Source organism: Mustelus asterias, chromosome 18 (assembly GCF_964213995.1).
Source record: "Mustelus asterias chromosome 18, sMusAst1.hap1.1, whole genome shotgun sequence".
In the NCBI taxonomy this organism is placed as follows: Eukaryota; Metazoa; Chordata; class Chondrichthyes; order Carcharhiniformes; family Triakidae; genus Mustelus; species Mustelus asterias.
In genome coordinates, this window is record NC_135818.1 from 87,407,277 (window position 1) to 87,533,276 (window position 126,000).

At 46.8% G+C, this 126,000-nt stretch overlaps 1 protein-coding gene across 1 annotated transcript; it reads right to left on the reverse strand.

The window, feature by feature from the left end:
* Window positions 1–12,433: 12,433 nt before the first annotated feature.
* On the reverse strand, window positions 12,434–81,295 carry nudt14 (nudix (nucleoside diphosphate linked moiety X)-type motif 14). The gene is made up of 5 exons (XM_078233226.1): window positions 80,783–81,295; window positions 43,402–43,445; window positions 29,968–30,032; window positions 24,190–24,436; window positions 12,434–13,061 (listed from the first exon to the last, which is right to left on the reverse strand). The coding sequence occupies exons 1-5, from the start codon at window positions 80,864–80,866 to the stop codon at window positions 12,800–12,802; spliced, it is 702 nt and encodes a 233-aa protein (XP_078089352.1). The 5' UTR covers window positions 80,867–81,295; the 3' UTR covers window positions 12,434–12,799.
* Between the last annotated feature and the right edge of the window lie 44,705 nt (window positions 81,296–126,000).

Here is a 126,000-nt window from a genome sequence, read left to right on the forward strand (position 1 = left end):
ACTGAGCAGGTTATTGCTGAGCAGGTGCTGCTTGATAGCGCTGTCGATGACCCCTTCCATCACTTTACTGATGATTGAGAGTAGACTTGGTAGTAGGGTTTGAGATGTGGCCGGAACCAAGAGCAAGAAATAAAGGGCAATAAATGGTGCACACAATTATTGTCATAGTGACTCACTGCAACTGATCATTCCATGTAATTCTATGCACTGTCTATTGGTGACAAAACAGGCTGTGTTTTGCAAGACGTGTCACAATGGACAGCTGAAGAGAGCAGTTATCAAACAAGGTTGAGGAATGGTAACTGGATTGCGCCTTTAAACTCTCTAATCTTGTCGGTGTAATTAATGGTAGCATCTGGTAACAGAACAGGGCTGGACATGTCTGAAACATGAAAGGTCACACCTACAACTCATTCTCTTTTCTTTCACTTAACTCTTTCATCATCCCCACTGATGTGAAACTTCACCCTCACACGCTGCCAGTTAACATCCCTCGATGCATTGCAGGGTTCAGAGTGTTTCTCTCTACTCCCCTCAAGTAGTACTCCCCTCCTCAACTCCAAAGTGTTGGCAACAAGTGACTATCCACCATGTGTGAACACCAACAAACCATTCACCCATAGAAGGCATCATGTCCGAGTTTGACCTGATCCACTCCTGGTTACACAGACAGATCCCATAGCTGCTACCAGCTAGAAATACACAAACAAATAACTCAATTCAGATGTAAAACAATAAGGTGTGCTATAAAAACTCTTCTGGTTCACTAATGACCTTTAGGGAAGGAAATCTGCCGTCCTTACCCGGTCTGGCCTACATGTGACTCCAGAGCCACAGCAATGTGGGTGACTCTTAACTGTCCTCTGAAATGGCCGAGCGAGACATTCAGTTCAAGGGCAACTAGGGATGGGCAACAAATACTGACCCACCTCCCATGGTAGAATAAAGAAAACAAACAAACCCATCCACACGATGAAAACACCCTGGTTACGTACAAAGACTCTGATCTGACGGTCAATGTGTTATTTCTCTTTGCTCCATCGCATCTTTGTATTTTTACAATTTGCTCAGCAGAATGATCAGTAAAATTCAGCCCTTGGTCACAATGGAAGTTTAAATAAAGGAATGAAAATGACAAGCTCTCCCTGCACTGTTGTTCAGCTGCGATCACTGGCCATCAGTCAGGGGATATTCCACAGTAAGAAGTCCCACAACACCAGGTTAAAGGTTTATTTCGTAGCACGAGCTTTCAGAGCGCTGCTCCTTCATCAGGTGAGTGGAGGATTGGGTTCACAAATAGGGCAGATATAGACACAAACTCAATTATAAGATAATGGTTGGAATGCAAGTCTTATCAGGTAATCAAGTCTCTACAGGTACAGACAATGTGAGTGGAGAGAGGGTTAAGCACAGATTAAAGAGATGTGTATTGTCTCCAGCCAGGACAGTTAGTGAGATTTTGCAAGCCCAGGCAAGTCATGGGGGTTACAGATAATGTGACATGAACCCAAGATCCCGGTTGAGGCCGTCCTCGTGTGTGCGGAACTTGGCTATCAGTTTCTGCTCAGTGATTCTGCATTGTCGTGTGTCGTGAAGGCCGCCTTGGAGAACGCTTACCCGAAAATCAGAGGCTGAATGCTCGTGACCACTGAAGTGTTCCCCAACAGGAAGGGAACACTCCTGCCTGGTGATTGTCAAGCGGTGTCCATTCATCCGATGTCGTAGCGTCTGCATGGTTTCCCCAATGTACCATGCCTCGCGACATCCTTTCCTGCAGCGTAACAGGTAGACAACGTTGGCCGAGTTGCAAGAGTATGTACCGTGCACCTGGTGGATGGTGTTCTCACGTGAGATGATGGCATCCGTGTCGATGATCTGGCACGTCTTGCTGTGGCAGGGTTGTGTGATGTCGTGGTCACTGTTCTCCTAAAGACTGGGTAGCTTGCTGCAGACAATGGTCTGTTTGAAGTTGCGAGGTTGTTTGAAGGCAAGTAGTGGGGGTGTGGGGATGGCCTTGGCGAGATGTTCGTCTTCATCGATGACATGTTGAGGATATTTCTGGACTGGGAGTCAATTTAGCAATTCAGGAAGCACGTGGATACGGAGTGAACAGGCAACAATGTTTCAGGTAATCTCAAACTTATGTTGGCTTGAAGATGGGAGGCCAGGAGCAGGAGATCCTGGGAATAGTCAAGTCTAGAGTTAACAAATCTCGGATGAGATTCTCAGCAGCAGGTGAGCTGAGGTAAGGACAGAAGCAAAGGGACTGTGAAGTAGACATGTTGCTGAAGAAAGAGACGTGCTGCTGAAACTTTTCCTCTTGCACTCATCAGGACAAACACAAGAATACCAAATTTCAAACACTCACAATTTATACCACAGGAGAAAAGAGTGCTGATTGGGTGGCAAGTCAATTCTGATTGGCTGAGGTGCTGCCTTGCAATGCAAATAGGAAATGCAAACAGGGTCACACGTTGTTTTGGTCCCAATTGTTTTGCTATTTGAAACCACAAACCAATATCCACTGCTTAGACTCCAGACATCTCAAGTATATCTGCACTTGTAGAAATGATCCCATTTTTAATCCCAATTCATGGTGAAGGATAGGAATGATCCAGAGAGTTTTGCAGAGGCTGTGAACAGGCTGGTGCCACATCCTGGAACTCAGTAATGAAGAGATGCTGAAAGAGTGAGGGAGAACGATAGGGATGGTGGGGTTTAAAGGTGATAGGGGAGGAATTGTGTTACTGGACCAGCAATCCAGGGTTCATATCCCATCCATGGACAGTTTCAGAATGTGAATTCAGCTCTCAACAAATCTGAAATTAAGTTTCCGTAAAAGTGACTGTGAAGATGGATTGTGGGAAAAAACCCAACTAGTTCACCAACAGCCTTTTGTGAAGAAAATCCTCACCCAGTCTGGATCTATATGTGACTCCAATCCCCACACGCTAACGGGATAGGCTGAGACAAGTCACTCAGTTGTATCAAAACCTCTACTAAAAACATGCAGCTGCTGAAGAAGATAGTTCACCACCACCTCAGAGCAACTAGGGATGGCCAATAAATAGTCATCTTCCAAATGGGTATCGACCCAATCTTTCCTCATCATGCAAACCCTTCACCCCAGGGATTTTGGTTGAGGGACTGGGCAAGGCAAGAGGGGTCAGGTGTACGTGAAGATCATCTTCCTGACACTTTGTAAAATCACCTTTTCCCGATCTCGGAATAATGATTTATTTCAAGGATAAAGTTAGGCATCTGCATGTCAACCAGGGATACAGCTTCATTCACGAATCAGTCTGATGGAAACTGGAAATACAACAGTCGGCTAATACCGATTGACTGGGCAGCTGGAACTGATCAAAGGGAAGGGTGTTCATCACTGTAGACCCAGTAATGATTGTTTTGGAGCGCAGCGATGGCTGCTACGACACTGGACTTGTATTACAATGTGAATCATCCCATGTCTGACAGCAGTTTTGATAAGTATCTCAGACGTCAGCACAGCGAGATAATAACACACAATTCACTTTTCAATATTAGTTGTGGCACGCTGGCACGGTCTGTTTCCCATACTGATGATAGCGTCTGTATTCACAGCTGAATGTTCCTAGGCAGCAGGCAGATCGAGGTGTCACTTAGCCAGTGCTGGAACTGCGACTGTCCTGGGTTCACTGGCTCAGCGCGATAGATTCACAATATCGAGAATCAGTTACAGTGACAGGGCCGCACTATCGAGGGGTCAGTCACACAGTGACAGGGCCGCATTATCGAGGGATCAGTGACACAGTGACAGGGCCGCACTATCGAGGGGTCAGTCACAGTGACAGGCCGCACTATCGAGGGGTCAGTCACAGTGACAGGCCGCACTATCGAGGGGTCAGTCACAGTGACAGGCCGCACTATCGAGGGATCAGTCACACAGTGACAGGGCCGCACTATCGAGGGGTCAGTCACAGTGACAGGCCGCATTATCGAGAGTCAGTCACACAGTGACAGGGCCGCACTATCGAGGGGTCAGTCAGTGACACAGTGACAGGGCCGCACTATCAAGGGGTCAGTCACACAGTGACAGGGCGCACTATCGAGGGGTCAGTCACACAGTGACAGGGCCGCACTATCGAGGGATCAGTGACACAGTGACAGGGCGCACTATCAAGGGGTCAGTCACACAGTGACAGGGCCGCACTATCGAGGGATCAGTGACACAGTGACAGGGCGCACTATCAAGGGGTCAGTCACACAGTGACAGGGCCGCACTATCGAGGGGTCAGTCAGTGACACAGTGACAGGGCCGCACTATCAAGGGGTCAGTCACACAGTGACAGGGCCGCACTATCGAGGGGCCAGTCACACAATGACAGGGCCGCACTATCGAGGGATCAGTGACACAGTGACAGGCCGCACTATCGAGGGATCAGTGACACAGTGACAGGGCCGCACTATCGAGGGATCAGTGACACAGTGACAGGGCCGCACTATCGAGGGATCAGTCACACAGTGACAGGGCCGCACTATCAAGGGGTCAGTCACACAGTGACAGGGCCGCATTATCGAGGGATCAGTGACACAGTGACAGGGCGCACTATCGAGGGGTCAGTCACAGTGACAGGCCGCACTATCGAGGGGTCAGTCACAGTGACAGGCCGCACTATCGAGGGATCAGTCACACAGTGACAGGGCCGCACTATCGAGGGGTCAGTCACAGTGACAGGCCGCATTATCGAGAGTCAGTCACACAGTGACAGGGCCGCACTATCGAGGGGTCAGTCAGTGACACAGTGACAGGGCCGCACTATCAAGGGGTCAGTCACACAGTGACAGGGCGCACTATCGAGGGGTCAGTCACACAGTGACAGGGCCGCACTATCGAGGGATCAGTGACACAGTGACAGGGCGCACTATCAAGGGGTCAGTCACACAGTGACAGGGCCGCACTATCGAGGGATCAGTGACACAGTGACAGGGCGCACTATCGAGGGGTCAGTCACACAGTGACAGGGCCGCACTATCGAGGGATCAGTGACACAGTGACAGGGCGCACTATCAAGGGGTCAGTCACACAGTGACAGGGCCGCACTATCGAGGGGTCAGTCAGTGACACAGTGACAGGGCCGCACTATCAAGGGGTCAGTCACACAGTGACAGGGCCGCACTATCGAGGGGCCAGTCACACAATGACAGGGCCGCACTATCGAGGGATCAGTGACACAGTGACAGGCCGCACTATCGAGGGATCAGTGACACAGTGACAGGGCCGCACTATCAAGGGGTCAGTCACACAGTGACAGGGCCGCACTATCGAGGGATCAGTGACACAGTGACAGGGCCGCACTATCGAGGGATCAGTCACACAGTGACAGGGCCGCACTATCAAGGGGTCAGTCACACAGTGACAGGGCCGCACTATCGAGGGGTCAGTGACACAGTGACAGGGCCGCACTATCGAGGGATCAGTCACACAGTGACAGGGCCGCACTATCGAGGGATCAGTCACACAGTGACAGGGCCGCACTATCGAGGGATCAGTGACACAGTGACAGGGCCGCACTATCGAGGGATCAGTCACACAGTGACAGGGCCGCACTATCGAGGGATCAGTCACACAGTGACAGGGCCGCACTATCGAGGGATCAGTCACACAGTGACAGGGCGCACTATCGAGGGATCAGTCACACAGTGACAGGGCCGCACTATCGAGGGATCAGTCACACAGTGACAGGGCCGCACTATCGAGGGGTCAGTCACACAGTGACAGGGCGCACTATCAAGAACCAGTCACAGTGACAGGGCTGCAGTATCGAGGGGTCAGTCACAGTGACAGGCCGCACTATCGAGGGGTCAGTCAGTGACACAGTGACAGGGCCGCACTATCGAGGGGGTCAGTCACACAGTGACAGGGCCGCACTATCGAGGGGGTCAGTCACACAATGACAGGGCCGCACTATCGAGGGATCAGTGACACAGTGACAGGCCGCACTATCGAGGGATCAGTGACACAGTGACAGGGCGCACTATCAAGGGGTCAGTCACACAGTGACAGGGCCGCACTATCGAGGGGTCAGTCACACAGTGACAGGGCCGCACTATCGAGGGATCAGTGACACAGTGACAGGGCCGCACTATCAAGGGGTCAGTCACACAGTGACAGGGCCGCACTATCAAGGGGTCAGTCACACAGTGACAGGGCCGCACTATCGAGGGATCAGTCAGTGACACAGTGACAGGCCGCACTATCGAGGGATCAGTCACACAGTGACAGGGCCGCACTATCAAGAACCAGTCACAGTGACAGGGCCGCACTATCGAGGGATCAGTCAGTGACACAGTGACAGGGCCGCACTATCGAGGGGTCAGTCACACAGTGACAGGGCCGCACTATCAAGAACCAGTCACAGTGACAGGGCCGCACTATCGAGGGATCAGTCAGTGACACAGTGACAGGCCGCACTATCGAGGGATCAGTCACACAGTGACAGGGCCGCACTATCGAGGGGTCAGTCACACAGTGACAGGGCCGCACTATCAAGAACCAGTCACAGTGACAGGGCTGCAGTATCGAGGGGTCAGTCACAGTGACAGGCCGCACTATCGAGGGGTCAGTCACAGTGACAGGGCCGCACTATCGAGGGGTCAGTCACACAGTGACAGGCCGCACTATCGAGGGGTCAGTCAGTGACACAGTGACCGGGCCGCACTATCGAGAGTCAGTCTGTCACACAATGACAGGGCCGCACTATCGAGGGGTCAGTCAGTGACACAGTGACCGGGCCGCACTATCGAGGGGTCAGTCACACAGTGACAGGGCCGCACTATCGAGGGGTCAGTCAGTGACACAGTGACCGGGCCGCACTATCGAGGGGTCAGTCACACAGTGACAGGGCCGCACTATCGAGGGGTCAGTACAGTTTAGGTCTCCTTATTTAAGAAAGGACAGAATTACATTCGAATCAGTTCAGAGAAGAATTACTGGTCAGATTTCCGTGTTGGGCGTGCACGGTTATCCTATAAGGAAAGGTTGGACAGGTTGGGTCTGTCTCCATCAGAGTTTAGATTGAGAGGTGATCTTATTGAAACATATGAGGTCCTGAGGGGAGTTGGCAGGGTGGATGCTGAGAGAAACTAGAACGAGGGGACACAACTTAAAAATAAAGGTTTAATTTAAAACCACTTAAGACGGCGATGGGGAGAATTTATTTTCTCTTACAGAATCTGGGGTCTGTGGAACTCACTTCCCCAGGGTGCAGTGAATATTTTGCAGACAGAGGTAGATAGATTTTTGACTGACAATGGTCATTGAATGGCAGAGCAGGTGTAAGGGGCCGAATGGCCTGCTCCTGGTTCAGCCTGCACTGACCTGAGCGGCTCTACCCCCTGCACCTCTGATCGGCGAATCATTCAAAGTAATGTAAATGTTTAAAGAAGGGTAAGTGACTGGTGATGATACCAATGTCTTCATCGTGAGTGAGTGAGCGAGCAAGTGCGTAGTGAGTGATGGAGTGAGTGAGTGAGTGTTTGTGAGTGAGTGAGTGAGCGATGAAGTGATTGTGTGTGAGTGAGCAATGGAGTGATTGAGTGGTGGGGTGTAAGTCAGTGAGTGAGTGAGTGAGCAAGGGAGTGATTGAGTGAGTGAGTGATGGGGTGTGAGTCAGTGAGTGAGTGAGTGAGCGAGGGAGTGATTGAGTGAATGTTGGTGAGTGAGTGAGTGATGGGTTGAGTGAGTGAGTGAGCGATGGAGTGATTGGGTGAGTGTGTGTGAGTGAGTGAGTGAGTGAGTGAGTGAGCGAGCGAGCGATGGACTGATTGAGTGAGTGCGTGAGTGAGTGAGCAATGGAGTGATTGAGTGAGTGAGTGATGGGGTGTGAGTCAGTGAGTGAGTGAGCGAGGGAGTGATTGAGTGAGTGTTTGTGAGTGAGTGAGTGAGTGAGTGATGGTTGAGTAAGTGAGTGAGCGATGGAGTGATTGAGTGAGTGTGTGAGTGCGAAGACGTGATAGGGTGTGAGTGTGAGTGAGTGATGGTGAGTGAGCGAGTGACTGAATGTGTGAGTGAGAGTGCGAGTGAGTGCGTGAGTGAGTGAGCAAAGGAGTGATTGAGTGAGTAAGTGAGTGAATGAGCGGGTGAGTGAGCAATAGAGTGATTGAGTGGGTGAGCGATGGAGTGATTGAGTGTGTGTGAGTGAGTGAGTGAATGAGTGATGGAGTGAGTGAGTGCATGAGTGAGTGAGTGCGTGTGAGTGAACGATGGAGTGATTGAGTGAATGAGTGAGTGAGTGATGGGGTTAGTGAGTGAGTGAGTGCGTGAGTGAGCGAGTGATGATGGAGTGATTGAGTGCATTGATTGAGTGCATGAGTGAGTGACTGAGTGAATGAGTGAGTGAGTGAGTGTGCATGAGTGAGCGAGGGAGTGATGGAGTGAGTGAGTGATGGAGTGAGTGAGTGCATGAGTGATGGAGTGAGTGAGTTAGTGAGTGATGGAATGAGTGAGTGATGGTGAGTGAGTGCGTGAGTGAGTGACGGAGTGAGTGAGTGAATGAGTGAGTGAGTGTGCATGAGTGAGCAAGGGAGTGATGGAGTGAGTGAGTGATGGAGTGAGTGAGTGCATGAGTGAGTGATGGAGTGAGTGAGTTAGTGAGTGATGGAATGAGTGAGTGATGGTGAGTGAGTGCGTGAGTGAGTGACGGAGTGAGTGAGTGCATGAGTGAGTGAGTGAGTGATGATGGAGTGAGTGAGTGAGTGAGTGTGCATGAGTGAGCGAGGGAGTGATGGAGTGATGAAGGAGTGAGTGAGTGAGTGAGTGAGTGATGATGGAGTGATGAAGGAGTGAGTGAGTGAGTGAGTGATGATGGAGTGATGAGTGAGTGAGTGAGTGATGATGGAGTGATGAAGGAGTGAGTGAGTGTGCATGAGTGAGCGAGGGAGTGATGGAGTGATGAAGGAGTGAGTGAGTGAGTGATGATGGAGTGATGAAGGAGTGAGTGAGTGAGTGAGTGAGTGATGATGGAGTGATGAAGGAGTGATGAGTGAGTGAGTGATGATGGAGTGATGAAGGAGTGAGTGAGTGAGTGATGGAGTGAGTGAGTGAGTGAGTGATGATGGAGTGATGAAGGAGTGATGAGTGAGTGAGTGAGTGATGATGGAGTGATGAAGGAGTGAGTGAGTGAGTGAGTGAGTGATGAAGGAGTGAGTGAGTGAGTGAGTGATGATGGAGTGATGAAGGAGTGATGAGTGAGTGAGTGAGTGAGTGATGATGGAGTGATGAAGGAGTGAGTGAGTGAGTGAGTGAGTGAGTGAGTGAGTGATGGAGTGAGTGAGTGAGTGATGAATGGGCTTCATACACACTCACTGTGTGAAACCAGCAGATTATCAGAAGCAGTCCTGCTCCTTGGCTGAGATGTGGAAGGCATTCTCTCTCCAGGGTGACCTTGTGCTGTTTATTTTGTGAAGCCAGCTCTCTGCATTGGGCCATCACTGGGCCAGACTGCATGCTTCAGCATCACCACAAATATCATACTGTCCACTCGCTGGCTCACTTGCTGTGATGGGATCTTGCTGTGTGAGAAATGAGCTGCAGAAGTTGCCTCCCGAATAGCATTTCAGAAGGAATCAGTTGCCAGCAAAGCACATTGAGACATCCTGAAGATGTGGAGAGCTCCAAGCTTTTCCTCACCATTCCACAGGGTAATTCACATTCCCCCAATGTGATGGGGTTTTGGATTAATGTACACACGAGCAGCTTGGACACTCTGGCACTCCCTCCGTGCTGCACTGGGTTGCAACAAAGGTGCTGAAAAAACTCACTGACTGAGACAAGAGCTAACAGATATTATCTTACAGTTTCCTTTCAGAAACTCCAGTCTCGATGCGGAGCGTGGACTCGATGCCACTCACACACCAGGAGCGGAAGCTGCCAGGATGCAGAGGTATCTCTGAGATATCTCCAATGAGAGGGGTCCTTTGCACATTTCCAATTCTCATCGTTCCCTCAATGTCAGCCATTGCTTCAGAAGCTTTAAGCTCTGAAATTCCCTGCTTAAACCCCTCAAGAACCTTTCATTAGTCACATTTCTAAAGTAGCAAAACGTACCGTCTCTCTCTCTCTTTCTCCTCTCCCAAGACACTTCTTTAGACCAACCTCTGCCTACATTGTCCTAATTTCTCCTGAAGTAGTTCAGTGTGTATATTTTTGTTATATAATCACTCCTGTTGTATTTTATCACAGGCTCTATTTAAATATATTATGGATAAACCAGATGATAAAACAAAGGAGTTGGAATTAAATAACAAAACACCTTAAATTAATAGTTTATTTTTTAAATGGTGTCTTTTGATGTTGAATTACACCTGAGACAGTTTGTATGACCATGATCAGGGCCCTAGAAACAGCCCAAAGAATGTGTCCTCTTTTTAATTCATGTGCGGGACATGGGCATCGCTGGCTGGCCAGCATTTATAGTAAGAGTTTTAACAACACCAGGTTAAAGTCCAACAGGTTTATTTGGTAGCAAATGCCATTAGCTTTCAGAGCGCTGCTCCTTCGTCAGATGGAGTGGAAATTTGCTCTCAAACAGGGCACAGAGACACAAAATCAAGTTACAGAATACTGATTAGAATGCGAATCCCTACAGCCAAACAGGTCTTAAAGATACAGACAATGTGGGTGGAGGGAGCATTAAGCACAGGTTAAAGAGATGTGTATTGTCTCCAGACAGGACATTCAGTGAGATTCTGCAAGTCCAGGAGGCAAGCTGTGGGGGTTACCGATAGTGTGACATTCACGACACACGACAGCGCAGAGTCGCTGAGCAGAAACTGATAGCCAAGTTCCGCACACATGAGGACGGCCTAAACCGGGATGTTGGGTTTATGTCACACTATCGGTAACCCCCACAGCTTGCCTCCTGGACTTGCAGAATCTCACTGACTGTCCTGTCTGGAGACAATACACATCTCTTCAACCTGTGCTTAATGCTCCCTCCACCCACATTGTCTGTATCTTTAAGACCTGGTTGGCTGTAGGGATTCGCATTCTAATCAGTATTCTGTAACTTGATTTTGTGTCTCTGTGCGTTGGTGGAGAGCAGATTTCCACTCCATCTGACGAAGGAGCAGCGCTCCGAAAGCTAATGGCATTTGCTACCAAATAAACCTGTTGGACTTTAACCTGGTGTTGTTAAAACTCTTACTGTGTTTACCCCAGTCCATCGCCGGCATCTCCACATCAGCATTTATTGCCCATCTCTAGTCACCCTTGGAAGGCAGATGAGAGTCAACCACATTGCAGTGGGTCTGGAGTCACATGTAGGCCAGACCAGGTAAGGACGGCAGCTTTCCTTCCCTAAGGGGCATTAGTGAACCAGATGGGTTTTTCCAACAATTGACAATGGTTTCATGGTCATCAGTAAATTCGTAATTCCAGATATTTATTGAAGTCAAATTCCACCATCTTCCGGGTGGGATTCAAATCCAGATCGTTAGAACATTAACCTGGATCTCTGGATTACTAGTCTAGCGATAATACCACTAACATTCCTAACAACTCATTCATGATCTCCCAGTGCCTAGACCCAAGCTGGTCCTCTCAGAAACCGAGAGCGGTGCAGAGGTATCTCGCTATCAGAAAGGAATGAGAAGCGAGGGTTCTCCAGCCTCTTTCCAGTCAAGCTAAGCGGTTCGGGGGCCAGAGTTTCCATTCAGCAGAATTCACCTCTCTGACACCAGCTGAGAATAAGACCCGTTCTTTACCTGAAAGGAGACACAGTGCCGGACTGCCGTTTGCCCTGGTCTTAATCTTTAGGAATGAAGTGGCTCCCAAATGAAACATGTCACTAAAATAAAAGCAAAATACTGCAGATGCTGGAAATCTGAAATAATGGCTCTACTTCAGAGCCCTGAAGAAAAATGCTCTGTAGAAGCGTCATACGGACTCGAAACATTAACTGTTTCTCTCTCAACAGATGCTGCCAGACCCGTTGAGTTTATCCGGCATTTTCTGTTTTTATTCTATATGAAACATGCCACCATGCCCTGAATCCAAGATCATGTTATGAATCGCAGTGAGAAATCTCACAATACTAGGTGAAAGTACAACAGGTGTATTTGGAATCACGAGCTTTTGGAGCACTGCTCCTTCATCAGCAGCGCTCCGAAAGCACGTGACACCAAATAAACCCGTTGGACTTTAACCTGGTGTTGTGAGGCTTCTCACCGCGCCCACCCCAGGCCAACACCGGCATCTCCACATCCTGTTATGAAGAAGGTGCTGCTTATTTCACTTGTGGCCTGCGGCTCAAACCAACACTTCAGAGAAAGGGGTCTAACAAACATTATAACATTGTCCCCTACCTCAGGACGTCCTACAGCCAATGAAATGCTTTTGGACAGTTGCAATGTAGGAAACACGACAGCCGATTAATGCCACAAACAACGATGTGATAATGAACAGATGTTTTACTGATGAGGATAAATATTGACAATGTCCTTGCTCTTTTTGAATGAGGAGCGGTATGGCCAGCGATGCCCATATCCCATGAATGATTCAAATAAATATCCCAGGATCACTCCTCAGAGTGGAGACATCCTGTACGAAGAATAAACTCATCAGAACTGTAGATCATTAGCTTTAAAAATATCTGAAAGTGAATCATAAGCCTTCAGAGGTGTTTATATTTTATAAGGGCCCCTGAAAGGCGGAGGGGTTGACAGGGATCCTGACACTGACTGCCCCGTTTTGAATCCAAACTGGTTTTCGCTGGTCCAGCCATATTGTTGAAGTTCATCGGGAATGTCTGGTGTCCCATCAGGAAGACGATGGCAGGAGTTTGGCTGCCTGGAACTGAGGGCCGATGTTACTGTGAAACCAGATGAAAGCAAAGTTCAGGCCTGCCGTTTTCGGGATGCACTCATCAAACAAAAATGTTTGCCAATCTTTCAGGGGGACCTGAACCACTTCAATCATCTCTCCTTCCTCTGCTTGTCCTCCGCCCGATCCCACACACAGATCGTCTGAAACCTCCGCATAAAACATGGTGTGTTTAGATCCTGTCACACCAACACCAGACCTGTGAGAGAAATGGGACACGTCAGCCAGATTCACTCAGAAACAAATCTGACTCAACAGCGGAGGGAGAAACTGGGAAGGTTGCTGCTCAGAGAGACATTAGGGAGAAAGACAGGCAGCAGGAATCAGACAGAGATGTGCAGTGGAAGAGGTGGAGAGAGGGGCTGCAGGAAAGACAGAGAGTGGGACAAATGGAGAGACAAGACAAACGGGGGAGAGAGACGAAAGAAACAGGGAAGGACAGGACAGACTGGGAACAGACAGAGGATAGAGACACAGAAAGATATCGACAAAGACTGAGGTAGAGGCAACAGACAAGCAGAAGGAGAGATGGAGATACTCAGAGAGACAGAAAGAGACAGAGAAAAAGAAAGACAGAGAGAAAGACAAAGAGGGAGAGGCAGAGAGGAAGAGGCAGAAAGAGACAGAGAGAGGGAAAAAGCGAGTAGAAAGAATGAGATAAAGACTGAGAAAGAGGAACAGAAAGAGAAAGAGTCAGGGGGAGAGAGAGGGAGAGAAAGACATGGCAAGAGACGGAGAGGGAGATAAGGAGAAATGGGCAGGGAGAGAGAGAGAAATGTACAGGAAGAAACAGAGAGAGAGAGGGACATGGAGAGATGGGCAGGGAGAAAAAGAGAAAGGGAGAGAGAGAGACAGAGAAAGAGGGTGAAATTTTTCCGTCCCACCCGCCACGGAATTGTAGTGGGCGGGACACGGATCAGGCAAACGTCCGTTGACTTCGAGCAGGATTTTCCGGCTTTGGGATGAGCACAGCTGGAAAATCCCACCCAGAAAGAGAGAGACAGGGAAAGAGAGAGACAGGGAGATATGAAGAAACGGACACAGGGAGAGATAGAGAGTGAGGACAGGAAGAAAGGGAATGGGCAACAGAGAGTGAGACAGAGAGAGATCATGGAATCTACAGCACGGAGACAGGCCCTTCGGCCCAAACTAGTCCATGCCGACCAAAATGCCCATTGCATTTGCAGATGGAGAGAGATGGAGAGAGACAGGGAGAGGTTGATGTGAGAAAGCGCAAAAGGGTAAGAGAGAGATGGAGAGAAAGTGACAGGAGAGAGAAAGACAGGGAAAGAGAGGGAGAGACAAGGAGAGGGAGAGACACAGAAAGAGAGAGGGAGAGCCAGAGAGAGGGAGGGAGACAGGGAGGGAGAGCAAGAGAGACAGAGAGAGTGTGAGAGTGAGTGAGGGACAGGAAGTCTGAGTTGAACAGCCTAACAATCGTATAACAATTTCTTCCCTTATGAGTTAAGATGTGTGAACCTAGTGTGGAGAGCTGCTCTGGTGCCATGTGACCTGGTGACATTTAATTAATATTAAGCTAAACAATGAATTGTGAAAAACCACAAAGAGCAAAGTCTGTGAGTGAACAAGAAGGTGCCGAGGGAGACGGGGAGTCAATCCCTCTGCCCCTCTCAGTGGAACAAACAGCCTGATCCTGAATGGTGACTTCCCTCCTGGACCCCCAGCCCAGCCGCATCTCTCTGATCCCCCAGCCTCTCTATACCTGCTTGCATGCTGCTTCAGCAATGGTTCCTGCTCCAACATTCCTGTGTATTTGTGCAGACCTCAATTCCCCCCAAAAAGCCCACATCTCCTGGGACTATCTGGGTGAAGTTGATGTTGTTGACTCGGTGTAACTGGCGTTGGGAAATAACTGGAAGAGAATTGCTTTACTGTGAGAAACTTGGCAGCCTTTCTCCCTCAATTATTCAAAATGCTTCCACTGAAGCTTGACAGGTTGTGATGGTTAACTGCACCAGCGTGTTCCTGCTTGTAGACAGAGAGCAGTGACTGTGAAAAGTGCACTCTGCGCCAGACCAGCTGTGCTGGGCTCAGGGAGTCAGCAACACCTGAAAAAATCTAACAAAAAGAAACAGCAGAGTCCCGGTTAGCACAGAGACTGCCAAATCTGCATTCAGGGTGTAGAGAGGAGAGGATTAGAACTGGCTGCAGCCCATTTAAAACACCAGTGACTAACAACTGCCTCGTGTCCCCATTCTACCATTTGTTTAATTTCTCCTCCCCACCCCCCTCGCCCACCCCCTCCGCCCGTTCACAGCTCCTGATTCAGACCGGGACAGGCACGGCTCAAGCTCCCGTGTAAAACAATCAGCAGCCTAATCGGCCACACTAACAACTTGCATTTATATAGCATCTTAATATCATAGCATCATAGAAACCCTACAGTGCAGAAAGAGACCATTTGGCCCATCGAGTCTGCACCGACCACAATCCCACCCAGGCCCTACCCCCATATCCCTACATATTTTACCCACTAATCCCTCTAACCTACACATCTCAGGACACTAAGGGGCAATTTGTTTTTTTCAGCATAGCCAATCAACCTAACCCGCACATCTTTGGGCTGTGGGAGGAAACTGGAGCACCCGGAGGAAACCCATGCAGACACGAGGAGAATGTGCAAACTCCTACACAGACAGTGACCCAAGCCGGGAATCGAACCCAGGTCCCTGGAGCTGTGAAGCAGCAGTGCTGACCACTGTGCTACCGTGCCGCCCCAAACATTAACCTGGGTCTCTGGATTACTAGTCTAGCGATAACACCACTAGGCCATCACCTCCCCCCTATAAGTAAAACATCTTGGGGGGGCTTCGCAGGAACAAAATCGGAGGCAGAGTCACATAAATAGGTTTTAGGAGAGGTGACCAAAAAACAGGTTTTAAGAATCGTTATAGGCGGAAAGTGAAGAGACAGGGGTTTAAGGAAGGAATTCCATGGTTTAAGCCCCAAGCAGTTGAAGAGATCGGTGCCAATGGTAGAGTAATTCCAGGTAGAACACATCAAAGGGCAGAATTGGAGGAATGCAGACATCCCAGTGAGTGTCAGCTGAGAGAGACAAGACTCTGCAGGGATTTGAAAATGAGGAGAATGGTAACAGCGTTGGACTAGACCCAATGTAATGAACTGAGCTCACGGACAGTAGATTCACTGGAGTTGGTGCAAGCTTATGTAAGGTGGAAGATGAGAGGCCAGCCATGGCAGCATTGGGATAGTCAGGTCTGGACCTATCAAAAGGCATGGATGAGGGTTTCAGCACCAACTGAGCTTTGATTTGATTTATTATTGTCACATGTATTAGTATACAGTGAAAAGTATTGTTTCTTGCACGCTATGCAAAGCATACCGTTCATAGAGAAGGAAAGGAGAAGGTGCAGAATGTAGTGTTACAGTCATAGCTAGGGTGTAGAGAAAGATCAACTTAATGCGAGGTAAGTCCATTCAAAAGTCTGACAGCAGCAGGGAAGAAGCTGTCCTTGAGTCGGTTGGTACGTGACCTCAGACTTTTGTATCTAAGGCAGGGGCGGGTTGAGTGATGTGCAGTGGATGAAAGTAGGCAGACTTGGCAATGGATATAAATGGCAGGAGCTCAGCTCAGACTCAAATAGGGCACCAAGGCTGTGCACAGTCTGGTTCAGCCTCAGGCAGTTATCAAAGGGGTTTTTTAAAAATACAATCTCAGGATGTGAGCATCGCTGGTAACTCCAACAGTTACTGCCCATCCCTATGTATTGGGTGTGAAACCAACCCCTAATATTGTCCACGTCCAACACCTGTGATGGCAACAAATGGAATGAAAGGACAGTGATCACGAGCAGGAACCCTGGCTTGTATTTCTCCACACTGAGTGAGATGATTTGTTTTGAAGCTAAGATACAAAATCAAGAACTAAGCGATTTGCCGGATGGTTAAAAATGTGGGAATGTCACACATTGAAAGTGTTCTGGAAGGAGCAGGTGGACATGAATGTCTCACCAATTCATACAAAAGGCCTCATCCTCCCTCTTTCAGAGGCATTCCCACGTTCTGTCCCTCCACAATGAACCATCACCCTTTTAACATCATCCCTTAGCCCATCTTCTCTCTCTGGTGCTGTCCGATATTATGGAGCCTGTAAATTAGGGCCCAGTTCTTCAGGATTGTTGTCAGGGAGGAATTCCTCATGTCACGGGGAGTGGAAATCTGAAACTCTTGTCATAAACCATAATTGAGGCTGAGGGGTGATTAAACATTTCAAAATTCAGGTCGATAGGTTTTGCTAAGCAATGGTACTAAAGATTCTGGAAGCAAGGCCGGTAAATGGGGTTAAGATGCAGATCAGTCATGGTGTCAGTGATCAGGAACAAGGAGCTATCTTCCCACAATAGACCTTGGCTCTTCACCCAGGATTTTCATTGCGAGATTAAAGAGTGCTGTATTTTGTGTTTTCACAGTACGTTTGGATACTCCCTGGCTATCCAAGAGCAGGGTGAGAAGTCCTTGGTGAATTCTCTCAGTGCTAGACGTGGTGCTCTGAGTTCCATTCAACTTCCCATATTCCAAATAGATTAGATTTCCCCCCGTTTCGATCCGAGTGGCTGTACACTGGGAGAGTAACTCTGGGTGGATTACTCTGACCCTGGCAGAGTTATTTAAAGGTCAGGTGTAGACACCTTATACCAAGGAGAGGCTGTTTCTACTGAACCCCTTCATTTGTTCTCCGGGTAAGGTTGAATGCTCTGAATGTTTAGGCAGTAACAGCTGTCTGCCCTTCACCTACACACAAACAAAGAAGCCATGCTAAACAATAAACAGTCCCTTAGCAACCAGGCCTCCACCAATGGGCACTGAACCCTCACTAACCAATTAAAACAGTCCCACAGTCACGGCCATGGCAACAAGGGCAAAGGCACTGAACTGCTTTCAGTCAGTGCCATGGCTGCCAGATGTCACCATACCATAACTCAGCTTCCGAATCATTACCATATCCATTGAAATTTCTGATCGTAAACACTTCAGGGAGAACAACAGGGTGCACACTTACCACAAATATCCAATACTCTGTACACCAGCACGTACCCTCCACATACATCCCACTTCTCAATAGACAGACTCTCCTTATCAATCCGGAATGCAACCTAGCTTACCGGCACTCTCTATAAGCATCAGTACTCCCTGTAGCCAGTGGACACTCTCTGTGTCCGTCCGGTGCTCACTTAACCAGTGGACACTCTCTGTATCTGTCCAGTACTCACTGTAACCAGTGGACACTCTCTGTATCTGTCCGGTACTCACTGTAGCCAGTGGACACTCTCTGCATCCGTCCGGTACTCACTGTAGCCACTGGACACTCTCTGTATCGATCCAGTACTCACTGTAACCAGTGGACACTCTCTGTATCCGTCCGGTACTCACTGTAGCCACTGGACACTCTCTGTATCGATCCAGTACTCACTGTAACCAGTGGACACTCTCTGTATCTGTCCGGTACTCACTGTAACCAGTGGACACTCTCTATATCCGTCTGGTACTCACTGTAGCCCCAGTGAACACTCCCTGTATCCCTCTGGTACTCACTTAACCAGTGGACACTCTCTATATCTGTCCGGTATTCACTGTAGCCAGTGGACACTCTCTGTATCCGTCCGGTGCTCACTTAACAAGTGGGCACTCTCTGTATCTGTCCAGTACTCACTGTAACCAGTGGACACTCCCTGTATCCGTCCGGTAGTCACTGTAGCCAGTGGACACTCTCTCTATCTGTCCAGTACTCACTGTAACCAGTGGACACTCTCTGTATCCGTCCGGTGCTCACGTAACCAGTGGACACTCTCTGTATCTGTCTGGTAGTCACTGTAGCCAGTAGACACTCTCTGTATCTGTCCACTACTCACTGTAGCCAGTGGACACTCTCTGTATCCGTCTGGTACTCACTGTAACCAGTGGACACTCTGTATCCGTCGGTACTCACTGTAGCCAGTGGACACTCTCTGTATCTGTCCGGTACTCACTGTAGCCAGTGGACACTCTCTGTATCCGTCTGGTACTCACTGTAGCCAGTGGACACTCTCTGTATCTGTCCAGTACTCACTGCAGCCAGTGGACACTCTCTGTATCTGTCCGGTACTCACTGTACCCAGTGGACACTCTCTGTATCTGTCTAGTACTCACTGTACCCAGTGGACACTCTCTGTATCTGTCCAGTACTCACTGTAGCCAGTGGACACTCTCTGCATCCGTCCGGTACTCACTGTAACCAGTGGACACTCTCTGTATCCATCCGGTACTCACTGTAACCAGTGGACACTCTCTGTATTCGTCCAGTACTCACTGTAGCCAGTGGACACTCTCTGCATCCGTCCGGTACTCACTGTAACCAGTGGACACTCTCTGTATCTGTCCAGTACTCACTGTAGCCAGTGGACACTCTCTGTATCCATCCAGTACTCACTGTAACCAGTGGACACTCTCTGTATCCCTCCAGTACTCACTGTAGCCCCAGCGGACACTCTCTGTATCTGTCCACTACTCACTGTAGCCAGTGGACACTCTCTGTATCCGTCTGGTACTCACTGTAACCAGTGGACACTCTGTATCCGTCGGTACTCACTGTAGCCAGTGGACACTCTCTGTATCTGTCCGGTACTCACTGTAGCCAGTGGACACTCTCTGTATCCGTCTGGTACTCACTGTAGCCAGTGGACACTCTCTGTATCTGTCCAGTACTCACTGCAGCCAGTGGACACTCTCTGTATCTGTCCGGTACTCACTGTACCCAGTGGACACTCTCTGTATCTGTCTAGTACTCACTGTACCCAGTGGACACTCTCTGTATCTGTCCAGTACTCACTGTAGCCAGTGGACACTCTCTGCATCCGTCCGGTACTCACTGTAACCAGTGGACACTCTCTGTATCCATCCGGTACTCACTGTAACCAGTGGACACTCTCTGTATCCGTCCAGTACTCACTGTAGCCAGTGGACACTCTCTGCATCCGTCCGGTACTCACTGTAACCAGTGGACACTCTCTGTATCTGTCCAGTACTCACTGTAGCCAGTGGACACTCTCTGTATCCATCCAGTACTCACTGTAACCAGTGGACACTCTCTGTATCCCTCCAGTACTCACTGTAGCCCCAGTGGACACTCTCTGTATCCCTCTGGTACTCACTTAACCAGTGGACACTCTCTGTATCTGTCCGGTATTCACTGTAGCCAGTGGACACTCTCTGTGTCTGTCCGGTGCTCACTTAACCAGTGGACACTCTCTGTATCTGGTTACAAGTGGTGTACCTCAGGGATCTGTTTTGGGGCCACTGCTGTTTGTAATATTTATTAATGATCTGGATGAGGGTATAGTTGGGTGGATTAGCAAATTTGCTGATGACACCAAAGTCGGTGGTGTGGTAGACAGTGAGGAAGGGTGTCGTAGTTTGCAGGAAGACTTAGACAGGTTGCAAAGTTGGGCCGAGAGGTGGCGGATGGAGTTTAATGCGGAGAAGTGTGAGGTAATTCACTTTGGTAGGAATAACAGATGTGTTGAGTATAGGGCTAACGGGAGGACTTTGAGTAGTGTGGAGGAGCAGAGGGATCTAGGTGTATGTGTGCATAGATCCCTGAAGGTTGGGAATCAAGTAGATAGGGTTGTTAAGAAGGCATATGGTGTCTTGGCGTTTATTGGTAGGGGGATTGAATTTAGGAGTCGTGGCGTTATGTTGCAACTGTACACAACTCTGGTGCGGCCGCACTTGGAGTACTGTGTGCAGTTCTGGTCCCCACATTACAGGAAGGATGTGGAGGCTTTGGAGAGGGTGCAGAGGAGGTTTACCAGGATGTTGCCTGGTATGGAGGGGAGATCCTATGAGGAGAGGCTGAGGGATTTGGGATTGTTTTCGCTGGAAAGGCGGCGGCTAAGAGGGGATCTTATTGAAACATATAAGATGATTAGAGGTTTAGATAGGGTGGATAGTGATAGCCTTTTTCCTCTGATGGAGAAATCCAGCACGAGGGGGCATGGCTTTAAATTGAGGGGGGGTAGTTATAGAACCGATGTCAGGGGTAGGTTCTTTACCCAGAGGGTGGTGAGGGATTGGAATGCCCTGCCAGCATCAGTAGTAAATGCGCCTAGTTTGGGGGCGTTTAAGAGATCCGTAGATAGGTTCATGGACGAAAAGAAATTGGTTTAGGTTGGAGGGTCACAGTTTTTTTTTAACTGGTCGGTGCAACATCGTGGGCCGAAGGGCCTGTTCTGCGCTGTAATGTTCTATGTTCTATGTTCTATGTTCTATGTATCTGTCCAGTACTCACTGTAACCAGTGGACACTCTCTGTATCCGTCCGGTACTCACTGTAGCCAATGGACACTCTCTGCATCCGTCCGGTACTCACTGTAGCCACTGGACACTCTCTGTATCGATCCAGTACTCACTGTAACCAGTGGACACTCTCTGTATCCGTCCGGTACTCACTGTAGCCACTGGACACTCTCTGTATCGATCCAGTACTCACTGTAACCAGTGGACACTCTCTGTATCTGTCCGGTACTCACTGTAACCAGTGGACACTCTCTATATCCGTCTGGTACTCACTGTAGCCCCAGTGAACACTCCCTGTATCCCTCTGGTACTCACTTAACCAGTGGACACTCTCTATATCTGTCCGGTATTCACTGTAGCCAGTGGACACTCTCTGTATCCGTCCGGTGCTCACTTAACAAGTGGGCACTCTCTGTATTTGTCCAGTACTCACTGTAACCAGTGGACACTCCCTGTATCCGTCCGGTAGTCACTGTAGCCAGTGGACACTCTCTCTATCTGTCCAGTACTCACTGTAACCAGTGGACACTCTCTGTATCCGTCCGGTGCTCACTTAACCAGTGGACACTCTCTGTATCTGTCTGGTAGTCACTGTAGCCAGTAGACACTCTCTGTATCTGTCCACTACTCACTGTAGCCAGTGGACACTCTCTGTATCCGTCTGGTACTCACTGTAACCAGTGGACACTCTGTATCCGTCGGTACTCACTGTAGCCAGTGGACACTCTCTGTATCTGTCCGGTACTCACTGTAGCCAGTGGACACTCTCTGTATCCGTCTGGTACTCACTGTAGCCAGTGGACACTCTCTGTATCTGTCCAGTACTCACTGCAGCCAGTGGACACTCTCTGTATCTGTCCGGTACTCACTGTACCCAGTGGACACTCTCTGTATCTGTCTAGTACTCACTGTACCCAGTGGACACTCTCTGTATCTGTCCAGTACTCACTGTAGCCAGTGGACACTCTCTGCATCCGTCCGGTACTCACTGTAACCAGTGGACACTCTCTGTATCCATCCGGTACTCACTGTAACCAGTGGACACTCTCTGTATCTGTCCAGTACTCACTGTAGCCAGTGGACACTCTCTGCATCCGTCCGGTACTCACTGTAACCAGTGGACACTCTCTGTATCTGTCCAGTACTCACTGTAGCCAGTGGACACTCTCTGCATCCGTCCGGTACTCACTGTAACCAGTGGACACTCTCTGCATCCGTCCAGTACTCACTGTAGCCAGTGGGCAATCATGGTTAACCAAATATATTAAGGGCTTGTCCCATAAATTTGTTCTCTTGGTTTCCCTTCACTGTGTTTCTCGTTTGGCAATGACCCACTCTATGCAAGGTTAACTCCATCCATATTTCATTCATGTTGTGTGTTGAGGTTGCTGGCATAAGCTTATGTAGCAGATCTGTTTTTATTCATTCGTGGGACATGGGTATCGCTGGCTGGCCGGCATTTATTACCCATCCCTAGTTGCCCTTGGAGGGTAGTTGAGAGTCAACCACATTGCTGTGGCTCTGGAGTCACATGTAGGCCAGACCAGGTAAGGACGGCAGATTTCCTTCCCTAAAAGACATTAGTGAACCAGATGGGTTTTTCCGAGAATCGACAATGGTTTCATGGTCATCAGTAGATTCTTAATTCCAGATATTTTTTATTTAATTAAAATTCCACCATCTATTGAACCCGGGTCTCCAGAACATTAGCTGAGTTTCTGGATTAATAGTCTAGCAATAATATCACCAGGCCATCGCCTCCCCTAAATTGGCGGGGTTTGGACAGAGGTACAATTTGATTAGTCCTTCTGGAACTAGAAAGAGGAAATATTCAGCTCAGTTTTAGCTCCGCACCACTATCCAATAATCCCTGCTAGACAGTGGATGTCTGTGTGTATCCAGTGAGGGCAATGTCTGAGACCCTCCAGGTAGAATGGTTTGATGGTAGGAAGGGTAATGGTGGAAGGATGCTTGTCGGACTAGAGGCCTGTGGCTAGTGGTGTGCCTCAGGGGTCGGTGCTGGGCCCATTGCTGTTTGTTATCTATATCAACAATTTGGATGAGAATGTACAAGGCATGATCAGTGAGTTTGCAGATGACACTAAAATAGTTGGTATTGTAGACAGTGAGGAAGGTTATCAAAAATTGCAGCAGGATCTTGATCAGCTGGGGAAGTGGGCTGAGAAATAGCAAATGGAGTTCAATACAGATAAGTGAGACGTTGCATTTTGGAAAGTCAAATCAAGGTAGGACTTTCATTGTGAATGGTAGGACCTTAGGGAGTACCGCGGAACAGAGGGACCTTGGAGTTCAGGTGCACGGTTCTCTGAAGGTGGAGTCACAGGTAGATAGGGCAGTAAAGAAGGCTTTGGCATGCTGGTCTTCATCAGTCAGGGCATTGAGTATAGAAGTTGGGAAGTTATGTTGCAGTTGTACAGGACATTGGTGAGGCCCCACCTGGAGTATTGTGTTCAGTTTGGTCACCTTGCTGTAGGAAAGATGTTATTAAACTGGAGAGAGTGCAGAAGAGATTTACAAGGATGTTGCCAGGACTCAAGGGACTGAATTACAGGAAGAGATTGGACAGGCTAGAACTTTTCTTTTGGAGCATAGGGGACTGAGGGGTGATCTTATAGAGGTGTATAAGGTGATCAGAGGCATGGATAGGGTGAATGCACTCAGTGTTTTTCCCAGGGTTGGGGAATCAAGAAGGGCATCATAGAGGGCATCGGTTTAAGTTAAGAGGGGAAAGAATTAATGGGAACCTGAGGATCAACTTATTTACACAGAGGGTGGTACGGGTGTGGAATGAGCTGCCGGAGGAAGTGATTGAGGCAGGGACTCTGACAGCATTTAAAAGGCATTGGGACAGATACATGGATAGGAAAGGTTTAAAGTGATATGGGCCAAATGCAGGTAACTGGGGTTCGCTTAGATGGTCAGCGTGGACCAGTTTGGGCCAAAGGGCCTGTCTCCGTGCCGTAGATTCTATGATTACATTTCGAATGCACTCACCTGTATGAGGTAATCTTCCGTAAGTTTTCCACCGGCACATTGTAGCCACATTCCTCCAGAACTTCTTCCTTGGCTATTTCCTGCAGTGAAAGCTCCGGCTTGTCAACAATTCCCGCACAAAGCTCATAGGTCACACCAGCGGAAGCAGGCAAGAGCTCGGTTGGTACCCGTGCCTCAGGAGTGTCATCTCCAGTTGTCACGGGGGCTGGTAAAATCCCTTGCCTTGCACACTCACACATGTAGACAGCTGCAAATAAAGGACTCAGACACTCAGCAATATTTTACCACAGATTCCGTGAGCACTGAAGGAGGCCAATCTGTCCATCAGTAAGAGCTATCCAATTACTTTCACCCACCATAGCTCCACAAATTTTCCCTTTTCCAGTCCTGATCCGATTTCCATGTGTTTAAGTTTAAAGTTTATTTATTCGTGTCACAAGTAGGCTTACATTAACACTGCAATGAAGTTACTGTGAAAATCCCCCAGTCGCCACACTCCGGCACCTGTTTGGGTACATTGAGGGAGAACTTAGCATGGCCAATGCACCTAAACAGCACGTCTTTCAGTCTGTGGGAGGAAACTGGAGCACCCGGAGGAAACCCACGCAGACACAGGGAAAGCATGCAAACAATGCTAACCGCTACTGCCTCACAGCACCAGGGACCCAGGTTCGATTTCGGCCTTGGGTCACTGTCTGTGCGGAGTTTGCACATTCTCCCCGTGTATGCGTGGGTTTCCTCAGGTGTGGGAAGCAATTATTGAACCTGCTTCCACTGTCCTCTCAAGCAACAATTCACTGTGTAAAAAGATTCACCTGATCTCCCCTGCTGCTTTCACTGAATGTCTTAAATCTGGATTCTCTCGTTACTTACCTTCCTGCCAGTGAAATTTCTCCCTAAGTAATCTATCAAAGCCTCTCGTAATTTTGAACATTTCTCATAACACTCCCTTTAAGCTTGCTGTAAGGACAATGCCAGCTTCAGTCCACATCATTGAAATCTCCTGTCCCAGGTACCATTCTCGTATACTCGCTGGACTTTATACAGTGTCCTTCCTAATATCTACACTTACGCTGCAGAGGGCAGCTCACGGATTCACAATAGCACTGACCTGGATTCTTCAGAACATGAGAGACAGAATGTAGTTCACACCCTTTCCCTTTAACCCATTCCCCTTTAACTCTCTGCTTTCTATCCCAATCAGCCATTTTCTCAGTGCAGCCGAGAGCACAGTGAGTGGGACCTGCACCACTTTTGAACAGGCAGATTCAATTGGAACTGTCAAAAAAGAGAATATTTGCAGGGCTTCCAAGAAACGGGAGGGGTATGGGGCTGGCCGAATTGCTCCAACAGAGAGCCAGCATCAACTCAATGGGCCAAATGGCGGCTTTTGTGTTACCAACCATTTTATGACTCTAGGCCCTTATTAAAAGACCCAGAATGTCATTCTATCCAACTTTCTTCCCTCTGACTTGGAGATCAGCCATCTCACCAGAGCAGCAAGACTGAGACCAGGAGAGCCAATCTGAGCTGTTCTTGTCAACCCATAGCCTGCTTCCTCTGAGTGCCTGATTGGCTTATCCGTGTTCCTAGATGACAGAGCAGATGGAAGAACAGGAGATCGTGTTGGCCTTGCCTCTCTCGCCTCTGAGTCCGAAGATTGCGGGTTCAAATTCTACTCCAGAGCACAGAATGTTGCCTGACACACCCAGTGCCATGCAGAGCGAGTGCTGCACTGTTGGAGATGCCATCTTTTGGATGCCACATCGAAGAAGACCTGACCTGCTCTCTCAGTGGGGGTGCAAGAGATTCCATGGCATTATTCAAAACAGACTGGGGAATTCTCAAAAGTCTAAAATTCATGCTGACCGGTGTAACTACAAGCAGTCTCTCTGGTCATTGCCTCACTCTTGTGCTATGTACAAATTGATTGCTGTGTTATCAAACTTTAAAACAACATTTTCAAAGTATTTCATTGCCTGTTGTGATAGAGTGCTATTAAAATATATATTTCTGTTTAAGGGGGATGTTTAAAATTCAGCTTTTTGCTACAGTAATTGTAAAACATTTCGCTCAGATGCTGAAAAAGCAGGATAATTACTCATTTTAGCTATGTAGTGTTTATTAGGATAGAGCTAATGGGCGTTTGTTTATAAAAAGAAAAGGTCCCCTGGGGTTTTTTGATGAAAGGAATGGAAGCTGGGTTGAGGTATGCAGGATCATGTGATGATGTGGTTAATGGGAGCTGGTTAGGTCTGTATCAGAGACAAAACAACTTTTCAGTTCTGGCTGGGAATTGCTTGAGGGCAGAGGTTTCTGCAAGCTGCTGAAACTCATTCTCTCTCTCTGAAAGCTTCTAGACTGTTCACACTCATTAAAGCAAGTATACTTATGGGTGCTAACTGTATTTAAAGTGGCGTTTGAGGCTGTAAGAGAAATGTTGCTTATTCAGAACTGAAACAGATATAAGTTAGAAATTAAGATTGTTTCCTTTCATTTTTAAATATTGTTTAACAGGTATTAGTTAGGCTGCATCATCTGTTAGAGTTATATTTAAACTGTGTTATTGAATAAAGCTTGTTTTATTATAAAAGATCCCTGATTTGTCAGTGGGGTTATTCCTGGAGTAAATCATCCTTTCCTCACATTTGTGTCAAAATAGAAAACTTGTGGGGGTTTAGTGTGACTTCCTAAAGTAATTGGGATTCTGGTCCAGCTCCCTAACAGTGTAAAGGGCTCTGGAACATCCTGAAATTGTAAAAGGCACAGGAGAATTGAAGTCTATTTTTCTGAGGGTTGAAATGTTTGGGATGTACAGGGTAAAGTGGGGCCAGGCTGCAGAGACATTTGCAAAGTAGTAAACATATCAAAATTGATATTTTAACCAGATATCAAATTGGTCTCGGGCACAGAACTATACCAGCTGGTGCTTTTTCCCATTCAGCAAGAGAATTATGGAATCAGAGAAATTTACAGCAATGGAGACCCCGACTCGATGGGCCGAATGGCCTAATTCTGCTCCTACGTCTTATGGTCTCTCGGACCAGTGTGTCTACACCAGTCGACAAGGAGCCTCCAGTGTAATCCCACATTCCGGCTCTTGGTCTGTCGTCTTGTAGACTACGGCATTTTAAGTGCATACCTAAGGACTTTTAAATATCATAAGGTTTCTGCCTCTCTCTCAGACAGTGAGTTCTAGACGCCCTTTGGGTGGCGGGTTTTCCCCTTAAATCCCCTCTAGACCTCGGACATCTTACCATTAATCTATGCCCCCTGCTTATGAACCCCTTCACTAACACCTTCCTATCCACTCTATCTGAACCCCTCATAATTTTATTCGCTTCAGTTAGATCTCCCCTCAGCCTCCTCTGTTCCAAACCCCTGCCTATCCAATCCACACCCTTTTCAATGAAGGGGAGATTCAGAAACCCGGGAATATTCCTGCAGGCTCCCGCGTGCGGGCTGTCAGTGGAATATCAATAAGTTCTGGTTGGAAATAGAAAATAACAGCCTGACTCCAGCCTCCACATGCTATTAGATCAATCCAGAGATTAGCCACAGGCCAGTGCAGGCTAGAGCAATGCTTCAGTGATCAAAGGCAATTTAGCCAGTGTATGTTTAACTAAACGAGTTTACACATAATAGTGAGGGAAAGGCTAACCCAAAATAAAAAAGGGCTTGGTTGGAACTGAAATCAGGCACTTGAATGCATTTCAATGAAATGCTTTGCCAAGAAAAGCTTTTCAGATAGCAGGATAAAGAATGAGACACGAGGCAACAGAAGCAAGAGCTACACAGCACCGACGAATGCACAAATATGAAATAGTGCACGCTGCGTTCCTGTCCCCCCGGAGCAGCCAGTGTCAGACCCGTCCTGGCATGTTCTTAAAAAGCAAAAGCTATTCTTTCATAAAGTAATCAAGAGGAATAAACCATTCACTCTGTCACGACCGTTCTACCCAATCCCATCATAGTCACATCTCCATTATCTACTGATCCTGTGTGAGACATATAAGATAATGAAGGGGCTGGATAGGGTAGAGGTGGAGAGATTCTTTCCACTTAGAAGGGAAACCAGAACTAGAGGGCACAGCCTCAAAATAAGGGGGGGGGGCCGGTTCAGAACAGAGTTGAGGGGGAACTTCTTCTCTCAGAGGGTAGTGAATCTCTGGAATTCTCTGCCCATTGAAGTGGTGGAGGCTTCCTCGTTGAATATGTTTAAATCACGGGTAGATAGTTTTCTGATCGATAAGGGAATTAGGGGATGTGGGGAGCAGGCGGGTAAGTGGAACTGATTTGCTTCAGATCAGCCATGATCTTGTTGAATGGCGGGGCAGGCTCGAGGGGCCAGATGGCCTACTCCTGTTCCTATTTCTTATGTTCTTATGTTCTTATGAGAGCAATCCACAAAACCAGGCAGTGGTGAGTGTTGAACAAGGTCCACTGTCCTGTGGGGAAAAGCCCTTTATGTGAGTGAGCTCTGGTCTTCATCTCATTGTCCAGGTTCACCTTGTTGACTGTAACCTCATCAAAACATTTCATGATTTTAAAGACATACATTGCCTCAGGGTTGGTCTCATACATCACAGGAGGCCAATCTGTCCATCGTGTCTATGCCAGCCCTTTGAAAGAGCTGTCCAATTCCCATCGCTGTTTCCCTATAACTCAATGAGTTTCTTTTTCCCAATTATTCCATTCCCTTTGGAAGTCAGTGCTGAATCTGCTTTCAGGCAGCGCCTTCCAAATCATCCTAACTCAGTGAGTACAACAATGTGTACTCAGTGGCACAGCGGTTAGCACTGCTGCCTCACGGTTCCAGGAACCATGTTCGATTCCGGCCTTGGGTCACTGTCTGTGTGGAGTCTGCACCTTGCCCCATGTCTGAGTTTCCTCCGGGTGCTCCGGTTTCCTCCCACACTCCAAAGATGTGCGGGTTAGGTTGATTGGCCATGCTAAAATTGCCCCTTAGTGTCCTGAGATGCGTAGGTTGGAGGGATTAGTGGGTAAATGTGTAGGGATATGGGGGTAGGGTCTGGGTGGGATTGTGGTCAGTGCAGACTCGATGGGCCCAATGGCCTCTTTCTGTACTGTAGGGTTTCTATGATTCTTCTATGATAACAGCTAATTTGTACACGTCACGATCACACAGATATTTGAGATCATACACTAGCAGATCACCCTACTCTTCTCGATGTACCACAAGATCTGTTATGTCTACTTGAACCAGCACAACAGGTAGATGCACCAGAGAGTTAGGCTAGGTTACATAGAGTCCTGGAGTTGGGCTTGAACCCATAACCTTCGGAGACAGGTGGGTTACCAACTGAGCAAAGCTGCCATCCACAGGGTCCTTCAGCCTGGTTTCTGGTTCCCCTGACACCCACTGAGGGACCAATCTATCAGTGCGGGTAATTCTCCCAAATAGTGGGTAGTGAGCATGTTGGTGGCATGCTCACCTATCATAGCCAAACCTGATCCTGTCTGCAAACAAAGATCACAGATTAACAGCCCCAGCAAAGGTCCTGGCTTATCTGGGTGCTGTCCTGACACACAGCTGGTGGCTTCCTTTACAGAGCCACTGGGACACATCCCACTCGCATTTACTTTGAGCTTATACTCATGTACCTGGGTTTGATGGCCCTGCCTCAGAACATGGGGCAGCTCCACAGTCACATAGGCTACGGCCCCCCCCCCCCCACCCGCCGCCGCCCCCCCCCCCCCCCCCCCCCCCCCGCCCCCCCATGCCAGGCAGCAATAAACACAATCAGCAGAGGTTACCTGGACGGAACTGCTTCACCAGGATAAAGGATTCCCGTGTAGAATTGTAGATCAGTACTGACACACTGAGATAGAAAAGGAGAAAAAATAATTTTAATGACATTGTTCCTCCAGTAAAGGGCACAATTTTGTAACATATTGATGAGTAGTAAGATCTTGGTGTCCATATCCGCAAATTGCGAAAGGTGCCAGAGCAAGTTAATCATTGGTTAGGTCGCACCTGGAATATTGTGGACAGTTCTGGGCTCCACACTTCAGGGAAGGCCATAGGAAGGGAACAGGGGAGATTTGTCAGGATGTTACCAGACTGAGGGATTTCAGTTCTGAAGGGAGATTGGAAAAGTTAGTGCTGTTCTCCTCGGAACGGCGGAGGTGAGGAGTTGAAATAAAAACAGAAAGTGCTAAAAAAAATCCCCAGCAGGTCTGGCAGCCTCTGTGGAGAAACAGTGTTAATGTTGTGTCCAATACGACTCTTCCTCCATCCAGTAACCTTCCCGTCAGACACTTCTCCTGAAGGAGAGTCCTACAGACTGGAAACGTTAACTCTTTTTCTCTCTTCACAGATGCTGCCAGACCTGCTGAGTTTATCCAGAATGTTCTGTTTTATTCCAGATTTCCAGCATCTGCAGCATATTTGCTTCTATTTGGGGTTAAGAGGTAACCTAGTAAGGGTTTTGGAAATAATGAACAGTTTTGATAAACCAAATGGATAAAACCATTTCCTCTGTGGATCAATAACATCAAGACAGAGATTCAAAATTATTGGAAAATTATCAAGGAGAAATATTTTTATTCAGAGTTGTCAGGACCTGGAACACGCTGCTGGAAGATCATTCCATCAATATTTTTAATCAGCCTCCTTCTGCGATGTAAGCTTCCTTGATTCTATGATTATTAATTGCTTCTCAGCTTGGTATCACTTGTAACAGGAAAGGGGAGGCGATGGCCTAGTGGTATTATCGCAAGGCTATTAATCGAGAAACTCAGCTAATATTCTGGGGACCTGGGTTCGAATCCCGCCACGGCAGATGGTGGAATTTGAATTCAATAAAAAAAAAATTTGGAATTAAGACTCTACTGATGACCATGAAACCATTGCCGATTGTCGAAAAAATCCATCTGATTCACTAATGTCCTTTAGGGAAGGGAATCTGCCATCCTTACCCGGTCTGGCCTATATGTGACTCCAGAGCCACAGCAATGTGGTTGACTCTCAACTGCCCTCCAAGGGCAACTAGAGATGGCAATAAATGCTGGCCAGCCAGCGACACCCATGTCCCATGAATGAATAAAAAAAGTCACAAAATTCTCATCTACATTTTCCGCGGCCTTTTCCTTCATTGCCTCTACAACCCAGGAGTCTCTGCACTCCTCCAATTCTTGATCAGTCTCCATCCTCCATTCCCTCCATCCCGCTGCCTGAGCCCGAAGCTCTGGAATTCCCTCCCTAAACCTCTCCACCTCTCATTCCCTCTCTCTCCTCCTTTCACCTTCCTTGATATCTATCTCTTTGACCAAGCCTTTGTTCAAATACTTTTTTTAACTTTGGCAACATTATTTTTCTGAATGTAGTCTTCCTGAACATCTCCTTGGATATTGTACGATGGGAATTGTTTTATGCAAATTCGCAGCCATCTTTCCTATATCAAAGCAGTGGGTGAAATTCAAAAGTTACAAAGCACTTTGGGACATCCTGAGGTTTTGGGAAGACGCGGTAATGTGAGCAGATTAGGCCCATCACGTTGTGCCAATCAGGCACTTAATCACGGCAATGGCAAACCCTGCCTTGGAACCAAGGACCCCCTGTGGAGGGAAAGGTGGGGTGGAGGAGGGGGTGTCCTGCCCACTAAGCGCTGTCAGCCAATCAGGAGCTGGCAGCCCTTCACTACCTGGCAGCACCAGTGACAATGGCATCTCTGCCAGTGTAACATTCCCTCAGTACAACACTGAGAGTGTCAGCCTGTCAACTCTCTGCCAGTGTGACACTCCCTCAGTACAGCACTGGGAGAGTCAGCCTGCCAACTCTCTGCCAGTGTAACATTCCCTCAGTACAACACTGAGAGTGTCAGCCTGCCAATTGGCTGCTCCAGTCCTGCGGAGGAACTTGAATCCACAGTTTGCTGACTCCGAGGTGGGAATGATGGAGGGTTGGAGGAGGAGTAGGTGTAGCAAGGGAAGGTGTTTGGAGGGAGAAGGAGTAGAAAAAGGGGAGAAGGATTGGAGGGGAGAGGGAGTGGAGGGGGTGGAAGAGAGGGGAGTTGGAGGGGAGGGAGTGGTGGGGTAGAGGTGTTGGAGGGGGTGAAAGGAAGGGGAAACATAGAAACATAGAAAACTACAGCACAAAAACAGGCCCTTCGGCCCCACAAGTTGTGCCGAACATATCCCTACCTTTTAGGCCTACCTATAACCCTCCATCCTATTTAGTCCCATGTACTCATCCAGGAGTCTCTTAAAAGACCCTATTGAGTTTGCTTCCACCACCACTGCCAGCAGCCGATTCCACTCGCCCACCACCCTCTGTGTGAAAAACTTCCCCCTAACATTTCCCCTGTACCTACCCACCAGCACCTTAAACCAGTGTCCTCTCGTAGCAGCCATTTCCATCCTGGGAAAAAGCCTCTGAGAATCCACCCGATCTATGCCTCTCAACATCTTATATACCTCTATTAGGTCTCCTCTCATCCTATGTCTCTCCAAGGAGAAAAGACCGAGCTCCCTCGGAAGATGGAAAAGGAAAAAAACGGATGAGGATGGAAGAGGAGGGTGGAGGGTTGAGGGTCTGGAGTAGGGTGGAGAGATGGAGAAAGGTGGAGGGTGGAGGGGATGGAGGAGGGTGGAGGGGATGGAGGAGGAGGTGGAGGGGTGAGAGGATGGAGGAGGGTGGAGGGAATGGAAGAGGGTGGAGGGGTGCGGGGATGGAGGAGAGTTGAGGGGATGGAGGAGGGTGGAGGGGATGGGAGAGGGTGGAGGGGATGGAGGAGGGTGGAGGGGATGGAGGAGGGTGGACGGGTTGGAGGAGAGCGGAGGGAATGGAGGAGGGTGGAGGGGATGGAGGGGTGAGGGGATGGAGGAGAGTTGAGGGGATGGAGGAGGGTGGAGGGGATGGAAGAGGGTGGAGAGGATGGAAGAGGGCGGAGGGGATGGAGGAGGGTGGACGGGATGGAGGAGAGTGGAGGGAATGGAGGAGGGTGGAGGGGATGGAAGAGGGTGGAGGGGATGGAGGAGGGTTGAGGGGATGGAGGAGGGTGGAAGGGTGAGGGGATGGAGGAGAGTTGAGGGGATTGAGGAGGGTTGAGGGGATGAAGGAAGGTGGCGAGTTGAGGGGATGGAGGAGGGTGGAGGGATAGAGGGAGGGTGGAGGGGATGGAGGAGGGTGGAGGGGATGGAGGAGGGTGGAGGGGATGGAGGAGGGTGGAGGGGATGGTGGGAGTGGAGGGGGAGGGGATGGATCTAGAGAGAGGGAAGAGGAGGGTAGAGGGAGATGGATGTGGAAATGACAAGGTTTATTTTGCTGTTTTAATTGGGAGAAATGAGTGGTGATGAATTGTTTTAAAGAATTCCACTGAGGCTACCAGGCTGCCTGTTTGCAATCTGCTCTCCTTCCAACAGCATCACCGGCCCCAAAGTAAGAATCACCAGTTTGCCAAACTGCTGATGGGCTGATACTAAAAAAGGTGCAGTTTGCTGCATAGCCGTGTGTGTCTTTATTTGGACAGTGGGAGCAGAGTCTATATTTAGCTGCAGTTAGTGTACCCTCCCATACCTGCCAAAGCCATCTCCAAACACACAACCCAAACTGGTTCATGAGTGAAAACGTGATTTAACTTTTGCAAGCACTGTGGGAAGAATCCTCTGCCACATTATTCAGCATCTCATAGATACTGTACTATGCTGTGTGTGAGGTACACCTCAAACTGCAAGTTACAATATATGCAGTTTAATTTCCTCTGGTGGGATCCTGATCTCTGCTGTAACTAAATGATATCATCTTAAAGAGGCTGCAGGGAAGCAGAGACCTTACGAATCTCTGAAGGTGACAGGCCAAGTTCCAGAAGCTGTTAAAACATATGGGATCTCTGGATTTATAAACAGAAGCCGAGAGGACAAAGAAAGTTCTGCTAAAACTCCAGCTGGAGTGTCCAATTCTGGGCTGCCACCTCTGGAAAGGGTTAGAAGGCCTTGGGGAAGGTGCAAAAGGAATTTCAGAGAATGGCCTGAGGGATGAGGGACATCACTTATGTGGAGAGACAGGAAGCTGCAATCGTTCCCCGCAGAAGAGAAGATTAACGGGATAAAAGCAAATTACTGCGGATGCTGGAATCTGAAACCAAAAGAGAAAATGCTGGAAAATCTCAGCAGGTCTGGCAGCATCTGTAAGGAGAGAAAAGAGCTGACGTTTAACAGGATATTTAATAGGAATATTCAAGATCATGAAGGGTTTTGATTGAGTTTTTTAGATTAGTTTATGGATGTGATGTCATTGGCTATGCCAGCATTTATTGCCCTTCCCAGTTGCCCTTCAGCTGAGTGGCTTGCTCGGTCATTTAAGAGTCAACCACGTTGCTGTGGCTCTGGAGTCACATGTAGGCCAGACTGGGTAAGGACAGCAGATTTCCTTCCCTGAAGGACATCAGTGAAACATCTGGGTTTTTACAACAATTAACAATGATTTCATGGTCATCATTAGATTGTTAATTCAAATTTCACCATCTGCTGTGGTGGGATTTGAACCCGGGTCCCCAGAACATGACCCTGGGTCTCTGGATTACTAATCCAGTGACAATACCACTACTCCCTGCACTTTCCTCATAACTCTGAAAATTATTGTATTCAAGTATTTATTCAATTGCTGTTTGAAAGTTCCTCTTGAAGCTGCTACCATCACTAATTGAGGCAGCGCATTCCAGATCATAACAGTCACTATGTAAATCGAAATATCATCCCACCTCCACTTTCTTTGCCAATTATCTGAAATCTATGTCCCTCTGGTTAACTACACTGCTGTCAGTGGAAACAGTTTCTCAACTGCTCTATAAATCTCATTAATTATGAACTCCTGTTAAATCTCCCCTTAACCGTCTCTGCTTCAACAGCAATCCCAGCTTCTCCGCACACCTGAAGCCCATCATCTCCACTGCCATTGTAGCAAATCCATTCTGACCTTGTTCAGTTTAGCTGAGGAACTGTCTGTAAATCGGACAGTAGAACTCTTCTCCTTCTCTGTATTGTTCCTCGGTTAGACCAGGAACTTTTGATCCAATTGGAAAAATCTCCAACAGAACCCACTCAGCCCTTCACCAGGGGAGGTGATGGCCTAGTGGTATTATCGCTGGACTATTAATCCAGAATCTCAGCTAATGTTCTGGGGACCCGGGTTCAAATCCCACCACGGCAGACGGTGGAACTTAAATTCAGTAAAAAAAATCTGGAATCAAGAATCTACTGATGACCATGAAACCATTGCCGACTGTCGGAAAAACCCATCTGGTTCACTAATGTCCTTTAGGGAAGGAAATCTGCCGTCCTTACCTGGCCTGGCCTACATGTGACTCCAGAGTCACAGCAATGTGGTTGACTCTCAACTGCCCTCTGAAATGGCTGAGCAAACCACTTTGTTCAAGGGCAACTAGGGATGGGCAATAAATGCTGGCCCAGCCAGCGACGCCCATGTCCCATGAATGAATAAAAACTAATAATAGAGAAAGAGAGAGAGGAAAAAACAGAGAGACAGAGACAGAGAAAGAAAGAGGTGAGTGCACAAGCTGGGCTGATTACCTACACAGAGCCTCACACAAGCCTCACTCACGTATTTACTCCTGATTCTCTCCTGGATGGTTTGAAATGTTCTGTTCACAGTCCCTCAGCACAAGCTGTTGCCAACACAGGAGAGGGGAGCAAATGGGGTATTGGGGGAGAGGGGAATGGAGTGACGGCTGGTGGGGTGCAGCAGTGGCATTACAGCACGGACTGAATAAAATGAATAACTCTCGACTAATGGAAGAGTGAAAGAGTGAAACAGATTGCCCAGGTAGCCATGGGGAGTCCATCTACCCCGTTCTCAGCATTCAAACTGAGCTTCACACTCACCCGTTATAATACACACATTCTTCCATTTAAAAGGTAGGATCAGGTCAGAAAGAAGCAGGGTTCACAATGTCCTAATTGAAAGCTTCAAGTTTTTAGGAGTCCAGATCACCAAAAATCAGTCCTGGTTCCCCCCATGACAACACTATAGTTAAGAAAGCCCACCAACGCTTCGACTTTCTCAGAAGACAAAGGAAATTTGGCATGTCAGCTACGACTCTCACCAACTTTTACAGATGCACCATAGAAAGCATTCTTTCTGGTCGTATCACAGCTTGGTCTGGGCTCCTGCTCTGCCCAAGACCGCAAGAAACCACAAAAGGTCATGAATGTAGCCCAATCCATCACGCAAACCAGCCTCCCATCCATTGACTCTGTCTACACTTCCCGCTGCCTCGGCAAAGCAGCCAGCGTAATCAAGGACCCCACGCACCCCGGACATTCTCTCTTCCACCTTCTTCCTTCGAGAAAAAGATACAAAAGTCTGAGGTCACGTACCAACCGACTCAAGAACAGCTTCTTCCCTGCTGCTGTCAGACTTTTGAATGGACTTACTTTGCATTAAATTGATCTTTCTCTACACCCTAGCTATGACTGTAACACTACATTCTGCATCCTCTCCTTTCCTTCTCTATGAACGGTATGCTTTGTCTGTAGAGCACGCAAGAAACAATACTTTTCACTGTATGTTAATACATGTGACAATAATAAATCGAATCAAATAATCAATCAGGGGCATAGCGCTGGGGGCATCCCAATTAATCAGTTCTAACTCCATGTAACTAAATCACATTTTCTAAATGTTATCCATTCAAGTGACTTCATGCACAAGCAAAGAGAAACAAACTGCAAACAAGTGCTTTGTGGCAAAATTATTTTAGTTTTGTCTTCAAAAGAATTTCAAAATGTAACGCAACCTCTTCAGTCTAGGTTTGAGCAGAGAATACTGAATGGAAGCTGACTAGAAATCTAGCTTCACCTCACTGGTCCTGAATGAAGGGGAGACAATCCTCTCTGTCACTGTTTCTCAGGGAGTTTGTACACAGTTTTCCAGCAAGGTTGCCCAATCGACACACTCGATGGGAGGCTGGGAGGAGATTTACTTTCTTCTGACGGGAAAATGGAGCTGGTATCAGAATGGCTGGAAGGCCATTTTGTTGTGTGACTGTTAGCTCGGCTTAGTTTCCTTAGTTATGGTTCATTAGATGAGACGATCAATATGGTTGGTGTATTGTGGTGAGGGGGCTGTCTAACAGTTCATTTGTCCCCCTCTCCCCACCCCCCTGCCCCAAAGGAAGTGAGGAACGTTGGAAGGTCCTGAGGCAAAACCAGCCAGCAATCTCCAATCATAAAGGGACCTGCCTTCACCACAGAGCAAAGAAAAGTCAATTTCTCCTCAAGTCTATGTACCATTCCTGTCTCTTCTTGCTCCCCTCCCCCACTTCCTGTTAAGATTTGGGTGGCCATCTTGGATTTACAAGTTTGCCTCCCTGACTGAATGTTTCCTTCCTACTTTTGTTTACCAATCCCTCACTCTCTCTCTCAATATGTCTGTCCGTCCTGGAATTCTTTTCCTGTGGAAGTTGCACAATGAGGGCACCTTGGTCAAAAGAAAGGGCCATCAACCTGCAAACTTTGATGAGGCATCTGTCTAGGCTTGACATGGCGGAGTGAGGGTCCTCGTCTTGCTTAGAGGATGGTGGGGATAGGTATGGCTGCATATCTGCCCGTAGTAACCTTGTACTGGTGGATCTATTAACTTCTGTGCAATGTGTGTGTGTGTGTGTGTGTGGGTGGGTGGGGGGGCGCTTTCTCTGCCTTTTAGCTTTGACAAAGGGTCGTCTGGACTCGAAACATCAGTTCTTTTTCCTCCTCACAGATGCTGCCAGACCTGCTGAGATTTTCCAGTATTTTCTCTTTTGGTACAACAGCACAGTGGTTAGCACTGCTGTCTCACAGCGCCAGGGACATGTCTGCGTGGGTTTTTGTTGCCCATCCCTGAGGGCATATAAGAGTCAACCACATTGCTGTGAGTCTGGAGTCACATGTAGGCCAGAACAGGTAAGGACGGCAGATTTCCTTCCCTGAAGAACACTAGTGAACCAGATGGGTTTTTAGAACAATCGATGATAATTTCATGATCATTAGACTTTTAATTCCAGATTTTTATTGAATTCAAATTTCACCATATGTCATGGTGGGATTGGAACCCAGGTCCCCAGACTCTGGATTATTATTCCAGCAACAATACCACTACAGCACTGCCTCCCCTTAAGGGTGCTAAATTCTCCATCCTCACTTACTGTGGTGACTGGGCATAGATGGCTGGAGAATTTTGGCCCAAATTAAGGACGTGTAGAAATGTTCTGATTGTTACTGATGTTGCAATCTTACTGGAGCACTAATGTTCCACTACAATCGTTATTTTGGGTTCAGTCCAAGTAGAACAGAAATTATTCTTTTTAAATCCCACCAGGCAGTTGGGACGTCGCTTCTAGTAAAAGTATTGAGTTGTTTTAGAAGTTAAGATCGAGTTAAGCAATTAAACCTGACAATTCCATCACCAGCTTTAGGTCAGGTGCTGAGTTTGAAAAATAAATGCTTTACTTCATAAAAGCAAATTAACAGTGCAGCAATTTCATATCAGGTTTGGGGAGGGGGTTAAAAATCCAGCAGTCTGGGTTCCTGGTCACTGCTGCTGAACGTAACAAAGTCAATTGAAACTCAGTCTCACACACACCAAAATGGCCAGGTGCACGAGGCAGGGACACTGAAAGCGGCAGATAGATACAGAGGAAAGAGAGAGAGTGAGGGTGCGTGAGACAGAGGGAGGAGAAAGAGAGAGAGAGAGAGACAAAAGCATAGGTGGAAAGGAAAGTGGTGATAAGGAGAGAAACTGAGGAAAAAGAGAGGGAGAGACAGTTAGAGAGGGAAGAAAGGCAGGAGGGGACAAGTGATTTATAAATAATTAAACTGGCCAACTTGCTTTTTCACTTCATGCCTCTATTTATAAAGAGAAATATCCTGTCTGGTTTATTTTTAAATAAAGTTATCAACTTATCCTGCCACCTTCAGAGTTGTGTATGTTCAGAGTTGTGTATGTATAGAGTTGCGTATGTTCAGAGTTGTGTATGTTCAGAGTTGCGTATGTACAGAGTTGTGTATGTACAGAGTTGTGTATGTACAGAGTTGCGTATGTTCAGAGTTGTGTATGTTCAGAGTTGTGTATGTACAGAGTTGTGTATGTACAGAGTTGTGTATGTATAGAGTTGTGTATGTACAGAGTTGCGTATGTTCAGAGTTGTGTATGTTCAGAGTTGCGTATGTTCAGAGTTGTGTATGTACAGAGTTGTGTATGTTCAGAGTTGTGTATGTATAGAGTTGTGTACGTACAGAGTTGTGTATGTACAGAGTTGTGTATGTACAGAGTTGTGTATGTTCAGAGTTGTGTATGTATAGAGTTGTGTATGTTCAGAGTTGTGCATGTTCAGAGTTGTGTATGTACAGAGTTGTGTATGTACAGAGTTGTGTATGTACAGAGTTGTGTATGTACAGAGTTGCGTATGTTCAGAGTTGTGTATGTATAGAGTTGTGTATGTTCAGAGTTGTGTACGTATAGAGTTGTGTATGTACAGAGTTGTGTATGTACAGAGTTGTGTATGTTCAGAGTTGTGTAGGTACAGAGTTGTGTATGTACAGAGTTGTGTATGTTCAGAGTTGTGTAGGTACAGAGTTGTGTATGTTCAGAGTTGTGTATGTTCAGAGTTGTGTATGTTCAGAGTTGTGTATGTATAGAGTTGTGTATGTTCAGAGTTGTGTATGTTCAGAGTTGCGTATGTTCAGAGTTGTGTATGTTCAGAGTTGCGTATGTTCAGAGTTGCGTATGTTCAGAGTTGTGTATGTATAGAGTTGTGTATGTTCAGAGTTGCGTATGTTCAGAGTTGTGTATGTTCAGAGTTGTGTATGTTCAGAGTTGTGTATGTTCAGAGTTGCGTATGTTCAGAGTTGTGTATGTTCAGAGTTGTGTATGTTCAGAGTTGTGTATGTTCAGAGTTGCGTATGTTCAGAGTTGTGTATGTTCAGAGTTGTGTATGTCTCTCTCCTGCGCACTCATTAAAAACTTTCATTTCGAAAGAAAAACCTCGGGTGGAACTGAGATCCTATGTGGAACTTACAGCACAGACCCAGGCCATTCAGCCCGACTGGTCTATGTTTATGTTGATGCTACACACGAGTCTCTCCCATCCCTCTGACCCAACCAGCATATCCTTCTATTCCTTCCTCCCTGATGTGTTTACCTAGCTGCATCATAAATGTGTCTATCTATTCACCTCAACTACACCTTGTGGGAGCCACTGCACAGTCTCACCACTCTCCAGGCAATGAGCTTTCATCCAAATTCCTTACTGAGTTTAATTATCTGATATTTGTAACACCTTTGTACCGGTTTCCCCCTCAAGTAGAAACATCTACCCTATCAACCTTTCATAATCTTAAAAGACTTGAGAGGGACTGAACTAAGATCTCTCAGTGATCTGCAGAGATGAGTTCTAGACTGCCTTCCCAATTGGAGCACTGGGGAGTTGTCACAGAGTGAAAGGAGCTTACAACGCAGGCACTCAGTCTGTACAGCCTGTGCTGACTCTTAAACACAGTAAGAGTTTTAACAACACCAGGTTAGATCCAAGAAGATCGCGCATATCAACACAGACATCAAGTTTCTACTTTAACCTGGTGTTGTTAAAACTCTTACTGTGTTTACCCCAGTCCAACGCCGGCATCTCCATATCCTGACTCTTAAACACAGCAGGCAGGATTACTCCCACACTCTCCCTCAGTCACTCCAGATCCCAGTAATTCCCAGTAGAAATATTCCTCCTCATTTTCCCTCTCCATTGCTTTGCCAGTGATTTTATATCTATTACCCCTAGTTACTGACCAATACCCCAGAAGGAATATATTTTCTCTCTATTAAAATATCCCATCATCCTGAAAGCTTCCATGCGTCACCTGTTAAACTTCTTCTTCCTATTTTTCCTGGCATCATCCTGGCAAATCTCCTCTGTTTCCTTTCTATCTTCCCTGAATTGTGGAGGTCAGAATTGTTCACAATATTCCAGCCGAGACCCAACCTCACCAGGGCTTTAACAAGTTCCAGCATGATCTCTTTCCTTTTATTTCCTATTCTTTAATTGATTAACCCAATTAGCCAAAGTGCTTTTTAAAATATGTTTCCCCTTTAACAACTTAGATTTATGGAAAGCAAGATATCTCTCTCCATCTGCACTTTTTAAGTGAGCCATTTATAGTGCGCTGTATTTCCATATTTGTCCTCCTGAAGTGTGAAACTTCACACTTGTCTGCTTTAAACAGCATCTGCACGCTCCTGCCCCCTTCACCAGCCTGTCTGCGTCATCGTGCAGCCTAAAGCTATCCTCATCACTAACTGCCAGGGTCTCACTCTGGATTATCCCTGTTCACAATGTACAATGCTTCACTCTGTAACACTGCTGAGTTGTGTAGCTATCCCTTCACTTCCCCCAGCAAACCCCAGCATTTTTCCTGCTCCTCAGAATCACATTTTAGCCTGAACACCTGAACAACGCTGTCCCTGGAGATAAGTGCAGCAGCACTGGGATCTGTCATCAATCACAGTCCGACCTTCTCCCAGATCAGTAATTTACTAAACACAGACCATATCTCAAACGTTTGTTTGGTCTTTCCTTGAACTCGATAGGGGCTTGAAACCGACCTGTGGAATTTTCAACATTCCCATTGGCAGGCCCACCGAATTACAACCAGCTTCACCCCACTCCCTTCGCTTTGATAGGTAGGGCTGTTGGACCCATCCCTGCCCCTCAGTGCCCACGAGAGGAGACATGTCTCAACAAAAGAAATAGTTTGCAACATTTAGATCTGCAGTTCTGGCTGCCAGGAATTTAGATGGAGCAGTCAGTGTAACAGTTCACTCAAATATATTCTGATTAAAGCTGCTTCAATGGAGAGGCCAGAGCTACGGAACACTTCCCCATGATACCCACCACACCAGGCATGAGTCCCTTTACCCAGGTTGGTGGTATCAATGTGGGGCACTGCATCATTACAACCAACAACCATAACATGGTATCGATATAGAACCATTAACCTGGTCAAACATCCCGAAGGAATTCACAGGACCATTATTAAGCAAATCTGACATTGAGTCACAAGGTGGGTATTAGGACAGGAGTAGGTTTTAAAGAGCATCTTAAAGTGAGAGAGAGAGGTAGAGGGCAGAGGGGAGGAATTCGAGAGCTTAGGGCCCAGGCAGCTGAAGGCACAGCCACCAAAGCTGGGGCAATTAAAGTGTTCAAGGCAAATACAGATATCTCGGAGGGTTGGGTGATTGGAGAAGATTACCGAAATAGGGTGGGGCAAGGCTCTGGGGGTCTTTAAGAATAGATAGGAATTCCAAAGTTGAGGCAGGGCTGATGGGTGAATGGGGCTTGGTGTAAATAAGAAATTTGGAAGTCTTAATGTGCCATGAATGAGGTCAGAAGCTCATCTTGAGAACCTTCAGAAGGCTTTTGACAAAATCCCACGTAAGAGAGTAGCGTGCAAAATTTAAGTGCATGGGATTAGGGGCAATGTATTGAGATCAATAGAAAACTGATTGGCAGACAGGAAACAAAAAGTACGAATAACTGGGTCTTTTTCCAAATGGCAGGCAGTGACTAGTGAGGTACTGCAGTGATCAGTGCTCAGACCCCAGCTATTCACAATATATATATTAACGATTTAGATTAGGGAACCAAATATCTCCAAATTTGCAAATGACGCAAAGCTGGGTGGAGGGAGAGCTGTGAGGAGGATGCAGAAGGGAGTGGGCATTTTTTTTTTAATCGTTCATGGGACATGGGTTCACTGGCTGGATTATCCACCCCTGAAGGCAATTAAGAGTCAACCACATTGCTGTGGCTCTGGAGTCACATGTAGGCCCCAGAACAGGTAAGAACAGCTGATTTCCTTCCCTAAAGGACATTAGTGAACCAAATGGGTTTTTACAACAATCTACAACATGGTCATTGTTGGACTTTTAATTCCAGATTTCTATTAAATTCAAATGTCATCATCTGTCATGGTGGGATTTGGACCTGGGCCCCCAGAGCATTACGCAGAGTCTCTAGATTACCAGTCCAGTGACAACACCGCTAGGCCACTGCACGGCAGATTAAGTATAATACAGATAAATGTAAGGTTATCCACTTTGGTAGCAAAAACAGGAAGAGAGATTATTATCCGAATAGCCATAAATTAATGTGGGCAAGAACAATGATGAGTGATGGTGACAAAAGTTTAGGAGAGAGTCACCTGTCATGTGTTTTCATGAAATCCCAGGACTTCCTGGTCCCATTCTATAAATGAGAGAGAAAGAAATTGTTATAAAAAACAAGGTTCATACAGCTGTTAGATCCTGAACTATGTAACCAGGTGTAATAGACTGGGAACACTGCATTCTACAGGGTGTAAGGCATTAGGAACACTGTATTCTACAGGGTGTAATACACCAGGAACACTGCATTTAACCAGGTATAAGGCATTGTACTCTACAGGGTGTAATACACTGGGAACACTGCATTCTACAGCATGTAGGACACTGGGAACACTGCATTCTATAGGGTGTAAGGCACTGGGAACACTGCATTCTACAGGGTGTAGGACACTGGGAACACTGCATTCTGTAGGGTGTAAGGCATTGGGAACACTGCATTCTATAGGGTGTAACACACTGGGAACGCTGCATTCTATAGGGTGTAACACACTGGGAACACTGCATTCTATAGGGTGTAAGACACTGGGAACACTGCATCCTATAGGGTGTAAGACACTGGGAACACTGCATTCTATAGGGTGTAAGACACTGGGAACACTGTATTCTATAGGGTGTAGGACACTGTATATAAGCACAGTGGATGGAACAGATGTTGAATGCAGTAAATCACACTGTGAGCAGAGAGATTTTGTGATCATCACACAATTGTTCTGAATTGCTCCAACGCAGGAGGCCATTCGACCCATCACATCTACACTGGCTCTCTGAATTCTATTGCTTTCACAGCTGTGATCTATGGGAATCTTAAAACCACATGACCTCACTGTGATAACTAAAGTGGGAGAAGCAAAATGAGATGTGGAAGCATGGTACATTGTCTTGTGTGACGTTCATCAGAAAAAAACACAGCTGTTAAATTAGTAATACAGTGGAACCCCGATTTAACGCGCCCCGATTTAGCGCGAATTCAGATATAACGCGATGGTGTCATTGGACCCTTTTTTTCCGCTAATAATTGGCAAATTTAGCGCGACCCCGATTTAGCGCGACCCCGCTTTTATGGACCCCAACCATCGCGTTATAACGGGGCCGCACTGTACCTTTAAGAGTTACTGCATGCTAGGAATGGTTCTGGAACATACCGCCTGAAAAGGAGGATGAACCAGATTCTATAGTCACCTTTAAGGGAATTGCATCAATACTTAAAGGGCAACAATGTTTGCAGGGTGAAGAGGAAAGTGCAAGAGAGTAGGATTTATTGGATAGCTCTATAAAGCACTGACACAGGCTCAATGGGCCAAATGGTCTCCCTGTGTGCTCCAAGGTCTACGACTTGGGAAGGATGATTTGAGGGATAGGGTCAAACGGGGGGGTGAAGCAAAGATGATTTTTGATATCCAATTTGGGAGCTGTCCCTCGTGCTCAGATTTAAGTTTCCAAAGGTCGAACTTGCAAGAAAGGTGGACTCTCGAAGGTCATGAAAGGAGCTAAAGTACTTTTTAAAAATTCATTAACAGGATGTGGATGTCCCTGGTTAGGGCCAGCACTAAATTCCATCCCTAACTGCCCTCCAACTGAGTCGCTTTCTAGGTCATTTCAAATGGCATTTCAGAGTCAACTCTGTTGCTGTGGCTCTGGAGTCACGTGTAGGCCAGACCAGGTAAAGACAGCAGATTTCCTTCCCTAAAGGACATCAGTGAATCAGATGGGTTTTTCCGACAATGGTTTCATAGTCATCAGTAGATTCTTAATTCCAGATTTTTATTGAATTCAAATTCTACCATGAAGAAAATTGGGATATAAGGACAAGGTAGGTAAACGTGATATTAATTTACATAGGAAGCAAACACTTGGGCCATCGAGGTTTAACATCTATATATTTTACAATCACAACTGACTTTCAAACCCCACATCTTATTCATTATCCATATATTGCACAAGTATAAAAGTCAAGAAGTTTTGCTACAATTGTACAGGGCATTGGTGAGACCACGGGTGGGATTCTCCGATCTCATCCATTCCCGCTCCCCCCACCAGCGGGAACGGAGAACTTGGCACTCAGCCAAAACTCCATTCACCGCTGCAGGATCGGAAAACCCCAGCCACGAGCGAGATGAGTGGATTTCGGCGCACGTGTGGAATACTGTTACAGTTTCTTGTCTCTTTACTTCAGAAAGAATTTATTTACATTGGAAACAGTTCAGAGAGGGGTCACTCAACTGATCCCTGGGATGAAGGGCCTTAGCTTATGAGGAAAAGTTGGAAGGCTGGGCCTGCATCCACTGGAGTTTAGAAGAACGAGAGGTGATCTTACTGAAATATGTAAGATCCTGAGGGGACTTGACAGGGTGGATGCTGAGAGGATATTTCCCCTTGTGGGGGAGTCTAGAACCTGGGGACACAGTTTAAAAATGAGGAGTCTCTCATTAAGACTGAAATGTTTAGAAATTCATAGAATCCCTACAGTGCAGAAGGAGGCCATTTGGCCCATCGAGTCTGCACCGACCACAATCCCACCCAGACCCTATTCCTGTAACCCCACATATTTACCCTGCTAATCACCCTGTCACTAAGGGGCAATTTTAGCATGGCCAATCAGCCTAACCGCACATCTTTGGACTGTGGGAGGAAACCGGAGCACCCGGAGGAAACTCACGCAGACACAGGGAGAATGTGCAAACTCCACACAGACAGTGACCCAAGCCGGGAATTGAACCCGAGTCCCTGGCGCTGTGAGGCAGCAGCGCTAACCACTGTGCCACCGTGCCGCCCCTAAATGTTTTTTCTCTGAGGGTGGTGAAGCTTTGGAACTCTCTTCCCCAAAGAGCAGTGGGGGCAGGATCACTGAATAGTATTAACGCAGAGGTAGAGAGATGAAGAAGAGAATCAGTCAAAGGTTATCGGTAGGAGGTGAAATGTGGAGTTGAGGACACAATAAAATCAGCCATAATCTTACTGAATGGTGCAGCAGCAGCAAGGGGCTGAATGGCCTAATCCTGCTGTTAATTTGTGTGTTGATGTTAGGGTGGTGACGACCGCGGAGGTGCCAAAGGCAGAGCTGTGAGTTACAGCAGCAACCAGTCTGAAGCAAGGCCAAGGACAGGTAACATGATGGAGGCAGACGCGGTCACCTTGATCCTGAGGTCTGTCATTCCCTCCCTTACTGCCTTCATCTCTCTCTCTCTGCATTTCAACACCTCCTTAAAACTGAATTCCGTATTCTGCTCACCTGCCCTAACTCCTGTACTAATAGTTCACTGGTCATTGCATTGTTCCTGTTGGAGGGACAGTTTTCCATGCTGAAGGTGCAAGTTGTATTAATTTCAGTTAATGTTAGGACATGCCTCCCAGATAGCTCTTCAAACTGTAATCCTTCCCACGCGCTGTTTGTAAAATACCGCCCCTCAGGCAGGTGGCACGTGTATAGCGTGCAGTGTCATATTTACAGGTCTCAGAACTCTTACCTTACAGGGATACCTGTCAGGCAGATTCAATTTATGTGACACACGGATTACAAGCAGCAGCTGGAAGAGGAGCGTGCCATTAATGGCTCACAACTCAGTGACAGGAAAGGCCCTCGGAGTGGAACTGAAGCGCGGCTTCAGCAGGAGCACTCCTGGATTCTGTCCGCGGCTAACTCCAGCTCAGCTGTCATTTCCAGCTGACTGACCAGCTGGGTGTCAGCCGCGATGGACTCGGTAAGTACCGCACTCACCTCCGAGTCAGCAAATCCTGCATTCAATTCCTGCCCAGGACAACTGAGGCTGACATTCCCGTGTGGTACCGAGGGAGTGCTGCACTGCCACTTGTGCCGTGAGTTGTCAAACTGAGGGCCCATTTCAACAGGTCATCAGAAAACAGATGTCACTATTCTGAAGACAAGTAGGGAAGTGTCCTGGCCAATAGTCATCTCTCAACTAACGTCAGTAAGGAAGGTTATCTGGTCATTCTCATATTGCTTTCTGTGGACAAACTGGCTGCTGCCTTTCCCTCGTTACAATTCACTTCAAAATAAATCAATTGGTTCATTAGCACTGTGGAACAAGGTGAGTGTGTGAAGGGTGCCACATAAACCTAAACCTGCCTTCCTAGCTCTGAGATACAGCGATCCCTTCCCAGTCTCAGTGATGCTGAGACCAGGCAGCTAAGCGCAGAGACAGCAGCCAGACAGACTCCTCAAGCCCAGCGATGCTTTCCTAATCCATACAACCTAATCGGAGGTTGGTTAGCATCCAGCTATCCAACCCCAAGCTATCCAAGCTTGGGCTGAAAAGTGGCAGGCAATGACCATCTTATTGACCGGTGTAAGATCCTGAGGGAACTTGATGTGGATGTGGAAAGAATGTTTCTTCTTATCGAAGAGACTAGAACTAGGGGAGACTGTTTCAAAAGGAGGTGATGTTTTCTTTCAGAACTCTCAGAAGGTCTACAATGAGTCTGTGGAAATCACTTCCTCAGAGAGCAGTGGAGGCAGAATCCTCAGTGAGATGGCGAGCGCGTACTTCAGAATCCCACCTGCAGCATGGGTTAAATTCCCGTTCTGGCTGAAGTAGACCTCGGCCCTGCTTGCTCGTCCTGCCCTCTGAGAGTGGGAGGCAATAGCAAACCATCACTGACAAAAAGCTGCCAAGCAGCTCAGGGTGAATCATTTGTAGCGAATGAGCCAGGGACACAGCCTTCAGGCTCAGCACTGAGAACCTACAGTGCAGCAAGGTCATTCGGCCCATCGAGTCTGCACCCACTGTCCGACCAAGCATCCCCAGGCCCTATCCCCATAACCCTGTGTACTTACCCCACTAATCCCCCTAAACTACACATTTTGGGACACCAAGGGGCAATTTTACCATGACCATTCCACCTGACCCGCACGTCTTCCAGACTGTGGGAGGAAACCGGAGTACCCGGAGGAAACCCACGCAGACACAGGGAGAACATGCAGACTCCACACAGACAGTGACCCAAGCTGGGAATCGAACCTGAGTCCCTGGTGCTGTGAGGCAGCAGTGCTAACCACTGCTCCAATATAATCTGTGGAGATGTCGGGGACAGAGGATATGGCAATTCATTAACTTTAACTTTCTGCATAAACAGGAGGGAAATCAACTTTTAACATTCTTGATTTATTTTGGGTTCAAGAGAGTCGGTTGATTGAAAGATAGGAAAAGGGTTAATAGCAAAGGCTTGGAGGCACCACCCTCCACCCCTGATCCCGCATCATACATTCCACATGCCACATTCTTCTGATCTGTGACTGATGGTGTTTATTGCTGGTGTGCCAGAAGGAAAGCCTACTCACAGGAGCTGCCTGGCTCATATTAAATCACTCAGCAATATGCTGGACACACAAACTCTGCTTCAACAATACAGCAAGAGACTGGGAACTCTATAGCCAGTGCCAGAACTTAGCATCAGGCCAACTCTCCAACCCACCTGAAGCCAACAGCATCAACTGATGAGTGGAGTTGTCCCTCCCTCACGCACTCACCCACTGTTTGATTAGTTGCTGTGTGATCCATTACCATAACCATTAACTCTGCAGGCAAGCTGCTGTCAGCAGCCCTTGTCCAGAGTTAGATACCAAAAGGCTGTTTTTTTTGTTGTCAGTACAATTACTGATAAGAGAGAGGAGCGGCTGTTGGAAACAAAAAGTCTTCTGTCTTTTTAAACACGAGAGAAGAACAGGTGGTAGTTGCTTCAGTCTGAGCATTGGTGCTGGGCTGGGCTGCTGGGGGAAGGAGGTGACTACATTCTGCTCTATGGCTATTTTCAGTGATGACTCGCGCTGGCGAATAGTTCTATAGGCAGCAGCCATTCTCCACAACGCAGACAGAGCCTGATTTATTTTCATAATTTCACTCATGGAATGTGGGCATTGCTGGCTAGACCAGCATTTATTGTTCATTCCTAATTGCCCCTTGAGAAGGTGGTGGTGAGCTGCCTCCTTAAAGCGCTACAGTCCATGTGGTGTAGGTACACCCACAGTGCTGTTTGGGAGTAGGACCAGAAACTCTACTCCACCAGTAGGTGCAACAGCAGGTCAGAGGCTGGGAATACTGCGGAGAGTAGCTCACCTCCCGACTCCCCAAAGCTTATCCACAAGTACTAGGCATGAATCAGGAGTGTGATGGAATACTCTCCACTTGCCTGGATGAGTGCAGCTCCAACAACATCCGAGAAGCTCAACACCATCCGGACAAAGCAGCCCACTTAATTGGCACCACATCCACTAGCTGGAACATTCACTCCCTCCACGCCTGATACGGAGTGGCAGCAGTGTGTCCAAGATGCACTGCAGCAACTGACCAAGATTCCTTCGACAGCACTTCCCCACCACAACCTCAACCATTTCCAAGGACAAGGGCAGCAGACACATGGGAACATCACCAACTGGAGGTTCCCCTCCAAATCACTCACCATCCTGACTTGGAAATATGTCACCATTCCTTCACTGTCATTTGGTCAAAATCCTGAAGCACCCTAACAGCACTGTGGGTGTACCTACACCACGCGGTTCAAGAAGGCAGCTCTCCACCACTTCCTCAAGGGGCAATTGGGTTGGGCAATAAATGCTGGCCGTACCAACATCCTGTTAAAGAATTTTAAAAATATTTCCCCAGCAGATAGCCCTCTCATCTCATCACAGATGAAAAAAGAAAAGCAAGTTACTGCGGATGCTGGAATCTGAAACCAAAAGAGAAAACGCTGGAAAATCTCAGCAGGTCTGGCAGCATCTGGAAGGAGGGAAAAGAGCTGACCTTTCGAGTCCGGGTGACACTTTGTCAAAGCCTTTGTCAAAGGGTCACCTGGACTCAAAACGTCAGCTCTTTTCTCTCCTTACAGATGACAAAATAAACCTGGCAATCCAGATGAAAATAAGGGAAATTCCCAATGAAAAAGCATCTCCTCTGTGTCACCACTGAGGCCAAAAGCGACCGGGGTCAATCCCCAAATAACGCTGGGACAGCTGCCCTCCGACCGAGGTGAACCTGCTCCTGGTCTCGCTGCAATAGGCCACTGTCTAAGGCCCCCTGCCTCAATACACAGAGGGGTTAAACTGTGTAAAAATCCCCAGGCTGCATGCGTTAGCGAATGTTCAACATGAAGAGTAAATCTAACCCGTGTCAGTGCAGTCAGGCACCAAGAGTTTCATGTTCCCACATTCAGCACTGAATGGAATGTAGGTGTACTTTGTGATGTCAGAGTTAAGCTGTTTTGTGATTAACTTTCATAAATTTTCTCAATAAAGTATTTTTTAAACAACAAAATAAATCCATGGGTTAGGCAGGGAGTGGGGTGAAAGTTAACCTGCTATAAGCCTGCGGTGCAGGGGGAGAACAGAATCGGGATTGAAGATCCCCATCTCACATTAACATATCCTGCTGACATTCAGCATCTAAGCTCACATTCGGAACGGCCGATCGGAGGAGTTACTACAGGACAACACCTGTGGAGCCTCCTGGGAAGGAGTGAGGAGCAGGAATGAGAGACCGAGTCACACAGAGGGACAGAGAGAGAAAGAGAGGCAGAGAAGAAAGTAACAAAGAAACATGGATAGAGATAGAGAATGAGAGAAAAAGGCAGAGGCAGACACAGACAGAAAGAGATGGGAGGTCGAGAGAGATACACAAAGCTAGTGGAGGGATAGAGAGAGATGATAACTGCATCAACAATGTGTAATGAAATAAGGAAAGCAAAGGAAGAAATTCAATCAAACTAGATTGTATGAAAGTGGCTGGTAACTGCCTTGTCTGAAATGTGATCTGGGCAATGTTGTTCCTTCAGCAGGAAATAGAGTTCAATCAGCATGAATGACACTGCTTTTATTAAGGGAAGCACAGCCACCATTCACTACAAGCATGTTCCAACCTGACTGCACAGGGGACACACCAAAAGGAAAAGACTGGATCAACCCAGAAACTTCCCTTTACTGCGGCTAAAACAGAACCCAGTTTAGACAGGCAATCAGCAACAGAGGGGGTGATCACCCATAACCCACACCTCCCTCCAACATCTCCCCTCCACTGCCCAGTCACATTGATGATCTGTAGGACTCATTCTAACTGAGACCAGCTAGAGCATTCACAACCTCAGGATGTGCCCAAAGCATTTTACAGCCAACCAAGTACTTTTGAAGTGTTGTAACGTCGGAAATCTAGCAGCTAACAAGCTTCCACAACCAGCAATTTGATAATGATCACATTATTTGAACTTTTGTTTTGACATAGAATGGGTTGAGGGATGAATATTGGCAAGGACATCGGGGAAACTCCACTACTCTTTCATTCAGTTTCAAAAGTAGGGATCGGAATTCTGAGAACATCCTTTTCGCTCAGAGGGGCATGAGTTTGTGGAGTTCTCCACACCAAAGAACAGTGCAGGCGAGTTCACGGCATTTAGTCAAGGTGGAGTTAGACAGATTATTGATCAGCGAGGTAATCCAGGGTAATGGGGAGAAGACAGGGAAGGAGCTGAGGCCACAGTCAGATCAGCCATGATCTTATTGAAAGCCAGGACAGGCTGATGGGGCCGAATGGCCTACTCCAGCTCCTAGTTCTTGTGTTTTCTTCTATAATGGCCACGAGATCTTTTACATCCAACTGAAAACAGATGGAGCTCTGGAGGAATACAGAGAGAGTAGGAAAGAACTCAAACGGGGAGTTAGAAGGGCAAAAAGAGGTCACGAAATGTTCTTGGCAGGCAGGATTAAGGAGAATCCTAAGGCATTCTATTCATACGTTAGGAACAGAAGAGTTGTCAGGGAGAAAATCGGACCTCTCAGGGACAAAGGAGGGGAATTATGCTTAGAACCCAAGGGAATAGGGGAGATCCTAAATGAATACTTTGCATCGGTATTCACGAAGGAGAGGGGCGTGTTAACCGGGAGTGTCTCGGAGGGAGGTGTTGACCCGTTAGAGAAAATCTCCATTACAAGAGAGGAAGTGTTAGGTTTTTTAGGGAACATTAAAACTGACAAAGCCCCAGGGCCTGATGGCATCTATCCTCGACTGCTCAGGGAGACGAGAGATGAAATTGCTGGGCCTCTGACGGAAATCTTTGTCGCTTCTTTGGACACGGGTGAGGTCCCTGAGGATTGGAGGATAGCGAATGTGGTCCCGTTGTTTAAGAAGGGTAGCAGGGATAACCCAGGAAATTATAGGCCGGTGAGCTTAACGTCCGTGGTAGGGAAGTTGTTGGAGAGGATTCTTAGAGACAGGATGTATGTGCATTTAGAACGGAACAATCTCATTAGTGACAGACAACATGGTTTTGTAAGAGGGAGGTCGTGCCTTACAGATTTGGTGGAGTTTTTTGAGGAAGTGACAAAAACGGTTGGTGAAGGAAGGGCCGTGGATGTCGTCTATATGGATTTCAGTAAGGCATTTGACAAAGTCCCACATGGCAGGTTGGTTACGAAGGTTAAGGCTCATGGGATACAAGGAGAAGTGGCTAGATGGGTGGAGAACTGGCTTGGCCATAGGAGACAGAGGGTAGTGGTCGAAGGGTCTTTTTCCGGCTGGAGGTCTGTGACCAGTGGTGTTCCGCAGGGCTCTGTACTGGGGCCTCTGCTATTTGTGATATATATAAATGATTTGGAAGAAGGTGTAACTGGTGTAATCAGCAAGTTTGTGGATGACACGAAGATGGCTGGACTTGCGGATAGCGAAGAGCATTGTCGGGCAATACAGCAGGATATATATAGGCTGGAAAATTGGGCGGAGAGGTGGCAGATGGAGTTTAATCCGGATAAATGCGAAGTGATGCATTTTGGAAGAAATAATGTAGGGAGGAGTTATACAATAAATGGCAGAGTCATCAGGAGTATAGAAACACAGAGGGACCTAGGTGTGCAAGTCCACAAATCCTTGAAGGTGGCAACACAGGTGGAGAAGGTGGTGAAGAAGGCATATGGTATGCTTGCCTTTATAGGACGGGGTATAGAGTATAAAAGCTGGAGTCTGATGATGCAGCTGTATAGAACGCTGGTTAGGCCACATTTGGAGTACTGCGTCCAGTTCTGGTCGCCGCACTACCAGAAGGACGTGGAGGCGTTAGAGAGAGTGCAGAGAAGGTTTACCAGGATGTTGCCTGGTATGGAGGGTCTTAGCTATGAGGAGAGATTGGGTAAACTGGGGTTGTTCTCCCTGGAAAGACGGAGAATGAGGGGAGATCTAATAGAGGTGTACAAGATTATGAAGGGTATAGATAGGGTGAACAGTGGGAAGCTTTTTCCCAGGTCGGAGGTGACGATCACGAGGGGTCACGGGCTCAAGGTGAGAGGGGCAAAGTATAACTCAGATATCAGAGGGATGTTTTTTACACAGAGGGTGGTGGGGGCCTGGAATGCGCTGCCAAGTAGGGTGGTGGAGGCAGATACGCTGACATCGTTTAAGACTTACCTGGACAGTCACATGAGCAGCCTGGGAATGGAGGGATACAAACGATTGGTCTAGTTGGACCAAGGAGCGGCACAGGCTTGGAGGGCCGAAGGGCCTGTTTCCTGTGCTGTACTGTTCTTTGAGGAGGTTTTTCTGAAAGACGGTGGGTGAGATTCTCTGGCCTCCCAGCTGCGTGTTTCCTGCTGGCGGGAGGTGGCACGTTGTTTGCTCGTGGTGGGATTCCCGCCACTGTCAATGGGAATTCCCACGGATGTCACTCCACACCGGCGGGAAATCCATGGGCCGGGGGTGTGCTGCGGGGGTGGGATCGGAGAATCCCGCCTGCGTGAATGGCCGGAGAATCCCAGTGAGCATTTCAAATAGTGTTGAACTCCCTCAGCGCTGCACTGGGACACCGGCTTAGATTTTGTACCCAGATCTCTGGAGTGGGACTTGAACCCACCATCCTTTGACTCAGAGGCAAGAGTGTTATGCACTCAACCACGAATGGTACCTTGGCTATTCAGCCTCTTTGGGTCCTGGTCAATCCTGGTCAATGAAGACAAGCATCTCCAGTAAACTGGCAGAGTTAAACTCTGCATGGGGAGAGCTTCCTGTTCCAGAAATGAGGAACTCTGTGTGTTGAACAATCTTTTAGATTAGGTTTTGAGAGCAGATATCCACTCCATCTGACGAAGGATCAGCGCACCGAAAGCTAATGGCATTTGCTACCAAATAAACCTGTTGGACTTTAACCTGGTGTTGTTAAAACTCTTACTGTGTTTAACAATCTGCCACACTGGATTTCAATCTTCTGTCACCTCAGAGTGGCCATAACAAAGACACCTATGTCAGACTCCTATTTATTGACTACAGCTCAGCCTTCAGCACCATTATTCCTACGAAACTCATCTCCAAACTCCGTGGCCTGGGCTTGGCTTCTCCCTCTGCGACTGGATCCTGAACTTCCTAACCCACAGACCACAATCAGTAAGGATAGGCAACAACACCTCCTCCACGATCATCCTCAACACTGGTGCCCCACAAGGCTGTGTCCTCAGCTCCCTACTGTACTCCTTATACACCTATGACTGTGCGGCCAAATTCCCCTCCAACTCGATTTCCACGTTCGCTGATGACACCACCGTAGTGGGTCGGATCTCAAACAATGATGAGACAGAGTACAGGAATGAGATAGAGAATCTGGTGAACTGGTGCAGCAACAATAATCTCTCCTTCAATGTCAACAAAACAAAGGAGATTGTCATCAACTTCAGGAAGCGTAGTGGAGAACATGCCCCTGTCTACATCAACGGGGACGAAGTAGAAAGGGTCGAGAGCTTCACGTTTTTAGGTGTCCAGATCACCAACAACCTGTCCTGGTCCCCCCATGCCGACACTATAGTTAAGAAAGCCCACCAACGCCTCTACTTTCTCAGAAGACTAACGAAATTTGGCACGTCCGCTATGACTCTCACCAACTTTTACAGATGCACCTTAGAAAGCATTCTTTCTGGTTGTATCACAGCTTGGTATGGGCTCCTGCTCTGTCCAAGATCGCAAGAAACTACAAGAGGTTGTGAACGAAGCCCAGTCCATTACTCAAACCAGCCTCCCATCCATTGCCACTGTCTACACTTCCCGCTGCCTCAGTAAAGCAGCCGGCATAATCAAGGACCCCACGCACCCCAGACATTCTCTCTTCCACCTTCTTCCATCGGGAAAGAGATAGAAAAGTCTTGATGACATGTACCAACCGACACAAGAACAGCTTCTTCCCTGCTGCCATCAGGCTTTTGAATGGACCTACCTCGCATTAAGTTGATCTTTCTCTGCACCCTAGCTATGACTGTAACACTACATTCTGCACTCTCTCGTTTCCTTCTCTATGAACGGTATGCTTTGTATAGCGCGCAAGAAACAATACTTTTCGCTGTATACTAATACATGTGACAATAATAAATCAAATTAAATCAAATCAGGGGGTATGGCTACCCCACAGCCTCAACAACATGTCTACATTTGCCTCAGTTCCTGAGGACTGGTGCAAGGGGTGGGGGGGGGGGGGGTTTGCATTTTGATCCACTGCAAGTTTGACAGTGTGCTCAACTAACCCCCCATCCCAAATGGAGAGGTGTGCGGTTACTGAGCACCTAACTCCGGTCCCTGAACTTCTGTTAATGCAGGTGACTTAGGTTTCTTGAAGTCACAACAGTTGAAGATTAAACAATCTGCCAAGGCCTTTTCCTTTCTCTTTCTAGATAAGGTTAATGCTGTCATTATCAATCTGATCTATAGAAAGTTTGGGCTGTTTACACATTGTATTTGCTTGCTGGTCATTAGTAAAACACTGTGAGTGTGTGGGTTGTGCTATATTAACTCACTGCCAAACAGGAATCCTGCAAAAAGTTCCACAATACACAAGTCCAGTTGTTAGCTTATTAGAATCATAGAATGACACAACACAGGACACTCAGCCCATCGTGCTTGTGCTGACTCTTTGAAAGGGTATTCAATTCTTCCCACCTAAACATATAGAATGGGAGCAGGAGTAGGCCATTCAGCATGATCATGGCTGATCCTCTATCTTCCTTGCTCTTTGCCCATAGCCTTGCAAATGTTTTCCCTTTAAGCCTTCATTCAATTCCCTTTTTCCCTAAGTTACTCCTGAGTCAGGCATTGCAGTCTAGATCCTAACTCCCTGCATAAAAAAAGGTTTCCTTCTAGTACCTTTGAGAGATTGAATAGGTTGGGAGAGATTGAATAGGTTGGGACTTTATTCCCTGGAGCGTAGAAGATTGAGGGGAGATTTGATAGAGGTGTATAAGATTTTGATGGGTATAGGTAGAATGAATGCAAGCAGGCTTTTTCCGCTGAGGCTAGGGGAGAAAAAAACCAGAGGGCATGGGTTAAGGGTGAAAGGAGAAAAGTTTAAAGGGAATATTAGAGGGGGGCTTCTTCACGCAGAGAGTGGTGGGAGTGTGGAATGAGCTGCCAGATAAAGTGGTAAACGCGGGGTCACTTTTAACATTTAAGAAACACTTGGATGGGTTCATGGATGAGAGGGGTGTGGAGGGATATGGTCCAAGTGCAGGTCAGTGGGACTAGGCAAAAAATGGTTCGGCACAGACAAGAAGGGCCAAAAGGCCTGTTTCTGAGCTGTAATTTTCTATGGTTCTATGGTTCTACCTCTGGATCTTTTGCTAAACATCTGAATTCTGTGTCCTCCGGTTACTGACCTTCCTGCCAGTGGAAATACTCCTTGGAATTTGCAGGAAAGGAGGAAAGCTCTGCAGAACCAGGTATGCCAACCTTCCCAGATTAGCCTGGGGTTTCCAGAAATTAAAACTCATTTCATGCTCATCCTGAATGTAACCAGGGAGAAACATCAAGGGTCATGAATGTTATGGTGAGCGGACGGGTAAGTGGAGCTGAGTCCATGAAAAGATAAGCCATGATCTTATTGAATGGTGGAGCAGGCTCGAGGGGCCAGATGGCCTACTCCTGCTCCTAGTTCTTATGAAGAAGAAAATTGTGCAGCTTTCCAAATTCTTTAAAGATTCTCGTTTAGTATCAATAAAAATATTGGAGCTTCCAGATGGGGAACAGATCATCTGTTTGTTTCTCAACTGGAATGGGAATGGACAGGTCAGGTCAGGAGCTGTTTGGAGACAGGAAGCCAGAGAATGAAACTTCCTGGAATACCTCCAACCTGAGTTGACAGCCTCACCCAAAACTCTGCCCAAAATTCCTGGCTGTGTGGTATTTGAAGAGGAACAGGAAATTCTCCTGGGTTCCCGGTCAACATTCCTTTCACAAACAACAACCCCAGAAGACAGACTCACTGACCATTCACCCATCGTCGCTTTGGGCAGAAATGGTTACTCGGCTTGTCTCTGCAGCAATCTGTGCATTTCGGAGTCACTCACTGCACCTGAGGTGTTTATGATGTTTTCAGAGACAAAAAGTGCGATATGAATAGAACTTTTAACAAGGCAGCTGCAACAAGATGCCCTGATTGGAGCAGTTCTGTTACAGACCTCAATTCATTCTTGACAAGGTTCCTCGTGGGAGGCTGGTTATGAAGGGACGATCCCATGAGATTCAGGACAATTTGGCAAACTGGATCCAAAATTGGCTTTGTGGCAGCAGCCAGAGGGTGATGGTCAAAGGTTATGTTTGTGACTGGAAGTCTGTGTCCAGTGGTGTCTTGCAGGGATCGGTGCTGGGTCCCTTGCTGTTGTAATGTACATTAATAACCTGGATGTGAATGTAGGAGGTATGATCAGTAAGTTCGCACATGACACAAAAATTGGCAGTGTAGTAAATAGTGAGGAACAAAGCCTTAGATGACAGGGTGATAGGTGGGCTGGTCAGGTGGGCGGAACAGCAGCAAATGGAATTTAACCCTGAAAAGTGTGAGGTGATGCATTTGGGAGGACTAACAAAGCAAAGAAATGTATAATGAACGATCGGGCACTGGGAAGTACAGAGGACCGGAGGGACCTTGGTGTGCATGTCCAAAGCTCTCTGAAGGCAGCAGGACAGGTAGATAAGGTGGTTAAGAAAGGAATATGGGGGATACTTGCCTTTATTAACCGAGACATAGAATATAAGAGCAGGGAGGTTATGATGGAGCTGTATAAAACACTGGTTAGGCCACAGCTAGAGTACTGTGTGCGGTTCTGGTCGCCACACTATAGGAAGGATGTGATTGCACCGGAGACAGTTCAGAGGAGATTCACCAGGATGTTGCCTGGGCTGGAACGTTTGAGCTACAAAGAGAGGCTGGATAGGCTGAGGCTGTTTTCCTTGGAGCAGAGAAAGCTGAGGGGGGAACCTCATGGAGGTGTACAAAATTATGAGGAGCCGAGCTAGGTGAGATAGGAAGGAATGTTTCTTCTTAGCAGAGGAGGCACAGATTTGAGTTAGGGGCAGGAGATTTAAAGGGGATTTGAGGAGAAACTTTCACCCAGAGGGTGGTGGGAATATGGGACTCACTGCCTGAAAGGGCGGTAGAGGCGGGAATCCTCACAACATTTAAGAAGCATTTAGATGAGCACTTGAAATACCACAGTATACAAGGCTACAGAGCAATTGCTGGAAAATGGGATTAGAATAGATAGGTACTTGATGGCTGGAACAGACCCGGTGGGCCGAATGGCCTCTTTCTGTGCTATAAGACTGAATTTGATGACGGTTACAGGTGCAAATGAGTCATGATCAATGGCAATGGCTGGGTGTAAGGCTCCATGTCTTTCAATCACTTTATAACTTTCACCCTTTTCTGTTCACAGAAACACATCTCTGTGTGATCCCTCGCTAATGGAGCAAAATTAAAACCTGCAACACGCCCAAAAAAAACAGGAGGGAGTGACTGTAGCCGGGGCTGAACCTCCCTCTGCTTATTGAAGAGTGCCCCCTGCTGAATCTGAATCCAACACCTGCTCTTTCCAGGGTTCCTACACCTTGGGCCAGATGAGGAATATTTTTAAAACCATTCACTCTCATTTAGCAAAATGAGATGCCAAAGATTTCAGACTATTTAACAATGCAGAGTGAGCAACAGCCAGTGAAAACCTAGGCAGCAAGTTCAACTGGACCCAAGCTGCAAGAAATAAACTGGGGAGAGACAGACACTGTGCTTACCCCAGTCCAACGCCGGCATCTTCACATCAGAGAGACAGACAGACAGGCATGTTCAGGTGGTAAGAGGACATACACATGAGGACAAGACACATACACAGACACATACACAGATAGACACATACAGAGGCACACACAGACACACACACATCAGAGACAGACACACACACAGACAGACACACACACGTGATAAGGTGATGCGGGGGAGTCAAGAGGATTCAATTGGATAAGAAACCAGAACCAGGAGAGATAGTTTCAGAATATAAGGTCCACTGTTTAAGAAAGAAATTAGGAGAATTTTTTCTCTCAAAGGGTCACTAGTCTGTGTAATTCTCTTCCCCAGAAAGCAGAGGAGGCTGTATCATTGAATTTATTGAAGGCAGAGTTAAACAGATTTTTGACAGACAAGGGGGGCAGACAGCAGGGTAAAGACCACAACCCAATCAGCCTTGATCTTATGAAATGGGGGAGCAGGCTCAAAGAGCTGAATGGCCTACTCCTGCTGCTCTGTTCCTAAACACTGGTAAATACAGATGGAGTGAGAGATATAATAGAGAAGACAGGATGGAGAGAGGCCTGGGTAAAGGGTATAGACAGAGGCAGGTAGAGCAAGGGGTATATGCTGTCAGAAAAAAAGATTGGAGGCCAGAGTGGCAAAGACAGAGAGACTGTAAAGGAGAGAAAGACAAGGATAGAGGCGAGAGAGAAACTGAACGAAAGATAGCTTTGAGAAAGCATGACACACAGACTGGCAAAGACAGGCAGCAGGAAAAGATGGGAGTGTTTATAATTTATTTGCAAACGTAATTTAGATGCTAATCCAGCCATTTAATCCTTCAACACTTGGCCCTTCCCTATAAATAATGAGATTCTGTTGCAGACTTTAAAATGTATTTAAGCTCATCAGTTGCAGCACTAACCTGTGTGGAAACTGGGCCAAAGAGAACAGGAAGATTCAAGGATCAATTGCCTGCCTCTGCTGCCAATTGATATTCAAAGGCGTAGTTAGAGGAATTGCCATGGGATGGAGCGGCGAGAACTGGGAGAGAACTTTCCTTCTCACCTCTGAGTCAGAAGGTTGTGAGTTCAATCCCACTCCAGAGACTGAGCTCAATAATAGAATCTGAGAATAGGTTATAGCACTGTGTCCGTGCTAACTCTCCGCAAGAGCAACTCAGCCAGTTCCACTTCCCTTTCCCCATAACTCTGAAAATACTTTCTTCAGGTGCCTTTCCAATTTTCTTTTGAAAATCAGGATTGAATCTGCCTCCAGCACTTTCTCAAACAATGCATTCCAGATCCTAAACACTCAGAGCGCAGTCACTGAGGCAATGCTGAGCTGTCACAGAATCAGACAATAAACGGGGTTGCTATCTGCCCTTATCGGTGAATGTGAAGATCCAATATCATTCCTGAAAATGTAAAGGTGAGTTCTCCCCAGTGCCCTAGACTCCCCGTTTATCCCTCAACAACGGATCATCTGTATAGACATCGCATCACTGTTTGCTGCATTTTAGTGACTACACTTCAAAAGTAGCTGGGCTGTGGGACTTTGGAACATTCTGAGGTCAGGAAAGGTGCTCTCAGTCTTGTTGGGGGGTGGTGAGGGGATATCTTTATAAAGCCCTCTCCTAGGATACAGGAATTAGCTGTTAACCCAATTCTCGGCTAGTTAACCACTGCCATGGCGAGTAACAAGCTCTTCTGTCCTGGCTCAGAGGGGAGTTCATTTTGGCAGAACATCATGCTATAACTGACGGGAGTAAAATGTTCTTGTTTTCAAAGCTTTGTGTTGCAATTGTACTTGAAGGGGTTAGCAGAAGGTGTTGTGTGGGGGAGTGGAGGGGGGGGGCGGTAAAGCAAACAATACAATTAGAATTCTTCAGTAATGGAGGTAGCACCTGGTCTCTTATAGGAATAGTTCAGCCAACAACAGGCCAAGCCAGTTACCTTGGCAAACTCGACATGTAAACAGTTGGCTGGACACGCTGTTACATGCTCACTGTCACACACACAATGAATGATTTTATTTTTAGGAGCTCTTCCCCTTTTGTTTTTTTGCAAGAAAAAATGCAACGGCACGGAAAAAAATCCACACACACTGGAATGTCTGCCAATCCCAAATGATGATAAGACTGGGCTGGATGGTGAAGGATAGCTGCCCCTCCATTAACCCATGACACTGCATTCACTGGCCAGGCTGTAAGTCTGCCGTTCACCTGGGGTGTATAGTTCCTGGAGGAATTGCAGCTGCCCCAGCTCAGCAACTCACTGGGATCAGGTCCTGGGGAAGAGCAGGGGATGAAAACCATCTCTTTATACTGAGGGGGCTTTGAATGTTCAAACAAGTGTCCATCACCACTTCTAAAATAGTCACTTGTTGGTTATATGAAGATGTGGTATATTCCGAAGACTGGCGAGCACACAGGATAATGGGATGAGACTGGGTGGGGCATTAAAGGTGTGTGGAGTGAGGAGAGTGGGATTAGACTGGGTGGGACAGAGATTTGTGTGTGTGAGAGGTGGAGGGGGTGAGATGGGAGGGTAGAAAACCAGGAAAAGAAAAAGAAAACCCAACTCTCGTCTGATCCCCATTTCCCTTTAACTTTGGCCCTGCTGCCATTTATTGGTCTATTGGAACACGTACCATCTTCACTCCTGTTTGGACTAACCCCGGTGTCAATTGTTGAAAGTCCCCCTTCTGGTAAAAATGACCATTCCATTCTTGCTCTGGGACCTCAAAAAGCTTCCGGGGGGTGGGGTGGAGGGGGGGGAAGAGAAAATTCCGGGAATTCAGGGTAAAATGGCTAAAGGGTAGGAAGGACTGTGGACGTTCGGAATGGAATAGCCCTGGGACCAGTATTGGGACCTCTCCGATTCCCAATGTAATCTTCCCTTTTAATTCCGATGTTCAAATGGGGGAAAATATCAAATATGAAGAGGACAGAGACAGACTGGTGAAATGTGCAGAAGCAAGAGCAATTTAAGGTGAATAAGTGTGAAGCGAGGCACTTTGGAAGGAACGTGGAGAGATAGGAAAGAGTCCAGTTTAGAGGGGAGTGCAAGAGCAGAGATTCTTTGGACACAGTCCAAAGATGTGCGGGTTAGGTTGATTAGCCATGCTAAAAATTGCCCCTTAGTGTCCTGAGATGCGTAGGTTAGAGGGATTAGTGGGTAAATATGTAGGGATATGGGGGTAGGGCCTGGGTGGGTTTGTGGTCGGTGCAGACTCGATGGGCCAAATGGCCTCTTTCTGTACTGTAGGGTTTCTACGATTCTATGATACGTAACTCACAAATCCTTGAAGGTGGCAAGGCAAGTTGGTGAGATTGTTTAATAAGCATATAGGATGCTAAGCTTTATAAATAGAGGCACTGAATACAAAAACAAGGAAGTCACACTAAACCATAATAACTCACTAATTAGGCCTCAGCTGGAATATTGGGCGGGATTTTCTGCTTCCGGAATTCCCGCCCAAAGTCAATGGGCCTTTTTGCTGCCTGTTAAAGGAGCAGGTGGAGAGGTGGATTATCCCGGGAATCAGGAATCTTAGTGATGTGGTGAGATTAGAAAAACTGGGATTGTTCTCCTTAGAGCAGAGACGGTTAAGGGGAGATTTGATAGAGGCTCCGAATTATGAAAGGTTTGTTGGAGGAAATTGGAGGAAACTATTCCCTCTGGCAAGTGGATTGGTAACCAGACTTGTGAACTTTACATCATTGACAAACTAGAGGGGAAACAAGGGAAGTTTCCTTTTCAGACAGAGAGATGTTAAGATCTGGAATGCCCTATCTGAAAGGGTGGTGGAATCAGATTTCTTGGGGGCTTGCAAAGGGCAATTGGATGGGTATTTGGAGAGAATTAATTGACAGGGTTACGGCAGAAAAGCTGAAGTGTGGGTTTAAATTGGAAAGCTTCCAAAGAGCCAGCATGTGTATGATGGGCCGAATTGCCTCCTCGTCTGCTGTGAGCTCCAATATTCTAAGTATGCAGAGGCAGCGGAATTGGAGGAGGCACTACAAAATGAGTTGAGGAAAATTCCTAAGTGGGACAATAATAGATGAAATTCGATAGGAAAACTGTAAAATACTGTGGCAGCAAAGCGGATCGTTCTCCAAACAACGGTGGATGAAATTCAGGGAATTCAGACTAACCATCACTATAAAATCGGGAGTTCCAAAGAAAAGTCGTCGGAGTTTAGAAGATTGCGAGGTGATTGTTTTGAAACATACAACAGGACAGGGGTGGATGCTGAGAGGATGTTTCCCCTCATGGAGAGACTGGAACTAGGGGACACTGTTTAAAAATAAGGTGTCTCCCATTAAAATGAAGATTAAGAATATCTTTCTCTCAGAGGCTTGTGAGTCTTTGAGCTCTTCCAGGAGGCAGGGTCATTGAATATTAAGGCAGAGAGGAATACATTATTAACTAATAAGGGAGTCCAATGTGGTGGGGCTGGGTGGAAAGGGGAGTTGAGGCCGTAATCAGATTGGCTATGGTCTTACTGACTGGGGAAGCAACCTTGAGGGGATGAATGGCCTACTTGTGTTCCCAATTCATCCTAAATTATGTTTAGTGGTGACAAAGTTACGGATGAGGGTTTCAGCAGATAAGCTGAGGAGGGGAGGGGTGGGGAGTTGGGTGATGTTACAGAAGTGGAAATAGGTGATGGTGCAGATATGTGATCAGAAGCTGCTCTCGGGGTCAAATAATGACAGCAAGTTGTGAACAGCCTGGTTCAGCAGGATTCTCTGACCGCGTGCATCCCCAAGACCGGAAACACCCACCTGAGCTCAATGGACCTCTGCCGAATTTTCTCGATTCCCGCAGCGGGAGAGAGACGTGAGAATTTCAGCCCTGGCGTTTCATCCAGTAAACGGCACTTTATGGGAAAGTTACCAAACTCAACATGACACTGAGTCACATAAGTGGATATTAAGTCAAGTATCCGATTCGATGGAAAGAGAGGCTTTAAATGAAGACAGAGGCAGAAAGGTTTTGGGGGAAACTCCAGCGTGTAGAGCCTGAGCAGCTGAAGGCACAGCGGCCAATGATGGAGCGGTTCAAACTGGAAATAAGCAGCAAAGCAGAATAGCAGAGAGAGAGAGAAATGACGCAGGGTCTATAAGTAAACAGAATTCTAGTTGGATGAAAACTCTGCTCACTGAGACACGAGGAAGGTATTTAAAGGCTGAAGACAGTACAAAGAGCCGCAGGACTGATCATTGTGGTCAGAGGATTGAGCTATGATAAAGTGCTGCAGGGACTTGTTACTGGTGATTTTCTGGAGGTACATACATTGCAAACAGGATGGAAAAGGTGAATGAAAAATATTACTTGTCCTGTTCTCAAAGGTTTTAGGTTCAAGGTGGTCCACAGGTTCAGACTGTAAATGACAATTTTAGGAATGGTATCAGGATGTTCTTCTTTAAACAAAGAGTGAACAACATTAACATCATAGAATGATGCAACACAGCAGGCCATTCAGCCCATCATACTAGTGCCAGCAATTTGAAAGAGCTATCCATTTAGTCTTATTCCACTGTTCTATTCCAGATAAGATGGTGGAGAGATGGTGAACTCAGTAAGGGGACTGATTGTAGAATCTTTCCAGATGGAGGAGTCTCCCTCAACCATTTCTATCTTGTGTAATCCATGCTCAGTGTAATGCGTGCTGCGCACTGTCGGACCTGCTGCTGCTTGTCAGTGCTGCAATGGCATCTCACAGAGAGAATCTCAGCGCTGTTGGAACCCGCTACACCTCCCCCATCTCCCTGCTTCCACTAGTCTGTTGGCAAGAGGTTGGCCACCAATCCTGATTTCCCCCATCCTCTCCAACCCTTTCCAACCTCCTACACCGGGACAATTCAAAGGGGCTTTAAACAGGAATGAACAACTCTCATTGCTCACTTTATAAACTCTAACTGTGTGAGCCGCTGGGTTGGAACATGCCCCTACTGTGCTTCCCTCTAAATAACACAGATGCCACAGGTAGCACTTAGGCAAGTGATGAAAAGAGCTTTTAACACATCAGTAATCACCTTGTGTTTACTGTACACCATGAATGAATGTTGTAATGTGTTACTCTCCTGCCCAAGGGAAGTTTTATTGTTACTTCTTTTTGTTCCTTCATAGAGTTAGACTTACGTTAATGGCCAATCACAACTGTATCTCCATCAGAACTGGCAGATATGTGGCATGGAGTGAAGATCAGTAACACAGAGTGGAACCCAGCCCAGCTAACATACTGAGCTATTGCGATAATACATCTACAGCTACAGATAGCCCAGCAACAAGCAAGCACTGAGGCACACAAGCACCCTGAAACATGGGTGGTAGAACACACACACACACACACACACACACCAACACCCCACCAGGGATAGCAACTCAAAAAAAATCTAATCTCCCTTAAATTCATCGAAAAGAAATCTTGCATTTCTATAGAGGCTTTCACAACATCCCAAGATCCCAAGGGCAGCACGGTGGCGCAGTAGTTAGCACTGCTGTCCCACAGCGCCAGGGACCCGGGTTCCAATCCTAGCTTGGGCGACTGTCTGTGTGGAGTCTGCATGTTCTTCCCGTGTCTCGTGAGTTTCCTCCGGGTGCTCCGGTTTCCTCCCACAGTCTGAAAGACGTGCTGGTTAGGGTGCATTGGCCGTGCTAAATTCTCCCTCAGTGTATCCGAACAGGCGCCGGAGTGTGGCAACTAGGGGATTTTCACAGTAACTTCTTTGCAGTGTTAATGTAAGCCTACTTGTGACACTAATAAGAGTAAGTAGATGTCCTACAGCCAGTTAAGTATTCAAAATGTGGTCAGTGTTTAACACAGGAAATGCAGCAACCAGTTTGCACACAGCAAGCTCCCATAAACAGAAATGTGATCATGACCAAAGAATCTAGTTTTAAATATGTTGCTTGACAGATAGATATTAGCCAGGAGACCGAGGAAAGCTCTCTGTTTTTCTTTGAATAGTGCGCTGGAACATTTTGTATCTTCTAAAAGAGCAGTTTAATATCTTTTCTGAAGGACAGCACTTCCAAAAGTGTAGCAAGTGTCAGAGTGGATTTCTGTGCTTGGGTCATTGGAGTGGGACCTTGTGACTCAGAGACAAGATGCAACCCACTGAGCCATGGTTAACGCCCAACCTGCCTTCTCATCACAGCCCTCAATTGCTCCTCTCTCACATCTCTTAAAGCCATTTCCTGCAATGCTTTGAGGCCTGGTTGTGCAGTTCAGATTGTTGTCATTCTTACTGCAAAAAGATCAATTCATCTTTCTAAATTCTTAATTTTTAAACTGATCACGTATGGTACTTGCACAGTAGCACAGTGGTTCGCGCTGCTGCTTCCCAGCGCCAGGGACCCGGGTTCAATTCCTGCTTTGGGTCACTGTCTGTGTGGAGTCTGCACATTCTCCCCGTGTCTGCATGGGTTTCCTCTGGGTGCTCCGGTTTCCTCCCACAGTCCAAAAATGTGTGGGTTAGGTGGACAGGCCATGCTAAATTGTCCCTTAGAATCATACAATGCAGCAGGAGGCCCTTTGGCCCATCGAGCCTGCACCGACAACAATCCCACCCAGGTCCTGTCCTATCTCCGTAACCCCACATATTTACCCTCTTAACCCCCCTAACATTAAGGGGCAATTTATCATGGCCAATCAACCTAACCCACACATTTTTAGCACAGTAAGAAATCTCACACACCAGATTAAAGTCCAAAAGGTTTGTTTGGTATCACGAGCTTTCAGAGCGCTGCTCCTTCATCAGGTGACTCACTGTCTGTGTGGAGTTTGCACATTCTCCCTGTGTCTGTGTGGGTTTCCTCCGGGTGCTCCGGTTTCCTCCCACAGTCCTTCATCACTCATCTGATGAAGGTGCAGCGATCCAAAAGCTCGTGATACCAAATAAACCTGTTGGACTTTAACCTGGTGTTGTGAGACTTCTTACTGTGTCCATCCAGTCCAACGCCGGCATCTCACATTGCACATCTTTGGATTGTGGGAGGAAGCCGGAACACCCGGAGGAAACCCAGTGACCCTAGGCTGGAATTGAACCCGCTGTGAGGCAGCAGTGCTAACCACAGTGCCACTGTGCCACCTCAGTGTCCAAAGATTTGTAGGTTAGGGGGATTAGTGGGGTAAAGGCATAGGGTTACAGCGATAGTGTGGGGTGAGTGGTTCGAGAAACGGTGCAGACTCGATAGGCCAAACGGCCTCTTTCTGCATTGTAGGGATTCTGTGATTTGAATTTGTTGTCACAAGTGAACAATTTTCCAGAATCAATGTTTTGAATTCCCGTTTATAATCGCATGAGTTCAGGTCACAATCTCCTCTTAACATTCTGTTATAAATTACAATATCAGTGCCTCTCACTTGCTCTACTCTCAAGGGTAAAATTATCCTTGATTGCTGAGATCACCACCCTGATCACTGCGGCTGTGCTGCTCCGTAAAGCATCAGACCCTGGCCGAGAACAAACAGGAAAATCCTGGGGAATAATGAACAGGAGTGAGGCAGCTGTGGCCGAATCCAGGTTGGGAATGAACTGAGGGAGATAGAGAAATGGGCAGGAGGATGTGGGAATGGAATGCACTGGAGGCAGGAGAGGACTGGGTAGCGAGCAGACAAACTCTGACAGGTCCAGACGTCTTGCCACTCCATGCTGGAATGTTGCGGCACTGCCAGTATAGTGCCAAGAGCAAGCATGCTTGTGCCATACTACCAACCAGCAGCTGTGGCAGCAGTCCAGATGTCAGGAACAATCCTAATCTTGTGTAATCGCATTCTTGGGAAGGTGCAAGGTCAGCCTTGTGTTGACAGGCGGCCATTTGATGATTAACATGTGAGCAATTAATGTGTCTTCAATTTGATCCCGCTTTAAAGATCACATCTTCCAGGAATGTGGTTATGCAATGGAAACGGGGAGGAAATAATCTGGTGTTTCGGTGACACAGTCTTCCTGCAGTTTGTGTGAGCCCAGGATAAACCCAGAAGCAATTTTCAAAGCAGAAAGGTTTCTACAACAAGGAAACAAGCTTCCTGTATCTGAGTCGAACCTAACCAACAGGCTGGCTCACAGACTGAAAGAAAACAAAGAGAGAACTGGGAAGGAAGGTGGTGAGGGAAGGAAAGTACCTCTCACAAACTCAGGACTTTCCAAAACACTCCACTTGTATCTCGCTCAGCATTGTACCACTGGGCCCAAGCTGAGGGCTACACTCAATCCTAACAGCCAAAGCGCAAAGCAATGGGAGGCTGGGTATATAATGGGACGTGGGTGAGGAACTGGCAGAGGGGTAGTGCTTCAGAGGGGAAATGTTGGGTAAATTTCTTTCCCTCAGAGTTCATTGTGGGTGAGGATTCTCTGTGGTAAATCATCATTAGCATGCAAGCATAAGCTGAGCTGCAGCAAGCAATCTGTCTGACTGCAGAGGCTGTGACACCTGAGCCTAGTCCTGTTCTCAAAGTCCCGAGAGATAGAGAGAGAAAGAGAGCGGCTTCAATAGCTATCAGTGACTGGTGTTAAGCAGTGGGACGAACCCTGGTTGATTTTTTAATCACCAGCTGAGACCAGGCAACATTCCTCACAGGGCAGTGATCAATCAGAATGACCTTGATGTCCATTTACTGGTTAATTTTTAATGATAGTAAAGTTGTATTCAGAGAGCAGACAGCCAGAGCGAGAGAATGAGTTTGAGAAACTGACACTAAAGTATTACACCCTAAATCACCTCAAACACAAAAAGGAACAACATATAGAGCCTTTCCTTCTACTCCTGAACAAGGCCATTCCTTAAAAGGAGCGGGAAGGGAGGCAGGAAATTGCTGTTTTAACTTGCATCCTCCCAGTGACCTTCGAGGTGGGACGAGGTTATTGGTTTAAACAACCTCTTCCGAGCCATGGGGAGCCGAATTGAAATCTCACAGATTACAATGCAAAAGCAGTAGCCACAGCTGAAAGCTGCATCATACACAGGACAAATCCTAAAGCACTCTAACACATTCACTCCCCTCTCGCCACAGCCTCCCTGCTGTAAGTGGATCACATTGAGAATGATGTTCCAATTCTGGTCGTATTCTTCAATGTGCATTGTTTGGTTCCAATCTACTCTGCCCTTTAAAGGGTATCAGGACAAATGAGTGTAAATGGGCCCAAGGTTGAGTCGAAACCAGAGGGTAACTGCTCCTAGGCACAGCTGGACGTCAGAGTGGATATTGTCTGCGGCTGGGAAAGGTTCTGTGGGAGCAGCAGGAAAAGCCGGGCTTTCTCCTTTTTGATTGGAAAGCACTTTGGAACATCCTGAGGATGTAAACGGTGTTATAGGAATACAAATCCTTTATTTGCTTTCAAGTGTTTTTGTTTAAGTGAAGCATCCAGACTCAGGATAAAGCAAACCGCCCAGGTCACAGCAAACAAAGCACAGAATGAGATACATCACAAAAGTTGGGGTTAGGTGGTGCCAAGCAAAGGCTCGAATAGGCAGCAAGTTACTGCAGGAAAGAAGCTCTGACTGAGGTGAGGCAAGTTACTGTCCTGAGCTCACTGGATAAGAATAAGTCACCACAAATCGGGATTTCAAAGGGGTGCAGGAGTGGGGCAAAGGGGAAGGGGGAAGAATGCACACAGGGAGTGGGTGTGGGGCAGAGGGAAAGGGGGCAGAGTGCACATAGGGAGTGGGTATGGGGCAGAGGGGAAGGGGGCAGAGTGCACACAGGGAGTGGGTGTGGGGCAGAGGGGGTGGGTGAGGGGAAGAGGGAATGGGACTGGAGCAGTAGAGTGGGCGCTGGTCCGGCAGAGTGAGCATTGGGTAATGAATGTGGGCGCTGGCCAGTGTGAGTGGGTGCTGGGCCGTGAGGGTGGGTGCTGGGCAGGCTGGGTGCTGGGCAGGGTGGGTGCTGGGCAGGGTGGGTGGGTGCTGGGCAGTGAGGGTGGGTGCTGGGCCGTGAGGGTGGGTGCTGGGCAGGGTGGGTGCTGGGCCGTGAGGGTGGGTGCTGGGCAGGGTGGGTGCTGAGCAGTGAGGGTGGGTGGATGCTGGGCCATAAGGGTGGGTGCTGGGCCATGAGGGTGGGTGCTGGCCATGAGGGTGGGTGCTGGGCCGTGAGGGTGGGTGCTGGGCCGTGAGGGTGGGTGCTGGGCCGTGAGGGTGGGTGCTGGGCAGTGAGGGTGGGTGCTGGGCAGGGTGGGTGCTGGGCCGTGAGGGTGGGTGCTGGGCAGTGAGGGTGGGTGCTGGGCAGTGAGGGTGGGTGCTGGGCAGGCTGGGTGCTGGGCAGTGAGGGTGGGTGCTGGGCTGTGAGGGTGGGTGCTGGGCTGTGAGGGTGGGTGCTGGGCAATGAGGGTGGGTGCTGGGCAGGCTGGGTGCTGGGCAGGCTGGGTGCTGGGCCGTGAGGGTGGGTGCTGGGCCGTGAGGGTGGGTGCTGGGCAATGAGGGTGGGTGCTGGGCAGTGAGGGTGGGTGCTGGGCAGTGAGGGTGGGTGGGTGCTGGGCCATGAGGGTGGGTGCTGGGCCGTGAGGGTGGGTGCTGGGCCGTGAGGGTGGGTGCTGGGCAGTGAGGGTGGGTGGGTGCTGGGCCATGAGGGTGGGTGCTGGGCCGTGAGGGTGGGTGCTGGGCAGTGAGGGTGGGTGCTGGGCAGGCTGGGTGCTGGGCAGGCTGGGTGCTGGGCAGGGTGGGTGCTGGGCAGGGTGGGTGGGTGCTGGGCAGTGAGGGTGGGTGGGTGCTGGGCCATGAGGGTGGGTGCTGGGCCGTGAGGGTGGGTGCTGGGCAGTGAGGGTGGGTGCTGGGCAGGCTGGGTGCTGGGCAGGCTGGGTGCTGGGCAGGGTGGGTGCTGGGCCGTGAGGGTGGGTGCTGGGCAGTGAGGGTGGGTGGGTGCTGGGCCATGAGGGTGGGTGCTGGGCCGTGAGGGTGGGTGCTGGGCAGTGAGGGTGGGTGCTGGGCAGGCTGGGTGCTGGGCAGGCTGGGTGCTGGGCAGGGTGGGTGCTGGGCCGTGAGGGTGGGTGCTGGGCAGTGAGGGTGGATGGGTGCTGGTTACGGTATCTAACGCACAGGGATGTGCAGAGGAACACAAGCAGCAAAATGAGCAGGTGAACTGTGGAAGTTGGAAATGTGAAATGGGAGCAGTCAGCAGCTTGGAGGTTAGTTTGAATATGAATATTGGCTGATTGCTTCTCCACTGAACACCTGTACCTAAAACACTCATTCTGTCTCTCTGGCTCCACAAAGGCCACCTGAGTTTTCCAGCATTTGTTTCCGATTTTCCACATGCAATATTCCTTTCATTTAGCTCGCTTTAATTCCCTGCTGCAGCCCGAATACCTCCTGTCCCTATCTCACCAGCTTTTCAAATCCAAACCTAGTGTCGGCGGGCAGTAACTTTTTGACTTACTCCAATCCTTTAGTCATTTTGGTTCTTGGAGGTTGCTGACACCTGGGATTTTGGCACTTGTTTTTACCGTGTCCAGGCAAAGTGTGGAATTATTTAGAGAGTGTACATCGAGATGTGCTGGGTTTGGCAGGAGCAGGGGTCCAGATTACCAAGCTGAGATAACTGAGGCACTGTAGGGACCCACAGGAGACCGTGGTTAGACGGCAGGGGGGACACAGAAAGAGATAGGAGGGGAGGGGAGAGGTGAGGAGAGGTATGACCTTGTGGGGGACTCATACATAAACACCAGGAGCAGAGAATGTCTTCTTGAGTGAAATTTTGTCTAATTTCCATTTCCCTGCTCCCAGTTCTTTGTGAATTATTTTTGATCAATATCATAAATATTTTCTATGCTCTGAGAGAGGTCCCTTCCCAAGACCCATCCAAACCTCGCCTTTCTCTAAGTCTTGTGTCCTCACAATCCCACTCCCTACACATGGGATCAATCATGGGGTCCCTTCCTAATCCGACTCTGTATTATCTGTGAGCCATTGACCAAATTGGGTGGCACGGTGGCACAGTGGTCAGCGCTGCTGCCTCACAGCGCCAGGGACCCGGGTTCGATTCCCGGCTTGGATCACTGTCTGTGCGGAGTCTGCACGTTCTCCCCGTGACTGCGTGGGTTTCCTCCGGGTGCTCCAGTTTCCTCCCACAGGCCGAAAGACGTGCTGGTTAGGGTGCATTGACCTGAACAGCCGCTGGACTGTGGCGACTAGGGGAATTTCACAGTAACTTCATTGCAGTGTTAATGTAAGCCTTACTTGTGACTAATAAATAAACTTTAAATCTCAGCTCAGCATTGAAAAGTGTCAACTACTCTTCAGGTGCCTCAGATCTATTCAGGGAACACTCCATCACACAAAGAGGAGTGAAAACCTGGAACTTCCTTCTTCACAAAGGGACTGGGGTTGGGGTCAGGATATCAATTGATTTTTTTGTCCATTAAGGGATATTAAGGGTTATAGAACCAAGGCAGATCGGTGGAGTACTGTTTTATAGTCTTGGCTCGAGTGGCTGAGTGGGGGTCTCCTCCTGTTCCTACGTTCCAAAGAATTTATTTTCCAGTCTACTGGTTTGCAAACCTCCAAAACTGGTTCCAGTGAAATAACCAAGTACGTGTTGGGAGGTGAGGGAAGGGGAAGGGAGGATATAGTTAACACCCTGACTTTTACCTCTGGCCCACAATCTCCCAGGTATTCACCGCAGCAGCTGCACTCCATCCTGCTGCTGTAAATCACCGGCTATCACACCCTGATCTCATTCCATTTCCAGCTAAAAAACTCAGCATTTCTCCTTCATTTCCTGAATTCCAACTCAAACAGGCTATAACATCCTGATGTCATTCAACAACTGGTCTCCTGTAAATGTAACATTGGAAACCCACCTAACCAAGAGAATTCTCCAAGCAAGCAGCCAACTGAAAAATATAACCTGCACAGATTAAAACAAATACATGAAACAGAACATCTGGGAGTGAGTTACCGACTGGAATCTAATTCAGGGGTTCGGGGTGGTTTATATATAGAATAACAGATACCCGGGAATGAGTTACAGACTGGAATCTAATCGAGGGGTTCGGGTGGTTTATTTATAGAATAACAGATACCCGGGAGTGAGTTACAGACTGGAATCTAATCGAGGGGTTCGGGGTGGTTTATATATAGAAAAACAGATACCCGGGAGTGAGTTACAGACTGGAATCTAATTGAGGGGTTCAGGGTGTCATATATATAGAATAACAGATATCCGGGAGTGAGTTACAGACCGGAATCTATCGAGGGATTCAGGGTGGTTTATATCTAGAATAACAGATACCTGGGAGTGAGTTACAGACTGGAATCTAATCGAGGGGTTCGGGGCGGTTTAAATATAGGATAACAGATACCCGGGAGTGAGTTACAGACTGGAATCTAATCGAGGGGTTTTGGGCGGTTTATAGATAGAATAACAGATACCCAGGAGTGAGTTACAGACTGGAATCTAATCGAGGGGTTCAGGGTGTCATATATATAGAATAACAGATATCCGGGAGTGAGTTACAGACCGGAATCTATCGAGGGATTCAGGGTGGTTTATATCTAGAATAACAGATACCTGGGAGTGAGTTACAGACTGGAATCTAATCGAGGGGTTCGGGGCGGTTTAAATATAGGATAACAGATACCCGGGAGTGAGTTACAGACTGGAATCTAATCGAGGGGTTTTGGGTGGTTTATATATAGAATAACAGATACCCGGGAGTGAGTTACAGACTGGAATCTAATCGAAGGGTTCGGGGTGGTTTATATATAGAATAACAGATACCTGGGGGTGAGTTACAGACTGGAATCTAATCGAGGGGTTCGGAGTGGTTTATATATAGAATCAGAGACTGACAAATTATAGTTCTTAAAGCTCTGATAATCCATTAGTGGACTGCGGCAGAGAGGGAGGGAGTAAACAGAGAAAGTAAACATGGAACCGATTTCTAAGTTTGTCTGCCTACAATGAGAGAGCTGTTACCAGATCTTGTTATGAATTATGAAACAGTGCAGGTGGATAAATAAAATGGAGGTCTTGTGACGCAGAGGGTGATATCCCTGTCTCTGGGTCAGAAGCTCTGAGTTCAAGTCCCACTTCAGGATGATGACTAGGGCTGGTACATTCATAATGTGGCCAAACAGGTTAATGAGTAGTTTTCCACTCCTTCCAATAGGCCTGACAGCAGACGGTAAAGAGCAGGAGAGTCTCCTGGTCAAACTGCTGAGAGCAACGACAAACCACTGCAGCACATTGCCAAATATAATCATAGCTAATCCAATGGAAGTCCATGGTCACCAGAGCCAACCTGGCATGGTAACTGAAACTGGATGAACACCGTGGATATGACGAGTGACCATTAAATAACCAGGTTCAGCTTCCAAGTAGAAAGGAAAAAAGTTGGTACAAAAACAAGGTCACCTGACTGGAATAGGGCACACTTTATAAAGGAGAAAATGAGGTGTGGTAGAAAGGTGACTGTAGACCAACAATGGGACTTTATTAAAATAACAGGCAAAATAATGTTCAAATTCAAACCATGCAGGTCAACTTGGTCAAAAGCAACGGCAGTTTATTGTTCCCTGGTGCATTCTCCGTGGCAAATCCTCTACCAAACAGAGTCCACCTGCCAGCCAATCAGCACTCTCTTCTCATGCAGTATCAATTGTTGTTCCCTTTACTATTAGTATTCTTGTGAACTGTCCTGATGAGTGCAAGACAAAAAACTTCAACCACATGCCCCTTTTCTCAGCAATGAGAGATTGAATAGGTTGGGACTTTATTCCCTGGAGCGTAGAAGATTGAGGGGAGATTTGATAGAGGTGTATAAGATTTTGATGGGTATAGATAGAGTGAATGCAAGCAGGCTTTTTCCGCTGAGGCGAGGGGAGAAAAAAACCAGAGGGCATGGGTTAAGGGTGAAAGGAGAAAAGTTTAAAGGGAATATTAGGGGGGGCTTCTTCACGCAGAGAGTGGTGGGAGTGTGGAATGAGCTGCCGGATAAAGTGGTAAATGCGGGGTCACTTTTAACATTTAAGAAAAACTTGGACGGGCTCATGGATGAGAGGGGTGTGGAGGGATATGGTCCAAGTGCAGGTCAGTGGGACTAGGCAAAAAATGGTTCGGCACAGACAAGAAGGGCCAAAAGGCCTGTTTCTGAGCTGTAATTTTCTATGGTTCTAATGCTCAAGCTCGAAGTTTTTAAAGTTTATTTATTCGTCACAATAGGCTTATATTCACACTGCAATGAAGTTACTGTGAAAATCCCCTAGTCACCACACTCCAGCGCCTGTTCAGGTACACTAAGGGAGAATTTAGCATGGCCAATGCACCTAACCAGCACATCTTTGGACTGTGAGAGGAAACCAGAGCACCCGGAGGAAACCCACGCAGACACAGGGAACATATGCAGACTCCACACAGACAGTGACCCAAGCCAGGAATTGAACCCGGGTCCCTGGAGCTGTGAGGCAGCAGTGCTAACCACTGTGCCACTGTGCCACCCGGGATTGCTGCTATCAGGACGTCCCGAGATTGTAAAGGCCATTTTACAAATGCAACTTCTCTTCCTCTTCTCTCTTTCGGCTTCACCCGTATAGTAGGGTGCGCACACAGTATATATATCACTGCCCAACTGGGGTACACTGAGATTTGAGGCACAGCTATTTCCCTCCAATGTGCTGTCTATGGACAGCAACTGGCAGGGAAATCTGAGGGAGTACTTAAATCTTTATAAATGTGGGAGAGAAGGAGAGGGAGATGGGAAGGAGGGAACACAGCAGAATCATTGAAGGCAGCAGGACAGATTGAGAGAACAGCGAATAAAGCAGACAGTATCCTGAGCCTTATTAATCGGGGTCTAGGGTACAAGAGCAAGGAGGTTATGTTGAGCTTGTGTAAGACACTCGGCTGGAATACTGAGTCCGTTTCTGGGTGCAGCTCTTTAGGAAGGATTAGAAAAGGTGCACAAAAGATTCATGAGAATGGTTCCAGGGATGACGAACTTCTGTTGTGAAGATAGATTGGAAAAGCTGGAACTGCTTTCCTTAGAGAAAGGGTTGAAAAGAGATGTGACAGAGATATTCAAAATCAGGAGGGGTCTGGACAGAGTAGATAGGGAGAACCTGTTCCCACTTGTGAAAGGATCGAGAGCAAGAGGCTCAGAGTTCACGTCATGAGTAAATAAAGTAAAAGTGATATGAGGAAATCTTTTCCACACAGCGAGTGGTTAGGGTTTGGAATGCATTTCCTGGGAGTGTGGAGAAAGCAGGTTCCATTGAAGCATTCAAAAGGGAATTAGACTGTTAACTGAAAAGGAAGAACGTGCAGAATTACAGGGAGATGGCGGAGGAATGACACAAGGTAAGCTGTGCATTTGGAGAGCCAGTCCAGACACGATGGGCCAAATGGCCTCCATCTGTGCTGTAATAATTTTGTGATTCTGGATTCACTCTGAAGCACATGCTCAGAGCACCCTCTGCTGTTCAATAGTGCAATCAAAGGCTTTTCCACACCAGCCACTGACTGTGAACGAGTGCTGAAATATTTGCTCTGGACCTGCCGCCATTCAGTTACGCGTTGACACAACTCATCTCATCTCGAGCCCTTCCAGGTGGCACAGAAAGGAGGCAAGCATCCTGTCAGGCTGCGAAAGCATCAGCAGAATGCATTCCCAAGTCTACCACAGCCTGTCAGAACCAGCCCGGGAGGGAGTGGAATCTCAAATCATATAAAACAGTCATTTGATAAGTAATGGTAAGGCTGTACATCACAGGGTGTGGCATCTCAGACAGGCTGCTGTGGGCTGTATGTTAGTGAAAGGAGCCAGAAACAAAGGGTTTGTGCAGACATCATGACGAGAAACAATTCTGAAAAGATTCTGAACCTGGCAAAGATGTTACTTCCCAAAGGTCCCTTTAGGAAATGGATGGTTTGGTCTGAGTTTCAACCAATGAGACTAAGAACCTCATCTGTGTGGATGTTGCTGATCTCAGTAATTGGCAATTGGGGCAACGAACTATAGGCCAGTTAGCTTAACCTCAGTCATTGGGAAAATGTTAGTGTTCCATTATCAAGGATGTAATAGCAGAGCATTTAGAAATACGTAATATAATCAAGAATAGTCAGCATGGCTTCATCAAGGGGAAATCATACCTCACAAGCTGATTAGGATTCTTTGAAGTGGCAATGATCAGGATAGATAAAGGGGAACCAGTAGATGTAATATACTTAGATTTCCAAAAAGTGTGTGATAAAGTACTGCACAAAACGCTACGTATTAAGATAAGAGCCCATGGTGTTGGGGGTGGTATAATAGCGTGCATAGAGGGTTGGCTAACTGATAGAAAACAGAGAGTTGGGATAAAGGGGCCATTTTCAGGAGGGCAACCTAGTAGACCAGTAGACTACCACAGGGATCAGTGCTGGAGCCACAATTATTTACAATATTTATGAATGACTTGACGGAGGGAAGTGAGTACTATCAGCAAGTTTGCGGATGACACAAAAATAGGTGGGAAGGCAAGTGGTGAAGATGACACCAGGATATAGACAGGTTAGGTGAATGGGCAAAAAACTTGGCAGAAGGGATCGATGTGAAGTTGTGCACTTTGGTCAGAAGAATAAAGGAACTGAATATTATGTAAATGGAGAAAGACTGCAGAAAGCTGCAGCACAGAGGGAGCCGGGGGACCTCGTGCATAAATCACAAAAACCTAGCGTGTAAGTTCAGCCGGAAATAGGGAAAGCAAATGGAACGTTGGCCTTTAATTCAAAGAGAGCGGAGTATAAAAATAGAGAAGTTTTGCTAAAACTAGATAAGGTATTAGTTAGACCTGGAATACTGTGAACAGTTTTAGTCCTTTATCTGAGGAATGATATTCTGGCATTGGAGGCTGTTCAGAGAAGGTTCACTAGATTGATCCTGGGTGTGGAGGGATTTTCTTATGAGGAGAGTTTGAGTAGGTTGGGCCTGAACTCATTGGAGTTGAGAAGAATGAGAGGTGATCTTGTTGAGACATAGAGGATTCTCAGGGGGTTTGACAGGGAAGATGCTGAGAGGCTGTTTCCCCTCGTGGGAGAGTCGAGGACCAGAGGGCAGAGTCTCAGAGTTTGGGGGTGACCCATTTAAGACAGAGATGAGGAGGAATTTCTTCTCCCAGAGGGTAATGAATGTGTAATTCTTTACTGCAGAGCTCTACAGAGGGTGGATCATTAACCAGGTGGATATTAATGTGATGTGGCAACAATAAAAACCCGGACACCAATCTGGATTCAATAAGCCCAGAAACCAATCCAGATTTGAACACAACCGGAGTCCAATCCGGATTGAATAAACCCGGAGACCAATCCGGATTGAATAAACCCAGTGACCAATCCGGATTGAATAAACCCAGTGACCAATCCGGATTGAATAAACCCGGAGACCAATCCGGATTGAATAAACCCAGAGACCAATCCGGATGAATAAACCCAGAGACCAATCCGGATTGAATAAACCCAGAGACCAATCCGGATTGAATAAACCCGGAGACCGATCCGGATTGAATAAACCCAGTGACCAATCCGGATTGAATAAACCCAGAGACCAATCCGGATTGAATAAACCCAGTGACCAATCCGGATTGAATAAACCCGGAGACCAATCCGGATTGAATAAACCCAGTGACCAATCCGGATTGAATAAAACCAGTGACCAATCCGGATTGAATAAACCCGGAGACTAATCCGGATTGAATAAACCCAGTGACCAATACGGATTGAATAAACCCAGAGACCAATCCGGGTTGAATAAACCCAGTGACCAATCCGGATTGAATAAACCCGGAGACCAATCCGGATTGAATAAACCCAGTGACCAATCCGGATTGAATAAACCCGGAGACCAATCCGGATTGAATAAACCCAGTGACCAATCCGGATTGAATAAACCCAGAGACCAATCCGGATTGAATAAACCCGGACACCAATCCGGATTGAATAAACCCAGTGACCAATCCGGATTGAATAAACCCGGAGACCAATCCGGATTGAATAAACCCGGACACCAATCCGGATTGAATAAACCCAGTGACCAATCCGGATTGAATAAACCCAGTGACCAATCCGGATTGAATAAACCCGGAGACCGATCCGGATTGAATAAACCCGGAGACCAATCCGGATTTAATAAATCCAGTGACCAATCCGGATTGAATAAACCAGGAGACCAATCCGGATTGAATAAACCAGGAGACCAATCTGGATTCCCAATAAACCCGGAGACCAATCCGGATTGAAAAACCAGGAGACCAATCCGGATTGAATAAACCCGGAGACCAATCCGGATTGAATAAACCCGGACACCAATCCGGATTGAATAAACCCGGGAGACCAAGCCGGATTGAATAAACCCAGTGACCAATCCGGATTGAATAAACCCGGAGACCAATCCGGATTGAATAAACCTGGAGGCCAATCCGGATTGAATAAACCCAGAGACCAATCCGGATTGAATAAACCCAGTGACCAATCCGGATTGAATAAACCCGGAGACCAATCTGGATTGAATAAACCCGGAGACCAATCCGGATTGAATAAACCCAGAGACCAATCCGGATTGAATAAACCCAGAGACCAATCCGGATTGAATAAACCCGGACACCAATCCGGATTGAATAAACCCAGTGACCAATCCGGATTGAATAAACCCGGAGTCCAATCCGGATTGAATAAACCCGGAGACCAATCCGGATTGAATAAACCCGGAGTCCAATCCGGATTGAATAAACCCAGTGACCAATCCGGATTGAATAAACCCGGAGACCAATCCGGATTGAATAAACCAGGAGACCAATCCGGATTGAATCAACCCAGTGACCAATCCGGATTGAATCAACCCAGTGACCAATCCGGATTGAATAAACCCAGTGACCAATCCGGATTGAATAAACCCAGTGACCAATCCAGATTGAATAAACCCGGAGACCAATCCGGATTGAATAAACCCAGTGACCAATCCGGATTGAATAAACCCGGAGACCAATCCGGATTGAATAAACCCGGAGACCAATCCGGATTGAATAAACCCGGAGACCAATCCGGATTGAATAAACCCGGAGACCAATCCGGATTGAATAAACCCAGTGACCAATCCAGATTGAATAAACCCAGTGACCAATCCGGATTGAATCAACCCAGTGACCAATCCGGATTGAATCAACCCAGTGACCAATCCGGATTGAATAAACCCAGTGACCAATCCGGATTGAATAAACCCAGTGACCAATCCGGATTGAATAAACCCAGTGACCAATCCGGATTGAATCAACCCAGTGACCAATCCGGATTGAATCAACCCAGTGACCAATCCGGATTGAATAAACCCGGAGACCAATCCGGATTCCCAATTAACCCCAGTCTGATCCCGGTCTCGGTTTAGGCCTGAGCCGGAGCCTGGGCCTCGCTTGGAGCACCCACCTGAGTGTAGTGAACGCGGAGCGGCCTCAGGAAGCGGGAATCTCGGCACGGGCCCAACGTCACCTCAGAGAGCGCGTCCATCATCCGGGGCAGCGGCGGGGGCGGGACTGGGCTGTCAATCAACCCGGCGGGCGGGCCCGGACATGGTCCTGAGGGCGGGGCCGAGCTGTCAATCAGTCCAGAGGGCGGGGCCTGGCGGTCCACCGTTGTATGGGCGGGGTTGGCTGTCAATCACTCTGTCGGTTGGCACCAGGCTGCCAATCAACCCAGGGGGCGGGGCCTCGCTGCCAATCAACCCAGGGGGCGGGGCCTCGCTGCCAATCAACCCAGGGGGCGGGGACTCGCTGCCAATCAGACTAGGGGGCGTGGCCAGTGCGGGGCTAACCGTCACCCCCGGGGTCAGCGGTTAGGATCCACAGGCGGCCATTCCCATGTTCTCCTGATATCCCACCGTCTCTGTGGATTCCAGCTTGACAAGGGGAGTCTGTCTGCTCTGTTGATCACTTCAGCAATGGTGTAGGGAGCTTCTTGCTCCTGGGAGGGGCATCATGGCCTCATGTTCTGGGGGAGGGGGAAGAGTGTGGGCCAAACTGTCCTCAATGGCAGAGCAGATGAGGGAAGACTGTCTGTGTCAACATGTCCCTGAAATCTGACACCAACCCATGAAGATTGTGACAAATGAAGGTGCCCCAAGGTCCCCAAGTTAAACAAAGTCACCTGTGGGCTTCTCCCAGGGTCCATTTGCCAAGGACTGCGGTGATGGAGAATTGGCAACAGGACAGGGCTGCCAAGCTGAGAGTCTCTGTGTTGGGGAGGGAGCTAGAAAAGGTGCTCTAAAACTAGACTGTCGCACGTCCTGGCTGGGGAAATGCACCATTATGGATCACCATCTTTGTGGTCAAAGAAAACTTGAAATTTTGCAACTTGGAATGTTAGGAGGTTCAAAAATCATCTCAAGAGTGACCATCTGGAAAGGAAATCACGTGAGTTATCAAGATACTGATATCTCTACCTTCATTGAGACCTGCCTTGATGAGGAAGGACAATTGAAGGAACAAGCAGGGGGACATACCTATGTAGAGTTTACATATTCTCCCCCTGTCTGCGTGGGTTTTCTCCGGGTGCTCCAGTTTCTCTCACACTCCAAATATGTGTAGGTTAGATGGATTAGCCATGCTAAATGTGTGGGGTTAGGCTAGGGGAGAGGGCCTGGGTAAGATACTCTGTATGAGAGTTGGTGCCGACTTGATGGGCTGAATGGCCTCTTCTGCAATGTAGGGAGTCTATGATTCTAACATGGTTATTTCATAAAACTTTTAAAACTGGATAAAGACTTTAAAAAGGCAATGTCTGCCTGTAACCCTGAACAAAAGGAACGTTCTGGCAATATTCAAGAATCTGACACCTCATTATCTCTGAAGAGATTCTAATGATTCTAAGTGACTGCAGTGGTAAATTTGAAGGGAATTATACAAAGGCCATTTACATTTCATAACCCACTGGAGTCTACAAGTCTGCCTGGACAAAAGTCTCTGAAATCTGCTTTAAATTCTTAATGATTGGACCATTAACAATCTCCAGAGTCCAGACAAAGAAATATGCATTCTTTGTCAAAGCCAAAGTGAAGAGATGGGAGTCATGGGAGGTGATTTCAGACCTCAGAGTGAGAGCCAATCCTAGCATTGAAGTCCCCAGAGGTTGATCTCAGAATCGCTACAGTGCAGAAAGAAACCATTTGACCCATCAAGCCTGTACCGACAACAATCCCACCCAGGCCCTATCCTGTAATCCACGTATTTACTCTGCTAATCCCCCTAACACTAAGGAGCAATTTAACATGGCCAATCCACCTAACCTGCACATCTTTGGACTGTGGGTGGAAACTGGAGCACCCGGAGGAAACTCATGCAGATACGGGGGCAATAAAGAACTGTATAGCCCTTTGGCCCACCAAATCTGTGCCAAAACAGATACCTCTCTAATCTAACGTTTTCTTGCCTCTATCTGGTCCATATCCCTCTATTCTCTGCCTATTCATGTATCTATCCAGATGCCTCTTGAACGTTGTTATAGAATCTGCTTCCACCACCTCCTCCGGCAGCGCGTTCCAGGCATTCACCACCCTGTGCGTGAAAAACTTGCCCCTTACATCTCTTTTAAACATTCCCCCCTCTCACTCTCAGCCAATACCCCCGAGTAACTGACCCTTCAACCCTGGGAAAAAGACTCTATCAACTTTATCCAAGCCTGTCATAATCTTGTAAACCTCTATCAGGTCCCCCCTCATCCTTTGACGCTCCAGCGAAAACAATCCAAGTTTGTTCAACCTTCCTTCATAGTCCACATTCTCCAAACCAGGCAACATCCTAGTAAATCTCTTCTCCACCCTTTCCAATGCATCAACACCCTTCCGGTAGTGTGGCGACCAGAATTGTACACAATACTCCAAAGGTGGCCTAACAAAGTCTTATACAGCTGCAACATGATTTTCCAATTCCTATACTCACTGCCCCGACCGATGAAGGTCAGCATGCCATACGCCTTCTTGACCACCTTGTCCACCTGAGTTATCACCTTCAGGGAACTGTGGATCTACATGCCTAGATCCCTCTGTATGCTAATATTTCTAAGGGCTCTACCATTTACTGTATACTTTCCTTCTGCAGTAGACCTTCCAAATCGCATCACTTCACATTTGTCCGGGTTAAATTCCATCTGTCATCTTTCGGACCAGGTCTCCAGCCGATTTATATTTATATCCTGTTATATATATATAGTATTTATTTATTTATATCTCTGACAATCCTCCTCACTATCCACTACTCCCCCAAATTTTGTATTATCTGCAAATTTTCCAATCAGACCACCTACATTTTCCTCCAAATCATTTATATATATTACAAACAACAGAGACCCCAGCATTGCTCCTTGTGGAACATAGCTTGTCACCAGACCTCCAGTTAGAAAAGTACCCTTCTTCTACTACTCTATGCTTTCTATGTCCAAGGCAGTTTTGTATCCATCTTACCAGCTCACCTCGGATCCCATACGACTTCACCTTCTGTATCAGCCTGCCATGAACGTGCAAACTCCACATAGACAGTCACCCAAGGCTGGAATTGAACTGAGGTCTCTGGCGCTGTGAGGCAGCAGTGCTAAACACTGATTTTTTGGGATAGTAAGGACTTCATCAGGGTCAGAATAGGGTCACACCTTATCACTCATACAATTACAGAGGACGAGTAGAGAAAGAAAGATTCACAGGGCAAAAACCATGGGATTAAAAATAATTTCTTCATGTGAGTCTAGAATCAAAGTCCAGTGGTGTATTCCTTCACCGAGCTAAAAGCTGATGCTGGATAATTCTCTTTTCCAATAGAGATATTTTCCACAATGGGAGAGGCACGTATAGATTAATTAACCTTGTAGGTACTGGTACAGAATTTCAAAAGTCCCAGCAGAAAAAGTGTAGATAGGGGCCAGACCCTCACCTTGGCATTGGGGAAAAACGGGGTGGGAAATACATTGCAAATGGTGCCCTCCTGTGACAAAGTGTACTCAGCACAGCTTCATTATAACAAACACCCTCTTCCACCAGAAGGACAAATACAAAACTACATGGAGATCAGACCTCTTAGATTATGACATTGTTCGGGTCAAAGATCTAAGTGGTGTCTGTATGACCCGATCCATGCTGGGGACTGATTCCCCCAGGTAGATCATCAACATGTTCAACCAGAGATCAACATCCACCCAGCAGCAGGACATAACAAGACCCAAAAGCCCAAGAGAAAGAAGATCAATGCCTCAGCCTGAGTGAAGAGAGGGTTGCAAATGCAGCTCAGAACAAGCTAAAATCTTCACACGTCCAACTCAATTTCAGAACACTGAAATGAAATAAAGTCACTGTATCAGACTCTTGTGCCCAGATCACTGGGTTCAGGAACCGCTGTCACTGGGTTCGAGAACCGCTGTCACTGGGTTCGAGAACCGCTGTCACTGAGTTCGGGAACCGCTGTCGCTGGGTTCGAGAACCGCTGTCGCTGGGTTCGAGAACTGCTGTCACTGGGTTGGAAACCGCTGTCACTGGGTTCGAGAACCGCTGTCGCTGGGTTCGAGAACCGCTGTCACTGAGTTCGAGAACCACTGTCACTGGGTTCGAGAACCGCTGTCGCTGGGTTCGAGAACCACTGTCACTGAGTTTGGGAACCGCTGTCACTGGGTTCGAGAACCGCTGTCACTGGGTTCGAGAACCGCTGTCGCTGGGTTCGAGAACTGCTGTCACTGGGTTGGAAACCGCTGTCACTGGGTTCGAGAACCGCTGTCGCTGGGTTCGAGAACCGCTGTCACTGGGTTCGAGAACCTCTGTCACTGGGTTTGAGAACTGCTGTCATTGGGTCTGGTTTGACAAAAGTGCTGCTCCAATATGTGATCCCCTAGAACAAAATAAATAGCTTTCTTCAGCTGGCAAAATAATGCAGACACAAGACAAGGAGGCTGAATTTCAAAAGCTCAAGGCTGACACCCAAAGACAAACCCGGAAGATAAGGGACATGTGGAGGGAAGAGAAATTCCGAGAGATCCATTATGACATGCCATGGCTTTTTGGAAACTAGCAGGGCCATCTATAGAGCTTCAGGTTTTTAGGTGTCCAGATCACCAACAACCTGTCCTGGTCCCCCCATCCCGACATTATTGTTAAGAAAGCCCACCAACGCCTCTTAGAAGATGAAGGAAATTTGGCATGTCAGCTACGACTCTCACCAACTTTTACAGATGCACCATGGAAAGCATTCTTTCTGGTTGTATCACAGCTTGGTATGGCTCCTGCTCTGCCCAAGACCGCAAGGAACTACAAAAGGTTGTGAATGTAGCCCAATCCATCACGCAAACCAGCCTCCTATCCATTGACTCTGTCTACCCTTCCCGCTGCTTCGGCAAAGCAGCCAGCATAATTAAGGACCCACGCACCCCAGACATTCTCTCTCCCACCTTCTTCCGTTGGGAAAAAGATACAAAAGTCTGAGGTCACGTACTAACTGACTCAAGAACAGCTTCTTCCCTGCTGCTGTCAGACTTTTGAATAGACCTACTCGCATTAAGTTGATCTTTCTCAACACCCTAGCTATGACTGTAACACTACATTCTACACTCTCGTTTCCTTCTCTATGAACGATATGCTTTGTCTGTATAGCGCGCAAGAAACAATACTTTTCAACTTTTCAACAATAATAAATCAAATCTAAGAGCCAGCTCAAATGGACAAACTCCCCTTTGCTCACAGGTGGCTGCTTCTCTTTGCCATGCATCAAGACTGGAAAGAACATTCTTAACAACTCCTCCGCCGTGAATGCGCAGTGACAGCCGATACTCTCCAGTGGGAGAATCCATGAACGAACCACTATCGACAGGAGAATGGCAACAAGCAATCAAAAAGCATAGCTCAGCATTTGGAAGGCAGTGGTGTAATCAGACAAAGTCAGCATGGATTTACAAAAGGGAAATCATGCTTGATGAATCCACTGGAATTCTTTGAGTTTGTAACTAGTAGATTTAACCAGGGAGAGCTGTTGGATGTGGTTTATTCAGACGTTCAGTCTCACACAACCGATTACCAGTTATAGAAATATACAGCATGGAAACAGGCCCTTTGGCCCAACTCATCCATGCCAAACAGGTTTCCGAAACTCAACTAGTCCCATTTGCCTGCATTTGGCCCATATCCCTCTAACCCTTTCCTATCCATGTACCTGTCCAAATGTCTTTTAAATGTTGTAATTGTGCCTGACTCTACCACCTCCTCTGGCAGCTCATTCCATATACGCACCACCCTCTGTGTGAGAAAGTTGTCCCTCGGTTCCCTTTTAAATCTTTCCCCTCTCACCTTAAACCTATTCCCTCTAGTTTTGGACTCCCCCCACCCTGGGGAAAAGACCTTGGCTATTCACCTCATCTGTGCCCCTCATGATTTTATAAAGCTCTAAAAGGTCACCCCTCATCCTCCTATGCTCCAGGGAAAAAAGTCCCAACCCTATCCAGCCTCTCCTTATAATTCAAACCTTTCAGTCCCAGTAACATCCTTGTAAATCTTTTCTGCACCCTTTCCAGTTTAATAACATCCTTCCCATAGCAGGGCGACCAAAATTGTACGCAGTGCTCCAAATGTGGCCTTACCAATGTCTTGCACAGTTGTAACATAACGTCCCAACTCCTGTACTCAGTGCTCTGACTGATGAAGGCAAGTGTTCCAAATGCCTTCTTCACCACCCCATCTACCTGTGACGCCATATACAGTATATAAAGTTAAAGCACATGGGATTGCGGGTAATGTCTTGAGATGGATAGAAAGCCGGTTAGCAGACAGGAAGCAAAGAGTCGGAATAAATGGGTCTTTTTCCGATTGGTGGCCAGTGACTAGTGGGGTTCTGCAGGAATCTGTGCTCGGACCCCGACGAGGGAACGAAATGTATTATCTCCAAATTTGCAGATGATACATAGTTGGATGGGACGGTGAACTGTGAGGAGGATGCAGAGATGCTTCAGCGTGATTTGGACAGGCTGAGTGTGTGGGCATATGCATGGCAGATGCAGTATAATGTGGATAAATGTGAGGTTATCCAAAAATAGGAAGGAAAATTATTATTTGAATGGGTGTAAATTGAGAGAGGTGGATACTCAGCGAGACCTTGGAGTCCTCGTGCATCAGTCGCTGAAAGTAAACACGCAGGTACAGAAAGTAAGCGCGCAGGTACAGCAGGCAGTAAAGAAGGCAAATGGTATGTTGGCCTTCATAGTGAGAGGATTTGAGTATAGGGATAGGGATGTTTTGCTGCAATTGTATAGGGCGTTGGTGAGGCCACACCTGGAGTATTGTGTGCAGTTTTGGTCTCCTTATCTGAGGAAGGATGTCCTTGCTGTAGAGGGAATACAGCGAAGGTTTACCAGGCTGATTCCCGGGATGGCAGGTCTGTCATACGAGGAGTGGCTAAGTCGGATAGGATTGTATTCATTGGAGTTTAGAGGAGTGAGAGGGGATCTCATAGAAACTTAGAAAGTTCTATCAGGGTTGGACAGGGTGGATTCAGAAAGAATGTTTCCAGTGGTGGGGGAATCCAGAACTAGGGGTCATAGTTTGAGGATAAGGGGTAAACCTTTTAGAACTGAGGTGAGGAGAATTTTTTTCACCCAGAGGGTGGTGAATGTGTGGAATTCACTCCCACAGAATGTAGTTGAGGACAAAACTTTGTGTGATTTCAAGAAGGAATTCGATATAGCTCTTGGGGCTAAAGGGATCAAGGGATATGGAAGGAAGGGGATCAGGATATTGAATTCGATGATCAGCCATGATCAAAATGAATGGTGGAGCAGGCTCGAAGGGCCGAATGGCCTCCTATTGCTTCTATTTTCTATGTATGTTTCTATGTAAAAGGGAGAGCTCGATAATAAATTACATTTTAACAGTGAAAAAAATGAATTTGTATTACACTTTTCACAGCTACTGAACCTCTCATAGTGCTTTACAACCTATGAAGTACTTTTGAAGAGTAGTTACTGTTATAGGCAAACAAGACAGCTAGTTTGCACTGGCTCCCACAAGCAACCAAGTGATAAAGGTCAGATAATCTGCTTATCATAACATTGATTGAGGGATTAAATATTGGCCACATGAACTCCCCTGCATTATTTCAAAATAGTGGCCGTGGGATCTTTTAAGTCCACTTGAGAGGGCAGACGGGGGCCTCGGTTTAACACCTCATCTAAAAGACTGCACATCCGGCAGTGCAGCACTCTCTCAGTACTGCACTGGAGTGTCAGCCTTGAATTTTGTGCTCAAGTCCTGGAGTGGGATTTGAACCCAGAACTTTGAGACTCAGAGACGGCTACCATCTGCGGGACAGCTAACACAGTGGAACATAGGTTCAAACTACAGAGAGCTGTAGAAGATTAGGAAATTCTCGATCACACAGTGAACGATCGGATGGTAAAATAAATTGTTGGATAGAGCAGTAGTGACAAAAACTGTGGAATAATTTAAGAAAGAGATGATGTCTATAATGGGGGGAGTGATTGGGACATGTGGATTTCTCTGGATTGGTGGGTCAAATGGCTTTCCTCATCCATAATTATCTGGTCAGTTTGCAAAAACTTGTCCTTTTCCCTTCCTATAACTCGAATCACTCTCACTCCCAAACCTGTGCATCAAAAACAGGACAATATTAGTCTATCACGCCTTGCTGTACATTGCACATCACTCCTCGAGGCATACAAATTGCTCTACATATCTTACAGAATAACAACACTATATATATTACGGTAATAGTGGATCCTCTCTGTATTATAGAGAATAGATCCCTTTGTATATACTGTACACAGTACAAGCGCCCTGTGTTAGGGGAGCTGGTGGCAGCCTTCTGTCTGGTGGGCACCATGCTGGTGAAATCTTTGTTGAGGGTTCCCTGGGGGGTGGGGTGGAAGCTATGGAACCCCACTGTGGGAGGCAGTCTCTGCTGCATTTGTTGGAGAGGAAGACTGAGGAGGTGCACGATTCTCACTGGTCTCTGTGGGCACTTCTTGGCCAGCTGAGCTTTTCTGTTTCTGCTGGTCTTTTCCATTGCAGGAACCTGGGCAGGGACCCTCTGAGCCAATTATATTAAAATAAACTAGTTAACTTTGGAGTATTGCAGTTTGCGATGAATGCCTTCATATGTTGCTATTGTTCAGGCCAATTACTAACTGAACATTATTTAAAAGTGAGTGACTCATTCAGTAATTTTATCTTGACAATTCTCTGCTTCTAAATATCTTTCATTTGAATCTGTCCCACCCAGTCTAAGTGTTAGTGTAAATGGCACTGAGGAGAATGCCGCCATTCTCTGTTATGTCTCTCCCGTATCCCCTAATTGTGTTAAGGAATTACATCACAGGAACCTCACCCCTTCTCTTTCTCCATCGTCAATAGCAACCACAGTTTGTTGTCTGGGAATTACCAAAACCTAACTTGCTGTACTCCAAACTCATGGAGACACATACCCAGAGACAGCAACCTAACTCGTAACTATCCATCTATACTGCAACACAGAGACTGTGAGAGGGAGGGACAGAGGTGCACATATGTTACACAAAATAAAGGGTCACCAACACAAATAAAGTCAGCGAAAGAGAGAGAAAGCGAGAATATGGAGACAGCATGAACCAATCTGGTCAAAACCTGTGCTAGACTCCATCTTTCAATTTCTTTGTATCTATCTCTATCTCTCCTGCTCCATGGGCGTGTGTGTGTCTCAGCTTGTGACTATCTCTTTCTCTGTTTCTATGCCTCTACAACTCTTATTTCATGTTTGTTTGTGTTTCCATCCCTCTGATTCTCGATGTGTCTCTCTCATGTTCTCTCTGTCTCTCTACCTCTGTCTGAGTCTGAAACTTTTGCTTTCTCTAAGACCAGTTATTTTCCCGGATAAAACTTGACCCATATTTTCTCCCTCAAGTCCAAGAAATGAGCGATGGAACGTAACTCGTGCTTATCTGATCAAAATAACCATCTCCTCATTGGGCTGTAACATATCAATGATGCAGGGTTCTCTGTCAAAACCACCCACTACCCCAGGATCATCTTGGAATACAAACATAATCCCTGGGTTCTTTTATCTACTACAAACTGTCTCCTTAAATCCCTTGTTGCATATTTTGTATCTTGGATCTATCCAGCGATGGCAGTAATTTCTGTGTGTATCACACTGCTTTCAAATACTAGTGCTCTGGCTCCCAGCTCCTTCTGCACTTTATTTACTTTTTTCAGAGTACACACTCAGATTTAACTAATCAAACACAGTGAGCATCAATTGTAAACAGATTCACATAAGCAACCATAGAACAACTGAACACCCTCTGCTCACCAACAAGTGCAAGGAGTTGGCTTGAGTTGAGCATTAATGCCAATATGGACTGATCAGACCAAACAGCCCGTTTTGAAAATTCTGTGCAATTTTATCTGAGTTCCACTGCCACATTCTCTGACACATTCAAGCCCAACTTACATCATGCTCCACCTCCAGCCTGGCTGTGTTGCCACACATCTAATACCCCCACCCGCCTCTCTCTGAGGATCTCAAATCCAGTGGGCCCACCTCCTGTTCCTTTGACCCCACTCACTAAATTGCCTAACATCCCTTTCTGGTAACTAAGCTAAGTGACACTGTCAATGTGATGTCACTTCCAAAACCCATGCCCATCAGTCCCCACACGGTCCCCATCAAACACCCCCAGGACAGGTACAGCACGGGGTTAGATACAGAGTAAAGCTCCCTCTACACTGTCCCCATCAAACACTCCCAGGACTGGTACAGCACGGGGTTAGATACAGAGTAAAGCTCCCTCTACACTGTCCCCATCAAACACTCCCAGGACAGGTACAGCACGGGGTTAGATACAGAGTAAAGCTCCCTCTACACTGTCCCCATCAAACACTCCCAGGACAGGTACAGCACGGGGTTAGATACAGAGTAAAACTCCCTCTACACTGTCCCCATCAAACACTCCCAGGACAGGTACAGCACGGGGTTAGATACAGAGTAAAGCTCCCTCTACACTGTCCCCATCAAACACTCCCAGGACAGGGACAGCACGGGGTTAGATACAGAGTAAAGCTCCCTCTACACCGTCCACATCAAACACTCCCAGGACAGGTACAGCACGGGGTTAGATACAGAGTAAAGCTCCCTCTACACTGTCCACATCAAACACTCCCAGGACAGGTACAGCACGGGTTTAGATACAGAGTAAAGCTCCCTCTACACTGTCCCCATCAAAAACTCCCAGGGCAGGTACAGCACAGGGTTGGATACAGAGTAAAACTCTCTCTACATTTTGCAGCTCCCTCTAAACATTATATGGAATAACCAATACCCGGGAGGGAGTTACGGACTGGAATCTGATCGAGGAGTTCATGCTGGTTTACATATAGAATAACAGATACCCGGGAGTGAGTTATAGACTAGAATCTAATCGAGGGGTTCGGTGTGGTTTACATATAGAATAACAGATACCCTGGAGTGAGTTACAGACTGGAATCTAATCGAGGGGTTCGGGGCGGTTTATATATAGAATAACAGTTACCCGGGAGTGAGTTACAGACCGGAATCTAATCGAGGGGTTCGGGGTGGTTTATATATAGAATAACAGTTACCCGGGAGTGAGTTACAGACTGGAATCTAATCGAGGGGCTCGCGGTGGTTTATATATAGAATAACAGATACCGGGGAGTGAGTTACAGACTGGAATCTAATCGAGGAGTTCATGCTGGTTTACATATAGAATAACAGATACCCGGGAGTGAGTTATAGACTAGAATCTAATCGAGGGGTTCGGTGTGGTTTACATATAGAATAACAGATACCCTGGAGTGAGTTACAGACTGGAATCTAATCGAGGGGTTCGGGGCGGTTTATATATAGAATAACAGATACCCGGGAGTGAGTTACAGACCGGAATCTAATCGAGGGGTTCGGGGTGGTTTATATATAGAATAACAGATACCCGGGAGTGAGTTACAGACTGGAATCTTATCGAGGGGTTCGGGGTGGTTTATATATAGAGTAACAGATACCCTGGAGTGAGTTACAGACTAGAATCTAATCGAGGGGTTTGGGGTGGTTTATATATAGAATAACAGATACCCTGGAGTGAGTTACAGACTGGAATCTAATCGAGGGGTTCGGGGCGGTTTATATATAGAATAACAGATACCCTGGAGTGAGTTACAGACTGGAATCTAATCGAGGGGTTCGGGGTGGTTTATATATACAATAACAGATACCCTGGAGTGAGTTACAGACTGGAATCTAATCGAGGGGTTCGGGGTGGTTTATATATAGAATAACAGTTACCCGGGAGTGAGTTACAGACTGGAATCTAATCGAGGGGTTCGGGGTGGTTTATATATAGAATAACAGATACCCGGGAGTGAGTTACAGACTGGAATCTGATCGAGGGGTTCGGGGTGGTTTATATCCAGAATAACAGATACCCGGGAGTGAGTTACAGACTGGATTCTGAGGTATTGAGTGGAAACTAGAAGCAGTGGTTGATCCTAGCTATTATTTATAGGTTACAAACAGCTAACCTTTGCACTCTCCTTGTATGTAATCACTTTCCCTGCAATATGTTCGGCATTGATACAGGGAGACTGCCCGTTTAAACGCTGGCCGCCTTCTCGTTCCCTGCTGTTGCCATGATCTGGGTGAGTGGCAGCGAGGAGCTGACATGCTGTGCTCACAGATGTTGTGTATGGTGAAGCCTCCAGCTGCCCTTACCCACCCTTGGCAGATGCTGAAGGTAATCTAAATCAAAATACTCCTGAGTACACAGAACAACTAGCCAACAGCTGCCGTGCTAGCGTGTTCTACATTCCTTATCCTTATTTAGTGGTGAAATATTTATTCATTTTATTTTGTTCCAGGATCCTACCATCTTGAATCCTCCTGTTCTTTATCAAAAGCAGTCAGTCATTAGATAATTCAAATTCCATATACACTTGTTCTTAAATGTGCACAACACAAAGCTAAGGCCACACCTCACAACATGGGTAGAAATATGGATGACATCCTACAGGCAGATTTCAGAGAGCTGGGAAAGAGATTAATAAGCAAGACTTTAAGGGTAGTGGTCTCCAGATTACTCCCGGTGCCACATGCAAGTGAGTATCGAAATAGGAGAGAGAATCATAGAATCATAGAAACCCTACAGCACAGAAAGAGGCCATTCGACCCATCGAGTCTGCACCGACCACAATCCCACCCAGGCCCTACCCCCACATCCCTACATATTTACCCACTAATCCCTCTAACCTACGCATCTCAGGACACTAAGGGCAATTTTAGCATGGCCAATCAACCTAACCCGCACATCTTTGGACTGTGGGAGGAAACCGGAGCACCCGGAGGAAACCCACGCAGACACGAGGAGAACGTGCAAACTCCACACAGACAGTGACCCAAGCCGGGAATCGAACCCAGGTCCCTGGAGCTGTGAAGCAGCAGTGCTAACCACTGTGCTACCGTGCCGCCCTACCACTGTGCTACCGTGCCGCCGAGGAGATGAATACGTGGCTCGAGGGATGGTTCATAAGGGAAGGTTTTAGATTCCTGATTCACTGGGACTGGTTGTGGAGGAGATGGGATTTTTACAGGCTGGACAGGTTGCACCTCAACAGGCCCAGGACTAATGACCTTGATGGTTTGCTGGTGATATTGGCAAGGGTATAAACCGACTTGGCAGAAGGGATAGAAATACCGATGTGGTATTAGAAAGGAGAAACAAGGTACAGAGAGAATTGGGAAAGACAGATAGCACGGGAGTAAGAAACATTAAGGCACGATCAGAAAGAGGGGGAATGTGATAAGGCTGAAATTAGATTTACAGTGAATGTGCAAATCACCACATAGCAATATGACATTGTGGTAATGGAACCCGACTTAAAAGAATGCAGGATTGCCGACTAAATATTCCCGGATACAAGGTGTTCAGGAAAGATAGGGAAGGAAAGAAAAGAGGAGAGGTGGCAGTGCTGATTAAGAATACTATAGCGTTGAACAGAGGCGGTGTCCTAGAGGGGTCAAGGTCAGAATCTATTTGGTTAGAGTTAAGAAACAACAAAAGTGCCATTACATTGCTGAGTGTATTCTATGGGTCACCAACCAGTGGAAAGGATAGAGGAGAAAATCTGTTGGAAAATACAGAGAAGTGAGAAATAGAGGACTGATAATAGGGGAGTTTAATTCTCCTAATGTAAATGGGATAGTTGTATTGCAAAGGGCAGAGAAGGATCATTCAAGGAACAGTGATCATCTTATCGTTAGGTTTAGATTAGCTATTGAAAAGGACAAGAAGCAATCCAGAGTTAAACTTATTTCTTGGAGGAGGGCCAATTCAGAGGGTTGAGAACGGAATTAAAGATTGGCAGACTAAACCAGAAAGGAACAATGGAGTGCCTTTAAAGAGGAGGTGGTTCAGGTGCAGTCAATGTACATTCCTATGAGGGGAAAGGTAGGGCAACCTAAATCAGAGCACCCTGAATGATGAAAGAGATAGAGAGTGTTATGACCTCGGTAAGACCGGTATCTTTTTTAAACCAGGAGAAATCTAAAATCCCAGATATTTACTAAAAGAAGGAAGCCACAAGATTGCATGGTCCAAACAGAAGATTTTTTATAAACTCTACAAGAGTCAAACAAAGTAAACATTAAATACTATCTTAGTTTATCAGCTATAGTCTAAAACCCAAAGTCAACATCAGTTAAACTTGAACGAACAGGCAAACTGTGATTGATTATAAACTATAAATTACATATTACATGACAGATACAATGAAAACAAATCTTACAAATTGGCTCAGCAGTTTACACAGTAAATAGGTCATCAAACGCAGTTACAAAGTCCTTCAAGTCTTTGCCTTCCTTATGATGAATTTCAGTCCCTTTTCTTCCAGGAGTTAGCCTGATCCCCAGCTGACAGCAGCGCAAAACCAACCCACATTCCACGGGTATGATCTTCACCAAGACTGGCACATATAGAACCTGCTCAGCCTGGTCTGGAGAACACAGATTCAGCAATGTTATCTTTAGGTAACTGAAACAGCTACAGCAACATACTCTAGGTTTCTGTATCTGGCATCTTCTTCAGCCTGCCTGTACTGCGCTACTGGACTCATCGACTCCAAATTTGCTTGGTTCTGCATCCCTTTCTACCATTTCAACCAGTTTCAGTCTGCCCAGAAGTTTTGGTTTCCTTAAAAACTGGGAGGATCAGTTTCCTTTCCTGGTTTCTCTTTTCAGTTTCTTTTCTCAGTTTCCTTTTTGTTAAGGTGCTGTCAAAAAACCCCAGAAACAAACAAGCTTGGCAACCATGGATTCCACGACATGAGAGAGGAGCGGGTCACAGATGTCAAGTTGATAACACAAGTGTGACCAGGTTAAACAAAGAAAGTTCCAGATGGGATTTGAAAAAGTAAATAAGAGGGAAAAAGAGAGTGTATGAGAAGAGAGTGGCAGCTAACATAAAAGGAAATCCAAAAGTCTTCTCCAGGCATGTAAATAGTACACATTAAGAGGAGGGAGAGGACCAATTAGGAACTAAAAAGACTTCCACATAGAGATGGAGGACATGGCTAAATGAATACTTTGCACTGTCTTTGTTAAGGAAGAAGATGCTCTGAGAGCCATAGTTAAAGAGGAGTTAATTGAGATACTGACTGGGCTAAAGTTGATAGAGAACATTTCAGATAGAATGCCTGTACCTGAAGTTGCTAGGTCCCTAGGACCAGATGGGATGTAACTGAAGGTGCTGAGGGAAGTGCAGGTGGAAATTCCAGAGCACCGGCCATCAACTTCTCATCCTCCTTAGATAGAGGTGTGGTGTAGGAGGACTGGAGAGTTACAAATGTGACACCCTGGTTCAAACAAAGGGGTAAGGATAATCTCAGAAACTACAGGCAACTCAGTTTAACTTCAGTGGTGGAAGGATTTTAGAAATGCCAATAGGAGGTGAAATTAACAGTTCCTCGGACAAGTGTGGATTAATTAGGGCAAACCTGCAAGGACTTGTTACAGGCAAATAATGTTTAATGAAATTGAGTTTTTCTCTCACGGAGAACTGGTGCAGACTCAATGGGCTGAATGGCCTCCTTCTGCACTGTAGGGATTCTATAATTCCCCAGGAATCAGTACTAGGACTTGATCTATAGTGATGGCCCAAGACTTAGGTAGACTGGGCACAATTCCAAATTCTGCAGATGACACTAAACTTGAAATGATAATGAGCTGTGAGGAGAGTAGTGTTAAACCTCAGGAGGACATAGACAGGCTGGTCAAATTGGCAGATGAAATTAAATACAGAGGTGATACATTTCATAGACAGAATGAGGAGAGACAGTCTAAAATAAAGGACACAGCTCTAAACAGGATTCAGGAGCAGAGAGACTTGGGGGAATATGTACAAATCACTGAAGGTGACACAGAAGGTTGAGAAAGTGATTAATAAAGTGTACTGGATCCTGGATTTTACAAATGAATGCACAGAGTACAGGCACTGCGGTTGTGTGAACCTTTATAAAACACAGGTAACGGAGACTTGGTTAAAAACGGGACAGGACTGGCGGCTAAATGCTCCGGGATATTGGTGTTTTAGGCGAGACAGAGGGGAAGGCAAGAGAGGTGGGAGAGTTGCAATACTGGCTCGGGAACATATTACAGCTGTACAGAGGGAGGACACCTTGGAAGAATCATGTAATGAGACACTGTGGGTAGAGCTCAGAAACAGGAAGGGGGCAGTCACTATGATGGGGGTGTACTACAGGCCTCCCAACAACCCACAAGAAGTTGAAGAACGGATATGTAAGCAGATTCTGGACAGATGTGGAAATAATAGGGTTGTTGTAGTGGGAGACTTTAATTTTCCTCATATTGACTGGGAATCCTTTAGGGCTAGGTGTCCGGATGGTGAGGAATTTGTTAAGTGTGTCCAGGAAGGTTTTTTGGAACAATATGTGGAAAGTCCAACTAGGGAGGAGGCTATACTGGACCTAATACTGGGGAATGAGTCCGGCCAGGTCATCAAAGTTGCAGTGGGGGAACATGTGGCGAACAGTGACCACAATTTTGTAAGTTTTCGGATACTCATGGAAAAGAACAAGTGTTGTCCTAGGGTCAAGGTGCTAAATTGGGGAAAGGCCAAAACCGGATTAGGCAGGATTTGGAAGTTGTTTGGGAGAGGCTGTTTGAGGGTAAATCCACATTTGGCATGTGGGAGTCTTTTAAGGAGCAGTTAATCGGAGTACAGGGCAGGCGTGTGCCTGTGAAAAGGAAGGACAAGAAAGGCAGGATTCAGGAACCGTGGATGACCAGGGAAATTGCAAATGTAGTCAAAAAGAAAAAGGAAGCATACATAAGGTCTAGGCAATTAAAAACAGAAGAAGCATTTGAAGAATACAGGGAAAGTAGAAAAGAACTCAAACAGGGAGCGAGGAGGGCAAAAAGGAGTCACAAAATGTCCTTGTCAGGCAGGATTAAGGAGAATCCCAAGGCATTTTATACATATATTAGGAACAAGAGGGTAGCTAGAGAAAGAGTTGGTCCACTCAGAGACAAAGGAGGGAAATTATGCATAGAACCAAAGGAAGTGGGTGAGATCCTTAATGAATACTTTGCATCGGTATTCACAAAGGAGAGGGACAAGTTGATTGATGATGTCCCGGAGGGGCGTGTAAACCCTTTAAAACAAGTCACCATTACGAGGGAGAAAGTGTTAGATGTATTAAACATAGAAACATAGAAGATAGGAGCAGGAGGAGGCCATTTGGCCCTTCGAGCCTACTCTGCCATTTATTACGATCATGGCTAATCATCCAACTCAATAGCCGAATCCTAATTTTTCCCTATAATCTTTGATCCCATTCGCCCCAAGTGCTATATCCAGCCACCTCATGAATACATTCAATGCTTTGGCATCAACTACTTCCTGTGGTAATGAATTCCACAGACTCACCACTCTCTGGGTGAAGAAATGTCTCCTCACCTCCGTCCTGAATGGTCTACCCTGAATCCTCAGACTGTGACCCCTGGTTCTGGACTCCCCCACCATCAGGAATATCCTCCCTGCATCTACCCTGTACAGTCTTTTTAGAATTTTATAAGTCTCTATGAGATCCCCTCCCTCATTCTTCTGAACTCCAGCGAAAACAATCCTAACCTAGTCAATCTCTCCTCATACATCAGTTCAGCCAGCCCCGGAATCATCCTGGTAAACCTTCTCTGCACTCCCTCGAGAGCAAGAACATCCTTCCTCAGAAAAGGAGAACAAAACTGCACACAAGACTCTAGGTGTGGCCTCACCAAGGCCCTGTATAATTGCAACTACACATCCCTGCTCCTGTACTCGAAACCTCTCGCAATAAAGGCCAACATGCCATTTGCCTTCTTTACCGCCTGCTGCACCTGCATGCTTACCTTCAGTGACTGGTGCACGAGGACACCCAGGTCCCACTGCACACTCCCCTCTCCCAATTTACAGCCATTCAGGTAGTAATCTGCTTTCTTGTTTTTGCTTCCAAAGCAAAAAGCATTAACGTAGACAAATCCCCGGGGCCAGATGGCATCTATCCCAGATTACTGAGGGAGGCAAGAGATGAAATTGCTGTGCCTCTAACAGAAATCTTTGTTTCTTTGTTGGCCACAGGTGAGGTCCCAGAGGCTTGGAGGATAGCCAATGTTGTCCCGTTATTTAAGAAGGGTGGCAAGGATAACCCGGGTAATTATAGGCCAGTGAGCTTGACGTCAGTGATAGTGAAACTGTTGGAGAAGATTCTTAGGAATAGGATCTATACACATTTGGAACTGAATGGTTTGACAGTGACAGACAGCATGGTTTTGTATGAGGGAGGTCATGTCTCACTAATTTGACTGAGTTTTTTGAGAAAATGACAAAAATGATTGACGAGGGAAGGTCTGTGAATGTTGTCTACATGGACTTTGGGTAAAGCATTTGACAAGGTCCCTCATGGCAGGTTGGTACAAATAGTTAAATCACACAGGATCAAGGGTGAACTAGCGAGAAGGATTCAGAACTGGCTTGGCCATGGAAGACCGAGGGTCAGCAGTGGAAGGGTGTTTTTCTGAATGGAGGTCTGTAACTAGTGGTGTTCCGCAGGGATCAGTGCTGGGACCTCTGCCGTTTGTAATATATACAAATGACTTGGAAGAAAATGTAACCAGTCTAATTAGCAAGTTTGCAGATGATACTAAGATTGCTGGAGTTGCGGATAGTGATAAAGATTGTCAAAGAATACAGCAGGATATAGATAGGCTGGAAAATTGGGCGGAGAAATGGCAGATGGAAGTTAATCTGGACAAGTGCGAGGTGATGCATTTTGGTAGATCCAATTCAGGTGGGAGCTATAAAATAAATGGCAGAACCAGCAGGGGCATAAACACACAGAGAGATCTGGGAGTACAGGCCCACAGATCCTTAAAAGTGGCAGCACAGGTGGAAAAGGTGGTGAAGAAAGCATACAGCACGCTCGCCTTCATCGGACTGGGCATCGAGTATAAAAGTTGGCAAATTATGTTACAGTTATATAAAACGTTGGTTAGGCCACATTTGGAATACTGTGTCCAATTCTGGTCACCACACTACCAGAAGGATGTGGAGGCTTTGGAGGGAGTACAGAAAAGGTTTACTATGATGTTGCCTGGTATGGAGGGTATTAGCTATGAGGAGAGATTGAATAAACTGGAAAGGAGGAGGCTGAGGGGCCAAACCAACACTTTATATAACTGTAACATAATTTGCCAACTTTTATACTCAATGTCCCAGCCAATGAAAGCAAACATGCCATATGCTTTCTTCACCACCTTTTCCAATTGTGCCGCCACTTTTAAGGATCTGTGGACCTGATAGAACTTCATAAATTATGAGGGGTGTGGATAGGGTGAACAGTTGGAAACTTTTTCCCAGGGCAGAAATGACAATTACAAGGGGGCACAAGATCAGGGTAAGGGGGGAAAGGCTCAGTACAGATGTGGTAGGGACTTGGACTGCATTGCCAAGTGAGGTGGTTGAGCCAGATACGTTAGTGACATTTAAGACTTATCTGGATCGGCACATTAACAGGCGGGGATAGAGAGTTACAGGCGGTTTGGTCTAGATAGGACAACGTGATCAGCACAGCCTTGGTGGGCCGAAGGGCCTGTTCCTGTGCTGCACTGTTCTTTGTTCTTTTGTATAAATAAACCACCCCGAACCCCTCGATTAGATTCCAGTCTGTAACTCACTCCCGGGTATCTGTTATTTCAAAAATAAATGGGAGTGTTTAATTGGGTATGGTAAGGGAACTTTAACCCTGTGCTGTACCTGTCATAGGAACATAGGAAATAGGAGCAGGAGTAGGCCGTCTAGCCCCTCGAGCCTGCCCCGCCATTCAATAAGATCATGGCTGATCTGAAGTGGATCAGTTCCACTTACCCGCCTGATCCCTATAACCCCTAATTCCCTTACCGATCAGGAATCCATCTATCCGTGATTTAAACATATTCAACGAGGTAGCCTCCACCACTTCAGTGCTCAGAGAATTCCAGAGATTCACCACCCTCTGAGAGAAGAAGTTCCTCCTCAACTCTGTCCTAAACTGACCCCCTTTATTTTGAGGCTGTGCCCTTTGTTCTAGTTTCCTTTCTAAGTGGAAAGAATCTCTCCATCTCTACCCTATCCAGCCCCTTCATTATCTTATAGGTCTCTATAAGATCCCCCCTCCGCCTTCTAAATTCCAACGAATACAAACCCAATCTGCTCAGTCTCTCCTCATAATCAACACCCCTCATCTCTGGTATCAACCTGGTGAACCTTCTCTGCACTCCCTCCAAGGCCAATATATCCTTCCGCAAATAAGGGGACCAATACTGCACACAGTATTCCAGCTGCGGCCTCACCAATGCCCTGTACAGATGCAGCACGACATCTCTGCTTTTATATTCTATCCCCCTTGTGATATAGGCCAACATCCCATTTGCCTTCTTGATCACCTGTTGCACCTGCAGACTGGGTTTTTGCGTCTCATGCACAAGGACCCCCAGGTCCCTTTGCACAGTAGCATGTTGTAATTTCTTTCCATTTAGATAATAATCCAATTTGCTATTATTTCTTCCAAAGTGAATAACCTCGCATTTGTTAACGTTATACTCCATCTGCCAGATCCTCGCCCACTCACTCAGCCTGTCCAAATCTCTCTGCAGACCTTCTACGCCCTCCACACGATTCACTTTTCCACTTATCTTTGTGTCGTCTGCAAACTTTGTTACCCTACACTCAATCCCCTCCTCCAGATCATCTATATCAATGGTAAATAGTTGAGGCCCCAGTACCGATCCCTGCGGCACACCACTAGTTACCATCCGCCAACCAGAAAAGCACCCATTTATTCCGACTCTCTGCTTCCTGTCGGATAGCCAATCCCCAATCCACGCTAACACCCTACCCCCAACTCCGTGTGACCCAATCTTCTTCAGCAACCATTTGTGAGGCACCTTATCAAACGCCTTTTGGAAATCCAAAAACACCGCATCTACCGGTTCCCCTCCGTCAACCGCACTCGTCACATCTTCATAAAAATCCAACAAGTTCGTCAAGCACGACTTTCCCCTCATGAATCCATGCTGTGTCTGCTCAATCGAACCATTCTTATCCAGATGGCCTGCTATTTCTTCTTTAATGATGGATTCCAGCATTTTCCCAACTACAGACGTTAAGCTAACCGGCCTGTAGTTACCCGCCTTTTGTCTATTTCCTTTTTTAAACAGCGGCGTAACATTAGCCATTTTCCAATCCACCGGCACTACCCCAGAATCCAACGAATTTTGCTAAATAACCACTAACGCATCCGCTATTACCCCTGACATTTCTTTCAGTACCTTGGGATGCATTCCATCCGGGCCCGGGGACTTGTCCACCTTCAGTCCCGTTAGTCTACCAAGCACTGCCTCCCCGGTAACATTAATTGTATTGAGTACCTCTCCTCCTACCAATCCCTGTCCTGGGAGTGATGTGGAGTTGACGGTGTTGGATTGGGGGGTGCACAGTAAGAAGTCTCACAACGTCAGGTTAAAGTCCAACAGTTTTATTTTATTTATTTTTTATACTTTTCCAATTCAATCAAATCAAGTCCAATTCAGAGTCTCAACAAGTTGAGACATTTCCGATCCAGGCTGGCAAGACAGGGCAAGCGACCAAATTACCCTGTCCTGGGCCTGATTTACATGAGCCAAGCTGATTGGAGGAGGGAAAGCAATTCCTCCTCCAAGGCTTGATCTCATTTGCATCTTAGCCAAAAGGCCGAGATACCGCTTTTTATTTGGTAGCACAAGCTTTCGGAGCACTGCTCCTTCATCAGGTCATCGAGTCATAGAGGTTTACAGCATGGAAACAGGCTCTTCGGCCCAACTTGTCCATGCCACCCTTTTTTTTAAACCCCAAAGCTAATCCCAATTGCCCGCATTTGGCCCATATCCCTCTATACCCATCTTACCCACGTAACTGTCCAAATGCTTTTTAAAAGACAAAATTGTACCCGCCTTTACTACTACCTCTGGCAGCTTGTTCCAGACACTCACCACCCTCTGTGTGAAAGAATTGCCCCTCTGGACACTTTTGTATCTCTCCCCTCTTACCTTAAACCTATGCCCTCTAGTTTTATACTCCCCTACTTTTGGGAAAGAATATTGACTATCTAGTTGATCTGTGCCCCTCATTATTTTATAGGCCTCTATAAGATCACCCCTCAGCCTCCTACGCTCCAGAGAAAAAAGTCCCAGTCTATCCAGCATGTCCTTATAACTCAAACCATCAAGTCCTGGTAGCATCCTAGTAAATCTTTTCTGCACTCTTTCTAGTTTAATAATATCCTTTCTATAATAGGGTGACCAGAACTGCACACAGTATTCCAAGTGTGGCCTTACCAATGTCTTGTACAACTTCAACAAGACGTCCCAACTACTGTATTCAATGTTCTGACCGATGAAACCAAGCATGCCAAATGCATTCTTCACCACTCTGTCCACCTGTGACTCCGATTCAAGGAGCTATGAACATGTACCCCTAGATCTCTTTGTTCTGTAACTCTCCCCAATGCCCTACCATTAACTGAGTAAGTCCTGCCCTGGTTCAATCTACCAAAATGCATCACCTCACATTTGTCTAAATTAAACTCCATCTGCCATTCATCAGCCCACTGACCCAATTGATCAAGATCCCGTTGCAATTGGAGATAACTTTCTTCACTGTCCACTATGCCACCAATCTTGGTGTCATCTGCAAACTTACTAACCATGCCTCCTATATGAGTCACTTGATGAAGGAGCAGCGCTCTGAAAGGTCGTGCTACCAAATGAACCTGTTGGACTTTAACCTGGTGTTGTGAGACTTCTTACTGTGTCCTGGGAGTGTTTGATGGGGACAGTGTAGAGGGAGCTTTACCCTGTATCTAACCCCGTGCTGTACCTGTCCTGGGAGTGTTTGATGGGGGACAGTGTAGAGGGAGCTTTACTCTGTATCTAACCCCGTGCTGTACCTGTCCTGGGAATGTTTGATGGGGACAGTGTAGAGGGAACCTTTCTGTATGTCTACCTCTCAGTCTATCTCTCCCCAGTGCTCAGTGTTTATGTGGGCTGGGAGTGCCCTCGTTATTAATGGCTGCAGCTGCCCGGAGCTCGCACGCAGCCTGTCATTTACAACCATTTCATTACAAAACCCACGGTTCTAATCTACTCTTAACAGCTTCCTGTCCAAAGCAATGCTTTATATAAGGGCAGGAAATTACTTCATATAACTGGTTTACTTCTAAATAAACACTTTATGTCAGAACAATATGTTATTGTAAAAGTTTTGTAATTACAATAGTTTATAGTGAAAGATTTCTGTAGCTGTTTGTGCTGATAACCCCTCGCAGGATGAAGTATTTAATTTTCTTGATGATTCTATATATTTAATGGAATGTGTATGTCATGTTTATTTAATTTACTTTTGTTTTCCTGACTGAGTGAATTATTTTTCCATTGGGGTGAGGATCCCAGCGTTTTGGAATAAAATTTCCTCCTGTCCTCAACTCCATCAAGCAGAGGAACAGGGGGAGGCCATTCCATGCTCGCTGATGGGAACACCACCTGGAGGTTCCCCTCCGAGTCACTCACCATCCTGACTTGGAAATATAGCTGCCGTTCAGTCACTGTCGCTGGGTACAAAATCCTGGAACTCCCTCCCTAACAGCACTGTGGGTGTACCTACACCACATGGACTGCAGCGGGTTCAAGAAGGCAGCTCACCAACACCTTCTCCAGGGGCAATTATGGATGGGCAATAAATGCTGGCCAGCCAGCGACACCACATCCTGTGAGTGAATTTAGAAAAGCTTCTCGAGCCTGTTCCACCATTCAGTTAGATCTGGTCCTTATCACCAGCTCCATTCAACTGCCTCGATTTAATATCCATGCCTAACTAAACCCTATCGCATCTATCGAAACGCATTTTCATAAAATTACCAATCTCAGTTTGAAACTTTCAGCTTGTTGGAGAGAGTTCCAGTTTCCACTACTCTTTGTGTGAGGGAATGTTCGCTCACATCAATCTGAACATCCTGGCTCTAGTATCCAGGTTCTTCTCCCTCGTTCTGAACCACCTCCCACTTCCCCAACCTCCCCCCCCCCCCGCCACCTCCACCCTCACCAGAGGAAATAGTTTCTCTCCAACAACCTTATTGAATGTTTCAATATCACCCCTTGATGGGATGTGGGCATCACTGGCAAGCTCCACATTTATTGCCCATCACTAATTGCCCATGAGAAGGAGGTGGTGGGCTGCCTTCCAGAGTATTGCTGTCCGTGAGGTGCAGGTACTCCCACAGTACCGGTAAGGAGGTTGTTCCAAGCTTCTAACCAGGTGCCAGATGAAGGAAAGGTGATATTTTTCTCAGCCAGGATGGTGTGTGACTTGAAGGAGATACTGTCGGTGGTGGGGATTCCTCTGCCCGTGATTTTGGTGGTAGAGGTGGTAGGGGTTGTGGGTTTGGCGAGTGCTGTCACAGAAGCCTTGGTGAGTTGCTGTAGTGCATCTTGGAGCTGGTGGTGGAGGGAGAGAATGTGAAAGCCAGTAGACATCGTGCCAGTCAGGGTGCTTTGTTCTGGATGGTGTTGAAACATAGAAACTGGAAGGAGGGGTAGGCCATTTGGCCCTTCGAGCCTGCTCCGCCATTCATTGTGATCATGGCTGATGTTAAGCTGTTGGAGTTTTGTTACAGCTGCAATCATTAAAGCAATTGAAAAGTATTGACTCTCGAATGCCACCTTTCATGACCTCCAGACTTTCCATGGAGAAGTGCTTGTGTGACTGGATCCTGTGGCTTGGATCTGTGACGTGAGTTCAAATCTTGCTGTGGCCACTGGGGATGTTATTTCAGTGAATTAGATAAAGTCTGGAATTGAACAAAAGCCACAGGATACCATGTGGTTCATTGTGTCTGACTGGAAAGCAGTTATCCAGCCTCTTGCCACTTTCCAGCTCTCCGTCTAGAACCTTGTAGGTTCCAGCTCCTCAAGTACACGTCCAAGTATGTTGTAGACGTGAAGAGGCATTGTGCCTTCACTATCCTTTCAGGCACTGAGATACAGACTCCACGCCCCAGACCCTCCGGGTGAAAAACATTATTCCAACTCCCCTCTAATCCTTCTGCCGGTTCTTTAAAGCTCTGCCCTCTGGATATTGATATCCATGCCAGCAGAAATCAGTCTATCTTATCTGGACCACTCAATTTTGTACACTTCAATTTAATCCCACTTTCGCCTCCTCTGTCCCAGTCCAACAAAGCTTCATTAGATTGGTCTCTGGGATGATGGATGTCCTATGAAGCGAGGCTGAGTAAATTGGTCTATTTTCTCTGGTGTTTAGAAGAAGGAGAGGCGATCACATTGAAACCTACAAAGTTCTGAAGGGGTTTGACAGGGTGGATGTTGAGAGGTTGGGTGGAATTTTACCGGCACGTCCACCCGAGGTTCGTACGATCCCACCTGAGGCCAACTGGGAATGCCGTTGTCCGAGCCTCGCCCGCCCCCGGAATCGGAGCCGGTAAAATTCCAGCCATTGTTTCCATTGGTCGGGGAATCTAAAACACGAGGTCAGGATAAGGGACTGAGTCATTTAGGACTGAGATGAGGAGAACTTTCTTCACTCAAAGGGTTGTGAATCTTTGGAATCCTCACCCCCAGGTGGATGCTCCATCATGGAATATGTTTACAGTGGGATAGACAGATTTTGGTCTCGGGGAATTAAGGGATATGGGGAGTAAGGGGGAAAATGGAGTTGAAGGTGAGGTTAGCTTGATCATATTGAATGGTGGAGCAGGCCGGATGGGCCGGGTGCTCTGTTCCTGCTCCTATTGCTCACATTGTTATGTTCCGAATGTAAAACAACCACAGGAAATAGATAGGTGCCCACAAAGCGACTGGATTGTCGTAAAAACTCACCCACTTCCCCCCTTGAGGGGGGAAAGTCTTTCCTGGTCTAGCTCACACGTGACTCCAGGCCCACAGCAATGTGGTTGGCTCTAACTGCCTCTGGAATGGCTGAACAAGCCACTCAGCCGTATTCAACAAGGCGGCCCCATCACCACCTTCTCAAGGGCAATTAGACATGGGCAATAGACACTGGCAGTAACAGTAAGGCCCATATCCATGAATTAATTTTATAGAAGGAGTTTACAGGAAATTAAAGGGTGTCAGTGATGGGAGCTCAGAGAGAGATTCCGTTACATAAAGGAGCACAGCAAGCGTCTGACAGGGAGACTGCTGCATTTTTAATTGAACATTGGATAAATATTAAAGCAGACGCAGAGTGAGGCAGAGGGATCAGTTTCAGGTTGTCACGGTCGAATAGTCTTGTGTAAACTGGTAGGAGTCCACACTGACAGCAAACTTAACCTTCAAAGACCAAGTTCCCGTGCCAAGAATCTGTCATTGTGTTATTGAATTTGTGTTATCACTTCCTGAAGGTCGCTTTCTGTAACATCGCTGTGTCTGATGGGACACAGGTATAATCTAATCATTCCTGTGTGTGTAATTACACTGTGGTCACGGTGAGATAAGGTTATCACCGCAGCTCTGATACTGTCAACATCACACAAAAACTAATACTCTTATATTTACATTGAACCAGGTTCAGGGGAGAGGGTGATACAGGTGGACATCATAATCCATTGAACATTAGCGGTGTTTGATCCACTGCGGCACTACCATCAACAGCAAAATAACCAGAATAGTATAAGTCTGGTGTACGATTAAATCCCAACACAGTGACATCAAACACTCTCAGGACAGCACAGAGTTAGATACAGAGTAAAACTCCCTCTACACTGTCCCCATCAAACACTCCCAGTACAGGTACAGCATGGGGTTAGATACAGAGTAAAGCTCCCTCTACACTGTCCCCATCAAACACTCCCAGTACAGGTACAGCATGGGGTTAGATACAGAGTAAAGCTCCCTCTACACTGTCCCCATCAAACATTCCCAGGACAGTTACAGCATGGGGTTAGATACAGAGTAAAGCTTCCTCTACACTGTCCCCCATCAAACACTCCCAGGACAGTTACAGCATGGGGTTAGATACAGAGTAAAGCTTCCTCTACACTGTCCCCCATCAAACACTCCCAGGACAGGTACAGCACGGGGTGAGATACAGAGTAAAGCTCCCTCTGCACTGTCTCCATCAAACACTCCCAGGACAGGTACAGCACGGGGTTAGATACAGAGTAAAGCTGCCTTCGTATTGTGAATTCTCTCATTCTCCTGACATTTTCTAATTCTGTTCTTCAGTGATTTGTTGTCCATTTTAGCTCCAAGTTGGCTGGTCCTTCGTTGTTGAGAAGATTTTGGATTTTGTGGCCCCCTCAAAAATTCACAGATTAAATGTGTGCCTCGCGATATGGGACAGAACCAGGTTACCTCAATGTTGAGGAAATTTAATCAACTCCCAATCTTGTGTCTGTAATGAGGTTAAATCCAAATCAAGAGGGACGTAGAATAGCTGCCAATTTATTACCACCCATTTAACAATAAGACTGCAACCCCCTACATATCTGACCAAGAATGGGCATGGCTATTGTGATGAGATACAAATTAGACAAGTATCGAATCCAGTGTTTTTATTCTGATTTGCTGAAGGTGCTTTGGGAGAGGGGAATGGTGTTGATCGTAAACTTGCTCAGTTGAATCAATGCTTGAGTTCTAAACCGCGTGGCAGAATATTGGACATTATTGTTTAGAAGTTGCTTTGATTCTCTTGTGCTGTGGCCACAGAGTCTCAAGCATTCCCTTTCCTGCTTCTTACTCGACATGGGGGGAATGCTGAGGATGTGTCAGGTCGCTAACTCTCCAGAATTGACCCAGAGCCTCCGGGAATTGAAGTTTTTCCTGCAGGAATTGCTGTTCGCAATGTCCAAGAGAAAATACTTGTGTTTTTATTCTCATTTTCTTTCAGCACTTTTGTTTATTGATTATTAAAACTTTGAAGGAAAGAAAGCATTATTTGACTGAGAGTCTAGAAGCTTCCAATCGAGTCAGGAGGAGTCTATTCGCTTTGGATTTGGCTGCTGTGAGGCAGGGCTCTGTGATGGTGGGACGTGTTGGATAGAGCAATGGCAGGAACTTGGGGGTGGGGGCAATGTGAGGTTAAAGGTCATATGATAAACCCTTGAGAAATTCAACCAATCAAAGTGGCTACAAGATCAGATCAGAGGCTGGAAGTCCTGCACTAAGTCACCTCCTGACTCCCAAAAGTCTATCTACCACCTACAAGTCTTGAGTGAAAGAATACTCTCCACTTGGCTGGATGAGTGCAGCTCCAGCAACACTCAAGAAGCTCGACTCCATCCAGGACAAAGCAGCCCTCAACCACCACTTTAAACATTCACTCCCTTCATCACTGAGTGGCAGCAGTGTGTACCATCTACAAGATGCAATGCAGTAACCCTCCAAGGTTCCTTCAACGACACTTTTCAAACCCATCACCTCTACCACTTAGAAGGACAAAGGCAGCAGATACCTGGGAACACCACCACCTGGAAGTTTCCCTCCAAGTTACTCACCATCCTGACTTGGAAATATATCACAGTTCCTTCCCTGTCGCTGGGTCAAAATCCTGGAACTCCCTCCCTAACAGCACTGTGGGTGTACCTACACCATATGGACTGCTGCAGTTCAAGAAAGTGATTCACCACCACCTTCACAAGGGCAATTAGGGATGGGTAATAAATACTGGCCTAGCCAGCGACCGCCCACACCACATGAAAGATTAAAAAGTTTGCAACCCAAGTGATCAGTTAGTGTTGGAAACAAGTGGCAGAATCTCACCAACTCCCTGATCATGCCCCTGATGGGGTAAGTTATCTAGCACACACCAGTAGGATAGACTGACATAAGAGTACAAGGAATCAGACCTGGAGGAGGCCATTCAGCCCCTCAATATTGCTGCACCATTTAATACAATCATGGCTGATTTTCTACATCCAGTCCACATTCCACTTGCTCCCCATTATCCCTTAGTGTCCAATAACTTGTCAATCTCCACCTTGAATATACTCAACAGTGAGGCGCCCAGTACCCTCTGGATAGAGAATTCCAAACATTCCCAACTCTGAGTGAAGAACTTTCTGCTTATCTCACCCTTAATGCTTGATCATTCTCCTGTTATTGTGCCTCTGTGTGTCAGCCAGGAGAAACACTCTAACAGCAACAACACTCACTCTCTGAGAACTTGAACCTGGAGCTGGGATCAGAAGGACTGACCCTGACTATATTTGGCAGATGGTGTGTGTATTCCCTGACTCTCTGGTGCCTCGAGTTCCCATCACGACCTTATTTGGAAAGGGGCTCGGTGGAATATGCCTACCTGGCAATGGCAACCAGCGGCGCATTTAGTGTCCTCCAAATAAGGGAGTTGCAACCTCATTGGGTGCCGTGACCTCAACCTGGTAACCCGATTGGCTGGAAGCCAGAGGAAGGAGTAAGAGGAGATACCTGGAGGCCATTAGGAGTGAAGACTCGGCACATACTGCAGCGAGGAAGGCGACAGACAAGACTCAGTGGCAACCCAGAGATGACGGGCGAGGGCGTATGAGAATCACCTTCGCAGACGAGGTCCATGAGATGGCAGCGGCTGAGAGAATCGGACCCGCGGCTTGCGCAGGTTCATCAGCACGAGTAGGATTAGAATCTTAGGCACATAGGGTTAGGATAATTTGGGAACAGTAACTATGTGTTAATATTTATTGAACTTGTTAATAAAGTCAGGTTGAACCGAGTCTTGTCCTTTTGTTCATCTCGTAAATAAGGACACCGGGTAAAGTGTTTGAGGTACAAACTGGTTACAGTGTCTGTCCACATTTCACACTCACCAGAATCAATCAAGATTCAGGTTCCAGCAAATATCAGATCAAATCTGAACAGGCTTTTTCATTTAATGTCCAAAAAACAGTCTCTCTGCAGCACCCTGGCAATCTAACAACTTTCACACCTGTCTACTACACCCGCCTTGTTTGTTTGGACATTGAAATACATTTTCCCTCGAACAACATGCTGTCTTTTAAACAGGCCGCTAGCATCAAAGAGAATCTCTTCATCTGGTATCAGTGTCCCACACACTGTTTCCCGTTCTCTTTGTCTTCTCCCGCCCACGCCCAAAATCAGGCCTCATTCCTCACAAACAAGCCCTGACTCATTTCTACCCCAAACTCCTGAGACTGTGGCCAGCTCTCTACATCTCCTCAAACCACTCTTTACCTCCAGTAAAATACAGGATAGCAAACAACTGCTTGTGTTTGAAGGGCTGAATGGCCTGCTCCTGCTCCTAAGTCTAGCATGGCTGGTACTGCAGGTACAGCAAGTAATCAGGAAAGTTAATAGGATGTTATCTCTAATTGTGAGGGGAATTGAATACAAGAGTAGGGAGGTTATGCTTCAGTTATACAGAGCATTAGTGGGACCACATTTCTTTTAAAATTTGATTTATTATTGTCACATGTATTATCATACAGTGAAAAGTATTGTTTCTTGCACGCTGTACAGACGAAACATACCGTTCATAGAGAAGGAAACGAGAGAGTGCAGAATGTAGTGTTACAATCATAGCTAGGGTGTTGAGAAAGATCAACTTAATGTGAGTAGGTCCATTCAAAAGTCTGACGGCAGCAGGGAAGAAGCTGTTCTTGAGTCGGTTGGTACGTGACCTCAGACTTTTGTATCTTTTTCCCGACGGAAGAAGGTGGAAGAGAGAATGTCTGGGGTGCGTGGGGTCCTTAATTATGCTGGCTGCTTTTCCAAGGCAGCGGGAAGTGTAGACAGAGTCAATGGATGGAAGGCTGGTTTGCATGATGGATTGGGCTACATTCACGACCCTTTGTAGTTTCTTGTGATCTTGGGCAGAGCAGGAACCATACCAAGCTGTGATACAACCAGAAAGAATGCTTTCTATGATGCATCTGTACAGTATTGAGTGGGGGAGAGGGCCTGGATAAGATGCTCTGTCAGAGAGTCAGTGCAGACTCGATGAGCCGATTGGCCTGCTCTGCATTCTGGGGATTCGATGATTCTGCACTTCAGTCTCACTTTGTTCATCATCAGTCACCCCTTTATCTGTCAGAATCAGCTCCCTGTAATTGTCCAATGTGAAGTTTGTGGTGGATCTTCACTTTATTCCTGTTCTGATTCTGTAAACTCAGTGCCAATTAGCCTCAGGGAATGCACCCTCAGTTTGAATGCGATGTTTTCCATCGCGGCCATCAACTTTACCCAGGGCCTTTCCACTCTCTGTCCTTCTCTTTTGTAATTTACTATGAGCCCTGGATTAAACTGCATTGCTGTAAGGCTCACCAAATTTACCCCAAAACTTCAGCTTTGAGAAGTGCCTTTCAAAGAAGGAACAAAGAACAGTACAGCACAGGATCAGGCTCTTCGGCCCTCCAAGCCTGCGTCAATCACGTTATCCTATCTAGAACAACCACTTATATCCTTCTATTCCCCGCCTGTTCATATGCCTATCAAGATAAGTGTTAAATGTGGCTAACATAACTGCCTCAACCTCATTTGGCAGCGCATTCCAGGCCCCCACCACCCTCTGTGTAAAAAACCTCCCCCGCACATCTCCACTGCACCTTTCCCCCCTTACCTTGAACTCGTGGCCCCTTGTAATTGTCATTTCTGCCCTGGGAAAAAGCTTCCAACTGTTCACCCTATCCACACCCCTCATAATTTTATAAACTTCTATCAGGTCGCCCCTCAGCCTCCGTCTTTCCAGGGAGAACAATCCCAGTTTATTCAATCTCTCCTCATAACTAATATCCTCCATACCAGGCAACATCCTGGTAAACCTTTTCTGTATTCCCTCCAAAGCCTGCACGTCCTTCTGGTAGTGTGGTGACCAGAATTGGACGCAGTATTCCAAATGTGGCCTAACCAATGTCTTATATAACTGTAACATAATTTGCTGACTTTTATACTCGATGTCCTGTCCGATGAAGGCGAGCGTGCCGTATGCTTTCTTCACAACCTTCTCCACCTGTGCTGCCACTTTTAAGGATCTGTGGACCTGTATTCCCAGATCTCTCTGTGTCTGCGCTCCTGATGGTTCTACCATTTATTTTATAGCTCCCACCTGAATTGGAACTACCAAAATGCTTCATCTCACATTTGTGTGGATTAAATTCCATCTGCCATTTCTCCACTCAATTTTCCAGCCTATATCCTGCTGTATTCTCTGACAATCTTCATCAATATCTGCAACTCCGCCAATCTTAGTATCATCCGCAAACTTGCTAATCAGACCAGCTACGTTTTCTTGCAAGTCATTTATATATATTAAAAACAGCAGAGGTTCCAGCACTGATCCCTGCGGAACACCACTAGTTACAGACCTCCACTCAGAAAAATACCTTCCCACCGCTACTCTCTGTCTTCCATGGCCAAGACAGTTCTGAATCCATCTAGCTAGTTCACCCCTGATCCCGTGAGATTTAATCTTTTGCACCAGCCTGCCATGAGGGACCTTGTCAAATGCTTTACTAAGGTCCATGTAGACAACATCCATCACCTTTCCCTTGTCAATCATTTTTGTCACCTCCTCAAAAAACTCAATTAAATTAGTGAGACATGACCTCCTATTACAAAACCATGTTGTCTGTCACTAACAAGCCCATTCAGTTCCAAATGTGTATAGATCCTAGTCCTAAGAATCTTCTCCAACAGTTTCACTGTCACTGACATCAAGCTCACTGGCCTATAATTACCTGGGCTATCCTTGTTCCCCTTCTTAAATAACGGGACAACATTGGCTATCCTCCAATCCTCTGGGACCTTACCTGTGGCCAACGAAGAAACAAAGATTTCTGTTAGAGGCCCAGCAATTTCATCTCTTGCCTCCCCCAGTAATCTGGGATAGGTGCCATCTGGCCCTGGGATTTGTCTACCTTAATGCTTTTTAATTCACCTAACACTTCCTTCCTCGTAATGATGAGTTGTTCTAAAGGGTTTACACACCCTTCTAAGACACCATCAATCAATGTGTCCCTCTCCTTTGTGAATACCGATGGAAAGTACTCATTAAGGATCTCACCCACTTCCTTTAATTCTACACATACTATAATTTAATTTTATAATTTATAATTTAAAGGGCAGGGATTCAGGTTTCTGGATCACTGGGACCTCTTTTGGGGCAGATGTGACCTGTACAATAAGGACAGGTGGCACTTGAATCCCAGGGGGACCAATATCCTGGCGGGGAGGTTTGCTAAGGCTACTGGAGAGAGTTTAAACTAGTATGGTTGGGGGGTGGGAATCAAATTGAAGTGACTGGGAGAGAGGAGGTTAGCTCACAAATAGAGAAAGCTTGTCGACAGTGTGAGAGGGAGGATAGGCAGGTGATAGAGAAGGGGAGCGCTCAGACCGAGGGTTTGAGATGTGTCTATTTTAACGCAAGGAGTGTTGTGAACAAAGTGGATGAGCTTAGAGCGTGGATCACTACTTGGAAATATGATGTGGTGGCCATTACAGAGACTTGGATGACTCAGGGACATGACTGGTTACTTCAAGTGCCGGGTTTCAGATGTTTCAGAAGGGACAGGGAGGGAGGCAAAAGAGGTGGAGGAGTGGCATTGTTGATCAAGGATAGTGTCACGGCTGCAGAAAAGATGGACACCATGGAGGGATTGTCTACGGAGTCTCTGTGGGTGGAGGTTCGCAACAGGAAGGGGTCAATAACTTTACTGGGTGTTTTCTATAGGCCGCCCAATAGTAACAGGGATGTTGAGGAGCAGATAGGGAATCAGATCCCGGAAAGGTGTAATAATAACAGAATTGTCGTGATGTGAGATTTTAATTTCCCAAATATCGATTGGAATCTCCCTAGAGTAAGGGGTATAGATGGTGAGGAGTTTGTTAGGTGTGTTCAGGAGGGTTTCTTGACACAGTATGTAGATAAGCCTACAAGAGGAGGGGCCGTACTTGATTTGGTATTGGGAAATGAACCTGGGAAGGTGTCAGATCTCTCAGTGGGAGAGCATTCTGGAGGTAGTGATCATAATTCTATCTCCTTTACATTAGCATTGGAGAGAGATAGGATCAGACAAGTTAGAAAAGTGTTTAATTGGAGTAAGGGGAATTATGAGGCTATCAGGCAGGAAATTGGAGGCTTAAATTGGAAGATAGGGAGTGGGATAACTTGATCTTGGTTTCAGATAAAGCTCGGCACAACATCGTGGGCCGAAGGGCCTGTTCTGTGCTGTACTGTTCTGTGTTCTATGTTCTATGTTTAAATTGGAAAGACGTTTTCTCAGGGAAATGTACGGAAGAAATGTGGCAAATTTTCAGGGAATATTTGTCTGGAGTTCTGCATAGCAACGTTCCAATGAGACAGGGAAGTTATGGTAGGTTACAGGAACCGTGGTGCACAAAGGCTGTAATGAATCTAGTCAAGAAGAAAAGAAAAGCTTACAAGAGGTTCAGAGAGCTAGGTAATGTTAGAGATCTAGAAGAGTATACAGCTAATAGGAAGGATCTTAAGAAGGAAATTAGAAGAGCCAGGAGGGGTCATGAGAAGGCTTTGGCAGGCAGGATTAAAGAAAACCCCAAGGCATTCTACAAGTATGTGAAGAGCAAGAGGATAAGACGTGAAAGAATAGGACCTATCAAGTGTGACGGTGGGAAAGTTTGTATGGAACCGGAAGAAATGGCAGAGGTACTTAATGAATACTTTACTTCAGTATTCACTATGGAAAAGGATCTTGGTGGTTGTAGTGCAGACTTGCAACGGACTGAAAAGCTTGAACATGTAGATATTAAAAAAGTGGATGTATTGGAGCTTTTGAATAGCATCAAGTTAGATAAGTCGCCGGGACCGGATGAGATGTACCCCAGGCTACTGTAGGAGGCGAGGGAGGAGATTGCTGAGCCTCTGGCGATGATCTTTGCATCATCAATGGAGACAGGAGAGGTTCTGGAGGATTGGAGGATTGCGGATGTTGTTCCTTTATTCAAGAAAGGGAGTAGAGATAGCCCTGGAAATTATAGACCATAAGACCATAAGACATAGGAGCGGAAGTAAGGCCATTCGGCCTATCGAGTCCACTCCACCATTCAATCATGGTTGATAGACCAGTGAGTCTAACCTCAGTAGTTGGTAAGTTGATGGAGAAGATCCTGAGAGGCAGGATTTATGAACATTTGGAGAGGTATAATATGATTAAGAATAGTCAGCATAGCTTTGTCAAAGGCAGATCAAGCCTCACGAGCCTGATTGAATTTTTTGAGGATGTGACTAAACACATTGATGAAGGAAGAGCAGTAGATGTAGTATATATGGACTTCAGCAAGGCATTTGATAAGGTGCCCCATTCAAGGCTTATTGAGAAAGTGAGGGGGCATGGGATCCGAGGGGACATTGCTTTGTGGATCCAGAACTGGCTTGCCCACAGAAGGCAAAGAGTGGTTATAGATGGGTCATATTCTGCATGGAGGTCGATCACCAGTGGAGTGCCCCAGGGATCTGTTCTGGGACCCTTACTCTTTGTGATTTTTATAAATGACCTGGATGAGGAAGTGGAGGGATGGGTTGGTAAGTTTGCTGATGACACAAAGGTTGGAGGTGTTGTGGATAGCGTGGAGGGATGTCAGAGGTTGCAGCGAGGCATTGATAGGATGCAAGACTGGGCGGAGAAGTAGCAGATGGAGTTCAACCCAGATAAGTGTGAGATGGTTCATTTTGGCAGGTCAAATAGGATGGCGGAATATAATATTAATGGTAGGACTCTTGGCAGTGTGAAAGATCAGAAGGATCTTGGGGTCCGAGTTTATAGGACGCTCAAAGCAGCTGTGCATGTTGAGGCTGTGGTTAAGAAGGCGTATGGTGTACTGGCCTTCATCAGTCGAGGAATTGAGTTTAGGAGTCGTGAGATAATGTTGCAGCTATATAAGACCCTGGTCAGACCCCACTTGGAGTACTGTGCTCAGTTCTGGTCGCCTCATTACAGGAAGGTTGTGGAAGCCATAGAAAGGGTGTCGAGGAGATTTACAAGGATGTTGCCTGGGTTGGGGAGCGTGCCTTATGAGGATAGGTTGAGTGAGCTCGGCCTTTTCTCCTTGGAGAGACAGAGAATGAGGGGTGACCTAATAGAGGTGTATAAGATGTTGAGAGGTATAGTACCAGAAGATTGGAGGTTAGCGAATGTTGTCCCATTGTTTAAGAAGGGGAACAGAGACTTCCCCGGGAATTATAGACCGGTGAGTCTCACTTCTGTTGTCGGCAAGATGTTGGAAAAAATTATAAGGGATAGGATTTATAGTTATTTGGAGAGTAATGAATTGATAGGTGATAGTCAGCATGGTTTTGTGGCAGGTAGGTCGTGCCTTACTAACCTTATTGAGTTTTTTGAGAAAGTGACCAAGGAGGTGGATGGGGGCAAGGCAGTGGACGTGGTATATATGGATTTTAGTAAGGCGTTTGATAAGGTTCACCATGGTAGGCTTCTGCAGAAAATGCAGATGTATGGGATTGGGGGTGATCTAGGAAATTGGATCAGGAATTGGCTAGCGGATAGGAAACAGAGGGTGGTGGTTGATAGTAAATATTCATCATGGAGTGCGGTTACAAGTGGTGTACCTCAGGGATCTGTTTTGGGGCCACTGCTGTTTGTAATATTTATTAATGATCTGGATGAGGGTATAGTTGGGTGGATTAGCAAATTTGCTGATGACACCAAAGTCGGTGGTGTGGTAGACAGTGAGGAAGGGTGTCGTAGTTTGCAGGAAGACTTAGACAGGTTGCAAAGTTGGGCCGAGAGGTGGCGGATGGAGTTTAATGCGGAGAAGTGTGAGGTAATTCACTTTGGTAGGAATAACAGATGTGTTGAGTATAGGGCTAACGGGAGGACTTTGAATAGTGTGGAGGAGCAGAGGGATCTAGGTGTATGTGTGCATAGATCCCTGAAAGTTGGGAATCAAGTAGATAAGGTTGTTAAGAAGGCATATGGTGTCTTGGCGTTTATTGGTAGGGGGATTGAATTTAGGAGTCGTAGCGTTATGTTGCAACTGTACACAACTCTGGTGCGGCCGCACTTGGAGTACTGTGTGCAGTTCTGGTCCCCACATTACAGGAAGGATGTGGAGGCTTTGGAGAGGGTGCAGAGGAGGTTTACCAGGATGTTGCCTGGTATGGAGGGGAGATCCTATGAGGAGAGGCTGAGGGATTTGGGATTGTTTTCGCTGGAAAGGCGGCGGCTAAGAGGGGATCTTATTGAAACATATAAGATGATTAGAGGTTTAGATAGGGTGGATAGTGATAGCCTTTTTCCTCTGATGGAGAAATCCAGCACGAGGGGGCATGGCTTTAAATTGAGGGGGGGTAGTTATAGAACCGATGTCAGGGGTAGGTTCTTTACCCAGAGGGTGGTGAGGGATTGGAATGCCCTGCCAGCATCAGTAGTAAATGCGCCTAGTTTGGGGGCGTTTAAGAGATCCGTAGATAGGTTCATGGACGAAAAGAAATTGGTTTAGGTTGGAGGGTCACAGTTTTTTTTTTTAACTGGTCGGTGCAACATCGTGGGCCGAAGGGCCTGTTCTGCGCTGTAATGTTCTATGTTCTATGTATTGATTGAGTGGACAGTCAGAGGCTTTTTCCTAGGGCTGAAATGGTTGCCACAAGAGGACACAGGTTTAAGGTGCTGGGGAGTAGGTACAGAGGAGATGTCAGGGGTAAGTTTTTCACTCAGAGGGTGGTGGGTGCGTGGAATGGGCTGCCAGCAACGGTGGTGGAGGTGGATTCGATAGGGTCTTTTAAGAGTCTTTTAGATAAGTACACGGAACTTAGTCAGATAGAGGGTTATAGGCAAGCCTAGTAATCGCTAAGGTAGGGACATGTTCGGCACAACTTTGTGGGCTGATGGGCCTGTATTGTGCTGTAGTTTTTCTATGTTTCTATAATTTCCCTCCTTTGTCCTTAAGTGGACCAACTCTTTCTCTAGCAACCCTCATGTTCCTAATATATGTATAAAATGCCTTGGGATTCTCCTTAATCCTGTCTGCAAAGGACATTTCGTGACCCCTTCTACCCTTCTAACTCCCTGTTTGAGCTCTTTTCTACTTTCCCTGTATTCTTCAAATGCTTCATCTGTTTTTAATTGCCTAGACCTCATGTATGCATCCTTTTTCTTTTTGACTAGACTAACAATTTCCCTGGTTATAAGAACATAAGAACATAAGAAATAGGAGCAGGAGTAGGCCATCTCGCCCCTCCAGCCTGCCCCACCATTCAATAAGGTCATGGCTGATCTGAAGTGGATCAGTTCCACTTACCCGCCTGATCCCCAAAACCCCTAATTCCCTTACCGATCAGGAATCCATCTATCCGTGATTTAAACATATTCAATGAGGTAGCCTCCACCACTTCAGTGGGCAGAGAATTCCAGAGATTCACCACCGTCTGAGAGAAGTTCCTCCTCAACTCTGTCCTAAACTGACCCCCCTTTATTTTGAGGCTGTGCCCTCTAGTTCTAGCTTCCTTTCTAAGTGGAAAGAATCTCTCCACCTCTACCCTATCCAGCCCCTTCATTATCTTATAGGTCTCTATAAGATCCCCCCTCAGCCTTCTAAATTCCAACGAGTACAAACCCAATCTGCTCAGTCTCTCCTCATAATCAACACCCCTCATCTCTGGTATCAACCTGGTGAACCTTCTCTGCACTCCCTCCAAGGCCAATATATCCTTCCGCAAATAAGGGGACCAATACTGCACACAGTATTCCAGCTGCGGCCTCACCAATGCCCTGTACAGATGCAGCAAGACATCTCTGCTTTTATATTCTATCCCCCTTGCGATATAAGCCAACATCCCATTTGCCTTCTTGATCACCTGTTGCACCTGCAGACTGGGTTTTTGCATCTCATGCACAAGGACCCCCAGGTCCCTTTGCACAGTCGCATGTTGTAATTTTTTTCCATTTAGATAATAATCCAATTTGCTATTATTTCCTCCTAAGTGAATAACCTCACATTTGTCAACATTAAACTCCATCTGCCAGATCCACGGTTCCCGAATACTGCCTTTCCTGTCCTTCCTTTTCACAGGCACACGCTTGTCCTGCACTCTGATCAACTGCTCCTTAAAAGACTCCCACATGCCAAATGTGGATTTACCCTCAAACAATCTCCTGCATCCAGAACATTCAAATGCTCAGGAAAGATTGAACTAACTGCAGTCCCTCCAAGGCTGGGGAAAGATCCCACATCAGCCAAGGTATTTTCAGATTTCCCCCATAAACTAGTTTGTAGGGACTGTAGTTCCCCCCGCCACCCAACTCCGCACAGACAGCCCACACCAGCGCAGATGTCAGTTTATAGTTTGGCTAAGATTTTGTCGAGAGTCTCATCAAATACTTTAGTTTATTATTTATTTATTAGTCACAAGTAAGGCTTACATTAACACTGCAATGAAATTACTGTGAAATTCCCCTAGTCGCCACACTCCGGCGCCTGTTCAGGTCAATGCACCCTAACCAGCACGTCTTTCAGACTGTGGGAGGAAACTGGAGCACCCGGAGGAAACCCATGCAGACACGAGGAGAATGTGCAAACTCCAGACAGACAGTGATCCAAGCCAGGAATCAAACTTGGGTCCCTGGCGCTGTGAAGCAGCAGTGCTAACCACCGTGCTACCCCCCTCCCCCAACCCCCCCCCCCCCCCACCCTGTGATTTCTTTCACAAACCCAATTAATAAAAGGGACTTTCCACTGCTGTGTTCATTGCTACAATGTTCATATTTTCATCCTGTAATGCCTTCAATCAGGTCATTGAGGTTGGCTTATTGTAATATGAACTCCCTGATTAACAAGTCAATTGATGGGCTAATCAGGGAATCTTTTCCTTGTATTTAACCGGGAAGTGTCAGTTCCTCTGGCACTCCCAGAGATAGACTGCTGATTGATAGCACTGTGTACTGCTGTTAGAGTTTGTAAATAAAGGGATTTTGGTGAAGGGACTTCTGCCTCGGAAGACCTAGTACACATTCATACTTTTAAATTTCGCAAAATTGCTCCCATTGTCAATTAGGAATTTAACCAGTTCTCTCAGTCCAGTTCCTAATCATTTTGCCACAATTACCTTTTTGTCTTTAATATATACTACTGTTGACAGACATGGCAACTAGATTCAGTCCATGAAGTGTAAGAGAAAAAATGCTTTTGTCTGTAATCCCATACCTCCAAATCCATTGCTACAATTTCATTAAAGTCTTGCTAATGGGAGACTTACCACAGGCCGTGATGGTGTCCTCCTATATTTTCTACGTATATCACATTTCTCACTGATCTCTTCTAGAAGTTTATTGTATTCATCATCCATTACCTCTGCATCCTTTAGTAGAATTTTTAACCTATTACAAGATGGATGGGCAAAGCGCCAATGTAGTTTCAATACAATTTGCTTTTTCCCTTTAAACTTCTACCTCTCTAATGGCATCATCAATTCTTTAGCACAGTGATTTGAAATGTTAAGTCTTGTTAAGGGGATACAGTAATGTCCTGATGGTGTAAACTCTAAAATCTAGAGATTTCCCAAAAACAATTGCCTTATCGTGTTCCATATCTAATTTCATTTGAGCCTTTTCCATAAACAGCTAACTCAATAGTCAGGATATTTCACTGGATTTGATGTCTGTGCTGATGAAATGATTTACTCTTGCTATTTCACACAGAATCACCAATCCCTTTCGTGACTTTAATGTGTTATTGTCCCTGAATCTGAAGCAAGTAGAACTTTCATATTCCCTTAACCTTATCTCAGTCTTTACAATTTAGAGAATCTAGATAACACTTTAACCAATCTACTCCACGTGCTTTGGATGTGCACCCACTATCTAACACAGCACAGCTAAATGAGTCTGCAACTAGAATACTCATTACCAGACCAAAGTTTCTGATGACTAATTTCTTCTGACTGATCATAGAATCCTACAGTGCAGAAGGAGGCCATTCGGCCCATCGAGTCTGCACCGACCACAATCCCACCCAGGCCCTATCTGCATAACCCCATGCATTTACCCTAGCTAATCCCCCTGACACTAAGGGGCAACTTAGCATGGCCAATCCACCTAACCTGCACATCTTTGGACTGTGGGAGGAAACCAGAGCACCCGGAGGAAGCCCACGCAGACACGGGGAGAACGTGCAAACTCCACACAGACAGTGACCCAAGCCAGGAATTGAACCTGGGTCCCTGGTGCCATGAGGCAGCAGTGCTAACCACAGTGCCACCGTGCCGCTCATTATCATCAACTTCCCTTTCAGATCTTCCTTGTCATGTGTCATTTCAAAAACCCTGTTACTCCGTTTCAGACAATTCATTGCAGAGTGATATTGCGAGTCACACCTAAAGCACATTCCCCCAGTTATTCCTGGGGTTGGTTTACCTGCTTTAGTTCCCCAATTCCTGTTGTCTGTTAGAGCTACCCAAAGAGACTCTAGCCTCATTTCTTTCTTCTTTTGTTACGCCCCATATCCAAACGTTCTCGAAAAGTTGCCAGCATTGATTCCGAATCTTTTGCGTTATTGTTGAACAGGAACAGAATCATAGAATCCCTACAGTGCAAAAGGAGGCTATTTGGCCCATCAAGTCTGCACTGACAACAATCCCAACCTGGCCTTATCCCCGTAACCCCATGTATTTACCCCACTAATCCCCCTTATGCTAAGGAGCAACTTAGCATGGCCAATCCACCTACTCTGCACATCTTTGGACTGTGGGAGGAAACCGGAGCACCCGGAGGAAACCCACGCAGACACGAGGAGAACGTGCAAACTCCACGCAGACAGTCACCCAGGGCCGGGAATCGAACCCGGGTCCCTGGCGCTGTGAGGCAGCAGTGCTAACCCACTGTGCCACCCCTAGTAGATCATTCAGCCAATCGAGCAGACACTTCAATACCTTTCACACCTACTACCCCGAGACGTTATTGTTGATCAGTAATTGACCAATCCGTGTTCCATTGGTGCCGGGAAAGTGACTGGAAGCAGAAGCTTTCCCAGAATATTTGTAAAGCTTCAGACATCTCTTTCTGAGAATCTAGTGCCAGTCAAGAAGTGTCAATCCAATCAGGAACCCATCGTGTTCCATACTTTAGCACAAACCAACTATTTGAAAGCAAGCACTGATTTAGGGATCTCCAAATGGAATTTCTGCTTTCGGTTATATAACCTGTTAAATTCCATCATTTGTTCATCTCTGGAATAACCGTCATAGAATCGTAGAATCCCTACAGTGCAGAAGAGGCTAAAGTGTTAAACAAAGCTGCTGAATGCCATTAAAATCCGTGTGGGTTGAGAGAATCACCGCAAGAGAGGTTTGCAATCGGGAACAAACAATGCTTCACATTAACCTCCTCAGGTAGTGATGTCTCTGAGGCAGATGGTCACCAGAGAACTCTCTCGCCGCCATTCCTATGTCATGGTTAGGGATTAAATCTGGGGCCTATTGATTACTGAAGGGAAGCATCTTGCTGCCACACAAGGTAGGAGGCCCCTTGTTATGCAGATCACTGGACACTCGCCTTCTCAAGCTTAATGACTTTCCCATCAGCCCAGCTTCCAGACAAAGACAACAATGGGGGGGTGAACAACCTTGTGTGTTTGACCCCTGCCCTTTGGCACCGTGTCAGATCGGACAGTCTCCTTTTATTTTATGACCAGCTTCCCTCCAAACACCCTCCCCCTCCCTCCCCTCCCCCCCCTCCAACCCCCCCCCCCTCCCCCCCCCCCTCCACCCCCGACACTATTCACTTCGTTTGAGTGCAATAGAATTGACCGCTTTTAAGTCCCAGTGACTGACGGGGAAATGGGAATATTCTGTGATGGTCAGTGGATCGTCAGCAGCCGGGTGGTGAAGGTTTGAGACTTGTGGTGGGAACAGTGTTTGAAAGAGGGTAAAATGAAGGAAGGAGTGCGGAAGACAGAGAGAGAGAGATAAAGGCAGCAGTGGGGCCTACGCTGATCTTTAAATGATTTATAAATTTATTCAGTGTTACACACATGCACACCCTTTGCTGTAATTCCCAATTATGCTTAAGTTTATTTATTAGTGTCACAAGTAGGCTTACATTAACACTGCAATGAAGTTACTGTGAAAATCCCCTAGTCGCCACACTCCTGTGCCTGTTCGGGTACACTGAGGGAGAATTTAGCATGGCCAATGCAACTAACCAGCACGTCTTTCAGACTGTGGGAGGAAATCGGAGCACCCGGAGGAAACCCACGCAGACACGATGAGAACGTACAAACTCCGCACAGACAGTGACCCAAGCCGGGAATCGAACCTGGGTCCCAAGCAGCAGTGCTAACCACTGGGCCATTACAAGAGAATCAGACAGCACCACCATTCAAAAAGAAACAAGACTGAAGACACAGCTGCTTTCGATTTTAACATTCTCAATCGCTCCATGGCCTAACCCCTCCCTATCTCTGTAATCTCCTACAACCCTCCTACATCTCTGCACTGCTCTAATTCCGCCCTCTGGAGCATCTCCGATTTCAATCATGGCAGCGTTGGTGGCTGTGCCTTCAGCTGCCTGCTCCCTGAGTACTGGAATTCCCTCCCTAAACCTCTCCGCTATTCCTAACCCACCTCTTTCATAAGAACATAAGAAATAGGAGCAGGAGTAGGCCATCTAGCCCCTCGAGCCGGCCCCGCCATTCAATAAGATCATGGCTGATCTGACGTGGATCAGTACCACTTACCCGCCTGATCCCCATAACCCTTAATTCCCTTACCGATCAGGAATCCATCCATCCACGCTTTAAACATATTCAGCGAGGTAGCCTCCACCACCTCAGTGGGCAGAGAATTCCAGAGATTCACCACCCTCTGGGAGAAGAAGTTCCTCCTCAACTCTGTCTTAAACCGACCCCCCTTTATTTTGAGGCTGTGTCCTCTAGTTTTAACTTCCTTACTAAGTGGAAAGAATCTCTCCGCCTCCACCCTATCCAGCCCCCGCATTATCTTATAAGTCTCCATAAGATCCCCCCTCATCCTTCTAAACTCCAACGAGTACAAACCCAATCTCCTCAGCCTCTCCTCATAATCCAAACCCCTCATCTCCGGTATCAACCTGGTGAACCTTCTCTGCACTCCCTCCAATGCCAATATATCCTTCCTCATATAAGGGGACCAATACTGCACACAGTATTCCAGCTGCGGCCTCACCAATGCCCTGTACAGGTGCATCAAGACATCCCTGCTTTTATATTCTATCCCCTTCGCAATATAGGCCAACATCCCATTTGCCTTCTTGATCACCTGTTGTACCTGCAGACTGGGCTTTTGCGTCTCATGCACAAGGACCCCCAGGTCCCTTTGCACGGTAGCATGTTTTAATTTGTTTCCATTGAGATAGTAATCCCATTTGTTATTATTTCCTCCAAAGTGTATAACCTCGCATTTCTCAACGTTATACTCCATTTGCCATATCCTCGCCCACTCACTCAGCCTGTCCAAATCTCTCTGCAGATCTTCTCCGTCCTCCACACGATTCACTTTTCCACTTATCTTTGTGTCGTCTGCAAACTTCGTTACCCTACACTCCGTCCCCTCCTCCAGATCATCTATATAAATGGTAAATAGTTGCAGCCCGAGTACCGATCCCTGCGGCACGCCACTAGTTACCTTCCTCCAACCGGAAAAACACCCATTTATTCCGACTCTTTGCTTCCTGTCGGATAGCCAGTCCCCAATCCACTTTAACACACTACCCCCAACTCCGTGTGCCCTAATCTTCTTCAGCAGCCTTTTATGGGGCACCTTATCAAACGCCTTTTGGAAATCCAAAAACACCGCATCCACCGGTTCTCCTCCATCAACCGCCCTAGTCACATCTTCATAAAAATCCCATGGTCACTTTTCCTAATATCCCCTTCTGTGACTCAGCATTGAATTTCTTTGTTAATCTGCCAATGAAAAGTCACCCTGGGTTGTGTTATTACGTTAAAGGTGCTATATAAATGTAAGCGGCCGTTCTCTGGATTCTTGCTGCTATGTACCTGCACTGACTGTGCGCTGCAGGTTTACAGTTGGGGCGTCACAGACAGGCCCGACTTGCACACAATCAC

Coding starts and splice junctions, on each gene's coding strand:
- nudt14 (XM_078233226.1), bottom strand. CDS start 80,866: ATGATGGACGCGCTCTCTGAGGTGACGTTGGGCCCGTGCCGAGATTCC. Junction 43,446..80,782: donor TCCGCGTTCACTACACTCAG/GTGGGTGCTCCA, acceptor TCTCATTTATAG/AATGGGACCAGGAAGTCCTG. Junction 30,033..43,401: donor TTCATGAAAACACATGACAG/GTGACTCTCTCC, acceptor TTTCTATCTCAG/TGTGTCAGTACTGATCTACA.